The sequence below is a fragment of the Gopherus evgoodei genome, chromosome 4 (genome assembly GCF_007399415.2).
Source record: "Gopherus evgoodei ecotype Sinaloan lineage chromosome 4, rGopEvg1_v1.p, whole genome shotgun sequence".
In the NCBI taxonomy this organism is placed as follows: domain Eukaryota; kingdom Metazoa; phylum Chordata; order Testudines; family Testudinidae; genus Gopherus; species Gopherus evgoodei.
Genome location: NC_044325.1, coordinates 6,321,009 through 6,465,187, shown reverse-complemented (window position 1 = coordinate 6,465,187; position 144,179 = coordinate 6,321,009).

The window sequence follows — 144,179 nt, the reverse complement described above, 5'->3', positions numbered from 1 at the left end:
GCCAAGTGCCCACATACCACGCAGTCTAAACACCTGGCAAGATGGATCGACAGCCAGGCTGAGTAGGTGTCAAGCATAGATGTATGTGCCTTATGGAGTGCACAAGGGGAATACATGTGCCTGCTGGATTTCCAACAAGGGAGTTGAGTGAACCTTTTGTTGTGGACATTATGACGAAGGAGCACGTAATTCTGTGCACTATCTATTTTGTACAGCTTCTTATCCTGTGCTCATCACTGATGTATCTAAGGCCCAAATCCTCAAAGATATGTAGGTGCCTTGCTTCGACTGAAATCAGAGTTAGTCAGCTAAACGCCCTGTGTGCCTTCAAGCAGCGCATTAGCAACAGGACCAAGATCTGCCACATGTGGATTGTTCCTTCTCTCACACGCTCCCCGGGGGAGAGCTGTGTGTGCAGCATAGGGTTTTGTTTTGGCAGGTTTTTTTTAACTGTCTGTGCTGCTCTGTGTTTATGTCAGAGAAGGCAGCCTGAAGAAATGCACCTGGTCCTTGGTGCAGAAGGTGGTGAGGTTTGTGATGGTTCTTAGTTCCTATGCGACTTTGCTTCGTATTCTGGGACCTGGCTCCACAAAAAGCTGAGTCCTGCACAAAAGAACTTTACCCTTATTGTAAAGAGTTCCCTTGGGTGGAGCAGTGCAGTTATTGATCATTGTCTTCATCCAGAGTGTTTTGTGATCTTTGATAGGATGTTATAGGAATATGCAAGCTGAATATTGTGCAGACCCTGTAGTTCTTGTGCCAATGGCTAAAATCAGCTCTCTAATTTCATTGTTTATTTATTTTTGTTAAGATATCCACTTACGTTGTTAATAAATTCTTTGATATTCATTTATAGGCATCTCCAGTTTTAGCCAGAGAGGCAATGGGGCTTAATGGATAGAGTGCTGATCCAACACTCAGGAGATCTGGCTTCAGCTCCTTGCTTTGGGAATTACTTTGTGCAAGACACCTCACCTCCCTGTGCCTTGGTTTACCTGTCTGTAAAATGGGGATAATGGTACTGACCTGCTTAGTAAAGTGCCTTGCAGCCTACTGATAAAAAGTGCAAGGTATTATTACTAATTGGGTTGTGGCTGTATTTTGAATGGGTGAAGTAAAATTGTGTGTATTTTTTTTTTTATGTTCCAAGAGGTTGTTAGTACTTCTGTGACATCTCAGCCGTTAAGTACTGGAGGAGGTAATTGATTGCTTTTGTTTAGACATGCCTGACATACAAATAATTTGTACTTGTTATGTTGTGGCTCAGTGCTGTACGTTTAAGGTCAGTTTTTCAAAAGAGCTCAGCAGTCATTCAGGAACCTCAGTGAAATAGCCAGGGATTCAAAAGGGCTCAGCTCACAGCAGTTCCCATTGGCTCAGTGAGGAGTGCTGGTCACAAGCTGTTTGATGGATCGGTTTCAAATTAAAACACTGCGTGGGAGCACTGGTAGATTAGCCGCTGGGCCTACAAGGCCTGTGCCCAAGGGCCCTGGCCAATTGGGGGCCCCTCGAAATTGGGTGCCCCCATTCCCTGACCTGCTCTGCCTGCCCCTGCACCCTGCCCCATTTCCTCAGCAGGAGCACTGGAGGAGAGACTGCAGGCGGAAGCGGTAGGGGGGACCCCCCACTTTGTCTGGTCCAGACAAATCCCCACAAATCTCAGATCTGCTTCTGTGTGGGACTGTATCGGTATTGTCAAAATTTCCACGGCAGATTATTGAAACATTTAGTTTTCTGTTCTGTTCTATTATTATATGTTATATCATATCAAAGTCAAAATAATAAATTCAACATGAAATGTTTCAGTCTTATCAAAACTAAATATTATTCAAGTGAAACTTTACCATAATGTCATACTGAAATATTGTCAGAAGATTTCATTTCACAAAAGGTTCTGAGATTTGGAATTCAGGCCTCGATTTGGAGCTAATCCACGTTTTGAAATCTCAGAATTTCCTGCGGCACGGAAAGTCTGAATTTCAACCAGCTCTAGTGCTGAGTGCTTTAGGAAATCTTGCTCTCAATCTAACGTCTGGAATCCTGTTTGTGCTGGAAACCGTCCCTTCCCTGTAAGTCCGTGAACCTTCAGATCTCAGATGGACCAATTTAGACTAGTCACAAATGGCAATATCATAGCCTGCTTTCATCTCAGATAGACAGAAACCTGTGGCTCTGAACACATTCAGCTCTAGGTGATCGCAATACGTTTCTGCATGAAATAGTGGTGAGTTTGTCTATTTGAGAATAAAAATCCATTCATGATTGTGAGGTGCTCAGATGCTACAGCGATCAAGGCCTTATAAATACCTAGGTAGATGTACTGAAACTGGTGACAGTGAGAGACAAAGTAGAGAAAAGAGTTGTCGTCATCTGTGCTGGACCAAATGTGATGGGCTGTTGCCCTGCTAACCCAAAGTAGCTGCTTTGCTCTGAGTCATTGAGCTCAGCTATAATTTAATATTGCTATTTGTAACCTTTGTATAGTGCCCACATACCTAGTGATTCTGGGTGGGTAGTGAGTAACCAGATATATTAACCGCAGTAAGACAGTCAATAACACCAAGTGCTGAAACTCAGGTTTAATCAGTTGAAGTGCTCCCCTATCTTTCCACAGAAGAGACAGGCTGTAAACCAAGGTAATTACGAAGAACATTTTCCCCGTGTTCCTCCTGGTCCATGCTGCTAGCAGGGAAAATTAATTGCCTCTCCATTCATGACCTGAATGGATTCATGCTCTTCGCCAGTGCAGCTAACAAGACCTAGCACAAAGAACCGCAGAAATAATTTTCTCGGTCAAGGGTGCTTGACTTTGACATGAGCTACCAGACAAGATGATACTAAGCATAAGCCTGGTCAGATTCACAACATTTTACAAGACGCACCGATCTCCTAAAACAAATACGGGAAATCTGGGGGAAGTTCTTTGGGCTGTGTTATACACGAGGTCAGACTAGATGATCACTGTGACCAGGACCCCGGGGGGGGGCACACTGAGGTTACTCAATTAGGGCAAACTACAAAGAATGAGGCAGACAAACCCCAAAGCTGGTGGGTCTGCCAATACTGAGATCCACCAAGCTAGCCACAAAACTGCTTCCACAATACCTTACTGGTTACACAGAAGTCAAAACACAGTTATCTTAAAGTAACCCAGCCTTTGGGCTCCCTCCCAGCCAGCCAAGTCAAATATGAAAGTTCTACCAATCCAAAAGGATTGGACACATTACATTCCAGGTCAATATTTCAAATCTTACCTAAATACATACTTACAGCCAATTATTATCAACTAAACTAAAATTTATTAAAAAAGAAATGAGAGAGAGTTGGTTAAAAGATGGGTATACATATAGACATAAGTACAGTTCTGAGATCAGTTTCATAGCAGAGATGGTGTGTTTTGAAGTTGAAAAGACTTCTTAGAATTAGTCCATAGATTCAATCCAATGTCCATGCCAGAGTGAGCCAAATAAATTTGGAGACCTCAATCTTGCAGCTTTATGCTTCCCAGATGAAGCACAAGCAGATCCAAGATAAAAAGGATCAGGACCCAAGAATCTTTTAGAGAGTTCCAGGCCTTTTCTTGCCAACACCAGAGTCCTCAGCTGAACAATAGGCAATCATCCCAGCAGATCTATTTCCTAAGCATCACCGGTAATTAGCTACATGGATTAACAGAAGGCAGTTGCCTATCTTCCACCATTTGCAGGTGTTCTGCAATATACTGCAAAGAGAAATCAATACAGTGATACCACTATATTTACAGTTCATTTAAACGTTAAGATCGCCTTTTGATCTCTGAATTAACAGAATACAGCATAGACAGAAACGATTCAGTTACATGGTTAACCTCTTACAAGATATAGGTAAACATAGACTACTACAAACACTATCTTCTTCCAATTCTTTAACAATACTTGTTTACATTTCAAAGATCTAGCCTATTTAACATGGCTGTGTTAACTATTCCTAAGGAATAGCCCTAATTGCCATTTACATACTTTTCTAACATATCTCTAAAGGTTGAATATGGGTCAATTAGCCTGCTATTTGCTCAACACTTTCTGGCCATGTGTCAAAACCACAATGGTCCCTTCTGGCCTTGAAATCTATGAAAGCCTTCCAGCTATTAGCAGAAGACAAGGACACTACTGTAAAAAAGAACGTTACAGTAACAGATAAGAGTCCCTGGAACCTGGGTGAGGCAAAGAGCAGAGTCCATTGGTGTTTAATCCACCATGGATAATACTTTGAAGTTCTAAAATACCTCCTCTCCGTTCAGATCACTTGGCTATAGATGTTAGCCAAAGGTAAATAGATGGATGCAGGAGCTGCCTAATCTCCTTTGCATGGATTATCCACATTTCTGACTGCAGGACAGAAACAGGTGGCAGAACCCAAAGTGGGAGGTTCTGGTACTAAGCAGTCCCCATAGCATTTGCTCTGGAGTCTTGGAAGAACATCAGAGAAAGAGAACCTTGTAACTCAGCCTGGGAGTGTTTGCCATTCATGGCTTTGCAGATGTGTCCATTCTTCCACACCGGATTCACTCCTCCTCCTGTGCTTTTCAAGACCATTGCTTTAGCACCCAGGCATAGTCCTGACCCCCCTGACAGATAATTCTCCCAATGTCCTCCTTCACTTATTCCTAGCCTGTATCCTTTTCAATTGAATTCATCCCTTAGTTTTGTCTGCATGGAAACAGTCAACTATCATATGCAACACATCACCATAGTAGGTGCCCAGTTCATAACCCCAATGGAGAAAAATTCATGTTTTCTTTTTAGCAAAACCATACAGGGCATTAGATCTAATTTGCACTGTGTTTTTTTCACAGCATCTTGATATGTTCTAGGGACCAGACTTTGCCTGAATTCCATAGATTTCATATTTACTTTTATACTAAGTATTCCTAGTAATTTTAAAATAAGTTATTTAAAATAATCCCTTAAATTTCCATGGTTGTTAAACATGTATGTGTGTGTGTGTATTGCAAACATCTCCTTACACACACACACACACACACACACACACACACACACACACACACACACACACACACACACACACACACACACACACACACACACACACGTATGTGTGTAAGTCAATTCCTAACAGTGAGGTTCAAGAGTAAATGAAAGCAAATGATGCACAATAGCAAAAGAAAAGAAAACTAGAAAGTATAAAAGAGAATGAATATCTGAAATCCTACCTCCCTTTCTGCAGTGAGGGTCACTAACTTAATTTTCTCCTCCAGCTGAATAGATTTTAATTTCTAGGAAGTCTTCCCAACTATCTCGAGTCTTTGTCAAATTATCATCGCGTTGATTTATTAGCTCTACAGGAGAGGTTAGCTCCACCAAACACCGAAAACAATCATTTGTAATGGAAACCTTGAAATGAGTCTTTTTTCTCAAGGAAGAAACTAGAATGTACAGCTCTAAGTCTAATTTTCGCTACTTTGTGCCTGAGCACAGAGATCTTTTTTTATGAACTAGACAGTGCACATCATAATCTGTACAACAAGGCTGAGATGGTTTGACTAGAGGAGGGGCAAGCGCCAAACCATTGTAACAAAAGAAGTGCGAGCGGGAATGACCTTGAATTCCTTTGCCATCTTGTGCTGAAGTCCCAACCCTTCTGGGGGCCGTTGGCCTTGATCAGGCAGATAGTCCATGTGCACATGCTCACCAGATTTGCAAAGTGAAAAACTGGATGTCTGCCCTGGTGAAGGGGGCAGTGGATGGCTGGGGGAAGAGTGTGACCCTAAGCACCCTTCCGTGCCAACTGGCAAAGGGGTCACTGCTCTACAACAGTAACGCCAGACAGGCCTGACAATTCACTACACCCAACACATCGCTTTTGTAATATTTATCCAAAGAAGATCACATGAGGTCTCCAATAAAAGCTTATGTCAGCTGATTTTCATAATCGTTTTGAGATATGTGGAAATACGTTCTAACGTCTGTGTCCAAGTCAGGGCTGACAATCAGGTTTCTGCCAGACAAAAGATGCATCTTCACCTGTCTGCCTCGGTTCACATGTCAAACAAGCATTGTAAGCCAGCCCAATGGAAGCCTGTTCACATATGATGTCAATGTTTGTTTGATATGTAACCAATTCTGGTTTCATCATTATCATTGTTCACTATCTCTTAGGCCTGGGCTATACTGGGGAGTGGGGTTCAAACTAAGATACGCAACTTCAGCTACACTATTCGCATAGCTGAAATTGAAGTATCTTAGTTCGACTTACGTGGCCGTCCTCACAGTGGTGAGTCAGCTGCCACGGCTCCCCCGTTGACTCCACTTACTCCTCCTGCCAAGGTGGAGTACGGGCGTCAATTAGCGGATTGATTTATCATGTCCAGACAAGACATGATAAATCGATCCCCCATACATTGAACACTACCTGCCAATCTGGCGGGTAGTATAGATGTACCCATAGCCTCTGAAAATCAATGTATGATTGTTTTCACTATAAGGGTATCTCAGTATTGTGATGTTATATTGGAGGCGAACCTGGGTTGAATCAAACAAGCTGGTGTATGCACTGTTCCTTTGGGGACAGTGTACCTGGCAATTTCTGTGTGCCCCATAATTAAGGGCTGGACACTGCATGGGGATGCTTCCAGGGGGCTAGGGGATTGGGGTGCACCTGTTGTTAAGCTGCCAGACAAAGTGAGGGCTGGCAGAGCCCAGAGGAGACTGTTTGGGTGGCTACAGCACAAGCAAATCTCCACTCTCAGCTGTTCCCAGCCTTTTGTCTTTCATCTCTGCCATTCTCCTTCTATTTTTTCCTTCTAATTCTCAGCACTGGTGCACAATGACCCAAGTTGTCCTGGGCTGTGATGTGGATGAGTGTGAGGGAGAAGTCCCCCCATGTGACAATGCCCTCCCCCCCGCCCGGGATAGGAGAATGGAAATGCACTGGATGCTCTCGGAGAAGCTCAGGGACTACCCTTCCCATGTACAACCCTCCCCAAAGGGTTTGATGAGCAGGGAGGAGATGGAGCTATTGCTTGATCCTCCCTCCATCCCAGTCTGCAGAGCCGGCTGGAAGGATGGTGCAGCCTGCACGCTGGAGAGCTCCAGGAAGGATTGCGTGTCTCTTTCAGGGCCATGAGCACTTTGCTCAGTGAGCCCCAGGATGGGCTGTACATGCTCTGCACTCAGTTACTGCAGCAGTGGACACCAATCTCAGACAGCTAGCTGCTGCTGGTTAACTCTAGAACTTAGCGTGTAGGCGTCATTTTCAACATCTATGGAGTCCATTCATTTAATAACATAGCACTCCCCCATGAGAACATGTATAGATTGTCTTACTACTCTTTAACAAATAAAGAAAAACAATGTTCTCTCCCATTCCACATATTTCAGATGCACAAAGGAATGGCTCAGTCACACACTGGTAAGATGGATCCAGCTCTATTGTCATTGTCACTAGTGTAAAACCCAAGTAATTTCATTGGCCCAGTTTCTTTTCTCTACCAAGATCCTCTTCCTGATTCTCGTGGTGCATTTGGCCAGCCCTGGCTCATTGCCATAAAGTAGAAAATCTCTGGGGCTGCTCTTACTTATGCCCACTGGCTAACATCCCTAAGGGATCTTATGCTAGCTGTGAACTGGAGTAGCACAGACTCATTATCTCATACCCTGTCCTGCCCCTTGTGGTGGGGTGTGGGAAGGCACAGGAGACAACTATGCCAGCTGAGAGCCCCACCCTGTGCTGGAGGAATTTTCATCTGGCTATTTAGGGCCAGATTCCACCACTTTTTGCTGCTTGAGTGGTGCAAAGCAACTGGAACAGGAGAGAAGCAGAGCCATTGCCTACAGTGACTTAACTGCAGTGTACATCAGCGTAACTACATGCTGTATTGGGAAGGATTTGTTTTCTTGATCATGGCTATTGCCATAGAGTGCATCAGAGCATGCAGGTATCAAGGTCCCTTGTATATCACCTGTCAAAACACAAATATTTCTATTATAGGCAAGCACTGGTTCTGTCATCATAAATTACAGGCATTTGCAGCCTTGTAGTTTATAGTGTGACTTATTGTAATGATACAAAACATTAATCGTTATAGAGAATGATGGTGACATGTTCTATTTCAACAATATCATAGACAATCTTAAGCCATAGAAGGGTTTTGCTGAGAACTTCAGGGCTTTGCAACTAATATCTAGCAAATATTTTTGCAAAGTACCCAGAAAATAGGGTCTATTAGATGATTTAAGAAACAAGAGGGAGGTAGGAAAATATCAGGAACGGGAATGATTGAATACATTGTTAAAGTTTATAGTAACTTTTTTTTTGCTTCCTAAGAATTATTTAAAACCCAAACATATGCAGCCTATAATTTAATGCTGTTTCCAGGTTAATGTATCATGTACGTGCTTTAAATTTCATCCTTGCAATGCACATTTATTTCAAGGAGTCCTCAGTGAAAATTTAAAGCACAGAACAAATCTATTTTTACCTAGTTTATCGTATCTCTTATAGGCAGGAAGGAACTCCTTCATTTAAGAGACCAGGATGATACCTATACCGGGGAAGATTAGCCCACATCTGCTTATACCTTCCTTTGAAGCATCCAGCGCCGGCCACTGTCACAGACAGGATACAGGAGTAAACAGACCTGGGGTCTGATGAAGTCTGCCAATTCCTATGCTCAATGATAAAATTCCAGTTGATATCAGAGGGCCCAGGCATGGCTCTTTCTTTAGTCTGATGCTATATTTTCATGCCTTTAGGCTGCCTGCATCCTTTTTTGGAATTGTCTTCCTGCTTTTAACCATTTGGTGGCTGAAGTCAGGTATCAACTTTGTGTTAACACCTGCAGAAGAAATATAATCAAAGTACCTTTGCAGTTCTTTTCTTCACAAATAAACCCTGGCACAAATGATATTTAGTGCCAGAAAACACACAGCTCCTTGCATCTTAAAGACCTTGACACTAAGTAAAGATGAAGGAAAAAACAAGTCAGCACTTTGAGGCTGAAATAATCCTATTTCAGAAGAATCCTTTTGTTTAAGTGCTTGCATGCTTTCATTTTGCATAATACCTTTTCCATTAATCAGTTTTCCATGTCAATGAGATTATCTTGTCTTGATGCAGGAGTTAAATTACTCTAAAGTACGTAGCAAAGCACATATTTGTTTGGCTATTGCATTCTTATTATAGTAAAGCAGTGAACACATCAGATCTCCCATTGGCCTCTGTGGGACATATTAATCTAAGTAAAAATCCATTTCCAAAATAAAGACACTAGTCACCTGAACATGTAACCGAAGGGCTGAGAGTCATTATAACATGACCTTCCTCTGGTCTAGGATCAGTTTTCCTAATTGCCCTGTGAATCGGAAGTGGAAAAAAGAGAAACAGAAACAAAAGAACAAAGAATTGTATTAGACATTTCATTTGAATTTGCAGATGTAATTCTCTGCGCCCCATCGCTTAGGGACTAACTCAAAGTCATAAACAGAGATGAAACAGTCAATTGATTATCATCACTGGAAGACAAAAATGTCAGCCCTTGATCAAGTGCACAAGTTACTCACATGTGTATGTGTCTGCAGGATCGGGGCCTTCATCCACAGGGTAACACAGTGCATAGGGCAGCAAAGAATGTGCCTCTCATATATTGCAGTGGCACTGACAAAGTTCCACAGCCTAACATTGTTAGCTATACACTACTCTTCGCATACTTCTTACTGGAGGTAGAGAGCACAGCTTCTGGCTGGTGTGACGTGTAGGTAGTGTTGCCAAGTGTCTGGTTTTTGACTGGAATGCCCGGTTGAAAAGGGATCCTGGTGGGTCCGGTCAGCACTGCTGACTGGGCCGTTAAAAGTCCGGTCAGTGGCACAGCGGGCTCCCTGTGGCTCCTGGAAGCAGCAGCATGTCCCCCTTCCAGCTCCTGTGCAGAGGGGTAGCCAGGGAGCTCCACATGCTGCCTCTGTCCCAAGCTCTCTAGCTCCCATTGGCTGGGAACCATAGCCAATGGGAGCTGTGGAGGTGGCACCTGTGGATGGGGTAGCACGCAGAGTTGCCTGACCTCTCTGCCTACGAACCGAAGGGGGGACATGCTGCTGCTTCCGGGAGCTGATTGAGGTAAGCACTACCCAGAGCCTGCACCCCTGACCCCCTCCTGCACCCCAACATCCTGCCCCAGCCCTGATCCCCCACTCACCCTCTGAACCCCTCGGTCCCAGCCTGGAGCACCCTCCTGCACCCCAAACTCCTTAACCCCAGCCCCACTCCAGAGCCTGCACCCCCAGTTGAAGCTCTTCCCCCATCCCCCCCAGTGCCCATACCCCTTGCCTCAGCCTGGTGAAAATGAGCGAGTGAGTGAAGATGTGGAGTGAGCATGGGGTGGGGGTCTGGGAGAAGGGGCGTGGCAGGGGTGTGGTAAGGGTGTTCGGATTTGTGTGAGTAGAAAGTTGGCAACCCTACATGTAGGCCAGAAAATCCATAGTAAACAACAGGGGGGCAGCGCCTAGCCAAGACACCACAGAGAGCTTGTTCCGCAGGGGGATCGTGGCAGAGGTCCAAGGGGGAGCAGGGAGCTGGCCAGGTGGCTGCTGTGGGTGCCCAGCACAGGGGAGCACGGACACTGCAGCTGCCCCAACCACGCTGCTCCCTCTGCCTGCAGCATGTCTCCAAGGTCAAGGCAAGTGTCCGCCCCATGGCCCTGTACGGGGAGACTTTGGCAATCCAGTAAAGTGCCTAAAACCACTATGGCTTATTGCTAAAAAGCAACCTAGTCCGCAGGCTGTAAAGTGGCCATGCAGCTTGACGAAGGCTGGAGGGGAGGGGGTTTGGAGATGCCACAGAAAGGGCAGCTTGATCCCATGTCCTTCCTGATAAGAATTGTGTTGAAGTTGCTGATACATGCATTTTAAAAGAGCAGGAATGTCTATTGGGGTCTCAAGGCTGCAAACTCTGGAAAAACCCACACCCAGTTAATCAATAATCAGAAGGAACCTCTTGTTTGATCATTGGAACTGCTTACTTAACAAGTTTTCTTTAAGGGACATGTCATTCTATTACTAATGTATAAATAAGGGGAAAAAGCTTGAGACAGTTGGACTCGTTTGGGGACTCTTTTGGACTCTCCCTCTGGATACATCTTGTGGTCCCTACTGGCAGAAGGAAAATTTGGCCATCAGAAGCCTGCTGCTGTGTCACTCGAAAGCCACACTCAGCTTTGGTAATTATCAAGGGTTGGGGGTGTGTTACTAATCTTGTTGTGGACGTGTGCAACTGCTTGAGACTAAGTAAAGTTTAGCTTTAAGTGAAAGCACTCTTGTGTTGTCCTGTCTGTGCCAGCCATCTATGGGTTGGACGGCCATGTCTCCCCTGATTTATTTCCTGACACCACCTCGCACAGAGTAAAAGTTACCAAGAGCTTTGGGTTGAAAGAACCCCGGGTAACAGCCCTCCCTTGCCTCCATCACTGGCTCTGCCTGTCCTCTCCCGTGCCTTGGGCTCCTCAGAGCACCTCCTCTCGCCCAAACCTTACCCCCACTGCTCCAGCTGAACTCACGCCACCTCCACTCATCAGATTAGCACATGCTCTGTGTTTGGAGAGGGCACACCTGGATTTTCACCCTGTGGCTCCATTGTTTATGAACTCCACTGCGATCTCACTCTGCCATAAGAGCAGTCTAGTTTCCCCCGTCTTGTTGCTCCTTTTGTCCATCCTACCTGGACTTTCAGACTCTGCTGAACCAGTCAAAGCTCCTTTTACAAAGCTCTATCCTTCAGGCCCCACTGTAGGACCCCACCTTAAAATTTGCCCCAACAGAACTCTTTCCCTCAGCTCTAGTGCGATTAAAAAACTTGCTCGATGTTCCCAAACAATTTGCCTAACTCTTGAATGCACTGTGAAGAAGCATTGTTGAATTTGTGAAGCACCAAAACTACAGTACTTACTGCTGAAAAATAACATATTTTCAGCTATGGTATAATTTTCTGCTGGCTGAATCTCAGGAAGGAAATCTTTCATGCCAGCAGCTGAAATGAGACGTGTCACAAAGATGGAGCTCCACTCTCTTCATGCTGCTTTGCCTGGGAGTATGCGGGATGACAGTGCTTAGTTGCCGCTGGAAGCGTGCAGGATAATACAAGCACTTAAGCATTAACAATAACGGAGAATGTGTTGCTCTTGCTGTCATTCCCTTCGAACAACCTCTTTGTATCTGGCACTGTGGCCTTCAGCAGGGATGTTGAACTCTTACACAGAACAGATCACAACTAGGTTTAAAATGAAGCCTTAGCATTCCCCTGAATTCTGGGTTACTTAGGTGCGCATAGGTTCAAGTGATGATCTGAAATTATAGCCTAACAGAATCATAGAAAGGTAGGATTGCAAGAGACTTCAAGAAGTCAGCTAGTCTATCCCCCTGCATGGAGGCAGGATTAAATATCCCTAGACCATCCCCAACTGGTGTTCGTTTGATCTCATAGACGTATACTCATACTCATAGACTTTAAGGTCAGAAGGGACCATTATGATCATCTAGTCTGACCTCCTGCGTTCTTAAAAACCTCCAATGACGGGGATTCCACAACCTCCTTAGGTAACCTGTTCCAGTGCAAAACTGTCCTTATAGTTAGAAAGTTTTTTCCTAATATCTAACCTAAATCTCCCTTGCTGCAGTTTAAGCTGATTACTTCTTGTTCTACACCTGTTGGACATGGAGAACAGTTGATCACCATCTTAATAACAGCCCTTAACACACTTTAAGACTGCTTACCTGTCCCTCCTCAGTTTTCTCTTCCCAATACTAAATATGTCCAGTTCTTTTAAGCTTTTCTTATAGGTCATGTTTTCTAAATCTCATATTTATGTTGCTCTCCACTGGGCTCTCTCCAGTTTGTCCACATCTTTTTTAGTGTGGTGCCCAAACCTGGACACAGTACTGCCACTAGCGCCTCACCGGTGCAGGGTGGAACAAGTACCTCCTGTGCCCTACCTCTCCTGTTAACACACCCCAGAATGACATTTGCCTTTTTCACAACAGCACCTGTCCTGCAAAGTGCTTGCAACTCCTCCCAGCTTGTGGTGATCCACAAATGTTATCAACATTCTGCCATCCAATTTGTTAATGAAAATGCTGAATGGTACCAGGTCCAGGACATTTCTCTGAGGGACCCCACTTGACATGTCCTTGCAGCTTGACAGCAAACTATTGGTAAGTGCTCTGTGAGTGCATCCTTCCAACCCTTTGTTACCATCTGATAGGGATTTCATTGAGCCCATATTGCCTTAGTTTATCAATGAGAATGTGATGTAGGCCTATATCAAAAACCTTACTAAAGATCAGATATATCACATCTGCAGCTTCTCCTCTATTCACCAGTTTGGTTACTTTGTCAAAGAAGATTGGCTTGGTTTGGCATGATTTGTTCTGGACGAATCCACGTTGGCTACTATTTGTTTCTCTGTTATCCTTGAGGTGCTTACAAGTTGACTTTTAAATAATTTGTTCCAGTATCTTTCCAGATATTGGAGTTATGCTGACTGATCTATAATTCCCTGGGTATTCTTTGTTCCTGTTTTTAAAGTTAGGTACTATGTTTGCCCTTCTCCAGTCCCCTGAGACCCCACCCATACTCCATGAGCTCTCGAAGATAATCGCCAACGGTTCTGAGATTGCTTCAGTTTGTCCCTTAAGTACTGTAGGGTGAATTTCATCAGGCCCTGCCAACTTGAACACAATTAACTTATCTAAATGTGCTTGACCCTGTTCTTCCCCTGTTCTGGCCTGTGTTCCTTCCCGCTTGTTAATATTCCTTATGTTAAACAGCTGATGATCGTTGACTTTTTTAGTGAACCCTGAGGCAAAAAAAGCATTAAACACGTCAGCCGTCTCTGGGTCATCTGTGATTTACCCTCCTTCCCCATTAAGTAATGGCCTTTCACTTTCCATCTATTTGGTCATGGACTGCAGTGTGGTGTTGATGACACAAAACCGAAATCATATAAGCATCACACTGGGTAGTTGTATGGGTGGGAATGATGCCATGTCCCATGGCAGTGGCCTCCAATTCTAAAAGCTCTGGGTCAGCCTGAGGCCAAGGCGTTGAGACAGGGCTTGCTGGTAGAGTTGTATAGCCTGTGCTATGGAGGGCAGACCGGATCAGCACACTGGGACAGATTTTTAAAGGTATTCAAGTGCCAAAAGATACAGATAGGCACCTAGCAGGGTTTTCAAAAGCACCCAGCCTCCTAACTCCTGTTGATTTCAATGAGACTTTAAAAGTCTGCCTCAGTGGTCCCTTCTGGCCTCGAAATCGATGAATGCCAGAGCCACACTGAGATGTGTAAAGTTTTGGAGAGACTTTTGGAAGTCAGGTCAAGGTGCCTGTTTCAATTCTGGCCATGTTCACAGGCTAAATTGCGTAGGAAAGCAACCCTCGTGATGTCTCACCTTAGTGAGCAGATGACAAATTTAGTGGTTTTACCCAGGCAAACCTCCCCATTTAAACACAATCCATACATTCGTCCATGGCATATAAAGGTGTGGCTAGCCCGGACCACTCAGTTTGACTCCAAATCCTTGCTAGAGCAAGGCTCCACACTCCAGATGTTCCTTGGCTGTATCTGCATGATTCCATCAGGCAGCAGAGAGTATCTATAATCTGGCTCACCTAATTTTCAATCTTGTTCTAAGCACTTAAAGTCACGGTACACATTTACATTTATCATAGAGGGATCATTACGGTAATCAAAACCTGTTCACAGGTGTAATACTGCTTTAACGTGACTCTGTTGGCAATGGGATGCTTCTTTCTGTGCCTAAATCAAGACATAGACAATCCAAGAGAGGGGAAAAAAAACCCTTACGTCAAAAAAGAAAGCAGGTGGTGGAGGTTTCTGTAGTTGAGATTTGTCACACGTACAGGTAGAGCGGCCAGATTAGCTGTTCTAATCAAGATCTTGAGTATCCTCATATCCATCTGAAGGGAACATCCCTTTTGTATTAGGCTCTAAAGGTATTTTAGCCTGCATTGACACAAATTAAATAGGAATCTTGCTGTCTATTGATTTTGTCAGCGGCGGGTTTTCTTTTCCTCCTTAAGTCATTTTTTTAAGACTTTACTTTTATTAAACCAAACACTGCCAGTTAACGAAGTCTTTGTTTTTATAGACTCAAGAGAACAAGATCTAACATAAATTAATCATGACTTAATTGACTGAACTAATTCAAGTTCTTTCCAGTTCACTGCACAGCAATATTCTTGTCTTCCCAATGCTGTTACTGAAGGCTAAATGGTACATTGCATTAACAGCGCAAACTTTTATATCTTTAGCACAATATGTTTACTGTGAACCAAAGTTTTAATTTCCTTGGAATTAAGTTCACAAAACATTTTCATGGTTAGGGATGTTAAAGCCACCGTCCCTTCGTATAACATATATTAGAACTGACTTCAATTTCTTATCATTATCTTTCCCTGCCCCTGTGTGGCCTAAATTATTTATTTGAGATTACTACTTCAAAGGCTAACCTAGCCTTAATTCAATTTACAGCAGAATTCTTTCACCCTAACGAGCACAAAAAGAAATGCAAATGAATGCCTGATAGTGCTGGTGTCAGAAATACAATGCAGCTAGTGATGCTTGTGGATAAGGGAGAAGCAGTGGATGTGGTATACCTAGACTTTAGTAACGCATTTGATATGGTCTCGCATGATATTCTTATCGATAAACTAGTCAAATACAATTTAGATAGGGCTACTATAAGGTGGATGCATAACTGGCTGGATAGTCGTACTCAGAGAGTAGTTATTAATGGTTCCTAATCCTGCTGGAAAGGTATAACAAGTGTGGTTCCGCAGGGGTCTGTTTTGGGACGGTTCTGTTCAATATCTTCATCAATGACAGATATAGGCATAGAAAGTATGCTTATTAAGTTTGCAGACGATACCAAACTGGGAGGGATTGCAACTGCTTTGGAGGACAGGGTCATAATTCAAAATGATCTGGACAAATTGGAGAAATGGTCTGAGGTAAACTGGATGAAGTTTAACAAAGACAAATGCAAAGTGCTCCACTTAGGAAGGAAAAATCAGTTCCACACATACAAAATGGGAAGAGAATGTCTAGGAAGGAGTATGGCAGAAAGGGATCTAGGGGTCATAGTGGACCACAAGCTAAATATGAGTCAACAGTGTGATGCTGTTGCAAAAAAAGCAAACGTGATTCTGAGCTGCATTAACAGGTGTGTTGTGAGCAAGACATGAGAAGTCATTCTTCTGCTCTACTCTGCCCTGGTTAGGTCTCAACTGAAGTATTGTGTCCAATTCTGTGTTCCAGAGGGTCCAGAGAAGAGCAACAAGAATGATTAAAGGTCTTGAGAACATGACCTATGAAGGAAGGCTGAAAGAATTGGGTTTGTTTAGTTTGGAAAAGAGAAGACTGAAAGGAGACATAGAATATCAGGGTTGGAGGAGACCTCAGGAAATCATCTAGTCCAATCCCCTGCTCAAAGCAGGACCAATCCCCAAATTGCCTACTCAAGGATTGAATTCTCAACCCTGGGTATAACAGGCCAATGCTCAAACCACTGAGCTATCTCTCCCCCCCCCCCCCCAACTTCTCTGGGCCATTTTTAGGTATCTAAAAGGGTGTCATAAGGCAGCGGGAGAAAACTTGTTCACTTTAGCCTCTAATGATAGAACAAGAAGCAATGGGCTTAAACTGCAGCCAGGGAGGTTTAGGTTGGACATTAGGAAAAAGTTCCTAACTGTCAGGGTGGTTAAACATTGGAATAAACTGTTTAGGGAGGTTGCGGGATCTGGAGATATTTAACAGTAGGTTAGATAAATGTCTGTCAGGGATGGTCTAGACAGTATTTGGTCCTGCCATGAGGGCAGGGAACTGGACTTGATGACCTCTCGAGGTCCCTTTGAGTCCTAGAATCTATGAATATCATGAGTGAAAACAGCCCTTTCCAAACAAAGTTAGGAACCATTGCCGGTAACTGATAAAGCTAGTGCAGAGAGCCTACTATGGGTGTCTTCCAGAGCAGGGGCCCACTGCATTATGCAGAGTAGCCCACAGGAACACAGCACAGAATTCCAGGCCTTCAGAAGTGATGCATAAAGTGGTGTAAGTTAGATTTCCCACGCTTCAGACCACATATGCCACAGCAGTGGACAGGGACTGTTCGCAATATGCAAATATCTGCCCCTCCAAGTCCCAGTTCATGGGGTGCGACCAGCGAGGGACGGGTTAGCTTGCTGGGGACTGTGCACAGTACACAGAGACTATCCCGCTAAGGGGATTCTTTGCTGGTCCCAATTACAGGTAGCCCACAGGAGGTCACTGCAAATTAGAGCAACCTCTGGCTTCTCACATGTACAGCAGGGGCCATTTTGGGGCCTGGACAACCTGGAATCCCCAAGGGCACAAAGGTGGTATAAAAGCCAGCTTTGAACACTCTCCTCTCGAGCTGTGTCTTCTGTGTTACGCCGCAGGTTCAGGCCGCGTTCCTTAGCCCTGCCCTCCCCACAGATGCGGCCTCAGTCCTTCAGGCTGCTCCTCATGGACAGACCCCGTCTCTGTGCACAGCCCCATCTAAGTCAGCGGGGCTATATAACATGGGGTCTGGCTGTGCAGAGCAGCTTGCAGGATCAGGGAGGAAGAGTGGCAAGAGCCTGTTAACGGAAAGTAGCCCTCACCTTGTTTTAATATATCCCTTAATACACCATCTTCTGGCTCCAAGACTTGGTTACACATCAGTTGAGAGGGTCCTTGCAAGTCTCAGAGTATGTCTACACTGCAGTCGGGAGGCATGACTGCAGCCTGTGTAGACACACCTGAGCTAGCTGTGGTCATGCTAGGCCACTAAAAATAGCAGGGAAGCTGTGGCAGGCCAGGTGTGTTGCTGTACTCAGACTGAGCTCCCCAGGGACCCAGGGTATGTACTCAAACCCCCAACCCATTCTGCTACCCATGCTGCCTTGGCTGTGCTGCTATTTTTATCAGGCTAGCTCAATCAAAGCTAGATCAGGCAGCTAACAAGAGATGTTAAGAGTAACAAGAAGGGTTTCTTCAGGTATGTTAGCAACAAAAAGAAAGTCAAGGAAAGTGTGGGACCCTTACTGAATGAGGGAGGCAACCTAGTGACAGAGGATATGGAAAAAGCTAAAGTACTCAATGATTTTTTTGCCTCTGTCTTCATGAACAAGGTCAGCTCCCAGACTACGGCACTGGGCTGCACAGTATGGGAAAGAGGTGACCAGCCCTCTCTGGAGAAAGAAATAGTTCAGGACTGAAATAGATTATTCTACTTAGCTGCCATAATAGGGGGCAAGTTTGTCACGTACACATAGGAGAAAGAAGAAGGGAAAAATGCAGTATCAGCTATGGATAGTCTTAACTCAGGAAGTTCCTCCAAGAGGAAATGTAGCCAAACTCCAAACCTGCAGGCAATGGAACTTTCTGTGCCTGCATCCTGTAGATAACTAACTGCTTGGTTTGCAAAATAATGCAAGGGGGGCAAGTAAGTGAACAATAAGGGATCACAAGGTGGGCAGATGAATATAGCTTGCTAATTATGCATGGTCATGATAGCATAGCATGATAGCATGATAGCATCATAGGGTGATAGATTATCATACTCAATTGCATATAATACTTTGGTGTAAGTTTTTTCTTGGTTCTTGCTGACCTGTGAGCTCGAACCCAACTGCAGTTGAAATAAATGGATCACCCCTCCCAGGGCTCCTTGCTTGACTAGCTGTGTCCGTCTCTCCTTATTCCTCAGCTGGAACGGGCAGGAATTTCTACAACAGGACTATTTAGAAAAGCTGGACAAGCACAAGTCCATAGGGCTGGATGTGCTGCATCTGAGGTTGCTAAAGGAGTTGGCGGATGTATTGCAGAGCCATTGACCATTATCTTTGAAAACTCATGGCAATTGGGGGAAGTCCCAGATGACTTGGGAAAGGCTAATGCAGTGCCCATCCTTAAAAAAGGGAAGGAAGAGGATCCGGGGAGCTACAGGCCAGTCAGCCTCACTTCAGTCCCTGGAAAAATCATGGAGCAGGTCCTCAAGGAATCAATTTTGAAGCACTTAGAGGAGAGAAAAGTGATTAGGAACAGTCAGTATGGATTTACCAAGGGCAAATCATGCCTGACCAACCTGATTGCCTTCTATGACGAGATAACTGGCTCTGTGGATGAGGGAAAAGCAGTGGATGTGTTATTCCTTGACTTTAGCAAAGCTTTTGATACTGTCTCTGACAGTATTCTTGCTGGCAAGTTAAAGGAGTATGGGCTGGATTCATGGACTATAAGGTGAATAGAAAGCTGGCTAGATTGTCGGGCTCAACGGGTGGCTAGATCGCCAGGCTCAACGGGTAGTGATCAATGGCTCCATGTCTAGTTGGCAGCTGGTATCAAGCAGAGTGCCCCAAGGGTCAGTCTTGGGGCCGGTTTTGTTCAATATCTTCATTAATGATCTAGAGCAGGGGTAGGCAACCTATGGGATGCGTGCCGAAGGCTGCATGCAAGCTGATTTTCAGTGGCACTCACACTGCCCAGGTCCTGGCTACCGGTCCGGGGGGCTCTGCATTTTAATTTAATTTTAAATGAAGCTTCTTAAACATTTTAAAAACCTTATTTACTTTATATACAATAATAGTTTAGTTATATATTATAGACTTATAGAAAGAGACTTTCTAAAAACGTTAATATGTATTACTGGTACACGAAACCTTAAATGAGACTGAATAAATGAAGACTTGGTACACCACTTCTGAAAGGTTGCCGACCCCTGATTTGGAAGATGGCATGGTCTGCACTCTCAGCAAGTTTGCAGGTGACACTAAACTGGGATGAATGGTAGATACACTGGAGGGTAGATATAGGATACAGAGGGACCTAGACAAATTAGAGGATTGGGCCAAAAGAAACCTGATGAGGTTCAACAAGGACAAGTGTAGAGTCTTGCACTTAGGATGGAAGAATCTCATTACTGCTACAGACTAGGGACCGAAAGGCTAGACAGCAGTTCTTCAGAAAAGGACCTAGGGGACAGTGGATGAGAAGCTAGATATGAGTCGAGTGTGTGACCTTGTTGCCATGAAGGCTAATGGCATTTTGGTCTGTATAAGTAGAGGCATTGCCAGCAGATCGAGGGATGTGATCATTCCTCTCTATTCTGCATTGGTGAGGCCTCATCTGGAGTACTGTGTCCAGTTTTGGGCACCACACTACAAGAAGAATGTGGAAAAATTGGAGCGAGTCCAGTGGAGGGCAACAAAAATGATTAGGGGGCTGGAGCACATGAATTATGAGGAGAGGCTGAGGGAACTGGGATTGTTTAGTCTGCAGAAGAGAAGAATGAGGGGGGATTTGATAGCTACTTTCAACTACCTGCTTTCAACCTCTAAAGAGGATGGATCTAGACTGTTCTCAGTGGTACCAGATGAGAGAACAAGGAGCAATGGTCTCAAGTTGCAGTGGGGGAGGTCTAGGTTGGATATTAGGAACAACTTTTTCACTAGAAGGGTGATGGAGCACTGGAATGGGTTACCTAGGGAGGTAGTGGAATCTCCATCCTTAGAGGTTTTTAAGGTCAGGCTTGACAAAGCCCTTGCTGGGATGGTTTAGTTGGGGTTGGTCCTGTTTTGAGCAGGGAGTTGGACTAGATGACCTCCTGAACTCCCTTCCAACCCTGATATTCTATGATTCTATGTCTACATGAGCTGCAGCCACACCCTGTGATCATAGAATCATAGAATATCAGGGTTGGAAGAGACCTCAGAGGCTCATCTAGTCCAACCCCCTGCTCAAAGCCTTGTTGCTCTGTAGACATTCCCTAAGTGAGTGTAACATGGAAGGGTCTAACTTACTTCACATACTTCTCTTCTAAATTTGTCCTTTAACAATCCTGACAAAGACAGATGCCAAAACATACCTCAGAAATGTTCTGGCACGCGAGGAGGATCACACTTGTTTGGTGAGGCCTTCCAGTGTCTGACTGAGAAAGCGGTTAGCAACCCTGATGAAGAAAATCAAATCTTCATTTCCTCCCCTCCATTTTTGTTAAAACGAGGCAGACAATTTCGATTGTTTTCTGGGGCAGCTATTTCTTGTGTGTTTTCAAATCCATTGATTCCACTGACCTACGAAAAGGAAGGGACGGCAAAACCCGTAAATGAACATGGTTCAAATGGTGCCATTCCCAGAACAGGAGTTAAGGATGGGAGAGGCCCAGGCGTGATCTACAACTTCCTTGGGAGGACCGGGGCTGATCCAGACTGCATGTTTGCTCACAAATGGAATAGTACCCAACATTTCCCACAAATATTCATTCAGCTTTTGAAATAAAGTCACTTTAATCCTGTGAGTGCCCCCTTCTGTCCTTGCTTTGCATGGACATTCAAGCAGTCCAGTTTATTGGCTCAAAGGGCCCTGCACAAGAAGCTGGGATGCACGTCGAGGTTTGGTGCAGGGAAGTTCTTGCACACTCACCCAGGGAGTGAACAGAAACTACAGGCTAGAGCAAGCAACATAAATCAGCTGGAAACACAGAGGTTCAATCCTTTGGGGGAGGCCTCTTGCTTGGGGGAAGTCATCGGGGCAGCTTCTGTGGCACACTTTTTCCAGCACCCCAGGGAGCGTGGTTAGGCTGTCTCTCCACTCCAGCTGCTGGGATAGCCCCTAAGGGCAGCACAGAATACAGCAGCCCTGGCAGGGACAGATCTAGAATCCAGGCCACCACAGCTTCCATTTAGAATATTCATGATCAATCCAAACGTCAACGGATCTGAAAGGTTTGTTCGCTGACTGCATTGGAATAAGGAATCATTCCGAGAAAACGGCACACTGCAGAGAGAAAGACTGGATTAATCAAAGAGATTGTTTCCTGCATATATTTTTTTTATCAGCTTTGCATTTTTCTAGGGCATTTATTTCTCCAGCACAGCTTTAAATATCCCAAACAACGGTGCAATGACCACTTCCTTTGGGATCGTATTCCTTAAGCCGATGATAAATCACTATCCAGAAGATTTTTTCTTTTATTCAGTCTAAACTCTCCATTGCTTCATTTCATACCGTGTGGAGTACCTGTTCTTCCTTGTGTCACTCAGAATAACGCCTACCCTTGAAATATGTGTAGACATCTATCAGGTCTTCTCTCAATATTAAGAGCCACCGTTAGCAATTCCTGAGCCAAACTCTATATGTTTAATGTGTTAATTTTTTTCCTCACCGTTTGAGCCCTGCAGCCCCTGCACACCCTCCTATGTGACTTTCATGCATTCTGCACTTTTTAACCATCGCTGTAATCAACCCTTGTATCTTGTGGTTTGTAAGGGCTGGATCTAAAGCCCGCTGACATCAATGGGGGTCTGCCTGCAATGGGCCTTGAATCAGACCATAAATGTCGTATTTTGAACGAACGAGGAAAGAATATGCAACTTTAGAGAAGCAGCCTCATTTCTTGGGAAGCTCCTGGATAGAAAGTTTTCTTTGCAGACTCTGCAGTAATGTCAATAAAGAAAGCAAAGTCCGGACTCTGCCTTAATTTTGTCAGGGAAAAGTGATAACCCCCCCCCCCCGGCACCAATGCTTTAGGCCTTTTTGCAAAGCTATGAAACTTAAGAGATTCAGCTAGGCTTGCTTTTCTGTACAAAGGGCATGCGAGGGCAGAAAGATGTGGTCAGGGCCCCCAAAAGAGGAAGTGAAATTGGGAAAAGGGGGAACCAGGAGGTAGGACAGAAAGTCCTGGGACATGCCAAATTGCGACAGCTGCATAGCCAGACTGCAATAAAGGGTGTTAGAACAGTCAAACCACCAAACTTGACTAGGAATGACAATAACAGGAAAAACTATAAATGGAAAGGTAATTGGTGAGCTTGCTTGTGATTAACGTTGTATCCCAAATAAGGCAATTAAAATGTGTAACGAGTGTGCTACGTTTTGCGGTTTTAACCTTTATAAGCTAGGTAAGATTTGTAGAAAGCAGAGCAGCTTGCCTCTTGCATGGGGCCATGCTGTCTCTCTCTGCATATATGCTTGTATAAAATAAAGGCGCCTCAGGCTGTCTGATCCAAAATCAACTGTGTGGTTAATTTTCCACAACAATTTGGGGGCTCGTCTAGGATCCACAGATGACTTCCCCCGACCGTGGGCAGTCTCCCACCAAAACCCTTGGCCCATCTGAAAGGTAAGAGACCTTTTGAAATCTCTATCATGGGTTGTTGGTGGAGGACTGACCCGTAGGCTCAGGGTTTGAGTGAGTTATGAGCTGGATCTGAACCGTTTTTTTTCCATCAGACACGCCCAACACCCTTCGGTCCTGTTCTGTTCATCGGGATTCTGTTTGGTCCAGTTCTGTTCATCTGCATTCTGTTCTGTTCCCCAGGAACAGCCGCTGGGTTTGGTTAGGTAGACCTTGGTCCAGCTCCTGTCAGTCCATAGGTCTTGGTTCAGCTGTGATTGGCTGGATCCTGTCCTCCGCCCTGACGACTGTGTTGGGATTTTGATTTACGTGCCTGTGTGTGTGTGTGTGAAGGTCGTAAGATCGGTGTGAGTGATGGTTGTGGGAAGATGCCCCAAGCCTCCTGCGAAGCTAACAAGCTCGTGACCAGGAGTCCCTCGAAAGCAACCACACCTTAGAAAGGTCGTAAGGACCTTGACTGGGACTAGGTCTCCTCTGCATGGCATGCCCGGCGAGGAACCTGTCCAGATCTAGGCGTGTGTGACCCTATCCTCTTATCCTTCACCCTAACCTCTTCCCTTTCCCTTCCGCTGCCTAGGGCAGTCTGAGAGCCACTGACGGGTCCTAGCATCTTAACGTGAGTGTAGACAGTCATGGAGCCATTGACAGGTCCAAGCACCCCAATTCAGGTGTAGATAGTCGTGGCAACCTGAAGCAAACATCCCTTGTGTGAAAGGCTTGAGCGACAGTGTGTTGATTGAAAATGGGGACTGGAGGGTCAAAGGGCATCTCAGTCCCGCCAAAAGGCATGCCTGCTGCTTATATGTATTCAAACTATGGCCAGTTGACATGTAAATACTTAAAGAAATGGAATTCATATACCAGGGACGATCCGAAACTGCAGTTTCCTCTGGAAGGAAGCTTTGACCTTGACAAGATTGTACACCTATGTGGCCTCACTGGAGGTTCTGTTTTCGGGATTTGTGAAATTAAACCTACCTACACAGGAACTGCCAAACTGGATCAGACCAGAGTTGCATCTCATCTAGTATAATGTCAATACCTGGCTCCAGAACCAGAGGCGAGGAAAGCCCTGCAGTAGACTGATCTCAGATAATCTGCTCTTGTGGAAGTTTCTGCATAACCCCTAATATTTAGAAATTGCGTTGGCCTTGAAGTTGAAGGGTTTATAAATTTATCAACTCTTTTGGCTGGCTCTTCTCCTGGATTTATCCCTGGTTGTATGTTGCTGTTTAATCTGTCAATTTGTTACAGCACAGCTAGTCTTCATTGCTCAGTTCATGGCAATTCCTCAACGTTACTACCGGAAAAGGCAGGTGTCTCCCAACATCCTTTGGGGTTTAGACCAATGCAAAATAACCTTTTAGCTTCTTTGTCATGTTCTTCCCATTCCTTTGCTATTACGACTCTAATATAAAGCTCAGTGCTTGAATGCTCTCAGAAATTCATCGACTGCAAGGCCAGAAGGGATCATTGTGCTCATCTAGTCTGATCTTGTGTATAACACAGGCCAGAGAACTGTCCCAAAATAATTCCTAGAGCAGATCTTTTAGAAGACCATCCAGTCTCTACCGTGCAATTTTATAGCCCCACAGCCTGAGTCCCATGAGCCACATGAGCTGAAATGGGACAGCCGCAGATGTTTTATTGTAGTGTACACATACCCTATGGGTCTGACTGCAACTGGTGCAAACCACTGTAGTGCCACTGACTTCAAAAGAGCTATGGTGATTTACACCTGCTAAGGATCTGGCCTAATATGTTCCTGGTTTCTGACAGAGACTAGATATACAAATTCTCAATGTCTGGATGGCATTAACTGGATCTATATTGGACACATGGACTCACGAGCTTAAACGAGTTAAGTTTACATCTACCCCCAAGCATCAGCAGAACTCGTTCTATACGGCCCAGTCTCTTTAGTGAAAAATCTCCACCTGGAATGGCATCATTCATGGACATGACTTGTGATCTAGCTTCCACACCATGCTAGACGAAGAGACATCACAACACTTTCTGCACATGTCACGTAGATGCACACACAGACCAGTAATGAGTTTAAAACAAAGATGGTAATGTACTGTACTGCTCCGTGTGCAATTTAGATTTAATTTGATGATATACCATCTATCAACAACATAAAAGTCTGCAGCAAATATATGTGATGTTCACCATAATGAAAGTGTCATTATAAAGTATAATTGACTGTATGTTCAGCAGTCTGTTTTTATGTTTCAGGTCATTAATTGCTGACAGAGGTTACAATGCAGAGGGGATTAGGTGATAAAATTGCATTTTCAAAGTCTACCCTTTCTTTCCTCTGAAGACTGTGGAGTTTACATTTACTAAAGCAAAATACTCATCCAAATATCTCAAAGAGGATGTGACTTATCGGCAGTATACTTTAATGCAGCTGTGTGTAATGAGAACTTGAAATTGAATTTTAATTTAATAAAGTAGATTGTTTTTTAATTGAAATTTTTTCCCCTTGCCTCGGAACATTACAACCCTTTAATTATGTTTCATTCAAGAGAAGAACAAATAATAATCAATTTATTTTCTGGGTGCACAGTGAAAACCTGTAGTATTTCTTGCTGACTGAAAAAATAACACAAATATTGAAAAAATCTCTTAAAACAATATATTTAAGGGAGCCAGCCATATTGAATGGAAAGATCTGCTTTCTGGAAATAATACCTATATCAGGGCATCATATACACACTATTTGATTATTGTACTTTATCAGAATGCAGGATACAATGATTATTGGCCAAGGTGGATGTCCAAATAGTCGCGTTGCATATGCCAGGAATAGGCACATTGTACAAGAAGGCAACCGATATGGTTACAGACCTTGTGGCATGTGGGACCTTGCAGTAGGAATGGAGCCGGCATAGATCACGCCAAGGATGGTGTGGAGATCTGCGATGCAGCATCTGTGCAATGCACCATAAGGCCAGGAGGTGGCATTCTTGCCTGTCGGACAGAGTCACTTGGTACTGATCACTTTTTCTGTGCTGTTGGTGCCAGTGTAGAGGAGATGGTCTTCCCCGGCCCTCCTTCTTAGAGCCTGCCCGCATAGGGTCTGTGGCTTGAATGGGACCGTTGGTATCGTAGATTCCTGCCGACTCAAAGGTACTACACCATGGCACAATCGGTACCAAAGTGGTAGATAGAGTTAGGGAATGTTTCCTCTTTGGACCGGTCTTGGGAGGAGGAATGTTAGCTCTCCTCTTTCTGCGTCCTTTAGAAGACACATCCCTTCCCTGCGGGGTGGAGAAGGGGGGGTCTGTCCGAAGCTGCATGCGGTGATAGGGTGGCTGGAGAAGTTTATGAGCCCGGGTCTGAGACGGGACGGAGGGACTTCTCCATTAAGATGAGTTTCAGCTTAGGGTCCCTGGCTTTTCTTGTCCTGGCTGGAAGACTGTGACAATGTGTGCATTTTGGAGGCTAATGCGTTTCCCCCAGGCACTGGACACATTGTCAGAAATCGGAATTGCCTCACGGCAGGAAATGCACTGTTTAAAGCCAGGAGACCCTGACATTCTGAGGGAAAAACAACCATCCCTTCAGGGGACAAAGTAAAGAAGAATATTTTTTTAATGGGAAGAAAAAGAAAAAGAAGTAAAGGGATCTTAATCAACTAACCGAATGACTCTAAATGACATGACTAATCTAACGATACTAATTCAGAGGTAAGCAAGCGAGCACACTGCTGGAGCTCCGACTCGGACCAAGGGCGGTAGAGAAGGAACTGAGAGGGGAGGTAGCCACACAGTGCTAATCAATGGCCGACACAGGCGCTAGATGGGGAGAGTGCATGCACAGCCTGACCAGGCACTGCTGTCGAAACTTTCTGATTAGAGGCGCAGGGCACATAATCACCTAAAGTGGAGCATCTGCAGGGACACGTCTTGAAGGACCGAACCTTAGTTTCCAAAGTCCTAGGCTAGTTCCCTAACTGCTAGACTGTCCTCCCTGTCTCATTTATTTACTCCCCATCTGCCCCCTTTTCACTGGAAAAGGGTGGGGGGAGGGGAGGGAAAAGGTAAAACAAAGCAAGAGAAAGTGGGAAAAACAGGCTGGGGGCACAAGGATGGGGCTCCTGCTTTCTCTCTCTCTCTCTTTTTTGTTTTTTTTTTAAATTTTTCTGAAAGGTGGGGAAATGAGAAAGAAAGTGTGTGTGAGGGGGGAAGGGGACCCTAAAACAAGTGTTTTTACCAAAGATGGAAAAAGTTTAAAAAGGACTACATTTTGCTGCTTTCTCTTCCATTTTTAGTTTTTCCATTTTTTCCAGTGCAAAAATCAGAAGAAAGTTTAAAAAATAAGTCCCTCACTTCATCTCACTTTACTTCTTTCCACTTCAAAAGTATAAATACAAAGTTTTAAAGGGCAAAAGAAGGAGCTACTCTCTCTTTAATTCTTTAAAACCTCAAGTGGGAAGACATAAAAAGGATGAGAAACTTTGTTTTATCCCCACTATCTCCCCCGCCCCCCCATACAACCTGTTTCTTATGGGGAAAAAGGAAATAAGTGAGGCCATGAAAACTGGGGTGGAAAAGTTAAAAATTGGAGAGATAGGTAACAGTCCCACAATTTCAAATGAAAAATTTCAAAAATGCTAAAGACTCGTTGCCTTTTTCAAAAGTTTTTTAAAGTCAAAAATGAAGTAGAAAGTGAAATTTTTCTGTGAAAACGTATGTTGTCGATTAAACCCCATTTTTTGATGAAAAATCTTTTTCTTGAAAAAATTTCAACTAGCTCTAGATATAAGAAGTTAAGTGAAAAGTCACCCCCATTTTCTGCCACCTTTATAGTGGTCACACTCCAGACAACTTTCACTTCCATTTCCTAAATATTCCAAAACACCAACGCAGAACTTAACTTCATCCAACTGTCAATAACACAAAACCTTAACATTAACGGCAACAACATAAGAATTTGTATCAAGAGATGAGCATATCTGCATGTCACACAGTATGTGCATATGGGAATTTATTCTTCCCTAACCTTGCTGAGTTTACTGTGAAGGTTTTGCATGAGAATGCAAGCTTGATGAAGTTGGGGGAGGAGGGATCCTTGCTGGCCTTTGGTATCTGCTGGTGAGGGAAGTGAAAGCCTTAAGGAGTGTTGGAGCCAATATGAATATGTCAAGAAATGCATGTAACTTATTTCAAGACTTGGGTCCTGATGTAACCTGAAGCAGGTTTTCTTTATAAATCAGTACACCCATAGGAAATTAGCTGATATACAGTGACTTTCTTACAACATTCCATCATAATGATTCCAGATTATACATTACCAGTGCAACAACTCCATGCAATGGATTGACAGGGGGCAAAAGGGCAGACTGTGCTAACTTCACTACGGTATATGTCCGAAATCTTTCACTGAGCTATAGCCCGAAGCTCTATAATGTGAGGAGAATGGGAAAATCTTCTCTGGTATTCCAGAAATGGAAGCAATATTAGACAATGATTTGGGTTTTTGTATGTCATAATATTGCAGCCAAGACTCTGCCAAAAGCTATTTTGTCATTTTAAAAACTGTTATTATTATTTCGAAGCCCCCAAAAAAACATACTAAATAGAGGCTTGGTAGGAAAAAGATGAAGCAAAAGAATACCTAGCTTTTTTTTTGTCCATAAAGTATTTTACTATTTTCTTTCCAGAGGCTGCCTTTGCAAACCCTTATTGATATGCAATGACCATTCTCAGCCAAAGAACATACACCTCTGCCCCGATATAATGCTGTCCCAGAGAGCCAAAAAATCTTACCGCATTATAGGTGAAACCGCATTATATTGAACTTGCTTTGATCCACCGGAGTGCGCAGCCCCGCCCCCCCCGAAGCACTGCTTTACCGCATTATATCCAAATTTGTGTTATATCGGGTGGCATTATATCAAGCTAGTGGTGTATTTAATCCTTTCTTAACAAGCACGTACATCACCGGTTAAAGTGACAGCTGATGAGATGGGATTTAGGTGCTTCAAATCAAAGGAGATTATGCATTTGCTCTAGTGTCTAAGCAAACAAGGTACAGGATGTATTTTGTAGGGCAATTACTACACTGCTTATGGAGTACTCTGTCCTGCAGAGCACAACAGATAACAATCAGTTCAAACAATGTATTTACACGCATGTCTGGATGGTAAAATATTGAGACAGTTTTGTTACAGGTTAACCATTGTTAGATATGATCAGAATAACTGCATCTCTAGCTGTCAGGGTAGACTATTAGGATATGACCTGTCTATTTCAGTTGTAGTGAGTCTATTAATATATTGTAACTTGTCTATTAAAGTTGACAGCAGATTTTGTCCCTTAGGCAGGGCTTACTTGACATTTCACGTTGCCACCCACCTGAAAATCCCAGCTAAAGCTTCACATCTCTCCAGCCTCCAGGCTTTATCCTCTCCTCTCCACAGGTTTCTGGCTTCTCTTGCCAACAAAAGATCCTCCACAGAGAAACCCTTGCTCTCCGCACTGACCTTCAACACACCCTGCTCTTCTAAAGTTTGTTTGTGGGGAGCATAAGGAGGCCCGTTGGTCACCTGTTCCCACTGAGGTATTCCAGGTGACAGGCAGTCTGCTGGCTTCCTTTCAGCAACAGCTTTTCTGCTATTGCTTCCACTTATGCACTCCTCACTGTGTGGTGTGAACAGCCCCATAATGCACTGCTAGCCAAAGTCTTCCTGGAGGGGAGCTTGAGATTCACCGTGAAACCCCGAGCCAGGCTGGCTGTACCTGGCTTCACTACCAATTGTTCGCACAGAGCCTGAGGAGTTACCAGGGAGTTATTAACTCACAGATCTGCAGCCTGTGATAGTCCCAGTGTCTCTGCTGCTTTTCCATCCCTGTTGGTGGGGATGGCTGAGTGGTTTAGCAGCCCCAGAACATAACAAGTCTGAATCTACATTCCGAGCTTTGATCCTTTTCGCTGGTGGGATCTGAGGGATGGGGAAGACAGCCTGCTCTGTGGCTGAGCAGGAGAGGAACCCTTTTCATCACTCTCCAGCAAGCCCATGCCTGCTGCTGACTAAGGCCCCACTCCAGTTCCCATTAAACCAATGGAAGGATTCCCACTGACTGAAATTGAAGCTGGATCAGGCCCTTAAAGAGCAATAAGGATAGTGCTGGAGGATGCCATTTTTGCAAGAGGAAAGACCTTTGGGCTCTGGAGAACATAAGGGGAGAACCAGGGTGACCAGACAAGAGCTCATTGCCCCTGAAAAATGAAGCTATTCCTAGTGATGTAGACTTGATCGCTCACCACCTTGATAATACAGCAGAGAATGCAGATTCCTAGTCTGAAGCCCATCCAGGTTGACAGGAACCAAAGATCATTATCCTTTGGTGGCTCTTTGACAACCTGTATGGAATGAATCACGGGTTTCAATGCAGTTCCATGTGCACCTAAATCCACATCCCAGACACTCCATTGCAGTTTTATACTTTCTTCTGAAGCATCAGGTGCTGACCGCAGTACTGGTCTAGATGAAGCATTGTGCTCTGTTATTATTTATTACTTGTGTTGAGGCCCAGGAGCCCCAGTCAGAGATCAGGACCCCACTGTGTGTTAGGTGCTGTACAAACATGACAAAGGGGTGGTCTTTCCCCCAGAAAGCTTATAATCCTCTTCTTTATTTAATTATATTATCGGCGCACCCAAAGGCTCTACCTGGGAATCAAGGCCCGGTTATGCTGGCTGCTGTATGGCCATAAAGGAAATGGACAGTGTCTTGCTTTAAAGGGTTCGTTATTTCAGTACATGATGAGGGACAAGGCAGCCGTAACAGAGACCCAGGAGATGGGGAAAGGGCTTTATCTACCGTGAAGAAAATTTGGTGACAACTTTTTCTTTTTTTCATACATTTCTTGGCTTCCTTGTCAAAAAGCCAAATTCCAAACTTCTTGCTTGTCCCGATGGCTAGGAAAACCTGAACACTTTTGGCAAAAATGCAGTTTCCCATAAAAAAGGCATTTTGGGTTGAAAACACACTTCAGAGGAACAGTTTCAACCCCCTGTAATGACCAAGTTAACTCTCAGTTTCAGCACACCAAGTTGCTGAGTGTTTTGTGGGCATCAGGGCAGAAGTAAATCCTAAAGAGGGATTTGAAGGAGGATAATGGAGTGCCTCTACCAGTTTTTATGGAGACATCATGCGTGTTGTTCAATAAATATTCATTCAAACTTCACCAGAGCTACATAATTTGTATTTAACAAGCAATGACACTCAGAAAAACCACTGGTTTTGACAGCAGTTTGCTCTGCGTCCCATACCCCGCTGCTGACTTGCAGCAATAGCTTCCCATAGAGTCATTACAGTGCAGTCAGGGGAAATTATCACCAATGGTTGAAACAGTCTGAGACCAACCAAGGCAAATTATGATCTTTCTCAGTGTACAATGAGACTTAACAATGGCCATTCACAGCTATGAAGGTGCCAGTGTCGAGAAACCTGTTTGAAAGGTTAGGAAAGGGGTAAATTGGCGCTGCTATGATTGATGCCGCAGACATGGATTTAGTGCAGGGATTCTCAGACTTTGGTACCGGTGACCCCTTTTACATAGCAAGCCTCTGAGTGCCACCCCCTTTTTACGTTAAAAACACGTTTTTATATATTTAATACCATTCTAAATGCTGGATACAAAGTGGGGTTTGGGGTGGAGGCTGACGGCAGGGTGCAGGCTTTTGCCTTCTGTGCAAACTAGTTAATGTCAAATGAATTCCTTGCTTGGGGAAGGGGAGGGAGGCAAGGGAGAGTTTGCTGGTTCTTTGTCAGTGAAGCTGGGGGCAGGTGGAAAGATGCATGTTTCTTTGAAAGCAATTGCATCATGGGCCAGAGTAGACGCCCTTTGCAGGAGCTTGGTGTCTGCAAAAGAGGCTCTGTGTCTTGATGCTGGGCAGGAGCTGTTCTTTGTGGTGAGGGTGTTTGAGGGCTCAATAAACAGGAGCATTGCTCATCAGCAGTGCCCCCCAGTAACCCTCTTCTGCAGCAGAACTTGGTGGCACATGCCATCCCACATGCACCCTGCAATAAACCTGTGGAAATGGTAATAATCCTGCTGGTTCTGTCAACGCCCCCCTTTTGGAATACCCCATAGCTCCTTCAGCTCTGTTTGCAAGTAGCAGTGCAAAGAAAGTAATTACGGGTTTGGAATGTCCCAGGGGAAATATCCTAGGCCTGATTTCTTAGACTATCAGAAGGCAGAGGCCTAAATCTGATTAAGCATAGACTGCCTGATGAACAGGTTCTCTCTGCACAGGAGGATGAATATATACAATGCCTCCCCCACTGCTAGCATGGGCCTCAGAATTCACAAGAAACTCGGTTTTCAAATCATGGACATTTTACTCTTTCACCTACTGCGGCACAGTCAGGCCTTACCTGTATGTCAGGAAGACCTATAAACCCAACACATATATTTACTGTGAAGGAAATCATATTGACCACTTTCTTGGTTAACTCAGGGTCATTTCAAAGAGTCTTTTCTAGAAACCTTGGCCCAGAGTCTCCAAGCTAGTGAGACTCTTAACTCTCATTCATTTTAATGGAAGTTGGGCACCCAAATACCTTTGATGGCCTGGGCCGAGAGAGTTCCAGGTGGGTCATCCACCTTCCATCCTTTAGAAAAGCATGGTATTGTCTTTGGGCCAGGTTTTCAAAAATATCCATAAAATCTTAAGGGCATAAGGCCAGAAGGGACCACCAGATGGGGAGAGCTCTGAGTTATTACAGAGAATTCTTTCCCAGGCGTCTGGCTGGAAGGTCTTGCTGATATGTATATGGCTCTGTGGATATGGGGAAAACGGTGGATGTGATATATTTTGACTTTAGCAAAGCTTTTGATATGGTCTTCCACAGTATTCTTGCCAGCAAGTTAAATAAGTATGGATTGGATGAATGGACTATAAGGTGGATAGAAAGCTGGCTAAGTTGTTGGGTTCAATGGGTAGTGATCAATGGCTCGGTGTCTAACGGCAGCCAGTATCAAGCGGAGTGCCCCAGGGGTTGGTCCTGGGGCCGGTTTTGTTCAACATCTTTATCAATGATCTGGATGATGGGATTAATTTCACCCTCTGCAAGTTCGCAGATGACACTAAACTGGGGGAAGAGGTAGATATGCTGGAAGGGAGGCATAGGGTTCAGAGTGACCTAGACAAATTGGAGGATTGGGCCAAAAGAAATCTGATGAGGTTCAACAAGGACAGGAGCAGAGTTCTTCACTTAGGAAGGAAGACTCCCATGCGCTGCTGCAGGCTGGGGACTGACTGGCTAAGCAGTGGATGAGAAGCTGGATATGAGTCAGCAGTGTGCCCTTGTTGCCAAGAAGGCCAACGGTATATTGGGCTGTATGAGTAGGAGTATTGCCAGCAGATCGAGGGAAGTGATTATTCCCCTCTATTCGGCACTGATGAGGCCATACCTGGAGTATTGCATCCAGTTTTGGTCCCCCCACTACAGAAGGGATGTGGACAAATTGGAACGAGTCCAGCAGAGGGCAACGAAAATGATTAGGGGCCTGGAGCATACAACTTATGAGAAAAGGCTGAGGGAACTGGGCTTGTTTAGTCGGCAGAAGGGGGCAGGGATTTGATAGCAGCCTTCAACTACCTGAAGGCGGGTTCCAAAGAGGATGGAGCTCGGCTGTTCTCAGTGGTGGCAGATGACAGAACAAGAAGCAACAGTCTCAAGTTGCAGTGGGGGAGGTCTAGGTTGGATATTAGGAAAAACTATTTCACTAGGAGGGTGGTGAAGCACTGGAATGTGTTACCTAGGGAGGTAGTGGAATCTCCTTGCTTAGCGGTTTTTAAGATCAGGCTTGACAAAGCGCTGGTTGGGATGATTTAGTTGGGGATTGGTCCTGCTTTGAGCAGGGGGTTGGACTAGATGCCCTCCTGAGGTCTCTTCCAACCCCAATTTTCTATGATTCTATGATATGCTCAGGGTCTAACCGATCGTCATATCTAGGGTTGGGAAGGAATTTTCACCTGGGTCAGACTGGCAGAGATCTTGGGTTGTTTTTTTTTTTGGCCTTCCTCTGCAGCGTGGAGCATGGGTCACTTGCTGGTTTAAAGTAGAGTAAATGGAGGATTTTCTGTAACTTGAAGTCTTTAAGCCATGATTTGAGGACTTCAGTAACTCAGACTGAGGTTAGGAGTCTATTCAGTATGGGGTGGGTGAGGTTCTGTGGCCTGCAATGTGCAGCATGTCAGACTAGATGATCACAATGGTTCCTTCTGGCCATAAAGTCAATGAATCTGTATGGCGATCAGTCAGACCCTGAGAGTGTGAGCAAGAACCATCCAGTTAAGCAGCTGAGAGCAAGAATTCTTTGTACCAGCTCAGAGTATCTGCCCATCCCACAAGCAACCCTGGGATACAATCCCACTCATAAATTTGTCAAGCTCTCTCCTAAAACCAATACAGATGTATTGTAATACTCACTTTTAGAAATCTAGTAGGATTTATTGGAGCACTCCAAGTAACAACTCCAGCATACCCATGCAGAACTTAAATCCTCCCTACCTTCCCCAACTAAATAAACAACATAATATCAAAACAAAGTGACTTAATGTTAAGATAAAGACACAGCACCACCTATTGCTAGAAATACTGTCTGCACGGATCATTACAGAGTTCAGGTGCATAAAGATGCAGATAGGCCTTTTAAATACCTCTTAAAATCTGGTCCTTGGTACGTACATGTCAACACCGGCTCATCTGAGTCCTGCTCCAAATGCATTGAAGTCAGTGAGGGTGCGTCCCATGACTTTAGTGGGGTTTGACTCTCAGGCCCTGGTGCTCATTCTGTATGCAGAATCCTCAGAGAACTCTGGCTGGTGGTTGCATTGCTCCCTAGAAATAGAAGGAGAAGATTAAAAAGGGTAGAAACAAGGAAAAAATAGAAGAGTCCGACAAGCTGAAGAGGCTTTCAGAGCCAAGCCAGGCTGACGCTGATAATTTCTTCAATCCTTTCAAAAGGCACAGATGCTATTTCATGAGGATGCAAATGCTAATATGCACTTAGAAGCGATTTAAAGTAATGCTGTAATGGCCTCAAAGCCTTTGTGTTTTAATCGCTAAATATGCTCAGACAAACACAGTCTGCTGGTAACCTTCCTTTCTGGTGCTGCTCTTGCTGCCTTAACCCCCAGTCTGCTTTCAGCCAGCTTCTCAAACCTTTCACCAGGATGTGTGAGGATTGTCCCTCCCCACCTTGTGTGCAACCCTGGATCAAAGTGACATTTTGTGTCTCCTTTCTTCCACTTTTCTTTCAGAGGCCTCTGGATCATCAAATTTTGAAGGCAAGCTTGACAGATATTAAAATGTGCCTGCAGTCAGTATACAGAAACTCTCCTCAGCCACAAGGAATATTAACCCACAACATCAAAGTGCACTTTCAAATCACATTTCTGATACCCAGGTACTATTTTAAAAACCTACCAGCTCCTGGAACTCTTCCAAGTCTCACAGAACTTTCATGGCCAATTTCAACCAAGAGAACAGATGTTTTTGTAAAGAATATTCTCTCCCCCCATTGTGAGGTTTGCTTGAGGTCTGCTGTGCCGGCTGTCTGCACAGATCTGTGGGTCAGAAGCAGATGACCAGAAAGCAGGAGTAGGGCTTGTTCTGAAGCAGAAGCAAGGCTGGAACAGGATTAGGCAGAGTGGTCCAGCATGCAGCCTTGCTGGCTTATTAGGATGTCAGGAAACTGAGCAGTCGCAGCTGCGGGGTCTGACTCCTGACAGTAGGTGAGCTCCCACTCATGTTTGAAAACATTAAGAAAGAGACAGATCATAAAGACAGAAAACATCATAAATCCCAGGCATATCCACATCTTGAATACTGTGGGCAGATGTGGTGGCCCCATCTCAAAAAAGATCTATTGGAATTGGAAAAGATTCAGAAAAGGATAACAAAAACTGTTAGGAGTGTGGAACAGCTTCCATAGGAGGAGAGATTAATAAGACTGGGACTTTTCAGATTGAGAAAGAGATAGCTAAGGGGGGATATGATAGAGGTCTATAAAATCATGACTGGAGAAAGTAAATAGAGAAGTGTTATTTATTCCTTCTCATAATACAAGAACTAGGGGTCACCAAATGAAATTAATAGGCAGCAGGTTTAAAACAAACAAAAGGAAGTATTTCTTCACACAACGCACAATCAACATGTGGAACTCCTTGCCAAAGGATGTTGTGAAGGCCAAGACTACAATAGGGTTCAAAAAAGAAGTCGATACGTTCATGGAGGATAGGTAAATTCATGGCTATTAGCCAGGATGGGCAGGAATGGTGTCCCTAGCCTCTGTTTGCCAGAAGTTGGGAATGGTTGACAGGGGATGGATCACTTGATGATAACCTGTTCTGTTCATTCCCTCTGGGACACCATTGGCCACTGTCGGAAGACAGGACACTGGGCTAGATGGACCTTTGGTCTGACCCAGTATGGCCATTCTTATGTTCTTATGCAAAGGAATGATACTGCCTTCTTTGGACTGTTCGTGGGAATGAGTGCTGGCCAACATACATAATGGGTGCACAACCTAGACCTAAGAGGACCTGATCTCTACTGAACTCCAAAAAGCACTAAACTACCAAATCAGCATGTTATGTGTGTCTTAATGGGACCTTTGAACATCTGTAAAATGGGATGATAATCTTTCCTGTGTCTGTCTAGCCTATTGGAGCTGCCATCGGTTTGAGTCCGGGATAGTCTCACTCTCTGTGTACATCATAGAAATGTGGGGCTGGACGGAACCTTGAAAAGTTGTGAAGTCCAGCCCTCTGCATGGCGGCAGGACCATGTAAACCTAGACCATCCCTGACAGGAGTCTAACACAATAGAGCCCCGATCTTGACTATTACCTATATGTGCTTTTGAAATAAAAATAACAAATGAAAGTACAGTAGAACCCCATTTATCTGAGCCTCCATTATCCGGCTCTCCATATCAACCAAACTGCCAGCGTGCACACACAAATGTGGAAAATTGACATCACCTCCATGGCAACAATACTGTAACCGTAGCATCTTATCAGCCTTGTAAAATGACCACCAATTCTAGCATTAATGCTTTATAATGATGATCATTTTTGCATTTAAAAAAAAATTGTACTGTTTGTGATGTTAGGTGAAAACAAGCTAAACAGAACTGGCGCCTTGTGTAACACTAAAAAGACTTTGTAGATGGTCCCTGTTAGGAGTGCTAGAGACAGTATAGGATTCAGGCCTGTATTTTTGCCTGAGATAGAATTTTGTATCTTGTTTGCCCGTTTGATTCTTGACACACTTATATTCTTATTAATATGTGTAAAAAAAGGACAAAGACACTTTGCATGTTGCTTTTGCCTAGCTAGAGGGATTTGTTAGTATAATGGGAACAGATAAGAGCAGTTACTGTTGCTGGGCGTGGTGGGAGTAGAACATATGAGAGCCCACTTGAAGACTGCCTCAACTCCTGTCTCAAGGCAAGGTCAAGCAACCAGTGGAGCGGGGCAAGTGGGAATTGGAGGGAAGGTATAAAACACTAAAAGGTCCAAGAAATGCCTGTCCCTGGCCGTAGCACAGCCTCACTCCTTACCCCTCCCATGGGATACAAAAGAGGGGGAACGAAGGCCCTAGACTCACAACCCCCCAAGAAGGGAACATGACCATAAGTTGTAAGGGGTGGGACCAAGGGCCTGCATTGCAGGTATAATTGTGCCCGCTAAGTATGGGGGAATGAGACACTGGGAAACAAGCCTCTACATCAGAATTATGGACACGTTTGCTGGAAACTAACCCCAATAGACATCTCATTGCCTGCACTTCAGACTTCTGGTCTTCTGCTTTCAGTCTGCGTGACAAGAACCAGGGGAGGGAGGTAAAGGGAAAGCGCTCTACCGGTCCCTATAGTGTTCACTGTTAAAGCATGTAAAAATGATCAAGCCAGCTTTTTAAAAAGTCCTGTTGGTGTTCCTGTTAATCAATGGACAAACTATTGTTTGCGAGGACTAAAGGTTTGTATATTCTGTTAAATAGATAAGAAGGTGGGGTATGTTTTAATGCTTTTCTGGAAGGGGGTCAGCTAGTTTAAAAGCAACTTCACATCTTAAAATAACGGATAGAAAGATCTTTGGCCATTCTCCTGATTATCTGAATTTTTGATTATCTAATCTGGCCCTGGACCTAATTGGATTGGATAAGAGGGATTCCACTGTAATAATAATCTCTGAGCTAATACCAAAGAAAATAAGAACAGACTAATGTACTGGAAGATCCTGGCTTGACACCTATTTGTTTCTTGGTTACCTGTATCAGTTGTGAGGGTTCAAAAATTAGTGATTAGTTTAATTTTCAGGCATCAGTGCAGTAGTTAACTGTATAATGGATAATTAGCCCTTTTAGATGCTTCCATATTCCAGGATTTTCTGTAGCCATCATCTTCGATCCTGCTAGTAAGCACCTCTGCTTTGCTTTTATTTAAAAAAAAAATCTTCTGGCTAAAAGACATTTTACAGAGTGAAATGACTGAAGGAGAATTTTGCATCAGTGAGTGGAATGAAAGTATTGGGCTGGTTGAAATGATTACAGTAGTAAGACACCAGTGTGATTGAAAAACACCGAAAGGCAAAATCTAGATTGAAATTCAAAGTGCTACTTTAGTTTCAGAATTCTACTTGCTGAAATTCAGGATGGGTTCAGGAGAACAAAATATCACCAATCCCATGAAGCCAAAGGTAAACACAAGAAGAAAATGATTATCTTGAGTTTGCAGACTATAATCAAGTTCAAATTTACCCAGGTGCAGAGTAATATAATTGGGGATTTGGGTGATTCCAATTGCTAATAGCTTCTTTTACAGACAGCCTCTCTCTTTAGAAATGAGATTAAGTGAGAAGAAGGACTAGTTGTGTTTAATTAAAGTAAAAAATGAAGACTAACAAGTAATTGAATTCAAAATATTTCAGTGCAGAAAGAACAGTGAGCATGGATTGCTTTTACAACGTGCATATGATCATCTCTCTTCTTCTGAAGTGCCTAAAGATTGTAGCTAACACCCCGCAATGGGGAGTTTGCATGGCTGGGGTAAGAATACCACAGCTGGGATTCCACGGAGCAGCCTCAACAGGATTTATATAAGAAGTAAATTTATGAGCCACATTGTAAGGAGGTCAATGAAAATGCAGATGCAGAAAACTATATTTGCACATGGGAATAGGGATTTGCATCATCTGGAGTCTTGCACTGGTAAATTCATGCACCCATAAATATTGTTAGAGTATTTTCTGAAACCCTTTGGAAAATGTGGCCCTCAGTGTCAAATAGAAATGCTGGCGAGGATTCATGTTACTATTGATAATGTTTCTATAGTTTGTGCGTTTGCGTAAAACTAAAAACTCCTTGCAAGATTGCCATCCAAAGTCAAACAGCACAGCCACTGAAGGAAATGAATGGCCAGATTTACAATGGCATTGAACATGAAGAGGGACAAGGTCTAGCATGACGAATGCTTCCTTAAGTCAAATACAGCATTTCCCTCGGGTTCCCAGAGTATCATCCTGTCTACTGCTTTAAATAGGAACAATACAAATTTGTAAGGGTGACGCATCTGCAGAGTTAAATCTCCTGCCTCAGCACAAAACACAAATTCTGCTACTTGTAGAAGTTATTCACTTGAAGCAGACTGGCTGAATTGCACATCCACTAAACCTGGATAGAAGGTTGGGAACAGCAGTTAAAAAAGGCTTTTCACTTTTTAAATTTAACTTGTGTCCTTTGAGAGTCAGTCACATTTTACACCTGAATTTGTTGCATGGAATATTTCAACTTAAAACACTAAGTGTGTTCCTGAGAGCCTGGGAGCTGTTCTTTAACTCCTCCTGTGCCGCTGCTGTGAACACATCAATCCGTCTCTGGATTCAAACCCCTCTTTTGTATTGGTTCCCAGATTTCTCTGACTCTGAGAAAATTATTTCCCGTTATCTCTTTCTCTTCTTGGCTCAGCCCTCAGATCCCCCTTGCACCTCTCTAATTCTTTTACTCCAGTGTCATCGATAGCTACTCGATCTTACTCAACAGCTTTGGGTGGTTGCCAAGGCCTGTCTGGAATTCAAGACAGGCTGCCTTGCATGTTCTTAGAAAGTTACTGTTCCAGCTCAGGAGACACAACTTTTGATGTGGTTGGTCTGACTGGAGGATAGGCCACCTCTGGTCGGATCAGGTCATTACTTTCTTATTGGTTCCCTTTTAAGCATTTTGGCTGCATGTAATTGTGAAGCTATTGGAGAGTGGACTGAGATCTCAGGGAATCTTGCCCCATCTCTACACCTAACCATACACAGGAGCTCTAGAAGCCCCCTGAATTTGCTAGCTAACTTCTGAATGTTCCTGAGCCAGTCCAGGCTGGGACCTCCCCTTCCATGGAAAACATTCGCTTTTAGTGCAGACATTAGCAAAACAGCCTTCTTCTACTTAAACCATCTTCTCGGCTTCATTCTTTCTCTAGAGTCCCATTTTTCTCCTTAGCCGGCCAAAGTTTGAGACAGAGAGAGATGTTTTGCAAAGAAGCTGAATTAGTCGTCATACCCTTAGGTCAGTAATCAGGGCCAGATGCTGCATTCATTGGTGCCTCACTTATATACTTCAGCTGAGTATCTGGTCATTGGTCTACAGCTACCCTCTTACAAGGGTTGTGCTTGGAATAACAGCAAGTAGGAGTTCATACAGGAGTTAGAAAAAAAACCTAGCAATTGAATTTATAAGAGCTTAACTGAATGGCATGGACTGGAGAGAAAATTCGTTGTTCCAGCAAGAAACTCTTCACCAGGGCATCAATTGACACCCGGGTAGCACATACAAATGCACTTTAAACACATTGCCACATCAGAACATAGTCTCCCTAGCACATCATACCGCAAGGACAAGCATCACCTTGGACTCTCTCCGCAAACCTTCCCCCTTTCCAGCCTCCACCTCACTGCCTGCCCAGGATCTCGCTGATTTCTCCAAGGAGAAAACCAACAAATTACTCTCCTTGGGTCACCTTCCCTTCCCATTTCCCCCCCTACAACTCTCACCTCTTGTCATCCTTCAAATCCTTCCTTAAAGCTCCTTTGTTATGATTCCTAAGAAAACTTGACAGCAGTTAGGGAGCTGGTGTGCTGCAAACACTACCTTTGTGCTGACCAAAAGTGTCTGAGGACAGGTCTACACTATAAACTTATATTGATAAGTCACCTGCGGTGTGAAAAATCCACACCCCGGAGCTACATAGTTATACTGACCTAACCCCCGGTGTAGACAATGCTATGTTGGTGGTAGAGCTTCTTCCGTTGACAAAGCTATTTTAGGTATACGGAATACCTCCAGCAGGTAGAAACTTTCAAAATGGAAGAAATGCTTGATATGCAGCCACTGTAATGTAATGTTTGTAAACAAAGTCCCATTAAAATTTTTTAGTTCAGTTGACAAAATCATTTCCAGCCTTGTGTTCCTTGTTTGCCAAGTTCTTCAGCCGTAAGCCTAAGATTCCTGTAACAGCAGAACTCAGTTTAAAACCAAAAGCCTAGTTTTAGACCTATTATTTCTTGCCAGTTTTCCAGCAAGTTGCTGTTTAAAGTTAGCTGGATAGAAAGATTTGAGTCAGAGGTGGCGTGCATCTACACAGTGTAAATGTTTGTCTCTGAAATTTCCTTCCATTGTTTCATTTTGTTTTCACTGAATTGGTGGAAAGACTCGGTGTTGTTACAATTTCGGAGATTTTTCATTCCATAGAACGGTGGTTCTCAAACGAGGGCCACTGCTTGTTCAGAGAAAGCCCCTGGCAGGTTGGGCTGATTTGTTTACCTGCCATGTCCGCAGGTTTGGCCAGTCGCAGCTCCCAGAGGCCACGGTTCACCGCTCCAGGCCAACGGGGGCTGTGGGAAGCGGCGGCCAGTACGTCCCTCGGCCCGTGCTGCTTCCAGCAGCTCCCATTGGCCTAGAGAGGCGAATACGGCTACTGGGAGCTGCGATCGGCTGAACCTGCGGACGCGGCAGGTCAACAAACTGGCCTAGCCTGCCAGGGGCTTTCCTTGAACAGGCGGTGACCCTAGTGTGAGAACCACTGCCATAGACTGTGCCCATAGTTATGATTCACGAATTGTTCTAATTCCCGTTTCTCTCACAATGCTGATGATTAAGGAGAAGAGTTTACAGAGCTCTGGATAATAGTACCTAATTCAATTATACATCTGAGTCAGATTAACTCTCTTCTTATTTCCTCCCTGAATAAGTGTGATATATCAAGCAAACGTGCTTGTGATGGGCATGTAGTCCTATGTGAATCTTTCATCCTGTCTCCTTTTGGTTTGGCAAGGCCTGAGGAAAGGTAGGCCTGTATTTGTAGCATTGTAGGACTGGGAATTATGAGACACAGGTCTCTGTTGACTTCCCAGCCATTTAGAGGAACATCTGAGGTTCAGTCTGAGGTACTATGCCCCTGGAGTCCACTTGCTGTGAAAGGGTGTAAAGAGCCAGGGCCATATCCTCAGCTGGAGTAATCTGACATAGCTTCACCTGCTTCTATTTGTCACTCTGCCAATGGCCTGCTGTGAGAACATGACCAAGTTACTTCCCTTACTCTGTGCCTTTATTTCTCCACCCACCTCTTTGTCTGTTTAGATTGTTTTTGGAGGTAGGGATTACGTCTCCAATTATGTATATGTTCAGGCTCAACTTCACAGGACCCTGATCTCAGCTGGGGTCTCTACGTGTTACCATCACTCAAATTCATAGTAATCAAAATAATTAATTGCCACACACCCATTACAATTCTATAGTGAAACAATCCTGGGTCCTCCGAAGCTGTCCATGTAGCCCAGGCCCCTTTCTTGGGGGCCAATTCTGCCACCCTCATAGACTTTAAGGTCAGAAGGGACCATTGTGATCATCTAGTCTGACCTCCTGCACAACGCAGGCCACAGAATCTCACCCACCCACTCCTGTAACAAACCCCTAACCTATGTCTGAGTTACTGAAGTCCTCAAATCGTGGTTTGAAGACCTCAAGCTGCAGAGAATCCTCCAGCAAGTGACCTGTGCCCCGCATTACAGAGGAAGGCGAAAAACCTCCAGGGCCTCTGCCAATCTGCCCTGGAGGAAAATTCCTTCTCGACCCCAAATATGGTGATCAGTTAAACCCTGAGCATGTGGGCAAGACTTACCAGCCAGCACTCAAGAAAGAATTCTCTGTAGTAACTCAGATCCTATCCTATCTAACATCCCATCCCAGATCACCACTGGGCATATTTACCTGCTGATAATCAAAGATTGGTTTCCAAATTAATTGCCAAAATTAGGCTATCCCATCATACCATCCCCTCCATAAACTTATCAAGCTTAGTCTGGAAGCCAGATATGTCTTTTGCCCCCACTACTCCCCTTGGAAGGCTGTTCCAGAACTTCACTGCTCTAATGGTTAGAAACCTTCATCTAATTTCAAGTCTAAACTTCCTAGTGTCCAGTTTATATCCATTTGTCCTTGTGTCCACATTGGTACTAAGCTTTAATAATTCCTCTCCCTCCCTAATATTTATCCCTCTGATATATTTATAAAGAGCAATTATATCCCCCTTCAACCTTCTTTTGGTTAGGATAAACAAGCCAAGCTCTTTCAGTCTCCTTTCATAAGACAGGTTTTCCATTCCTCGGATCATCCTAGTAGTCCTTCTCTGTACCTGTTCCAGTTTGAATTCATCCTTCTTAAACATGGGAGACCGGAACTACGCACAGTATTCCAGATGAGGTCTCACTAGTGCCTTGTATAATGGTACTAACACCTCCTTGTCTTTACTGGAAATACCTCGCCTGATGCATCCTAAAACTGCATTAGCTTTTTTAACGGCCATATCACATTGGCGGCTCATAGTCATCCTGTGATCAACCAATACTCCGAGGTCCTTCTCCTCCTCTGTTACTTCCAACTGATGTGTCCCCAATTTATAACTAAAATTCTTGTTATTACTCCCTAAATGCATGACCTTGCACTTTTCACTATTAAATTTCATCCTATTACTATTACTCCAGTTTACAAGGTCATCCAGATCTTCCTGTATGATATCCCGGTCCTTCTCTGTGTTAGCAATACCTCCCAGCTTTGTGTCATCCGCAAACTTTATTAGCACATTCCCACTTTTTGTGCCAAGATCAGTAATAAAAAGATTAAATAAGACTGGTCCCAAAACTGATCCCTGAGGAACTCCACTAGTAACCTCCTTCCAGCCTGACAGTTCACCTTTCAGTACGACCCGTTGTAGTCTCCCCTTTAACCAGTTCCTTATTCACCTTTCAATTTTCATATTGATCCCCATCTTTTCCAATTTAATTAATAACTCCCCATGTGGAAGCATATCAAGTGCCTTACTGAAATCGAGGTAAATTAGATCCACTGCATTTCCTTTGTCTAAAAAATCTGTTACTTTCTCAAAGAAGGAGATCAGGTTGGTTTGGCACGATCTACCTTTTGTAAAACCATGTTGTAATTTGTCCCAATTACCATTGACCTCAATGTCCTTAACTACTTTCTCCTTCAAAATTTTTTCCAAGACCTTACATACTACAGATGTCAAACTAACAGGACTATAGTTACTCGGATCACGTTTTTTCCCTTTCTTAAAAATAGGAACTATGTTAGCAATTCTCCAGTTGTACAGTACAACCCGAGTTTACTGATTCATTAAAAATTCTTGCTAATGGGCTTGCAATTTCATGTGCCAGTTCTTTAATATACTTGGATTAAGATTATCTGAGCCCTCCGATTTCGTCCCATTAAGCTGTTTGAGTTTGGCCTCTACCTCGGATGTGGTAATATCTACCTTAATAGCCTCATTCCCATTTGCCATCCTACCATTATCCTCAAGATCCTCATGAGCCTCATTAAAGACTGAGGCAAAGTATTTGTTTAGATATTGGGCCATGCCTAGATTATCCTTAACCTCCATTCCATCCTCAGTGTTTAGCGGTCCCACTTCTTCTTTCTTGGTTTTCTTCTTATTTATATGGCTATAGAACCTTTTACTATTGGTTTTAATTCCCTTTGCAAGGTCCAACTCTACATGGCTTTTGGCCTTTCTCACTTTATCCCTACATGTTCTGACCTCAATAAGGTAGCTTTCCTCGCTAATCCTTCCCATCTTCCACTCCTTGTAGGCTTTCTGCTTTTTCTTAATCACCTCTCTAAGATGCTTGCTCATCCAGCTTGGTCTACAACTCCTTCCTATGAATTTTTTTCCCTCTCTTGGGATGCAGGCTTTTGATAGTTTCTGCAACTTTGACTTGAAGTAATTCCAGGCCTCCTCCACCTTTAGATCCACAAGTTCTTCAGTCCAATCCACTTCCCTAACTAATTTCCTTAATTCTTTAAAGTTAGCCATTTTGAAGTAAAAAACCCTAGTCCCAGATCTATTTTTGTTTATCCTTCCATCTAGTTTGAACTGAATTAGCTCATGATCACTTGAATCAAGGTTGTCCCCTACAACCATTTCTTCTATGAGGTCCTCACTACTCACCAAAACCAAATGTAAAATGGAATCCCCTCTTGTTGGTTCTTCAACTACTTGGTCAAGAAATCCATCCAGAAAATCACATCCAGAAAAATCTGAGCCCTATTATTACTAGCACTTGTCCTCCAGTCTATATCTGGGAGTTAAAGTCTCCCATGATCACACAATCCCCATTAGTGTTTACTTCATTAAAAACATTAAAGAGGTCTCTATCCATATCCAAATCAGATCCCGGGGGTCTGTAGCACACCCCAAGCACTATCTCAGGGGAGGCTCTAGTAGCTTTCTTTCCCAGTGTGATTTTTGCTCAGACTGACTCTGTCTTATCCATTCCATCACTTCTTATTTCTTTACAGTTAACCTCATCCTTGATATACAATGCTAGTCCACCACATTTGCCTTTATTTCTGTCTTTCCTAAACAGCACATAGCCTTCAATACCTGTATTCCAGTCAAAACTACTATTCCACTATGTTTCTGTTATCCCTATAATATCCATTCGACCCACTGTGCTCGCATTGGAACGAGGTGCAGCTAGGTGGATTCTGGTGGATTCTCTGCAGTTTGAGGTCTTCAAACCAGTTTTGAGGATTTCAATAACTCAATCCTGGATTAGGGGTTGTATAAAAGTGGATGGGTAGGGTTCTGTGGCCTGCCTTGTGCAGGAGGTCAGACTAGATGATCATATTGTTCCCTTCTGACCTATGAGTCTATGAGTCTAGGTGGGAGTCAGGGTATCAGAATCTGGCTGTGAGATCTGCCTCCAATTCTGAGCAGGTGTAAATCAGCTTAGCCTAACTGGAGTCAGTGGAGCCACAGTGATTTGTAGCTTCTGAGAATCTGGCTCCTCCGGAGTAAGACTGGCAGACTCAAGCTCCATAGTCCAGATTCCGCCACCCTTATTATCATGGAGTCTTGACTCCATGAATACTCCCATTGAAACCAACGGGACCGCTGGCCCAGTAACATGTTACTCAAGCTCAATAATGGTGGCAGAATCTGGCCCTTTGTAAGGTGTAAATAGCAAGGGACCAGATTCTATTAAACTTGCTCAGTAGCTGACTTCCTGAACAGTCCCATCAATCACTGGTGCTACGCGTGGAACAAGGGACTACTCAGAGTGAGGGAGGGAGGGAGAATCTTTCTTTAGGTGTGGAGTAGGGTCTAGATCATAGATGGCTTTGGTTACTCTGCAGGATCCCTCACGTGCTCTTTTAATTCTTCATTCTCTCATTTGGTGCCTGCAGGGGGCTGTGAGGTAGCCGTGAGGCATCTTCATAATGGAAGTCAGCTGAAGTCAATAGTGGTGGGCATCACTGGTGTGAAAGCAAGGAACAGTGTGGATCAGGGCTAGCTTGAGTGGAACTGTACGGTGGCAGGAAAGAGAAATGTTACAGTCAAAGCCACTATTCCCACCGTTGATATGTAGAAGCATTCGTTGGTAGATGGAAAGAAAAGATGAAAGCTCTTTAAAGTTTTCTGTTATATTGCCTATTATGCCCACAAAAGAACATTCTAAAAATCACTGAAGTCTGGGAAGGAAATTTCTCTGTGCTCGTTCAATGTGTTTCCAAGTAAAAGCCTAGCAGCATGACTTTATAGAAGCTTGGAACTTGAGGAATGCGTTTATAGCACTTGTACAACACTGATGAAGGTGCCCTCCCTTCCTTTGTGTTTTGCCTGGTCTTTCTTTTGTCCAGCTAAAATCCTTAGGTGTCTTTCACCCTCATAAACATTGGCATTCACAGTAGTCTGAAATTTGATTTTACACTCAGTAGCCCATAAAATAAGACACAGAAGATGATTGGAAAGCCTCATCTTTCTGAAACCTCTCTAATACCAGTTAAGACCGTGGCATAAAGTAAGGATGAAATTCCACCTACACTCTGAATCTACATGGTTTTATGGTTGAAGTCAGATCCCTGAAGTTATTTAAGAGCGAATGTTCATGCCAGAGAAATATGCAATGCAATAAATGGCTTTTGTGGGGCCTTAAACATGCGAGAAAGCTGAGACATAACCACAAAAGTTGTCTGTTGTGAGCCCACTCCAAAGCCAAGTTCATAATTGCTAATATACAGCAGGATAAAGGAAGATCAAGCAAAGCAAACGTATTTAAATTGTGACAGACCCAGACCAGTGGGGTACCGGAGTCTGGTAGAGGGCAAATATACTGGTCACGGGATGAGTAGTTTTCTGTTCCCTGAGTGACCAGAGCAGGGGCTGCACTAGAGTAATCAGGAACCTGCTAGAACCAGTTAAGACAGACAGGCTGATTAGATCACCTGAAGCCAATCAAGGCAGGCTAATCAGGGCACCTGGGTTTAAAAAGGAGCTCACTCCAGTCAGGGAGGGGGGAGCCAGAGGAGAGGAAGTGTGTGAGAGGAGCTGGGAGCAAGAGGCACAAGGAGCTGAGAGTGAGAGGCTGTGCTGCTGGAGGACTAAGGAGTACAAGCGTTATCAGACACCAGGAGGAAGGTCCTGTGGTGAGGACAAAGAAGGTGTTGGGAGGAGGCCATGGGGAAGTAGCCCAGAGAGCTGTAGCTGTCATGCAGCTGTTACAGGAGGCACTATAGACAGCTGCGACCAACAGGGCCCTGGGCTGGAACCCAGAGTAGAGGGCAGACCCAGGTTCCCTCTTAAACCTCCCAACTCCTGATCAAACACAGGAGGAGTTGACCCAGACTGTGGTTTCTACCAGAGGGGAAGATCACTGAGGCGAGCAAATCTGCGAATAAGCGCAGGACCCACCAAGGTAGAGGAGGAACTTTGTCACAAAATAAAAAATAAATGTATCTTTTTTGCCTCCTGAGGCTTTGAAATTCCTATGCCACTGATTTTTCAGACTTTTCATCGATATCACTTTGAGGGCGAAGAACCCGTGGAAAAGGGATGATGAGATTGAACATGGAGGATCAAAATTCCAACTCTATAAACTGCAAGTGAAAATTCCACATTTGTGCATGTGGGAGCATACATATACCTTTTCAGATGCAAATCTTTCGCACTGAAGTGGCTGCTGACACATACACAAGGAACTGCATGTAAGTGCAAACACAAGGCTGTACATACAGTTTAGGAAACTACTTTTGAAAACTTGACATATGGCATCGATAGGGACTTTAGTGTCGTCTGTGAGATGAAAACACTGGTGTCCCCAGGGCTTTGATTGATGGAATTACTTCTTTGTTCTTTCAACCTAATATTTTTCTAGTTTACTACATAATAGTCACATTTACTCTGATTATAAGGACCAGGATATACTAAATTCTAATGGAACAATATCTGCAAAACTCACATAAGAATGTTTTATCGCTGAAACTATAAAGACTCCTCTATACTGTTCATATTTTTATACTCTGCAGACCGCTTTAGAAGATTAACAGAAGCCTCTATAAAACACTCTTTAAATTAAATATTGCATTTATTTTAACAGCTTCAATCCCCGCTTTCCTGCAACATTTCAAGAATAAAACTAATCTGAGGATGTATACATGGCTTCCAACCCATAAAACTCATTTTTCGTTATTTCCCCAGTCTCGTAAGGTGGATTTTGTTTATCTGCAACACAATCCATTTTAGCAAAAGGCTTGGCATTCAAGTGGCTGGGCTGACAGCAAACAAACATATAAAGAAGTTTGTAAGCAAATTAATGTAGAGTCACTGGAAACCAAAATGGGTTTGCCCAAAGAAACTTTGCTAAAGATACGTATTTTATAACATTTTTTTTTCTCTTCCCTATTAGATATTTTTCAAAGCAATATAGCTTAGATCCCTCCTGTTATATTGTACTAATGTACACTATGATCACAATATGTCTTATCAATATACCCATTACCCTTAAACTCAAATTATGATAACCCTTTTTTTCTAAACCAAATGAAAAAGTCTGTTTCACAACTATATCCCCTGACTGGAACTAACATGGATTATTAATGAAAGGTGGGAGGTCTGAAAAAATGCTTTTTCTGTTGTGATAGCAAAGTGAGCCTTAAAGATTTAAATTGTTCTAAATATAGATGGTTAGAACCCAGAGCAAAAAACTGCATTTTTCTAAATGGATTCCCAGAGTCTCCAAAGCAACCGGGGTGGATATCAATATGTAACAGAGGAGATGTGTAATCTGGGTTTGGTCATCAGCATTACACACAAGAAAACATTGGGCTATAATGGTTTGTAACTGACAGTTTGTTTGTCCATCAGTGTGTTACTACTGGATTGGATTGGAGATCGATGGTGAGATCCCATGTTTTCTGCAAACGTCTTCATCTTGGCTGAACCTGCCTGGGGAATGTTTGTTTTAATCATCTCAGCTCCCATCTTTACATGAACGTCAGCCAGATTTTGATAGACTCATAGCTTTCATGATTTACAACTTTTCCTGGCTATTTCTCACACCCAAAAAGTAGCTGGAGATACACGAGTGCTAAAAAGAAGAAAAGTGAAGAGATCTAACTTTAGTAGAACAATTCAGGCCCCCTCGGACCTTTAGTAATGAGGCAACAACTAGCTATTCTGAGGCCAGCTGTCACTCATTTGGTGGACTGCCAGTAAACTGTTGTAAATAACCATGTTCCCCAATGCACCACTTGCTAGAACTAGCCTTTACTGCTCCATCAGCTTCTTTCAACACTGCAGGCAGAAACCATTGCTGCTACCGGCTGAATTTCCCTGGTATAGTACACATTACAGGGTCTTCTCTACAATGATGTTCTGTAAAGCTAAGAGAAGTGTATGTTTTAATGGAGTGGCATGCAGCATTACACAAGTTGATAAGTTAAGGCCCAGATCTTAAATTACAGCCAAGTAAGCTAGACTCTGCATGCAAAATTGGCCTTTTCCTCACCAAATCCTGAGCTTGCTCTGTGTTGGTCCAGTTCCACAATAAGTGCCGCTGGCTGTAGACAGCCCCATGAGGCCGATCTGGCTGCCAGAGATCAGCAAGACATCGATCCACCTTGGCCATGCTGGCTACCCATGGTCACACCCCTTTTATAGGCTGCAGTGCCAGCTCGGTAACACGGGAAGATCCCACTACCTGGGGTAGTCTTCCCTGGCTGACTTATGCCAGTTTTTGATCCATAATCCACTTCTGGAGTGGTACAAAGGAGTTACACCAAAGGCTCAGGCCCAGTGTCTTTGTCATAGCTGCTCATCTGGCCCATTAGCAAAAGACAAATAGGTACAAAGAAATACACGAGAATAATTGTTGCCTAGCACACTTGAATGGACTAGCTATTTATCACATATTTCTCTTAGCACCGGACAGGAAACATGGTATAACGGATCCTCTGTCATACGCTAGATAGTTAATACACTTTTGGGAACTGTTTTAGAGGTGGTGATTATTGTTCTGTCAACACCATTCACTTTAGGAAGTGCCATATTATTTCTATGGAACAATTTTCTTCCATTCTTCCTTTGCTCAGATTAAAACTACTGATTTCCTTGGGAAGCAAGGGTTCTTCAGATAGCGATTGTTCTCATGCATAACAGTTGCAGATCTGTTGGTATGGTTGCATTGTCACAGGTGTGAGATTCTATGCTATTAAGCTGGGGGAGGACAGTGAAAAGCCTCAAGGACACTATGCCATCAACCCCAAAGTAGTTCAACACAAATAATTGTGTCTGAAATCAACAACACGAGGCATTAAAGTCTTTTCCTTTTGTTGTCTCTTTATATTGAGAAAGTGAAGAGATAGTAAAGACAGAGTTTATCCCACTGGGTATATTTTAAAAAAATATTTGTATTGGCTTATCGTAGAAAGGGTAGGTGAGAAATTTCCAAACAGATGCTGTTCGTTGTCCGACTTGGATACATTTATGTTGAAATAGATGTTACTGCAAAGTGGTGCATTGACAAGAATGAATCTCTTGTTTTATCACAGTTTTCCCTAGATGTAAAGATTTCAGGGAATTCCCAGGGCACAATACATGTGAAGATGTATAGGCTGGTAGTATCACTAAGACTAAAGATAGAGTAGAATGGGATTAGAATAGATCAGGTCATTAATAATATAAGACTGTTGCTCCCTTTTGACCCAAGCAGCGAATCATAGTTTGGGCCCTAGGGATGTTCCAGTTGGAAGTAGAAATTAATGGAGTCTGGTATATTCTTTGATGCAATCTTGTTTCTTAGAAGGAATGTACAGAGTCCTGCTTCTCTGAACACAGGAGAAACCCAAAACAAAAGAGCGGTTTGTTAGTGTACAGTCCCAAACTTTGTTAGGAAACAGACCCAAAAGCTCTCTCTCTAGCTGTTTTCAGCGTCAAAATGTGCTCCTCAGAGACTGCTTCTGGGCTTTCTTGGTTTTTTTCACCTGCCCCTCTCTATGTTCTTGTCTGTTCTGCCTTCCGTAGCATGCTGATACGCACATTCCTCACAAAACCCTTTTGCCCCCTCCATCCGAAGTCCTGGGTGGGTTCACAACCCCTGCTTCCCTCAGGCGGGGGGCTTCTGCTCAACTCGTCCTGAGGATTATGTTAATTGAAAAGTATGTTCATGCCCAATTTGAAACAGCTTTTTAGTCAACCCAGCTCCTGACAACACTACTGGATTCTGCCTCTTTGTGCATGTTACAATGCACCTTACTCAGAGATTTCAAAGGATCTATGAGTCCAGTAAGGCACTAGTCCAGCTGAAGGCAGAAGGTGGCCTCAGACTTGGAAAGACTGTATTTAAGGGAGAGGCCATGGTCTAATGGTGTGAAATTGGGACTCTGGGACCCCTGAGCCGTGATGCTTGCACAGCCCTATGCAGGTTAGATATGTTACACAGCATTGGCAGCAGCGAGGAGAAGTGATGCTGACAACCCCACTGCCCACTCAGGTTCATCCCCAATGGCTCCTCCTGACTGGCGTTGCATCCCCCGTGCAGGACTCATGGGCCACAGGGCCAAACCTGAGTGGGCGATGGGGTAGCCAGTGCTGCTCCTCCTTGCTGCTGCCATGGGGGCTGGCTCCTGCCACAGGGCTCCCCACTAGGGGCGTGCCCGGCCTCGCCAGGCTTCCAGCAGCTTGCACCCCCTCTTAGGGACAGGGCCTGACACTCCATCTGGGAGGGCTGTGCTGGAAGATGGCATAGACTAGGCAGGCAAGGTGCTGGGGCTAGTGACCACAGTGGGATGGCTCCACAGGGACTGACATGGGGAAAAATAATCTGGAGACCCCTTGGCTCCCAAGCACTGACACGGATCTTCTCCGTTGCCTTGGGCAAAGCCCGTAGGTGCTGATTTGCAGATGTGCTTAGTGTTACAGATCTGGCTGAGTGCCCATCACAACAGTTACCTGTCTGTTGGACTTGGACCCAACTCCTGGGTCCATGGGCTGCAGTGTCCCCCTTGGTGTGGACAGTGTTCCTAGCTTTGCATCGCTAAGGCACACTGGCCTCTTGGCTGCATCCTTTTTGGGCAGCGGGGCCATGCCTTCCAGCCACCGTAGACTGAGGAAACACTTCTCAGCCCCCCTTTCCCAGTTCCCCTCAGAATTGGCCCCCTCAGAATAATTTACTGCCCCTGGTTTGTATCTGACAAGCCCAATCAGTGTGTAAATCTGGCATAATATAGTGATCTCTTTTATCTATTTACCTTTTCTGTGTTAGGTGTCTAGTCTCTGAGCACCTTCTGCTCTTTAATGTCGTTATCCTCACAACCCCCAGCAAGGTTCAGTGGGAACATGATTAGGATCTGGTTCTTCTGGGTGCCTAATGCCTCCAGACCACTACCTGGCAGCCATGGTAGTGCCACATGCTGTGCCACAAAGGCTCAGTGTAGATACATACTACACAATGTACCACCTCAAAAGACTGGACTGACAGATTCCCTTGTGGCCCCTGATTGGTCCAGGAGCCCCATTTAAGCACAGGAGGAGTTCCAGGAAGTGTCTGTGAAATGAGGTGGACTCTCTTATCAACTGTAGAGATGGACCTGCTTCCCGGCTCACTCTTGAACTCCTGACTGCAGTTTAGACCCTTGGCTTCTGCTTTTGATCTCTGACTCCTGGCTTCAGTGGGTCTGGCTTTGACACTTGGTTTTGGTTGTTGAACTCTGACCCTGGCTACAGATCCTGGGTTTTCCCCTTGAACTCTGACTCTGTTCCTACTCCCGGCATTGGTATGAAGACCCTGACCCCTAACCTGAGCTTAGACTCTGATCCTGGTTCTGACCCCTGACTTAGGCCTCTGGACTCTGGCATTGGTCCTGATCATTAAGCCTGACTGCCCAGGCCCCACTCCTCACACTTGCTGTAGCAGAACCATTGTCCTAGGATGGATCCTTTGATTAGAAAACAGTCACCTTTGATGACTCTGTGTTAGTGCCTTCAGGGAGGTGTCAGGCATTACAGTAAGCTTCATTTGTGGTCAGTTATAGTCACATACTCCTCATTCAGCTCAGTCTTCAGAATGGTGGTTGCAATGTCAAATGAAGGACACAAATTGACAGACATGCAGACAAAGACCCATTCATCACACTCAGCACCTTGGAAAATGAGGACTCTGGCTTCTCTACTTTTTTCTAAACTGGGGATGATAACACCTACTTCAAAGTGTTGCTGTGAGGGCAAATTTAATCTTTGGCAGTGGAGTTACACTGCTTTGAGTCAATTCCACCCCCCTTGTGTGTATGGCATTTTGAACATAAGAAACGCCTCCACCGCTCTGCAGAGGGCGAGCTCAATATTTAAGCACCCAGCTGCAGAGAGAGGAATTTCACCCAGTATTGTTGCTTTGTTTTTATTATGGAGTCAAGAAAGGGCTGTGATGTTCCCCTTCAGTCAACTTCTGTCAGATACCTCCTCTTCAGCATTCCATAGCTATATTGTAATGATAATTCTAGGGAACAGATCAAATTCCCAGTGCAATAAATTACTGCAGTGAATAATAGAACCTGGAGTCCTCTCGCAACCTTTAAAAGCATCTGTAAGTAAGAAATGGCCTTCATAACACCACGTATTCAAGATGGAGACAAAATTCTGTGTTCACTATGAAGGGAGTACAGCCTAATCACTGTTTTATTTGCTTAATTTAATGGAGTGTTTAGACCATATTACATTAAAAGACAGCACCGAAAATGTAATTAACTGCCACATTTTGAGGGCTAGCACTTTTAATATGCATTGAAATGGTTTAATCCATTAAAAGTAGCCATTTCCATTTAAATGGAAGAATGTCATCTTGAGGATGGAACAGGCATGGGCCTCTTTGTATCTGCTCTAAATCAGCATGGAAATACCAAGGCCTAATCAGTAACATTTAAAAAGGAGGGATTATGAATTGTGCTAGTCCTGCAGAAAGGATTTGGGTTTGAAGCTACAGGATAGAGCCCAACTCTTAGCCTGCTCAAAATGGCAGATGTTAATTTGACAGTGTCCAGAGTTGTTACGAACTTGAACGTGTCACAGATTTTTTCCCTAACTAAAGATGTGGGATTGAAACAGGTGATTTCTGAGGTGCTGTGAAGGATGCGTATGGACAGCATGAAGTGTTCCAGTGAGGATGCGCCAAACAGCTTGGTAGAATTGCAGGTACTGTCCTTTTAATATTGGGCACTTATTGACTCTTGCCTAGAGTCAGCTGTTTGCATGAAACCTGCCAATTGTGAAAATAATTAGGTAGGAAACGCTGACCTAAATGTGTTTGCAAGATGGATGCAAATTGACTGATGCATTAATAACTGCAGCTGCATTACGCATTAATAATAGCCCAGAATACTTTCAAATGGGGAATAAAGAGGCAAAATAAATAATACCAGAAATTAGATTGTTAAGCTGAGACTGGTTTTTTTGTACAGCACCTCACTCGATGGGGCCTGATTCTGACTGGGTCCTCTGGGACTACAAGAATATTTTGTTTTACATTTTTCTCTAATTTTACCTGGATCTTCTTAGTATTTATTCATCCAAAGGCAAAAACTTCCTCAAGGCCCTGATTCAATCCTATTCAATAAATTCATTACATGAGTCCTTCCTTTGACTTCAATGGCCATTGGATCGGGATCCAAATCTGCATGGTGGATAGAGGACAGAATTGTTCACCCAGCACTTTGAATGGCAATAGCTCAAATGTGTGGCTACTACCATGGGGCTGAAGCTGCAGTAACATCCACGTTCCTGCTCCCGTATTTGGCAGAGAGGAATGGCTGGTGGAAGGGATCCACCGCCATCTTCCCAAGCCATCCTGCATGAGAATGTCAATAACTCCCAGTGGGCATGCAGAGGGTATCCAAACCTTCTGAAGATCCGCTGTCCTGTCCCTCACTATGCTAAGGTTCTACTGCATCTGGGGCCTTCTGTGGGGAAGCCAGGGGTGGGAGTTACTTGTCAGAGTGAACAAAACATGGTTTAACAGCCAATCTCTTTGGGAAAGAATAACATTTGGGCCCAAAATAAAGGATTCCCGCTCCCTGCTGATGGACAATGGAAAGGTACATGCCTCAGCTTTAAACTGCAAGAGCTGTGCAGGAATGTCACCATCAGTTAATTATCCCAGATAACCCTTTAGTCTTTCCCATAATCTGCAGCACTGCTCTCTATTCAGCAACTGGCTCAGGATCAAAGGACCATCCTTTGATTCTCTGAATTTCTTGCACCCTCAGGCAAGTATGCTACAACTTCAAAAAATGACCCACTAAACTGTTCTTGCCACTTACTCATCAGACTGGTTGCACTTCCCAATAAGAGAGGTCCCATAACAAATGAAACGAATGTGCAGATATTGGATTCTTTGGAAAATTACTTAAGGTGATGTTCAATTATACATGCCTCTTTCCCCAAGTTTCAAATGATATGTGCATGCATGATGGACGTAAATTAATATTTGAACTGTTAATTAGGGATTACACATGACAGTGAGTTATTTTGGTGGCACATTGTGCATGGACTCAGAGATAATAATGATGGGTGCATTTTTAGCAGCCTATAAATAAATAAACATAAATGAAACCCATGTCTGCTATGCTGTCTCCAGGGAATCACGCTGATTTGTATAAAAGTCTCCATTTGATGTTCCCTTTTGGGCAGGGAACCACTTTGATGCCTTCAAGGGCCCAGCCCATGGTGGGAGCTACAGTACACAAATAAAAACTAACCATGAAACATCTATTTGTGTTACATACACATATCGTAGAGTCGCATGAACTGTCAAAGCTCATTGCATGGGTTTGAAGATGCCTTTTTGAGACTGGGCTGAACCAAAGTGGTGTACTTGCACTGAACAATTTATTCTGTGAATTTAGCTTTTTTTTTCTGTTTTGAATTATCCAGGAACAGGCAGATGTTTTTATGAATTTGCAATTCTTTAATGAGTAAACACTAGCTAACCTACAGCTTGCTTGCAAAATGGATGGTGTTAATATTCACTATTTATGGGTCACCTAGTTCATATGGAACAGTTTCTGATCCCTGGCCTAACCAATTGTGGATTATCAGTGAACATACGTAATTGCCCAACAAAACAACCGTGTGAATAATAAACATAGATTTTCCAAAGTGGCCAGGGTAGAATGTCCAGCACAGATACTCTCCCAAGCATGGATTCAGGCTGGTATTTGCAATGCTTTTGGTTTCTGCAGATGTTCTTACCTGAATGTTTGTGACTAAGCACATTATGGAGCTTGCAAAGGGAAATGAGTTTTACTAGCAAGAAGATTGGTACAGAAATCTGTCTAGTCATTGATAGATTGCCATATCTGCCACACAAGTATTTGTAATTTTTTTTAAAATAATAGATAATGTTGCAGCAATATCCTGCAATATCTCTGGGAGGTCTCACTGTATTAAGTTTATTTATCATTGTGGGCCAGGAATGGTATGTAATTCCATGGGGGAAGGTAACCTCAGTCCCTCCAGGAATAAAAACAGTGGGGGATGATCTGGCAAATGCACTCAGGGTGTAATACTTCCAGAGATGCACTGCCTCATTGAGACGCTACATAGACTAATTTAAACTGGATTCTCCAGGGGCAGCAGCCAAAGAAAGGACTGTTGGATAAACAGCCTTAGCTTCAACTGACTCATCCAGCAAATGGCCAGGACCTTCCATTTGCTGGATGGCGGGGGGCATGGGGCAGGGGGATTGAAAAGGAGAGAGAAGGGGAGAGGGCGGCACTCCCCTAGGGAAGGGTTGGAAGGCCTGAGACTGACCAGAGTCATTGTGGAGATGGGGAGTGCTGATCTGTGCTGAAACAGCAAAGAATCCTGTGGCACCTTAGTCTATAAGGTGCCACAGGATTCTTTGCTGCTTTTACAGATCCAGACTAACACGGCTACCTCTCTGATACTTGATCTATGCTAAGCGTATTAGCGTGCACATAGTATTTTGATTGTTTTAATGTGCTTTCTCTGTAATGCTTCTACCTTAAGAATAAAGGTGCTTGCTTTGAAACAAGTGTGTGATAACTTAAAACCACGGGCAATTACCCTGTCCACAGCCATTAAAGGGAAGGCAAAGCAGAGATGCTGGCCTGTTTTGGCCATCTGACTTGCTGGGGAATTCACCATGCAGGCAGGGAGCTGAGCAGACCTGGAAATATGCTAGTCAGGAGGGAGAGAGATGCAGGTCTCTGCCCAAGAGAGATTATGGCAGAGGAGCCAGACACCGGAGAGTGGGTACCTTTGTTGGACGGTAGAGGGGGAATACGGGTGCAGTTGCCCTGACTATGGCAGCTATTACCACTCCTTGTATAACAACAGCTGAACCATTGATTAAAACATCTATTCTTTGTATATTAATATTTTATAGACTATTCATAAATGTACCCCTATAGTCTTGTAATGTAAAGTGTGCCCCTCATTTTCTAATGTTTACTGTTTATCCATAATATGGGATTTGGAAATGCCTAACTGGATGCAGTGAGAACAGGTTTTTAGTTGTGTGTATCAATGATTGTGGACTATGGGTAGAAATGGTTTTAGTTTTGCCAAACCTCATCAGTCAAGTTTAGGGCTCTAAGGTCTCACATGACCTGAAGCTCTGGATTTGGTCCTTTTCTCGTCATGGAGGTTTATTTATACTGGATCGTTCTCCGTAAAGGTTTATCCCTTATTCTGCACATGTCCTGCACAAGTGTGAAGCACAACTTAGCCCTTAATAGTGTCCATGCGCACATCATTCAAGCAAATCTTGTCTGTGCACATCTCAATTAGTTATTAGTTATGCAACCAAAAATGTACATGATAAAAAAAATTCAATCCACAGGAGTAATTTCATTAGCAAGTTAAATCATTCCATGTGTCAGCTGTGTTTTAGAGAGAGAAACTCTGACTAACCTGCTTTCATAAAAGGAGCTGAAATCAAAGCAGGCTATTTAAATCTTTCACACGGCTGCCTTTCTGGCCCAGTCCCCATGAAGCACTCTCAAATTCATATCAGGTTTATCCATCAGTCCAAATCTCTTTTTGCAGTTGTTGATTTAGAAGCTAACGGAGATGTCTGTGTGACTGTCATAAACATATAAATGGATGCTGCTTTTCCCCCCCTTAATAAAATGTATTAGCAACTGTTGTCTCCAGAACCTCAGCTCATGTGAAATGCTGCAGGTCTCCCTTCCACTCAAGGGAGAGCTAGTTTCTTAAATGAAAATGCATGTAGCTATGTCTAAAATATTGCAAGTGCAATCAACTTACAGTACCTGCTAAAAGCTTTCTGATAGATATGGTAGGTGCTCATGTTTTGAAACTTAGAAATGTCTCCTCATTTGTCTTTAAACAACGTAAGCACAGTAGACCAAGAGAGATCAGGTCTCAGTGCCACTGAGATGCTTAGAAATCATCTTCAACACCATGTTGGCCAACTTCTGCGAAGAAACTTTTTCTTTGTTAATACGTTGTTGGGGTTTTTTTTGTAGGTGAGCTAAAGATTTTTATTACAGTGTAATGTCCAGACATCATGGGGTCAGATCCCATCAAATGCTCCAGTTGCAAGCCAGTTTAACCAGCTATATAGGGAGTTGCGTAGTGTAAGGAGATCCCTGAGTGGTACGTCAGTGACACAGCCATCCCTAAACCACCCCCTATACTAGCAGCAGAATAGAGAGTGCGTCAGGGACATACTGGTAGAAAAGGGGCAGTGACATATATCGTGCAGTTTAGAATAGCCGTAAGACTGCTCTAATTTCCTGTGCAGAATGGATTGTCCCCAGGGTCATGGCAGTGAGGGAGAACATAAAGGTGGCACAAACCCTTCACTTTCCAGATGTGTTGGTGCTGCTCCAACTTAGGGATGGTCCAGTGGTTAGGTGCTAACCTGAAAACTTCAAGATCTATGTTCAAGTCCCTATATTGCTACCAATTTAGTGAGATATCAGGCAGGTCTCTTTAACTCTCTTCACTATCTGTAAATTGGGAATGACAACACTTCCATATCTCACTGGAGGTTTGTGAAGATAACAGCATTAAAGAGTGGGAGGTGCTCAGAGACTAGACACCTAACATAGAAAAGGTAAATAGTATCCTGAGATCACTCTTTATACTATGCTAGATTTACACACTGGTTGGGCTTGTGAGATATAAAGCAGGGGCAGTACATTATTTTGTGTGATTGTGTGGAAAGGTTTTCAGCCGATTTCAGATTTATTCTCACAGATTCAACAATGGTATTATCATAAAACACCCTAGCAAAGCAAACTAGCTTAAAACAGAAAATCCAAGAAGCCAGATTACAACAGAGCCTAAACAAAAGGAATGGGTTATACATTTCTGTCAGCCATTTTCATTCATCCTTGAGTGGTCTGAGATGCAGGGTCCACTCAGTTAGGAGGTGATTAGGTATCACTTGTGGAGAGAAGGAATAAATAAAATTCCTTTGCACTAGGCAGTTGTTGAGATAAAACCCCTGCCATCCCACAAGAGTGAGCTGATATGCATCTGAGAGTTTACGAGTTTACAGTGTAATCTTTTGGGTTAATTAACGCAGGAACCACCTTTCAGAAGCTCGTTAATCAAGTGTTACATGGCCTATAAGATTTTGCATGGGCTTATACTGATGACACTGCAATACTTGCAGTTCTTGGTCAGATCATAAAACACACTTGGGAGTTGTGTTAACAAAACTCAGAGATGCGGGTCTTACTATAAAGGTGTCAAATTGTAAACTAGGAGCTGCAAAAGTTATGGACAATAAGTTTGATCTGGATACTGATGCCTCAGGCATGTGTTTAGATGTAGTTCTGATGCAAACAGGGGAATGTAACAAAAATCATCCCATTGCTTCTTAAGAAACTGACATCCACTGAGCACAATTATTCTGTTCTAGAAAAAGCATGTTCTGCAGTTGTACATGCAGTCAAACAGTTAAGGCCCTATCTATTTAACAGCCAATTTAGGGTCCTGACAGGCTGTTCTCCTTTGATGAGGCTATACGAAACAAAGGTACGAGTTCCAAACTGCTACACTGGTGCATCACTCTGCAAGACCATGCCATAGAAATTGGGCATATCAAGGAAAGCTAAAATATTGTAGGAGACACCCCATCCAGGCCTGGGGGTTATGACCCAATGCCTATGGATCATGCAGTAGCTGACCCTACTGCATCATTGCAAGAGAGCAGGTGTGACACAACTGGCAAAGGATTCACTATTTTGTAACAGTAACGCCCGAAGGGCCTAACAAACTCACTACACCTAACACACTGCTTTCATAGTATTTATCCATAAAGTGTATCAGGTATGCTGTTAAATGAAACCCAGGCTCACATTAGCCATTAATATGGTTGTGAAATGTATGTCTAAATAGCATGTAAAAAAGCTGTCCTTCTCCACTAAGTAGAGAACCTACATTTCCCTTCAGCTTTCTCCAGCTCCTACTGTATTTATAGAACTTCTTCTTGGTGCCTTTTATGACACTTGTTTGTCAGGGCCGGCTCTACAGTTTTCGCTGCCCCAAGCAGCACACCGAATTGCTGCTGCGGACGGCAGGGGCGGTCCATGTGCCCTTAGGGCGGCAGTCACGTTTCCTCGGCGGTGGCAATTCAGCGGCGGCTTCTATGTTTAGCTGAAGCCGGCCCAGACAGCTAAACATAGAAGCTGCCGCCGAATTGCCCTCACTGCGGAAACGCACCTGCCGCCCTAAGGGCACAGGGCCTGCCTGCGGTGGCAATTTGGCACGCTGCTTGGGGGCAAAATAGCAGGGACTGCCGCCCTTGCAGATTGCCGCCCCAAGCACCAGCTTGGAATGCTGGTGCCTGGAGCCGGCCCTGTTGTTTGTGTAACTGATTTTGTGCCTTAGACATTCTGACTTTGTCCCCTTACACTTGGGGACAAGCTATTGGTTTGTACTCCTTAGTAATGCATCTATGGTCCCACTTTTTGCAGGATTCCTTTTTGATTTCCAGGTAATTAAAGAGCTCCTGCTGGAGCCATACTGGTCTCTTACCATTCTTCCTATTTTTTTCTTCACATTGGGATACTTTGTAGTTGTGCTTTTATCTCCTTGAGAAACTGCCAGATATCCTGAACTACTTTATCCTTGAGATTTTCTTTGCATGCGACCTTGCCTACCGGTTCTCTGAGTTGGTTAAAGGTTGCTTTTTTGAAGTTCATTGTTCTTATTCTGCTGCTCTTTTTCCTTAGAATCATGAATTCTGTCATTTTCTGATCACTTTCACGTAAAATGCTTTCCTCCTTCAGATTTTCAACCAATTCTTCCCTGTTGGTAAGAATCTAGTTTAAAATGGCTTCTCCCCGATTACTTCCTCCATGTGGTGAAACAAACAACTGTCCCCCATAAATTTGAAGAATTTATTGAACATCCCATGTGCTGCCGTATAACTTTTCCAACAGATGTCAGTCTGTCTTTCACCTCCTTCTGAACCACAGAATAAGTATATACATAATCCTTGATGTATAATGCAACATCTCCTTCCTTTTTCCCCTGCCTGTGCTAGCTAGTATTCCAGTCATGAGACTTATCTCACCAAGTCTCAGTAATGCTAATCATAGATTATTTGGGTTGGAAGGGACCTCAGGAGATCATCTAGTCCAATCCCCTGCTCAAAGCAGGACTAATCCCCAAATGGCCCCCTCAAGATTGAACTCACAACCTTGTATTTAGCAGGTCAATGCTCAAACCACTGAGCTATCCCTCCCCCTGTAATTACTGGTAAGTCATAATTTAGCTCATATTCTTATACTCTTCTTTTTGTTTGTTCCCCCGACTCTTTGCTTTGTGTGTAGACATCTAAGATGTTGAGCAGATTTTGCCACTGATTTCTCCCATGTTATTGTTATGATCCTATTGTCCCTCTCAACATCTAGCTCTCTGTTAAGTTCAACTTTTTTAATGCGTACCTGTGGCTTTTGTCACCTGCCCCTTTTGAACCTAGTTTTAAGCCCTCCTCAGTCAGCTGATAAGTTGGTGCACGAATTTGCTCTTCCCCTCCTGGTCAGGCAGATCGCATTTCTTCTCATCAGACCGTCTTCCCGGAACAGCATCCCATGGTCAAAGAAGCCAAAGCATCTCATGGACACCATCTATGCAGTCAGACATTCAGTGCCAAGATGTGTTTGTCCCTGCCTGGGCCCTCACCCTCAACTGGGAGGATGGACAAGAACACAACCCGCACCCCTCGCCCCTTCACCCTCACTCCCAGAGCCCCAGTAGTCACTGCTGAGCTGCTCAGGGCTATACAATAGAGGGTATTTTAACAAACAACCAGGTGTCTAAGCCACTGACAACTATTGGGATGGACTCTCAATTATTTTGTTTTTGATAGGAATAGTTATTTAATAGATCTTTGTAGTAACTTAATTTAGTGAAGGTGAAGCCAGAAGCGAGGAGAGGTGAACCTGACCTTTTGTGCCTTTTTTCTTGGCGTGCGGGGGTGAAAGTCTGTGAAAAACAGGCAGTCTGGAAATATGTACACCTGACACACTAGCGATCTGAAAACCACAAAACTGCATCCTGGTTTGGGCACACCTTGTAACCTTTGCTTTTGCGCCATTTGATCAGCTATGTAATACTATTGATTGACTTGTCTTTGTAAAGGGGAGTTGTGGGACTGGGTCAATGGATCGCTTTATGGACACATCAAGAAGATCTCCAGCTTCAGACGGACAGCTGGCCACTGGAACTCTATGGCTGAGATCACCCGAAGACCACTCCAAACTCCTGAGGGGTATTTTGTATTTGGGATGCTCTATAACCTATTGCGTTTGTGTGTGCTTGAGACTAAACAAAGCAGTGACTTCAGGTAAGGGTGTTCTAATGGGAATACTGGAGACTACTAAAGTATTGGCTTTAAGGGAAAGTCGGTGGTTTTGATTTGTTTGTGCCAGCCACATAGCAGACAGAGGTGCTGCATCTCCCTTGGTCTGTCCTGATACTGACTTGCAAAGAGTAAAGTTACAGCGAACTTGGGGTTTGGTGGAACCTCAGGTAACAAGGGTTATCAAGAGCTTTGGGTTTAAGGGGAACCCCCGGTAACAATACCTGGTACCATCATTAGCACCCAGCATGGGATAGTGGTCAAAGGGAAGGATCAGCCTTGGCAACCTTTCTGTGATGTCTCAGATGTGGTGAATAAACTGATAATTTGATTTTAAATGTTCAAAATGTAACAGTATCTCTGAAGCTCAGGCCCTGAACACTGTGGTTGTCTGGAGTGACTGTTTACAGCTGATTTATAAACTGCTTAAAATGGGTTTCTCTTGGAAATAATGACACAAACACAGAGCTAGTGGCACAAACTGGCTTTGTTGTACTAAGAACATTTTTCCTGTTCTTAAGACTTGGGTAATGGTAAATGCATTATCCAAGCTTAGCCAGGTAAAAATTCCTGCCAGTTTATCTAGCAGTTCAGGACATTAATCCATGAAGTGAAATTGTCTTCATGTATTTACAGTCAAAATATTCAAATATTCAAAGGCAAAGTCCAGTTTGCCTCCAGTTCTCTCTGATGAGCCTTGTCATGATTAACGACGTCCTGAACTCCATTTGGGAAAGTCTAAATCCCTTTAAAACACTGGGGATCTGCATGCCGACAGGTAAGGCAGCAATTCTGCAACATCTGTAGGGTAGACTCATCCCATAGGCTGGGTGTTTTCTGCACTCCAGATACAAGAAAACTATTTAAATGCATTCTGACCATTCATTAAGGCAACACAGGCCGAGCTCGGAAAATCTATCAATCACCTGACTTGCTGTTTCCTGTCCAAATGTCCATGCCATCCAGCTCTATCAGACATTGCACCTGCTGAGATACAAGCCATTCATATCTTCTACACAATTGTTCAGTGGTGTCTCTAGAGCAGTTAGTGCCTATTGCTAGCAAAGAAATCAATTTCTCAGGACTCAGAAGACCCTGCCCCCTTCCCCAGGCCATAAGTCCTTGCTAGAACCCAAGTCAGATTTAATTATTGCTTAAATTCCATCTGGCAAACATGATGTTAATGCAGATATGTGGAGAAAATAAAAATAGTGACTGCAGTGACAATACAGAGCCATGAAGGAGAATGTGTTTAAACAAAATAAAGTCTTCTAAGATATCATCCTATAAAATCAGGAGATAACTTTCAGCTCAATCGGCAGGAAATTAAACACAGGATTCCTGCATTGTGAAGGGCAGCTGCACACCTGATTCCAAGTAAATCATAATGAAATTGACCCCTAAGCCTCTCCTGGAACTGCGATAGCCTGGGTTATTAGTCTATAGCAGCCATGGAAGATATATCACAAAGTGGGAGCCTCTTCTGCATTAAATGAGTTGGCTTGCCAAAAAACCCACTTCCTTTGTTGCTCAAGTTCTTTTTGATATCCTAGCAACTGTTATAGTCTCAGATTCTAATTTCAGAGGCACCACATGCGTCACCCTGTGTCTCAAAATTAAACTGCAGCCGCACACAGCTGAGACCGGAATCGACCCCTTCCAAGCTGGTGATGTCTAGCTGCCATATGCGGGCTTTTGCAGCAGCAGAGCAGCCCGGCAGAAGGCCGACTGGTTCAACTTGTGAGAGCTAATGTTCCATCAAACGACTGGGTTTCTAAAATACAAAATGAGTCACATGTGGCCCATTCACTCTCGCCCCAACTCCTGTTGGTGACTTACAGGGCCGGCTTTAGGCCAATTCGCCTAATTCCCCGGAATCGGGCCCCGCGCTGGTGCCTAAAAGGGCCCCACGCTGGTGCCTTTTTAATTTTTACTCACCTGGTGGTGCTCCGGGTCTTCGGCAGCATTTCGGCAATGGGCCCTTCACTCGCTCTGAGTCTTCGGCGGTGGTCCTTGAGTGCCACCGAAGACCTGGAGCAAGTGAAAGACCTGCTGCCAAAGTGTCGCCGAAGACCCAGAGCGCTGCTGGGTGAGTACAAATTGGGCCCCACACTTGCTAAAGCCGGCCCTGGTGACATACAAAGGAAAATACATTATGTGTCATAGTTATTAGCAAACAAAAACTATGTTTAGTGGCAGAGAAGGTTTCCACAGGACACACCCCATCCTCCTCCCCAAACCTGAAAAACATGGAAATAAAAAAGAAAACATCAGCATTTATATTCAGTGGTGTTTTTTTTTTTAAACACACACAAAACAAAGGCTTAAAGCCTCTGATGAAACTGAACTATCTAACACAACCTTAGTTATGGTGCACCGTCATGCTGGGTGACTTCACCTATGCTCTCAGGACATCTTGGCAAAATATACCACACATGGTAAAATGGGTTCAGCTAACCCACTTTTAGCAATCGCAGGGCCAGGCGCCCTAGCGTGGACAGTCCACCAGCTGAGAAGCCCGCTGTAGTGGCCCATCCTGAAGGATTACATGGTATGGAGCTGAAAGTGTTGTCATCTGCAAAGGAAACAAGAAGCTACTTGTAAGGATAGACAGACTAGATTAGTGGTCTGGGGCCCCTTGGGGGGGAGCTGAGCAGGTTTTAGGGTGGGGACACCAAGCAGGGCCAGTGTTAGACTCATTGGGATCCAGGGTAGAAAGCTGAAGCCCTACCGCATCGGGGCTGAAACTCCTGGGGCTGCAGCTGAAGCCTGAGCAATGTAACTTTGTGCGGGCTCCCTGTGGCATGAGGCCCCTGGAAATTACTCTGCTTGCTACCCCCTACCGCTGGCCCTGGATTTTATATGCAGTTCTGTGGCACAGGTGGGCCATGGAGTTTTTATAGCATATTGGGGGGGAGGGAGACTCAAAGAAAAAGGTTGAGCACCCCTGGACTAGAGGAGGACTCAAAAGTATTGAGCTGATGGTCCATTGTGGGTTCATGGCTGAGGACAGGGGAAGTTTCTTGGCCTCAAGTATACAACTTCTGCACACCACAGTGGCATTCAGGCACCGGGGATAAGGTTAATGCAAGGGCATTGAGGTGACCCAACTGATGAAACCTGCCCATTCCATGCCAGAAGGAGAGAGCAGTATCCTGCAGCAGCAGGGAGCAGTCCCTGAAAGTCACGACAGGTGGCTAGCTATGGGCAATAGAAAAGGAGGAGAGTTTTATTTAGTCTTATTTTTGGCATTAATAGACATGTGGGAAGGAAGAATGTGATGCTTTTGGCTCATGTCATCGGTAGTGTTTCTTGCCGCGCCATCGCATACAACAGCAGTTGTGCAGTATCAGCCAAAAAGATCTGAGTGACAAGGAACGTGCTCCTCCTTGTCCTGCAGCAGCCATGCAGGGTCTTCCCTATTCCAGGGTGGAGATACAAACTTTGGTCTCCCACGTCCCAGCTGTGTGCCCTAATCACTGGGTTAGAAGCTGTTGAGGGAACAGGAGCGGGAATTAGCACCACCTCCTCCACTGGCTGTTTTGTGACTAGCCCTTTGAAAACTCCTGGAAACAAAAACATTTCAGGACTAACTATATGCTCCATTCATCCCAAAATAGATTTTTTCTCTTTCTCAGCATTTTTTGAAATGTTTGGATTCAGTTTGACCCAAACGATTTTGTTTTTCCGAAATACCAATGAACCAAAAAACCTGCACAATTCTTCGCCCAGCTCTCCGCACGACACTGATGTTCAGCTTTCCAGTTCCCTGCTGTACCCTTCTACTCCAGAACAAAACTCAGTCTCAAACATTAAGTATTAGGGAATTTATAAAAGAGCGAGGCTGTAAGTGTATTATGGATCTGGTTCCTATTAGAAATGGGTCCATGTTGCAAAAACTGGCAACAAAGTTCAGGAGTGTGCTGATCTGGTTTTGATTTAGGGCCATCTTTCATTCTGATAGGCCATACGTTTCTATCCTCTCAAACCACGTTCAGTTAGGACCTTGCGATGCTGGTTTTAGAATCCCTGGTCAGTGGCCAATAGAATCGCTATCCTTACAACCCAGTGTACAGCCTAGGGTCAATGCTGCTTGCTAGCCAGTGCGTGTTGCCGACCACCAAGCATCTGCTTCCCTAGTCGCCTCCTCCACTCACTGAACTATTCTAGGCCTAGAAGCAATTTTAAGGCTAACACATTTAAAGAACTTGATCCAGATGTAACAGTCTGAGGTGTGGATGATTATTGCTTCCCTAGTGCCCATTCGAACTCCACCAGAGAGGTCCTTTGGGGCCATCTGCCTGTCCCAAGTCAGGATAGAGGAGGAGGGTTGGGCGTGGGGCTAGCAACTCCACCTCGTAAAAAATCAACCTGCTACAGAAACGCCAACAATAGAGACAACAGAGACTTTTACCCTGGGAAAAGAACGGTCTTCAACTCGAAGATGCATGACGCTGGGTGGTAAAAGCTGTGAGGAAGCTGATAGCAAAAAAATGGGCTATACCTGGAACCAGCTAGAGCGAATGGCCCAGGATGGAGGACTCTGGAGATCTGTGGTTGGCGGCCCATACCCCGATTGGGGTGACGGGCATGAGTGAGTGAGTCAGTGAGTGCCCATTTGGTTCCAGCAAAAACAATTTCCAGTTCCTAGCCAGTTTCCCGGAGAGAAAAAGACTCAGAGCCATCTGCACTAGTCAGCGTATGATACTCATGACACTCTGTAGGGGGGAGAAATTTCTCTTCAGGATATTATTTTTTTTTCTTCTATTGGATTACCTGCCATTGATCTTCCATATGAAATGACATTGGTGGGGCAGATGGTGGAGAGAAAAGTTGGTCCAACACTTCATCCTGGCAAGGCTGTCTTTCAGCAGAGCCGGGTGTTCTCTAATTGGTAACTCTCTTTGGTTTTGGTTTTTATGCTGGGCTCCCATCCCATCCATTTCTGCTGTGTGCAAACACCCAGTGAGAAGTTATGGAGCTGTGAATAATATTTGCTTTTGATGCTGTTCATTTGTGCAGACACTTGTTCAAGCAGCTCTGTGGAGGCAGACATGGACGGCCTCCCAAAACAGAGTCTACATTTCTGAAAGTTGGATGCACAAGCGGCAGACAGATTAACCTACTCCAGCGCATCATGTCATCTATATGGTGACACGTATGTTGCCTCTAGTTCTGACATTCTCCATTCTTGTAATTATGCAAGCACACTTGTCTTTCCTATTGCCTTGTAATGTCCTCCCAGGTCTGCCTCTTTGTCTGTTTATTTAGCTAAATCATAGATTGTGAGGGCTCTGGGGCAGGATGGTCTTTGAGTTACTCCTTTGCTGCCTATTATTATCAGGCTCTGGTCCCTCACTGGAGTCCTTGGATGTGAATGCAATAAAAGACAGTAATAATACATTTGCTGAATAGCTTTGCGCCCACTCCCACTGTGGTGCACTTCTCTGGCAGTGATCCAGCCATGTGATGACCCCTCCTGCATAGGGAATCCTTTGGAAGTGACCAGCTCCGGTTCACAGGCATATGTAACATGGCAAGGAAGTATGGCATCTCCCTTACATGCAGTTAGCAATGAGCACAAAGTATAGCAGCCCTGGGGCTGCTCTAATTTATATTGAGGGATGGCCCTCTGAATGGTTAGCTTCAGGATTGGAGGGGGAGGTACATAAAGGCATGTCAGCACCTGATTTGCGCCCCCCCCACCAGTTGTACAGTCTAGCATCTGAGCCTTACCACTAAGCAAATGGCCGCTTAGCATTCCAAAGTAGGGAATGAGATCAATTAGAGTCGTAACTTAATTTAATTGTTGATTCTTATATCTTAAAATTTTGCAATCTTGTCACAAACTATGTAATGATCTTTGACATGGAGCCAACCAATACCTTAAGGTGCACGGTAGTTAAAACCCTGCTCAGCCACCGCCCTGGGACCTCCAGAATGTGTAAAGACCCTGGGAAGGATCTTCATCTCCGTCAAAGGCCTTGCCTACACTACAAAATTTTGTTGGCAAAAGTTATGCTGCTGTAATTAAAGTGCTTTAATTAAACCAAAGTTGCATATCCACACGATGCTTCTTGTGTTGGCAGAGCCCATCCACACTAGCAGCTCTTGCATTGACACAGAGAGCAGTGCACTGTGGGTAGCTATCCCACTGTGCAGCTGGTCGCATGGTGCTTTGGGAGGGGTTTGCAGTGCCTCACGGGGTAGGCACAGCATCACATGATGTAGGTTTCTCAATTCCATCGTTCCAGGGGCATCCTAGTAGACTGTCAGCTGCTTTTCAACTGAAGTGTGGGGGGGAAGGAGAGGAGAGTGATGTGTGTGGGGCGAGGGAGACAGCAGGCTGACCAACCGATCTTGAGATGGAGAGGGGGACACCGCCCCACGTCAGCCCCAGCTCTGCTCAGCCCAGCAGTCTCTCCCGAAGCAGCCTGCTTTGCTGCCTGCCTATGGTTCTGTGATTCCCTCCGAGTTCTCCCACAGCTGCCGGGAGCAGCATCCCGAGCGGCTCTGTGAGATCTCCAGGCTGAGGAATGTCAAAGCAGCACCACAGTCCTCCCCACCTTTCCATTCCCCGCAGCAGCAGGCTGCCTGCCGCTGTGTTCCTAGTGCAGGGCAGAACAGGAGCATTCCACACAAATGATTTGCTCTTGTTCCCCAAGGGAGCAGCACGCTCAGCTGTCAGATACTTCCCCGGAGCTTTGAAAGGGGAGGGGCGCATGCCTGCAGGGCAGCAGAGCTCAAAACCGTGAGCCGAGAGGTCACGGCAGGCATTGTGGGATATTGGTGGAAGCCAGTTCTGCTGACAGAACAAACAGCAGCGTTTACACTGACGCTTTATCACTTTAACTTTGCTGCAATAATCTCCATGCCTCTCATCAAGGTGGTTTTATTTTGTCGGCAAAACAGCAGTGTTTTGCCCCCCAAAGTAGCTCTGTTGTGTGGACCCCTCCCCTGTATTGTCAGCAAAAGGCAGCTTTTGCCAACAAAACTTTGTAGTGTGGACAAGGCCTTAGTGTTGCAAAGAGTGGTGGAGATTGGACACAAGGATTCCCTGTCCTTGAAGTCTAATATGCCAGTAGAGTCCTGTGGAGATGTTGGAAATTACAGTTTTGAAGTGGCCGAATTCCAGTGAGGACAGAGAAGAGCCAGGCCCTTCCTTAGAAAGCATTTTATTCTTGGCAAAATACTGTTTAACCAGATGGAAAGCCTGGCTCATGGCAAGTCAGCAGATACTAGACCAGCAGAGGACAATTAGAGGACTTTGCCCTTCTCTTTTTCCACTCTGTACGATGGGTTTGGCTGCTGCTAAGAAATGGCAGGGTCATGATAGGCAATTGTCTCTCCCCCACGAGATGGAGGCTGTGATTTCCAAAAGAATTTGAAAGAAGTTAGTTGCCTGCCTCTCATGGATTTCAATCTGGATCTGAATACATTATTCCTTTGGAAATACCAGCCTGAGAACATAGCGCCCCATCCAAAGCCTACTGAAGTCAATGGATCAGGTCCTTTTTGGAAAGCAACCCCACAGACTCTGTGCAGGTGTGGTCTGGTGGGCCTTGTCCCCAGCTTGGGGACAAGCAGTCAGCCACACCCAACTCTGTGTCAGCCTGCAGTACAGGCTCTTCTATTCCTCTGTCACACAAAAGCAAAAAATACTAAAAAGGAACAAAAGTGATTGTCCCGACCAGGACTGGTACTGCAGGGCCCTCGACCCTCCAGTGGCTCAGGGGGCTCCCTTCGCCTCAGGGCGACATCAGCACCTTCCTGCCCTGTTGGAGCTGCCCACTGCTGCTTAGGAACATGATTGTCTCCCCCATCCTTACAGAGCTGGGTCTTTACTTCTATCTTCCAGCTGGGAGTAAGAGACGATCAACAGCAGCTGCTTAGCTGGTGCCTCACACTTGTCTACTGGACATCTCCTTAGGCTGGAGCTTGCTTGCTCCCTGGCTCTGCTGGCCCTTAAAGGGGCAGACCACCCTGCTCCACTGAATGTAATAACAATCACTCTCTCACTGCTCCTACCAATTTTCCACAAGATCCATTCTTTCCTGGACCCCGCTACTCAATAATTCTCTTCTGCCCCGTTACCCACTCGCTCTCCCCAGCACCCCTTCCATCCCCATTCTCCTCCCTCAGCACCACGTTCATTCCCTCCTGGACGCCTCCTGTCCCCACCACTCATTTTTGCCCCCTCCCCTCATCTTAACTTCTTTTTGCCCCAACACCTCATCCTCCTCCCCCAACATATCCCATTCATAGTTGGACTCCTGTCCTTCTGCTACAATCACTCTCTTCTGATCCCATCCATTTTCCTTCCGTTCACAGAGGCGATGAAAGAAGGTGGCAGGAGGCAATGCGGGTACTCGTTTCTTTACAGCCCAGCCCGTACAGAGTTGACAGCTTTAATCTCCACTCTGGATCTCTGTTGCGTGTCCGAGAGTTCTCTCTATCCCCATTGAACAGATGAGACACTTCTCTGCCTCAGGAACTATGCTTTGATCCATCCATTGATGACGGTATAGATCATTTAAGTCAAGATCTACAGAATCCAGTGCTAATGGCTTTTTGGGGTGGGGTGGAGTGGTTAATTAGTTACATTTCACGCTGAATAACTGTTTGTAAACTGGGAAGACTCAGGATTAATCACCAGCATTATTCAAAGTTTGTTTATGAATCTCATCACATTGTATTCTGCCCTGTAGTCGTTAGCAACTCAGCTTGCTTTGTAGTGGAAAACTATGTACAACATGTACACTATGGAATTAACACAGGCCTAGAATAAGGCTCGGATTTTAATAACATTTCACTTTCTTTGCTGTGCTTGCTGCCTTCCCACCTCACAATCCATCCATGGTTGCATGAAATTGATTAAAATTCTGATTACTGATATGAACAATGCAGAAAGGAACAGCTTCAGAATTAAAATTCAGAGAGAAATTGAATCCCATAACAGAGCCTGCATTTATATTCAAAATATGCTAATACTCTGATGCATGAGATCTTAGAATTCAATCAGGGATTCATCGAACAATAAAAAAAAGCTAAAACTATATGTAGAGGAGACAGCTGGTGAGACAGCTATTTGATGATATTGATAAAGCCCTGATATAGTTTTAAATATTGATTGATAGAGTTTTTTAAAAAAATGTAGATATTAATCTATCGCAGGCAAATGTATCAGCAATTCTTCGCTAGAAGGCGGCACAAGGAATGAACAAAAGCCGTTTCTTGGTGTGATCATGAGGTTGAGAAAGAAGGAATTGTTGTAGACAAGCCAAAAAGTTCCTATTTTATTTATTTACTATGCAATGGCAACTTAATTGTTAATAAAGCTCCAACAGTCATGATGGGCTGATTGGCCTAATTAACAGAAGCGAAAATTCAGATCCAAATACGATTCTGGTTTTTGCTTAGTGCTGTTAGCTGGGTTTCTGGCAGGCGGAACACATGCAGAAATATTTGTAAATATTTTGCTTTTTCAAAATGCATAGCCACACAATATGCTGTCCTTGCTCAGAAATATTCAAAGGGCAATTAGCTGTCCAACTCCCATTGGAAGTCACTGGGAGTGAGGCACCAATCGCATTAACCATTTAGTTACTACTGACTTAAGTGGGACCCTTCTGCATGCATCTTTGCCTCAATTTGACCCCAAAAGGATTAAGTCTTAGCAAGGAGTATTTTGGCACCAACGCATTAACTATGTGTAGAAAAATGTATTCTACCAATGGCTAGCCCCTTAAATGGCCCCTCTGTAAACCCACGGCATTGGAAGGCATTTGTGGAAATGTGGCTATGGTGGGGAGAGACACCTGACATTACTCCAGAAGCTGTTTTGGGTGCCACTAATGCTGAGGCTAGTAAAATAATTGCCTTATACATATATGCAAGGCACCAGCTGCTCACGAGCAGTCAAACCTTCATTTGGAGATCTCTGTAACTCTCATCAGCTCTGAAGCCGGCACAAAATCTGCAAGGCAAATCATTGGCTGGGAAGCTGGGAGCTGAGTTCTGAGGCTGTTTGCTAGCATGCACCAGATCTGAGCTCGCTTCTGAGGAAAGGGTGCTTGCTTCCTGCTCTAGTTGGTGGGGTGCTGGTGCATTGCAGAGGAGATGCAGTCAATCGGCGGGCAAGAGGTGGGAGGAGAGAGATTGATGGATGACTTAAGCAATCACTGGTGACCAAGGAAAAAGAAATTGGCTGCAGCATATCCATTTTAGAAGTAATTCTTAATATGGGATGGGGGCTGAATTCCAGTGGCATAATGAGTGAGATTACAGCTCAGGCTGAAGTATCTCTGAGACGTGCTATGTAAATATGGTTGCATGCTGGCCTATCAGAGAGGGTGGCAAGTCTCTGTAAGTCTAAAATGATGCATTTTAGTCAGAAAAGGAATCATAAAACCAAGGGTCTTTTTGTATGTCGAGCAGTTGTTCAGATGCTGTCCGTAGGTATGCAACTCACGATATAAAGCTTCCTGGGTTTGACTGCTTCTGTGCTGTACTGTATGAAAGACGTTCACGGCCAGCTTCTATGAGTTGCTAATATTTGCATAATAATTGCATGAATTCTAACTACTCATATAAAGCACAGTGCTGCTCCTGAGTTCTCACTTGCCTTTGGTAACTAAATAATGTGGCCTCACTCCTGTGGTGTTCCACAGGCATCCGTTGTACAAAATATCAGGTAGTGGAAGAACTGCTGCATGGGCTAAGGTAAGGCTGTCTGGCCATCCAGAGTGAAACTGGAATTCTGTAGGACAACTATCGCCTGTATTAAAACAATGATGATGTCTTGGGGATGGGAAATGTGGTTAAGATTAGAATCATTTGGAACCATCACCCCTACCTGAAACTAAACTGCAATTAGACCTTTTTTTAGGGTCTGAGGGACAATAGGAATGGGCCCGTTTTAAGTAACTATATAACAGGTTTTTGTTTTCTTACTTTCACTTGCGTAACCTGCACTTCTTCTTCGAGTGATTGCTCACATCCATTCCAGTTAGGTGTGCGCGCCGCGCGTGCACGTTCGTCGGAAACTTTTTACCCTAGCAACTCCAGTGGGCCGGCAGGTCGCCCCCTGGAGTGGCGCCGCCATGGCGCCCAATATATATCCCTGCCGGCCCGCCCGCTCCTCAGTTCCTTCTTACCGCCGTGTCGGTCGTTGGAACTGTGGAGCGCGGCATAGCTGTCCTCCACGTCCCTAGCTCTCCTAGTTTCTATCGCTTGTTTATCGCTTATCTCTAGTTCTATAGATAGTTGTTAATTAGTATTGTTAAGTAGATAGTTTAGTAAATAGCTGTTAAGTAGTTCCTGGCCGGGGGGCTTAGCCCTTCCCGGCACCGGGCGCCAGGCTCATGCCTGTTTCGCCAGGCTTCAAGCAGTGTGCGGCCTGCAAGAAGCCCATGCCTACCAGCGATCCCCACGAAGCGTGCCTGAAGTGCCTCGGGGAATCGCACAGATCTGACAAGTGCCGCATCTGTAAGGCTTTTAAGCCGAGGACAAAAAAGGAGAGGGATCAGAGGCTCCGAACTCTCCTAATGGAGGCGGCACTTGACCCGTCGACTTCGCAGACCGTGGTTTCGGCACCGGCACCGGATCGCTCCGGCACCGAGAAGACTCCTCGGCACCGACCTTCTCCGGCACCGGAATCAGAGCCTAGGCCGTCGAAGTCTAATACTCCGGCCAGGCAGACCCGGCTTGAACGCCCGGCCTCGACATCGGCCGCGGCGCCGCCGGCACCGTCAGCACCGTTGACTCCGGGCCCGGCGGGTCTGTTGAGTCCGGTGCCGCCGAGCTCCCCCATGAGATCTGGGGTTGAGATAATGGTCCCATCCACACCGGAGACCTTCGCCTCGGCTCGGGACCTTATTGCCCTGACGGAGCCTACTCGGCTGCCACCCCCGGTTCCTCCGGTGCGGGTCACGTCCAGAGGCAAGCCCATGATGTCGGCACCGCCCACGGACAGTCGTTCGCCATCCAGGCCCCGACGTCTTGGGCGCTCCAGATCCCGACGCCGCTCGCAGTCCCGGCACCGCTCCCCTCAGCGGTACCGGTCGCACTCGCGGCACCGGTCGGCATCGAGACGGTCGCGGTCAGGCTCCAGTCGACAACCGGCACCGCGACTCCAGGAGCAGGTCCCGACGCTACTCGCCGCACCGGTCGACCTCCCGGCACCGAGCTGGTGGCAGGTCCCGGTCCCGATCTCGCTCGACCTCCCGGCACCGAGCTGGTGGCAGGTCCCGGTCCCGGTCGATCTCCCGGCACCGAGCTGGTAGTAGGTCCCGGCACCGAGCTGGTAGTAGGTCCCGGCACCGAAGCGGCGCCCGGCACCGTGACAGATCCCGGTCCCGAAGCGGCGCCCGGCACCGTGACAGATCCCGGTCCCGAAGCAGCGCCCGGCACCGTGACAGATCCCGGTCCCGATCCCGGCACCGTTATGACTCCCGGCACCGGTCCCCGGCACCGAGACGATCCTCCGTGCCGGCCCGCGCAGACCCGTACCATCCAGGGTCGGCCCCGCCGTGGCCCTCCAGGCAGCCGTCCGTGTTCTCCCAGACGGACAGCGGCTATGCGCTGGGCACCGACCGGCAGGCGGCGCTGTTTGCTGATCCGCCGCTGCAGGACCAAGGCCCCCCACAGTGGGGATTCTGGACACCCTGGGCGTACCATCAGGCCCAGGGCCCCCAGCAGCTCCCTGCTAGGCCGGCGACTGCGGAGCGTAGGGCCCCTGAAGCCTCTTTGTCTCGCCCCCCTCCCTCCCCGGAAGGGGACGAAGGGTCCAAACAGCAGGACTCCGCTGCGGCTCCGGAGACAGAGGCGAGGGCTGAGGAAGACCCTCAGTTGGACACTATTGTGCCTGGGGTCTCATCATCCTCCTCCCCGGATGAGGCGGTGGCGGGTACCTCCTCCAACAGTCCCCCCCCGCTGGATCTCAGGGCGCACCAGGACCTCCTCAGGCGATTGGCTCAAAACCTGAGTCTGCAGGCAGAGGAGGTCTCGGAGATAGAGGACCCAATTGTCACCATCCTCTCTTCCGATGCTCCCACCAGGGTCGCCCTGCCGTTTATACGGACCATTCAGGCCAATGCCAATACTATCTGGCAGTCCCCGGCCTCCATCCCTCCGACAGCGAAAGGAGTCGAGAGGAAGTACATGGCCCCTTCTAAGGGGTACGAATATTTACATGTTCACCCGACTCCCAGTTCACTGGTAGTGCAATCGGTGAACGATAGGGAGCGTCACGGTCAGGAGGCTCCGGCCCCCAAATCCAGAGAAGCCAGGCGGATGGACCTCCTTGGCCGTAAGGTGTATTCGGCTGGGGCGCTGCAGCTCAGGGTCTCTAACCAACAGGCCCTGCTGAGCAGATACGCCTTTAACTCCTGGGTGGCAGTGGACAAATTTAAGGAGCTGCTGCCACAGGATGCTCGCCAAGAGTTCACGGCCATCTTGGACGAAGGCAAGAAGGTCGCGCGCACGGCCTTGCAAGCCTCCTTGGACGCTGCGGACTCGGCTGCCCGTACCCTCGCGTCAGGAGTTACGATGCGTCGCATCTCCTGGCTGCAGGTTTCCGGCCTTCCGCCAGAGCTCCAGCACACGATACAGGACCTTCCTTTCGAAGGCCAGGGCCTGTTTTCCGATAAGACAGACCCCAGACTTAAGAGTTTAAAGGACAACCGGGTCATTGCGCGGTCCCTCGGGATGCACACCCCCGTGACACAGCGTAGACCCTTTAGGCCGCAACAACAGCAGCACCGTCGGCCGTTTTCCCAGTTCCGCCAGCGGCAGGACCCTTACAGGCGCCGCGGCAGGAACGGGAGGCGCAGGCAGTCGGGGAACCAAGGGGGGCAGAACCAAGGCTCCTCAAAACCCCCGCCTGGTCCTAAGCCTTCATTTTGAAGGTGCGCTCGAGGGCGCAGTAACAGTTTCCCCTACGGATCCTTCCCCTCCGTTTTCCAACCGCCTTTCGTTTTTCCTCCCGGCGTGGTCCCAAATAACATCGGACCGCTGGGTCTTGAGCGTGGTGCAGACGGGGTACCGCCTGCAGTTTGTTTCGTTCCCTCCTTCCCGCCCTCCTTCCTCGTCCCTCTTCAGGGACCCCTCTCACGAGCAATTCCTTCGGCAGGAGGTGCAGACGCTCCTCAGCAAAGGAGCTATAGAGGCGGTTCCCGAAAACGAGAAAGGCAAGGGGTTTTATTCCCGCTATTTTCTGATCCCCAAGGCCAAGGGGGGCCTCAGGCCTATCCTCGACCTGCGAGAACTCAACAAATACCTCGTGAAGTTGAAGTTCCGCATGGTATCCCTGGGGACCATCATTCCATCCCTGGATCCGGGAGACTGGTACGCCGCCCTCGACATGCAGGACGCGTATTTCCACGTTGCCATTTGGCCACGCCACAGACGCTTCCTCCGCTTCGTTGTGGGGGCTCGTCATTATCAATTTGCGGTCCTCCCGTTTGGCCTGTCCACGGCCCCGAGGGTGTTTACAAAATGCATGGCAGTTGTCGTGGCGCATCTTCGGCGCAACCGTGTCCACGTGTTCCCTTATCTGGACGACTGGTTGATTCGGGGCACGTCGGAACAGCAGGTGTACAGCCATGTCCGCGTGATCACCGGCATGTTTGCGAGTCTGGGCCTCTTGATAAACACAGACAAGTCCACCCTGAGGCCCACTCAGAAGGTGGAATTTATCGGGGCCGTCCTGGACGCCACTGTGGGCAGGGCCTCGCTGCCTCGGCAGCGGTTCCAGACCATGGCGGCGATCGTTCAACGCTTGCGGTCAGCCCCGTTGACGTCAGTGAGGACATGTCTAACCCTGTTAGGCCACATGGCGGCGTGCACCTTTGTGACCGACTACGCTCGGCTCCGCATGAGGCCTCTCCAGCTGTGGCTTATCAGTCATTACAGACCAAGGCAACCGCTAGACATGTTAATCACAGTCCCCCAGAAGGTCTTAGATTCCCTCGGCTGGTGGGGGGACCAGTCCGTATTGTGTGCGGGTCTTCCCTTTCACCCGTCTCAGCCCTCGGTATCCCTGACAACGGATGCCTCAGATCTAGGCTGGGGGGCCCACCTAGGGACCCTGCGGACGCAGGGCCTATGGTCCCAGGAGGAGGTGGGGCTACATATCAACATGAGGGAGTTGAGAGCGGTCCGCCTTGCTTGCCAAACGTTTTGTCATCAGCTTCAGGGTCGTTGTGTAGCCGTGTTCACGGACAACACGACGACCATGTATTATATCAACAAGCAGGGCGGCACCAGGTCCTCCTCCCTGTGCCTCGAGGCGATACGACTCTGGGACTTTTGCGTAGCCCACTCCATTCACCTCAAGGCTTCCTTCCTTCCCGGAGTACGGAACACGCTGGCGGATCGATTGAGCAGATCCTTCCTGTCACACGAGTGGTCCCTTCGACCGGACGTCGCTCTCTCCATTTTCCGGAGGTGGGGTTATCCCCGGGTGGACCTCTTTGCGTCCAAGGGGAACAGGAAGTGCCAAGCGTTCTGCTCCTTTCAGGGCAGGGAGCCGGGGTCGATAGCGGATGCCTTCCTCATCCAGTGGTCGACCCACCTGTACTATGCGTTTCCTCCGTTCCCTCTGGTTCACAAGGTCCTCCTGAAGGTGCGCAGAGACAGGGCTCGTGTTATCATGGTGGCCCCGGCATGGCCCAGACAGCACTGGTACACCATGCTGCTAGACTTGGCCGTAGCCGACCCAGTTCCCCTGCCCCTTCATCCGGACCTGATTACCCAGGACCACGGGTCCCTCTGTCACCCAGACCTGCAGTCGCTGCACCTAGCGGCGTGGCTCCTGCGTGGCTAACTGGTTCCGAGCTGCGCTGCTCCACGCCTGTGAGAGAGGTGCTCTTGAGCAGCAGGAAACCATCCACAAGAGCCACATATTCGGCAAAATGGAAACGCTTCTCCTGTTGGTGCGTAGAGAGAAATCTCCGCCCTATGGAAGTTTCGGTATCCGAAATCTTAGATTATGTTTGGTCCCTCAAAGAACATGGTCTGGCCTTATCGTCGTTGCGAGTCCATCTGGCAGCTATCTCCACCTTTCACCCGGGTGCGGACGGTCGCTCCGTTTTTTCTCACCCGACGGTGTCGAGATTCCTTAAGGGGCTGGAACGGTTATTCCCTAACGTCCGTCCCCCTGCTCCAACCTGGGATCTTAACCTGGTGTTGTCCCGGCTCATGGGGCCCCCCTTTGAGCCGTTAGCTACTTGCTCCCTGCTTTACCTCTCTTGGAAGGCTGCCTTTCTAGTAGCTATCACCTCAGCTAGACGGGTGTCGGAACTCCGAGCCCTTGTGGTGGACCCCCCATACACGGTCTTCCACAAAGACAAGGTGCAGCTTAGACCACACCCTGCCTTTCTACCCAAGGTGGTCTCAGCCTTCCACGTCAACCAAGAGATTTTCCTCCCGGTTTTTTTCCCAAAACCTCACTCCTCAGGCAGGGAGCAGCAGCTCCACTCGCTGGATGTCCGTAGAGCTCTCGCGTTCTACATACAGAGGACCAAACCCTTCCGCAAATCCCCCCAGCTTTTCGTGGCGGTAGCGGACCGTATGAAAGGGCTTCCTATCTCCTCCCAGAGGTTATCCTCGTGGGTTACGTCCTGTATCAGGACCTGTTATGACTTGGCCCATGTCCCTACGGGCCGTGTGACTGCGCATTCTACCAGGGCGCAGGCGTCGTCGCTGGCTTTCCTGGCCCGTGTGCCCATCCAGGAAATCTGTCGGGCAGCGACCTGGTCATCGGTCCACACCTTTGCTTCCCACTACGCCCTGGTCCAGCAGTCGAGAGAGGATGCGGCCTTCGGAACTGCAGTGCTCCATGCCGCGACTTCTCACTCCGACCCCACCGCCTAGGTATGGCTTGGGAGTCACCTAACTGGAATGGATGTGAGCAATCACTCGAAGAAGAAAAGACGGTTACTCACCTTTGTAACTGTTGTTCTTCGAGATGTGTTGCTCACATCCATTCCACACCCGCCCTCCTTCCCCACTGTCGGAGTCGCCGGCAAGAAGGAACTGAGGAGCGGGCGGGCCGGCAGGGATATATATTGGGCGCCATGGCGGCGCCACTCCAGGGGGCGACCTGCCGGCCCACTGGAGTTGCTAGGGTAAAAAGTTTCCGACGAACGTGCACGCGCGGCGCGCACACCTAACTGGAATGGATGTGAGCAACACATCTCGAAGAACAACAGTTACAAAGGTGAGTAACCGTCTTTTCCTGGTGTCTTTCAGAGATGGCTTATTATATGAAACTCCCTCGAGCTTGCTACTTGGAGCAGCTTCTCCCCATTCCTCACACAGGCTGGGTTCTGGGTTTTTTTTTGAGACACCTGGATCCTCCACATGAGGTGACTCCTCACTGTCCCTGGGCCACATGGAATTCTATCCTTTGGGAAAGCGGCTAATGCTACCAGGAGTATCAACCCTGGTACACAAGAAACAATACAGTGTGTCAACACAAACCCCAGCAAGGAAATGACCCACCTAAAACAACAGTATAACAAAAGAGACTTTTATTGGGAGCAGGAACATGTGATCTGGGGAAGGAAGAAGTTAGGGTAACCAATAAATACTTAACACCTCAACAAATTCCTCACCTCCAAACACTCACAACTCTTCCCAGCCCCCAGCTCCCTCTGTATTGGCCTCAGCAGGAGTTTCTGGTCCATTCTGTTCCCTCTCCTGACTCCAAGTATGCTGGGAAATGGTGTCAGAAGGCTCTAGAATCATAGAACATCAGGGTTGGAAGGGACCTCAGGAGGTCATCTAGTCCAACCCCCTGCTCAAAGCAGGACCAACACCAACTAAATCATCCTAGCCAGGGCTTTGTCAAGCCTGACCTTAAAAACCTCTAAGGAAGGAGATTCCATCACCTCCCTAGGGAACCCATTCCAGTGCTTCACCACCCTCCTAGAGAAAAAGTGTTTACACTCTAGTAGCCATTATTGTGCTAGTCCATAGGGTAGCACTCCCCTCCGTCCACCCAGAGGCTCAGTGTAGATACTGCCCTGTTTGGTATTAACTGCAGATCATGTCAAGATGGCTAGCAAATTAAATCTGTGTTAGGTCCTGTAAATGACTACAGAGACATTGGGTAAAGCACCAAAGGAACGTAGGGCCTAATGTCCCACTGAAAGGCTAACAGATTGTCCTAGCCATTTATATCAGTCAAAAGCTACAAGTGTGGTCATCTTCATCTGACATTTTAAAGAATTGTATTTTGTGCCCTTCACAATCTAATATGAATTCATTGGGCAGCACAGAGATCACAGCAGAAGGAAGGGGGCCATCAACGTCTCTTGGGTAAGATATTTAATTCCCACATTTTCCATCTTCTATTTAAAAACAATTTCCTACACAGTGTGCGAGGGCCTCCCAACATCCAAACACTGGACTTGCCCTGTTCTTACCCATTTCTGCCTGAGCATGGGGGCCAAAGGAGTTCTTAGATCTAGAAGGCAGTGATACAACTAATAAACGGGATTCTACATTTTTTGATATTTTAGCTTCCCATTTCTCCTCCCATAGTAAAATCTTAACCCCCTTCCTGTTCGTTCACACCACAGCTTGCAGGTGTGAACGAGATACCTGTGCTGTATTAATTCACCCGCAACTTATTCATATTGGAAACTGGATATCTCACCTCAACTATAATACCACCTGCTGTTACCCTCTTGTGGAATGGAATCTGTGACTCCTATTATGTCTTAGTAGTGTCCACATCCAAGACTCATGCCTGTCACTACCGAGAGCCAGCAGGAGAGTGATAGCATTTTTAGCATCACAGCATTTGAATTTCATCTGTGATGTGTGGGGCCATCCATTTCCTAGTCAGAGGACACTTAGTAGAAATTCCTTCATGAGCCTCAAAATGTGATGGAAAATACTGGGATTCCTTGGAAGGCGACTTCTCAGAGAACACTGGTTCAGGCTGGTAAAGTTCACAATTTTTTATTCTCTTTGGCCTAATCCAAATATTTTTTTAAAAAATGTTTTTTTAATTTTCCAGAGATTAAAGCACTTTGTAACTTTACTAGAGCATATATGTGCAGGCTGCATACCCCAAACAGTTCTCCTTTCCGTGTCATTGGAGAAGGAGGGATGTGATTGGTGTTGATGATTTGCTGTGAACATTAAGGCCCTGATCTGGCAAAGAGATGAATGCTCTGCCAGAGCCTCGCTGAAGTTAACTGGATTCCATGGGGCAGAGACGTCCCCCTCTTGTCATTTCTTTGTATGTTTGGGTTTAGCTTTATATAGCCAGCCAGTGAGGTATGGAATCTTCTGAGTTTCGTTTTGAAGCACTAATATTTCAACTTAAATTACATGCAAATAACCTGCAGCATTCTGTGTTAATGCTTGATTTGTGATAGCACACGGAGCAAGTAATCCTACTATAGTATTTCATTTGTCTTTTTTATTTCTGATGTTTAGTTCTTAGATACGTATTAAAACAACTTTCTGAATCTTCTAGAATAAATAAATTCAGCCTAACACTCTTATTTTTTCATATAACAGCAAAGAGATTTGAAATCCTTTATGGAACAAGCCTTTATGTATTTGTACTATCTGAATTTTTCTGAGTCTACAGCTAATTTCTTCAGTAAGCTCCTCAAGTGTGGTACATAAATGGATTAAATCACTCTTAGAACAGCCTAAATAGTATTCATCTGATAATTTATTCAACAAATTTCTTGATGTTTTGCAAATAAATTATTTGCCAGATGTTTTTCTCATTATTTCCCAGCTTACAGAGAAGGAAGAATGAGTTGCAAAGAGTTATGCACATGAATAACTTTATGCATGTGAGTAGCCTTACTGAGTTCAATGCAACTACTAACATGCTTAAATCTTTATAAGATACAGGCCAAATGTATTAATTACTTGTACATTTTAAGAATTAAAAAAAAAATTAAATACTATTTTCTTCCATTATTTCCTGAGCTGTTGTCTAATCAGAAACTGAGAAGCAGAACAGTCTCAAAATTTGTCCGAGTTGTCCAAAAAGTTATAGCGATGATCTCAGGTAATAGCATGCCTATCAGGTAACTGCTTTGAAAAAATACATCTTAAAAACATGCAATAAAGTTGCATTATAGGTTGCATCAAGACAGCATTAGTAGCAGTTCCCCAAAATCTTGGATGCATTCTGTCATGCAAGGCTTGACATATGATTGAACTTCAATGAATTGTTTGCTTGATACAAACTCTAGCAACTAAATTCCTGGGACAGAGAAATAGACACTAAACACCACATTTAGCTTCCCTTCAAGTCAATTTCCTAATCTATTACATGTCTGTGGACTGCCTGCACCCTGACTGAGTGGTGTGGGGCCTATCACAAGACCTGTAGGTAATTGCCTCTGATAGTCATCACACTCTCTGGCTCAGAGATGACTCATCAGGCTTAAGCAGGGTCAGGCTCAGAGGCATCACAGTACCAAGTAAAATGCCTTACAGAAGTCCAAGTCCATCACATTAACACTATTAACTTCATCAACCAAACTCCTAACCTTATCCAAAAAAAATAAAAAATAGATACCAAGTTAGTTTGACAGGATCAATTTTCTATAAATCTATGTTCATTGGCCTTAAATTACATTACTCTCTTTTAATTCTTTTTTAATTTAGACCCATACCAGCCGTTTCATTATTTTGCTTGGGCTCAACGTCAGGCTGACAGGTCTACAATTGCTTGAGTCATCTCATTTACTCTTTTAAAATACAGGCACAACATTCGCTTTCTTTCAGCCTCCTGATATTCCCCCAGTGGTCCTTAACATATTGAAAAAAATCAACATTCGTGGTCCAACAAGCTCCAGGATAAGCTGGGTTTTTGTCAAAGAACCAGTTACTCTGGCTCCTAGGTCTGCAGGGCAGCTTGATCCTTCTAACCTTCAGCATCTGTGTTCAGGACACAGTAAGAGACAATATTATAACTCCCATGTTTCAAACTCTCCCTACAAAAGGTGCTTGGGGAAGTTAGGAAAGTCTTGCCAGCCACACAGGGAATGCATTAACAGAGAGTGCCATCCACCACCTGCCGTAAACAAACCCACAGGGACCCATGAAAAACCATGAAGCAATGATTTTGGAAATACTGTAATGATGGGTTTAGAAGATATAGCCTGCAATGGTGTGTGATGGACGGGTATAATTGAAGATTCATCACATTCCCATTTTAGGGGGAAATGTTTAATGAGTGTTTCTGATCCATAAATGTGGTAATACTGAGGATGGCATTCCCAGTCCTACCTCTACGTCTCCTCTCTTATCTGTCTGTTTTTCTGTTCTTTGTTTTCTCTTGTCTGCTAGAATGTTAAGTCTAGGCTTTATTTGGTGTCTTGTATCTGGGATTAGAGAAGATTGGGTTTTATGTGTCTTTATTATGTTATTTTGTTTCTCTGGAGAGGTATGGAGCAGATTGGTGTATTTATCAAGCACAGCAAATTGGATTTTACAGACATCTTAGTTATTGGATCTCTTGTGCTTCTCGATTAACCTAGTCAACAACAACAAAAACCATGTGGTGATGGGCCTGCTTGGGTGTAAACTGAGGGCAGAAATCCCAGACTACTCAGAAGGTTTACTAAAATTGAAGTCAATGCAATATGGGTAGGCATGGAATAATTAGATTTTTAATCAGCAAATGTCGGTATACGTCAATTTCACCGTACACACACACACACACACACACACACACACACACACACACACACACACACACACACACTCAAAGTAACAAAAAAAATGTCATTGATGATAATCAAAATTTACGGGTAGGCAAAGAAATAAAAATGCTTCTTGCCAACTTATTAGAGTCTAACCTTAATGTATATCATAGACTCATAGATTATTAGGGTTGGAAGGGACCTCAGGAGGTCATCTAATCCAACCCCCTGCTCAAAGCAGGATCAATCCCTTTGCAGTTTTTTTACCCCAGTTCCTGAATGGCCCCCTCAAAAATGTGTTGTAATGAATGGTCCATAAATTCTGTATTTACAGCTTTGCAAGTGCAGCCAGCTATGGTGTTTGTGCAACTGGAGCTGCAGGTAATTATGCAGCACTTATTAAAGCTTTAACTTTATCAATCTCAACATCTATTGTCATTAAGGAATTATTACCAGACCCTGCATCATTTCCAACAACAGTGAAAATTAAAATAGATAACAATTGAGACAAGAGCTTCAAAACAAGCATCAGTGTTTGTCCATTGAAATTATTAAAAAAACCCAACAAATTCTGCCAAGCCGAAATGTGGCAGAAGGAGAAGTCAATGGAGCTTTGTCAGTTTGTCCCAGCAGAGGATCTGGCCTTCAGTATTGTCTGCTATCTTTGGTTTCCATTTCTAATTCAGGTTGGTTAATAGAGTGTTCTTCACATTGATTCCAGACAAGACATGCATCTTTCTCTTTTGAAAGAAAGCTTGGAACCAAAGGACTGGATTGGATGCGCTAGACAGAACTATTTATCTAACACCTTCAGGTGATCTGTCATTGAAATGAAAATGCGGCCAACTCATTTCTCCAACTTTTTCCCAGGCCGACATCATTTTCAATTCTCGTAAAGCTGGAGACGGACCATTTGGTTTCTTGGGGATGCAAATAGTAGCAGACTAGGTCTGTGTTTGCCAGTCCACAGACTTGAGACATGAGGTTGCTCGCTGCAGTGCCAGTCTGCTGCATTATTTCAGCTGGAAATCTGCTCTCTGAAAAAGCAGCAGCTGGTTGCTGAAAATAAACCAGTTTTGCTTGATGCTGTCAGCAGAAAGCCGGCTTTTAATCAGTAAAGGCAGTGTGCTGTTAACAAATCAGCATGCTTGACAGACAAAAACACTACAGGTTTCAGAGTGGTAGCCCTGTTAGTCTGTATCAGCAAAAACAATGAGAAGTCCTTGTGGCACTTTAGAGACTAACAACTTTATTTGAGCATAAGCTTTCATGGGCTAGAGCCCACTTCATTAGATGCATGAAGTGAAAAATACAGGAACAGGTATAAATACATGAAAGGATGGGCGTGGCTTTACCAAGTGTGAGGTCAGTCTAACGAGATAAATCAATTAACAGCAGGATATCAAGGGAGGAAAAATAGCTTCTGAAGTGGTAAGAGAGTGGCTCATTACAGACAGTTGATAAGGTGTGCGTAACAGCAGGGAGAAATTAGTATTGGGGAAATTAAGTTTAGGTTTTGTAATGCCACTCCCAGTCTTTATTCAGGCCTAATCTGATGGTATCAGTTTGCAAATTAATTCCAGTTCTGCAGCTTCATGTTGGAGTCTGTTTTTGAAGTTTTTTTTGTTGCAGAATTGCCACTTTTAGGTCTGTTATTGAGTGACCAGAGAGGTTGCAATGTTCTCCTATTGGTTTTTGAATGTTATGATTCCTGATGTCAGATTTGTGTTCATTTATTCTTTTGCGTAGAGACTGTCCGGTCTGGCCAACGTACATGGCAGAGGAGCATTGCTGGCACATATCACATTGTTAGGTCCTATGATGGTGTCCCTTGAACAGATATGTGGACAGAGTTGGTGCTGGGGTTTGTAGCAGGGTTTGGTTCCTGGTTTGGTGTTTTTGTTGCGTGGTGTGTAGTTGCTGGGGAGTATTTGTTTCAGGTTGGGGGGCTGTCTGTAGGCAAGGACTGGCCTGTCTCCCAAGGTCTGTGAGAGTGAGGGATCGTCCTTCAGGATAGGCACTGTCACTTCTCCACATCTGCGTCTTCTTGGAGCAGATTGTCCTCTCCCCATACCAGCTTTGCAGCACTGTGACTCCACTGACTTCACTGGTGGTATGTCTGATTTACAGTAGCACAAGTGGGATTCAAATCCACTACTCTGCATTGTACCCTAACACACTATCACATCTATACAACATGGCAAGGAGTTGGAGCTGAATTCTGCCAGCATTTACACCAGTGTCAATCCAGAATAACCCCACTAACTTGAAAGGAGCAATGCTCATAGACTCATAGACTCTAGGACTGGAAGGGACCTCGAGAGGTCATCGAGTCCAGTCCCCTGCCCTCGTGGCAGGACTAAATACTGTCTAGACCATCCCTAATAGACATTTATCTAACCTACTCTTAAATATCTCCAGCGATGGAGATTCCACAACTTCCCTAGGCAATCTATTCCAGTGTTTAACTACCCTGACAGTTAGGAACTTTTTCCTAATGTCCAACCTAAATCTCCCTTGCTGCAGTTTGGATTGGGAATGAGATGTGGATTTTGCACAATGGTTATACAAAACCAGATCTATGAATTTACTATTTAAAAAGAGATGTACAAACTCAAGACAAGCTCACCAAAGCAAGTAATTACTCCAGATGGCAATGACTTCTCTTTTAAACGGAGGGGGGGTATGTTGCACCATATATCTATTCTTTGTCTCACACCCATTGCCAGTATATGGGGGTATAAGCCGTAAACCAGCCTCAAGGTAAGGCTCTCACACACAGCAAGGCACGTCCTCAAATGTTGTGAAAACAAAGGACGGCATAGCACATTTAGTATAGAAATCTTAACGTTGTTACTATTGCAACTGGAACACTGTGCTTTCGGCAGATGCATTGCTTTGTGACGTATCATGTCAGGTCAGGTCACATCTTGCTACATAATCATAGAATCACAGAATCATAGATGTGTAGGATTGGAAGGGACCTCAACAGGTCCTCTAGTCTAGTTCCCTGCATTCAAGGCAGGGCTAAGTATTATCTAGACCATCCCTGATAGGCGTGTTACCGAAATATTGGGTTTGCTTAGCTGAGAGCTAATAACAGTCTGACAGGGTTAAGGAAAAATGCTTTATTTTGCAGAAGAAAGGAGAGCCTGTACCTTGGTATAATAGACTTTGTTTTACACAAATTTTATAATTTTTTTATACACATTTAGTAAAGACCCTTGCGTGTTAACACTTGATTGGTAGTTGTTAAATTTTACACTTTGTTGTTTGTTATTTGAGGAATTACGAACGAGAGGTTTAGTTTTGCCCACACACCTAATGCCCAAATGAACAGAGCAGAAAAACAACAGTAACCGGTTAAACAGAACAGAACCAGAACTAGAACCAGATAACAAACTAGAACCAGATAGTGTTTTTTAATTTTATTAGGGCTTACCTTATTGGAGCATGAACCCCAGGGGCTGCGTTGAAGTGAGGAAGAGGGGTTAAGCACCCCAGTGGCGCCGCTCCTAGTTTTCAGCAGCCGTCCGGAGTTCAATGTTTGAGCTAGGAGAGTCCCATCTGGGGTGCCAGAAACTGTTACCGAAATATTGGGTCTGCCTAGCTGAGCCAATAACAGCCTGACAGGGATAAGGAAAAATGCTTTATTCTGCAGAAGAAAGGAGAGCCTGTACCTTGGTACAAAAGACTTTGTCTTACACAAATTTTGCAAACTTTTTATACACATTTAGACAAAAACCCTTGCGTGTTAACACTTGATTGGTAGTTGTTAAATCTTACACTTTGTTATTTGTTCAGTAAAAACTGGTTTAAAGCAAGTTTTCTCTGCTTTGAGGCAGAAGAAAAGAGATAGTTCAAAAGTTTAGGCTACTGTGTTCGTGAGGCTTTCCCTTCCCCCCCCCGCCGCTTGTAAGCTATTAAGGGGGGCCAGCAGTAGCTTTCACAGGTGTTTGTCTAATCTGTTCTTAAAAACTTCCAAGGAAAGAGACTCCACAACCTCCCTAGGCAATTAGTTCCAGTGCTTAACTACCCTGATAGTTAAGATTTTCCTAATGTCCAACCTAAACCTCCCTTGCTGCAATTTAAGTCCATTGCTTCTTGTCCTGTCCTCAGAGGTTAAGGAGAACAATTTTCCACCCTCCTCCTTGTAACAACCTTTTATGTACTTGAAAACTGTTATCATGTCCCCTCTCAGCCTTCTCTTCTCCAGACTAAAAAGACCCAGTTTTTTTCAATCTTTCCTTGAAGATCATATTTTCTAGACGTTTAATAATTTTTGTTGCTCTCATCTGGACTTTCTCCAGTTTGTCCCCTTCTTTTCTGAAATGTGGAGCCCAGAACTGGACATAATACTCTAGTTGAGGCCTTAATGTTTAGTGAGAGGCAATCACTGGCGCAACCCATGGCCCTCAGCACAACACGAGTTAGATTTTAACAGCACTGGTGGAATGAAAAAATCCAGACTTTTATAGAGGAAATACATCTCTTAAAAAAGTAGGCCCTGCATGGGATCAAACCCATATAGCATACTTCCTGGCCCAATGCTTTCCATAAGGAGTTAGCAGAGAACATAACATCCAGAATGCATAACAGGAAGCTATTCAGTGTATGTTCGAGTGAAGGGGAACACAGTTAGGGTGGATTTAAGAGTGCTGCTTTCTGCTCCCTTGTGGCATATGTGACTGTCAAACCCCAGACTCAAACACTGTAAAACCAAGACAGGCTCATTCACAGTAAGGATGCCAAAAAGCACCCTGATAACTTTCCAATCTTGTTTTAGAAAAACTAAACAGACTGGAAATATAACAAACAACCCCACCCAGAAATATGGGAAAGCCATTGTTCAGTCATAGTGTGGCTGAGACACTTTTGTATTCTTATGGTTGATTTTGTAAGCAAGTAGTTTTCAAGTGAGGTGAAGCTTGGGGGTACACAAGACAGATCAGACTCCTGAAAGGGGGACAGTAGGCTGGGAAGGTTGAGAGCCAATGTTTTTATTCCATTCCCAAGCTGACTGTTTTTCACCTCCAAAAAATATACCCTTGACTTCAGTCTGGACTCCCTCTGTGTTTTATGTTTTATAAAGTGGGTTTTTAGTGCTTGTGAAAGAGTCAGACTTACATCAATGGCTGCCAGTGTCTCGCATTTCATCAGGTAATGTGTGGGCATTGACAGTACATGCTGTCCTGCACCACAGCTGGTTTTCAATTCGCACCCCTACCCGCTCTTGCTTTGGCCAGACCTCGAATACTAATAAGTTTCATTTGCTGCCGACTGGAGCCACCTCTCGTATTTCATTCGCAATCCTCTGAGCTGTCCAATCCCTTTTAATAACTGTCCATGATGCAATAGAAGAAGCCTCATTAAATACTTTTTTTTTCACTTGTAAGCATTTTTCAGAGGAGCAAAGAAGAAGAAAGAACTATAGGCAAGACTTTAAAACAAGCGAGCAGTGATTACTAATTCATTTGCTATTCATCGCAATGAGAACAATAATGAATCTGGAGGGCATGGATGGGGGCTTTAAATGGAATCTCTTTCCATTGGCACAGGAAATGTTTCCCACGTCCTGCTGATGGTGGCTGAATAGAAAAGCCAATTTCAGAGGCCAAATGACTGACCCTGCTGGGAGCTCTGATGTGTCTCTAATGAAGAAATGCGGGAGACTTGCTGCCTCAGTGAACATTCAAAGGACAAGATTATCGATTGAAAGGGATTGATGGGAAAAAATGCAAAACAAAACAAATATTTGTTTCCAAAATAAACAAAACTGGCCCCAAACGTGTTACAGGGTCTATTTTTATCTGTCTGCATTCACAATATATTGTATTGTTGACAAATAATCAAATAGAATCTCAATAAACAGATTTCTAACACAAAGAGAATGCAAAGTTCTAGGGGCTGTTATCATTTGAAAGCCACAAGGGGACATTTCCAGTAGACCAAATAGCCACATTCTTGGGAGTGCTTTCAAACGTAAAGGAAGAGTCAAAATCGGGTCTCTTCTGTGGAGCAACCTCACCATCGTTACTTCTGATGATTGGCAGGTCTGCCCCTAATTGAAACAGGGGCCCCTTTGTCCTGGAGGCTGCTCAGACAATCCCTGTCCCCAAAAGATTCTCACCTAAAAAGACAAGACAGACAAGGATGGGATGGGGAAACTGAGGCACAAAGCAGGAATGTGATTTGCCCCAGGTCACACAGCAGGTCCCTGGCAGAGGTCTGAGGCCCAGGACAGTGCCCTGCTCAGGGTGCCAGGTGTTTTTTTTTTGCATCTTCTCTTTGAGAAAGGGCTTACTGCAGATCCAAACTTCAGAATACTTGCTCCTCTCCCTCCTCTAACCCAGGAGCCAGTTGAAGGCCTGAAACAAAGCCAAGTGAATGGGCCCAGATGGCCAAGGAAACGCAGTGAGGTTCAGCTTGCAGCAGTCGCTACTCATGCTTCGGCAGAGAGGAAGGGCTTGAGGGCAGTGCAGTGGCGGAGAAGGCAGGAGCAGAGTCCAGGCCCCACAGCTCTGTGAGGAAAGACAGCCTCCATCTCCATGGAGGAGCTGCTTCCTGATCGCGACACCTGACCTCTGCCTCCTCCTAGCAGCACAGTTGATTTAGGAGTCATGCTTCCATTGATGCCTCTGCCCATCCACTGGGAGGAGCAGGAGCAAACCCTGGACAGGAGCGGTATTAACTCAGGCATGGACAGCCACTGAGGTACCGCATGCTGCTCCCAAGTCCACCCAGTCCAAACCACAAGGCACCCTTCTGGGAGGTGAGGTGAAGGTGTTTCCCTGATCTCTCTGGGAGTGGGGAGCAGGTAGCCATGGATCCACCTACGTGCAGGGCAGTATTCCCTCTAATTTTTTCCATCCACGTGCGGAATGAATTTTGTTATGTGCACCATATCGAGGTAATGTGTGGAGCTGAGCCACCAGTAGAAACCAAGAACCGAGATCTAATATATATATTTAAAAAAAGTTACCATAGGGATAATTACTCCATCCAGGACAGGGCAGGTATTTTAGAACTCATTACTCAAAGGATTAAATTTAAGCGTAAGAGAGAAATAAAAATTATGAAATGCATAGACCAGTCAAAACACTAAACAAGACACTTTGAAAGAAGTATCAAGTAACAACAATAATAATACAAGTATGTGTTGGGAGGTGAGTGTGAAAGACAGTGTGTGAGAGAGAGACAGAGCTACAGTGTATGTTTGTGTGTGAGGGAGAGAGACACACACACGCAGCCTCTTTAAGGATGTTGCCCTTTTAAGTAGATCGCACTCAGCAGTCTGAAACCTGCTTGTTCAGACACAGCAACAGCTGCCAGCAAGCTCCATTTGTCCTGAGCCCCGTAGCCCTGTCGTGTCCCCCCACCCCTGCTCTGTGGAGATGGGGTACAGGGGCGGAGGGAGGAGGACAGCTTGACATCAGCATCCCCTCCCCCTCCAGCAAGCAGGAGGCTCCCAGGCAAGGGCGGCTCTAGGCATTTTGCGGCCCCAAGCATGGCCTGCAGGCTGCCTTCAGCTGCTTGCCTGCGGAGGGTCCGCTGGTCCCGTGGCTTTGGTGGACCTCCCGTAGGCATGCCTGCGGGAAGTCCTCTGAAGCCACAGGACCAGCGAACCTCCGAGGGCAGGCAAGTCGCCAGGAGGTCCGCTGAAGCCGCAGAACCAGCGGACCCTCAGCAGGCAAGACGCCGAAGGCAGGCTGCCTGCTGCCCCCGCAGTAACCAGCAGAGAGCCCCCAGTGGCTTGCCACCCCAAGCACGTGCTTGGTGTGCTGGGGCCTGGAGCTGCCCCTGCTCCCAGGAGCTGCTGGCCAGGGTCTCCAAGGCAGAGAGCAAGAGCAGCGTGGAGTGCAGGGAGGGACACCTTAAGCGAGGGGCATTTGATAGCTCCATGATTAATACCAACACCTTAGCTCGTAAGGTTTTCTTTGTTTTCATGATGACCTCACCTGACCTCACCTGTCCCCTTTGTGGAGCAAAGGTGGGCTGATTTTGACCTCTGTAAGCTTAGGTGAAAGAACAGGATTTGCTCTGCAAGGTGATAGCTGTCTCCGTTGCATTCATACTGATCTCCTGTGGAGGAGAGTTCTGCAGATGAAGGTCCTCCACTGAGAATGCTCAGGTCCCAGGCTCCGAAGCCTTTTGCCATGGAGTCGTCAAGCAGAGCATCCCTGCTCTGCTGAGCTGTCTTGTAGGGTCATGGAAGGAGAGGCAGTCCCTAAGATGGACACACCCTAACCCAATAAGCATCTTAGTCACTAGGAGCAGGACCTGTACCTGAGATTAAGCAAGTGGCTGGGCAAGACACGGGTGTAATAGGCCTCTTCGCTTACCAGGTGAACTGCTGCATATGCTGGAGTTTCTGCATGGCCTTCATTTTCAGGCCCAGGTGCAATAGGTTGCAATCGCCGGTTCTGGAAGTGATGAATCCCAGTACTAAGGAATGAGGACAATCTCCTGGACAGTGGCCAGAGGGAGAAGACCTTTCTTGCTGCCTGTTTGACCAGGACCAGCAGTGTGTGAGAGAAAAGATCCTGCTATGTGACAATCAGAGGGATGATTCTCTCACTGGAGGGATGTTTTCTACACAACTCCTTGAGGAATTCTCTCATCCAACCACCATCTCTTCTGTCTTAGAGAGATTAAGCTCAAACCCTCAGTTCTCCATCCTTGTGCTTCTCTCTCTCAGGCAGTGGGGAACCCTGGTGATTGTCTTGACAGAGTCTGCCAAGGCAGGGCTGTAGAGCTGGGTGTCTGCACCTGTGCCAGTAGAATCATAGAATATCAAGGTTGGAAGGGACCTCAGGAGATATCTAGTCCAATCCCCTGCTCAAAGCAAGACCAATCCCCAGACAGATTTTAGCCCCAGATCCCTCAGTGGCCCCCTCAAGGATTGAACTCAATCCTGGGTTTAGCAGGCCAATGCTCAAACCACTGAGCTATCCCTCCCCCCAAACGTTAGCACCTCACAGCTCCCCCAAGCAGTCCTGGATATCCATTGAGGCGTGGCAGTGATAGGAATGGATTTTGTGGGAATCCACGTATGGAGGCTCATGGGGAGCAGGTGCTGATGCCCATTTTGAATCCACAGGGTCAATCCGAGAGCGAAAAGCCAAGATAGCAGAGTGCTGCAGCAGCGTCCCTGACTCTGGCTCAGTCTTGAGAGAAAGTCAGTTACCGGCTGCTGCGGTACATTGCAGCATGGCTCCATTTCACTTAGGGCCCTTTATTCTGCTGCTGAAGCTGCTGCCAGGTGGCCCGGCAAGCACGACAAACGCCAGAAGTCTCACTGCGATATATGTGCACGACACAGTCAAATCTGCACGTTGACATCAATATTCTGGTTTCATGCAGCACAGCTAACATGTGCTTCCGAGGCTGGTAAAAGATAGTCACCCTCCAGTCACGGCAGCATAAACTGTTCAGGGGAATATTGGTCGGGCCTGCTGGATGGATTGGATCTGAATCTTCCAGCTTCTAGCAGAAAATATGACGTCTCTGATCTTTTGGGAACGGGTCGGAATGCCCCGTTTGCCTAGCCCTAGTGGTATAACATTGCATGGCTAGACCGTAAGGGCGTTCGGACGTGTGGTCCTGTGGGCACATGCAGGGCATTATTCAGCTCGTCATCCTATCCGTCAGCAATCACACGTGTTTGCTTCCACAGCGTGATCTGCTCGTGCTGCAGTCTCTCTATGAAGTAACCGTAGTGCCTCTAATATAATGCTACTACTTCTCCAAGTGAAGAAAAGCAATACTTCAAGAAGTGATATAAAATGAGGATGGTTCCCCAGTGTTCAGCGTACAAGCAGGCGAGTCTGGTATTTAATTTATTGGGTACTCCTGGGCACTGAGCAGGATAGATGTTTCAATCCCAGCCCATGTGAAATAACAAGCCTGGAGAAGTCTATGCTCAGTGGTATGATATGTCAGGAAAGAAGAAAAGCCTCCGGGTTTGAGCACATTACTGAATTTAGGCAGCGTGCCAGGACTTAACTCTACAGAGAGTCTTCATTGGATTTTAATCAACCATTCTTGTATCAAGTCAGAAAATAAGATTTCACACATTTCCTCAGTCTGAGCGGAGCAGCCGGTAATGCTACAATCACAACACAACCTGCATGTGCTCGTGGGGGGCGATTATTACCTTTGGCTTTGACTAGAAGGGGCTGCAAGCTTGAAAGGGGGAAAGCAGGGAGCTGGATTGGAGTAAATCATTTTGTGCCAGATGACGTTGCGCAGACATAGGAGTTCTGCTGTAATCAGGCATGCATGCAGCATAAAATAATATCTGTGCAAAACAGGAATTCTGGTCAACAGTTTCCTGGAGCTGAGAGAATATTATGAAGGTGCGAGCTAAACGAAGACGAACACATTTGCAATCAGCCTTGCAAATTAAATAATTCAGCCAGTGGTGTCATACAAACTGCAAACAGAATCAGGGTTGACATGTTGCACCTCCAGCAGAGCACACACGATGCTCAGCCAAGCGGCAGGTGAAAGTTGAAGTAACGTGCTGGATGGACCTGTAAGTCACAGATGGTGGAGTGAGTGGCACACTGTTACCATTCAGACCTCACTTGCCACTGTAGAATTGCCAGCAAGAGAAGATGGAGAGGTAATAAACACAAAATCAGGACTGTCACTTACTGCCAGCAGCGCCTCCTGCTGGCCATCCTGGGAATGAGCTCTGCCAGGCCTTGTGCTCTCCCTCCAGTACCGTACTCCCCCCTGCTGTTTTGCCCTGTGGCCCCTCTCACTCCAGGGACTGCAGTCTCCTCTGACCTCCGGCCAGGTCACTAAAGTCCTCCCCTTCCAGCGAATTCAAAGTCCTTCCTAACCATCTATAATAATAATAATAGGAGATATACCTATCTCCTAGAACTGGAAGGGACCTTGAAAGGTCATTGAGTCCAGCCCTCTGCCTTCACTAGCAGGACCAAGAACTGATTTTGCCCCAGATCCCTAAGTGACCCCCTCAAGGATTGAACTCACAACCCTGGATTTAGCAAGTCAATGCTCAAACCACTGAGCTATTCCTCCTCCAACTATCTAGCTGCTGTCTCCAAAACCCTGTGCTACTACCCAGTGGCTGGTAGGGGAACCCAGGCCCACTCTCTACATTGGGTTCAAGCCCAGGGACCGTATAACAAGCAGCCACGGTCTCTGCACAGTCCACCCCTGGTTGCTGTTTCCCTGGGCTTCTTCCTACTTACGTGGCATCCCTTCTTTCTGAGTTTGCCACCTCCCAACTCCCTTCACTCAGGGAGTGGCTGCACCCCTTGTCTGGAGCCAGCTTCCTAGTTGTATAGGCCCCTGCTGTTCCTGCACAGGTGAGCCTGGGTGCAATCAGTTAGTTCCCTGCTCCCTGGCTCCTCCTCCAGGTGCAGCCTGGGGAGTTAATTGGCCAGCCTGGGCACCTTAACCCCTTCCAATCCTATGTGGGGTGGACACCCCATTACCGGGATATAGAAGAAGCCAGGGCATTTTGCAAGTAGTTGGCTACCTCTAAACATTGCACCAGCCACATCCTGACAATAATCCCGAGCAGGAGGGCATGGTGAGCTGAAGAAGCTGCTTTTTTAATGATTGATCAATCGTGCTGAGTGTTCAGATGCAGTCAGGAGGGTGGAGCTCAGTTATAACCATCCCAGGCATGGGCCTGATTGCCACTGGTGAAAATCAGGAGGAACGCCACCCACATCACTGCAGGGAGAGTTCTGCCTGCAGCAAGTCCTTGGAGAAGTTGGTAGGTGGATGGCTCCGAAGCAGCTCCATGGCAGTACACAGTAAAGGCCTGATTTCCCACAGTGGCCTCTGAATCAGTGGAGGCCATTTTTCACCCTAAATAACTGCAGCTGCTGTTCATTGTGGGCACAACCGGTGACACCTCCAACCTTATTCCCCTCACATCAGTTCCAAAGACTGCCCCTTGGCTCATCTGAGCAGCCCGCCATTCTAGTCCCCACCATTGGCTTCCTCTTCTGCACAATGCCAAGCACAAGTTTCTTTACGAAAACATCATCATTTAGCCCCGCCCTCCCTTTGAAGTGTGATCACGTATTAATTAGTATGAAAATGAAGGAGGCCGTCCTTGATTGCCTGCGTTACCCACAGGCAATGCTGCACTTTCTCTCGTGTCCCCCAAGGCACAGAGCTGGCCTTATGGGGGGGCAATGTGGGTGACCGTCCAGGGCTCTGTGGTCAGGAGAGCACCAGCCAAGTGCTGCAAGCTGGCGGGCCTGGGCTGCCAAGTGGGGGTGATGGCAGGTGAGCCCATGGCTGGCAGGCTCAGAAACTCCTCCCTCTGCAGCCCAACGAGATTCTGGGGCCAAAAGCCTGGGGTGTTAACATACAGGTTTGCCCAGGGTACCATTTTCCCTAAGGTCGGCCCTGCCCAGGCATGGGAAAAACTCCCTGTCAAAAACTTTAGCTTCTTTGCTATCCTCTCTTGAAGTCTTCCTCTGCCATGATGCCTACAGACTGTTACTGCCCGCCATGGGCTGCGTCCAGAACAGATCCTGCTTACTAATGCAAGCACACCTATTTCCACCATGACCTTGTCCTTCCATCCTCACTCTCTGTCGATTCGCCTGTTGTGCAATGCAGAAACCACAGATCACATTGGGGCCTCCCTGCAATTTTTGACTGTGCCTCTCAAAGATGAGCCCTGACTCCTGCTTAGGGTCCGTAGGTACGATCACAGTGGCAGCAGTAATCAGTAATGGCGTCAAGTGGTGAGGTTCCATTGATTCCAATGCAACCCTGCCGATTTACAATAGCTAAGGATCTCAGCCAACGATCAGACATCTAAGTGCTGCCAATAGCCCCTGTAATGCATTACAATGCAATATTTCCTGTGCCCAATTAAGCACTGGCTCGGAGCCAGGCTGAAAATCAGGTAAGGACAGTAAAGCCAGGGAAAATTTTCAAAATGAAATTTAAACCCAGGCAAAATGCACTTGTTGAAGGGTGTCCTTAAAAACTCAGAATCAGGCCCAGGTTTAGGGGACAGTCGGACAAGTTGTGAGCTTGTCCCAGCTGAGTTGGGGGCGAGCATTTTAGTTGAGTCCAAACCCCAAACGAAAATCTGAATGGCTGAGTTGCGCAAATTGAAATCCAAACTGATGTTTGCCAATGGCTCTGCAACAGTACTCTGAGTCTGGCATTTCACCCAGCTGTCACGAAGCCTCTAAAGCCATGCAGGGATTAAGAACCGGAGTTGTTCCAGAGCACAAGAATATAAACTGGTAGATCAATATCAACAGCTTCCCAAGGGATGTGGTAAATTTGCCATCACCTGGAGTTTTGAAATGAAAGCAGCTGTCTTTCTACAAGACAAGCCCAGGGTGAGCCACAAGTTATTGCTATGCTCATGGCATATGCAGAGTTAGAAACAAACCATACAGAAATACTCTTCCTGGAAGGTTGCCACATACAACCTTATATCTCAGAATCCAGAAATCTAACACACATCAGCCGAATTCAGGAAGAGACAAAAGAAAGGCTGCTCCCTAAGGCAAAGGATCAATGCTCAACCCAACTGGCTCCAGACTGGCTGTTTGGCAGGGTGCCCAACAAGACCTAGAAGACACGGCTTCCCTCGTCACCCCTAGGCTACCAGCAGGTCCAGGAAAACTCCTTATAATTTAAAGTGATAGCTTGTAATTTGACCATGGGTTTCATAACCACAGTTACTGGGCTTGATGCAGGAATCTCTGGGAAACTCTTTGGCCAGCGTGTTATGCAAGAAGTCAGACTCGTTATTTTGGCTCCTTCTGGCCTTAGACTCTCAGATTGTTTTTCTGCTGCTGGTAGCTACATCCCTTGCTCAGCAATGGCTTCTTCCTCCAGGGCTGGCTAGATAACTAGATAAATTGCTGTAGTATCCAAGCACATGGGTTGCAGAAGCAAGCCCACACTTTGTTTATGCGATTGCCTAATGGTGCAGCCCCTTTCAAAGCAGAAATCTCTGTATGAGGTTATTTGTGATGAGTAAAGCTCCTTTCTGGTTAACCTTTGTGATTAAAATGAAAATCATTAACTGCAGCTTTGCGAGGCTCCTCTGAGCTTTCACATGAGGATGAATGTCTCAGGAACAAAAAGAAAATGCCCTAACCCGTCTCCACTGCTGTCCTGACCCAAAACAAACTCAAACACAGCTGTTGCTACACTAAATCCAACCAGCCTCGTCTCTGGGCAGCAGAGGGTGGAGGAGAACTTGGGCTGGACCTCAGGCTCACACAGAGGGCTTGTCTACATCACAAAGTTGCAGCGCTGGTGAGGGGGTTACAGCGCTGCAACTTAGGAGGTGTACACATCTGCAGGGCATCACCAGCGCTGCAACTCCCTGTTTGCAGCGCTGGCCGTACTCCCGTTTTGTCTCGGGTGTAGAGGATCCAGCGCTGGTGATCCAGCGCTGGTAATCAAGTGTAGACACTTACCAGCGCTTTTCTTGACCTCCGTGGAATAAGCAGGTATCCCAGCATACCTGAGGAAGCCTCTGGTAATCAAGCTGGTCTCCTTCCCTGGTTTGCTCTCGCGTTCCCCGAACCCCGAGCAAGCAGGTCTCCTTCCCTGTGGTTTGCAGGGTGGTTCGGGGAACGCGAGAGCAAACCGCGGCGAAGCTGGTCTCCTTCCCCGGTTTGCTCTCGCGTTCCCCGAACCCCGAGCAAGCAGGTCTCCTTCCCTGCGGTTTGCAGGGTGGTTCGGGGAACGTGAGAGCAAACCGCGGCAAAGCTGGTCTCCTTCCCCGGTTTGCTCTCGCGTTCCCCGAACAAGCAGGTCTCCTTCCCTGCGGTTTGCAGGGTGGTTCGGGGAACGCGAGAGCAAACCGCGGCGAAGCTGGTCTCCTTCCCCGGTTTGCTCTCGCGTTCTCCGAACCCCCCTTGAAGCCGCCCAACAACGCTGCAGTGTGGCCACATCTACCACCACTTGCAGTGCTGGTTGCTGTAAGTGTGGCCACTCTGCAGCGCTGGCCCTATACAGCTGTACTAATACAGCTGTAACAACCAGCGCTGCAAAATTTTAGATGTAGACATACCCAGAGATACTAAAATCACCCACTTCATACAGAGCAGCCAGTTTCCCATGTAGGGTGACCAGATGTCCTGATTTTATAGGGACAGTCCTGAGTTTTTGCATCTTTTTCTTATACAGGCTCCGATTACCCCCCACCCCCTGTCCTGATGTTTCACATTTGCTGTCCGGTCACCCTATTCCCAAAGCATATCCCGACATGTGCCCACATGAAAGAGATTCTGATCACACATTGAGAGGCAGCTCTGCAACAGGTCCCAGAAATATTGTTTCATACAATGCCTGAGAAAGGAGAGAGACTCTAGGCTATACACAATCACTTTGCCTGTCCATACCCAGGCAAAGCAAGAACGCACACTCTAATATACTGGCATCTGAGGCTGCAAGGCACTTTATAGTGGCACATCTGTGTTGTCTACAACAGTGGTTCTCAAAGCTGGTTCGCTGTTTGTTCAGGGAAAGCCCCTGGCGGGCTGGGTCGGTTTGTTTACCTGCTGTGTCTGAAGGTTCGGCCGGTCACAGCTCCCACTGGCCGTGGTTTGCTACTCCAGGCCAATGGGGGCCGCGGGAAGTGGTGGCCAGCATATCCCTCGGCCCATGCTGCTTCCCATAGCCCCCGTTGGCCTGGAGCGGTGAACCGCAGCCTGTGGAAGCCACGATTGGCCGAACCTGCAGACGTGGCAAGTAAACAAACTGGCCCGGCCTGCCAGGGGCTTTCCCTGAACAAGCGGTGGACTGGCTTTGAGAACCACAAGTCTACAATTCACCATGTGTTCAAGGACCCGGATTCTGCAGTTTGATTTGCATAGGCGAACCTGTGTGGATCTGATGGCAAGATCTGGGCCTCAGATAAAAAGCAGAGGCTCTATGTGTGTGTGTATGTGTGTGTGTGTGTGCGCATGTGTGTGTGTGCACATACTCTTCCATCTGGGCATCAGGGAAGAAAATGTTTGTTTACATTGATATCCTGCCCCGCACACCAGTCCAAGGAATCTCCCATTGACTGATCAGGCCCCTCATCAGCACGGTCATTCAAAGCAGTGTTAGGTAATAAAGCAAGTCCTTACTCACCTCTCCAGCACCCGAGTTCATGCGGGAGGCTATGGGCACACAATTCTGTCAGAGACCAGACACAAATGCGTTGATCAACGGGCTCACACTAACCCAAAAGCTTTAGAATAAGTGTGGCCCCTTTATTAGGGGTGAGCATCAATATTTATACACAGAAGTAAACAAAGTGATTAATAAAAGATAATGGTCATGCATAATCAATCAAGATTTTACAGGAAAAGCAAGTTTAACAAGTAAATGCATAGAGATAAAGGCTAATGGCTACTTGATAAAGGGGGTGTCATGAGTAGTTTGCAGGTCAGTGCTTTGTTCGATAAAGGGTTCAGAAAGGATTATGCAGAGACGGCCAGTCTGGGTGTGTTTTGGCTCCAAAGTTCACCAAAAGTTTAGACCCAACATTCCTCCATTTTTAGCTCTGAGATAACTATTAATCAAAAAGCTACACCCTATTTCAAGATCTCAAGGGCCGCTTGGCAATTTCAGCCTGGGCCAATTCGAAGAGAGTAAGGCTTTTAGCTGAAGTGGGAAAAGAATAAACTGACTTACATGAGTTTATGAGGGAGGGGACACACTGAATACAGCAACACAGTATTATAAGGACTACTATGGCCCCAACAACACCCACCAAGAGGTTTTTAACCCACCCAAGTCCGGGCAGCCAATTCCATAAGGCTCCCCACCAATCATAAGGTGGCTGGCCAGAGGAGTAGTTTTTAGCCATTTCCCTTAGGTGTTTGGTACGTTGAAAAGTGTCAGAGTAGGTGTCATTTACAAAAACACAGCATTCTTCATTTATGAGGGCGCAAGTTCCTCCCTGGGCTGCTAACATCATATCTAAAGCCATTCTGTTTTGCAAAGCTAACTGGCGCAGCTGGGACATTTTCCCGGCCTGATTTTCAAATAGGGTTGCAGTTTCATTGGTCAAAGATTCTAATAGTCCCTGTAGACGGATGATAGCACCCTTCAAGCTAGTGTGACCAGCCCACCGCTGCCAGGACAAACCATCACAGAGATTAATATTTCTGTCAGTTTCACGAATGTTACGAACGTGGGGAAAATGAGGGGGAGTGAGGGAGATGCGAGAAGGCGGTGCTAGCCATGCCAAATAACATGACCCTGCCCAATCAGGGGAGAGAAAATAATAAGCCTTGGGCCCGCACACCCAGTATGTTCCATATAATGCGTTTTGGGTATTCCATTTCTCAAAGTAGGAGGTAACCCACCACCCGGTGTACCACTGTTCCCCTGGTAACGCAGAGGGGTCGTTGTGTGAACTGCAGAGGCACAATTTGGTAGTGTAGTCCTCAAAGGGCAGTGTAGTACTGCTTGAGCAGTTGTAGAAGGCAATTGTGTATCCTTTAACAATTAGTTGGACACCCTCTGAGCAGGGCTTTTTAAAAACTGACTTTGAAAACCTGCCCCTCCATGAAAAAGTTGAAAAGGTTGGATCGGGGTGAGGGATCCACATATGGGATAAGTGGGATGCGCAAGGCTTGAAGCCAAGATTTTTACTAAAGGCGGTGCCATTAAAATATATGTTGCATTTACTTGTTCCCACAAAAGTTGACCCTTTTTCTTTAACAAAACACAGTGATCCTGTTTGATTGGTTACCCTGAGATATTTGTTAATTAGCACTTCTGTTTTGTCCCATGTAAGATTGGGTTGGACTGGATCTTTTATTCTAGTCGGTGGCATCCAAGTCATATTAGCAGTGGTTAGGGGAATGGGTGTGAAGGGGAGTCCCTGTGCTGCATTTACTGGAAATTGAGTACATACCCAGCAATTACTTCTATTTTCTAAAATACGAGTTTTAACCTCGTGGGAATATCTAATAAAAGCATTATCTTCATAAGCAGAAAATAAACTAAAAAAGCATAAAAAACATACAGTTGTCAGAATAAAGGGTCCTCTCATTTTTTCCGAGTTAATTTAAGTCTAATGTTTGAGAGAGGTAAGCTGGTCCACTGGTCGAAGGCAGTGTCCTCAGTGGTGACAAGAGCTGCTGGTCCGTCACTGTGGTCCACTACGGCTGGCTTGACGTGGGAGTGGTGGATCCAAGATTTGCGTCCTTTCAGGAACACTGCAGTCTGGGTTGTCAAAAGAACCTGGTGGGGTCCAGTAAACCTTGGCTGGAGGGTGTCGTCACGAAGGACCTTTTTGGCCCAGACGAAGTCCCCTGGTTGGAACGGGTGGATTTGTTCCTCCAGCGGCACGGTCTGGGAAAACTGCGAGGTTTTCCAAAGGGTACGAAGGCGAGCCTGTAGGGAGAGAAACTGACACGCGGTCATATGATCCCCTCCCAATAGTGAAACATCAGCACGTGGTAGCGCCCCGCCTTTGAAAGGGTGGTGTCCATAGAGCAGTTCAAAGGGGGATAATCCCAATGCGCGGGTTGGGCGAGTACGAAGGTGAAACAGGACCAGGTCCCTTTGACCAGAGTGGCCCCGAGGCTCTCCCACGATTGTAGTTCAGCAGCGGGTACTGGTACGGGGTGCGGTGGAGTAAAGGAGGAGGTTGCAATAGCCAATGTGGGCATGGCTAAAGGTAAGGTGGCAGCCTTCTTGGCGGAGGCGTCAGCCAGGGCATTCCCACGGGTAACGGGGCTACTATCTTTAGTATGGGCCCGGCAGTGAACTACAGCCAGGACAGAGGGTTTTTGGAGGGCGTCCAAAAGCTTGTGGATGAGGGGGAGGTGCTGAATGGGTTTACCGGCAGCTGTCTGGAAACCTCGAAACTTCCAGAGGTGGATATGACAATGCACAACTCCAAAAGCATATTTGCTATCAGTAAAAATGGTAATGGTCTTACCAGCGGCCAACTGGCAAGCTCGGGCCAGGGCATAGAGTTCAGCGGCTTGGGCTCCCCAGTTGCCTGGCAGTGAGGCGGCCTCTTGAATGTCCCATTCAGAGGTGACAGCATAACCAGTGAAACGCTTGCCATTAACATAGAAGGAGCTTTCGTCCGAGAAGAGGATGCAATCGGGATTGTCCAGTGGCACGTCAAACAGGTTGTCCCTTATCTGTAAGATGCTGGAAACTACTTCCACACAGTCGTGCTGATCCTGGAGGACTGGCAGGTCAGGAAGCAAGGTAGCTGGATTAAGGGGTCCACACCTTTCAAAAATTAGGTTAGTGTCTTCTAAGAGTTTGGCCTCTAGCTGTTGCTGACGATGGGCCGAAAAGACTTGGGTTGTGCCCCTACGCAGAAGGGCTGACAAGGCATGAGAGGTCCAAACCGTGGTAAAATGACCCAGGGTTAGGCTCTTTGCCTTTGTGATCAGCAGGGCAGCTGCTGCCAGAGTCCGGGTGCAGGATGGGGTTTCCTGAGCGACAGGGTCGATTTGCTGAGAGTAAAAAGCAAGCGGGAAATGGTGGGGCCCGCTCAGCTGGGTAAGGACACCACTAGCAATTCCGCCCCTCTCGTGGACAAAAAGGTGAAAGGGTTTGCTGTAATTGGGGGGGCGGAGAGACATGGAGGAGGCCACACTGTCCTTGAGTAACTGAAAGGCTTTAATAGTGTCCGGGGACCACTGCAAAGGGTCAGGAGCAAGGTTAGCAGTGAGTCGGTGGAGCGGTTTGCTTAACTCCCCGCAGGATGGCAACCAGGGGCGACAGAAGCCAATTAATCCTAAGAAACCTCGAAGTTGTTTCTTGGTGTTCGGTAGAGGGCAGTTTTGAATAGTCTTTATGCGGGCTGGGTCCATCTGTTTTCCCTTTGGGGTTAACAGGAAGCCCAGATATCGGACCTTCTGTGAGACCCACTGAATCTTTTTAGGGTCTACCTTGTGGCCTCTGGTGTGTAGGTATAATAAAAGTGCCTTACCATCGATGCGGAGGGCAGCTTCTTCGCGATTACCTAATAGGATGTCATCTACGTATAGGACCAATGTGGATCCCTGCGGACTGGTGAAACCTTCCAAGTCGTGGCGGAGGCACTGGCTGAAAATCGTGGGGCTGTCTCTGTAGCCTTGAGGAAGTCGTTGCCAGACATAACTTTGTCCCTCCCAGGTGAAACCAAAGAGATACTGAGATTCTGGGTGCACAGGAATGCTGAAAAAAGCTGATTTTAAGTCAATAACAGTGAACCACTCAGCATCCCAGGGGATTTGGCTGATGATAGCAGCTGGGTCAGGGACTACTGCATGAAGAGGGACCACATACTGATTAACAACTCGTAGATCCTGTACAAAGCGCCAACGAACAGGGTCTCCGTTCTTTTTAGGAGGCTTTTTGACAGGCAGTATAGGGGTGTTACAGGGAGTGCGCTGAGGGCGGACTAGCTTTTGTGCAATGAATCCCTCGATAATGGGGCGGATGCCCTCCCGGGCTTCCAGCGACAGGGGGTATTGAGGGACTGACGGGGGGGTTAAGGAAGGCTTCACCTGAATCCTTACGGGTTCTGCCGAAAGGAGCAGGCCAACATCAGTGTCAGAAATTCCCCAGAGGGTTGAAGGCAAGTCAGTGAGGTCAGGGGAGAGAGAGAGGGGTGTTTCCCAATTACCCTGAGTAGGGGCCGAATCTCCTAACACTGTCATCAATAATCCTACCCCTTCAGGAGTGCAGGTTAAAGTAGCCTCAAGCTTACAGAGTAAATCCCGGCCCATCAAAGGGATCGGACAAGCTGGGGAAAAAAGAAAACGGTGAGGAAAACATTTATCAGCATAAACAACATTCAAAGGCAAAGTGAGTTCCAGAGACTGTGGGTTGCCCTCCACCCCAGTCGCAGTTTTAACCTCAGAGGATAGCCAGGGAGAGGGGGCATGATTTAAAAGAGAGAAAGTAGCCCCAGTATCAATGAGGAAAGAGACAGGCAGTCCCTGGACTGAAAGGGTTAAACGAGGCTCTTTGCTGGGAGGGGAGAAAGTGAGAAAGGAGCCGGCTAAAGACATTAAGGAAATAAGACCATCACATTGTTTGCCTTCGCCCCCGGGGTACCGTCATTGAGGAGGCTGAGTTTGCTGCAGCTGCTGCTGTTTCCCGTAGTTGATCCAGGCCTGGGGAATTGGCTGAGCTGGTGGTGCAGGGGTGTATTCCTCACTTGTGTAAGCATCTGCGGATGCAACCAGACCCTCTGGGCGTCCCCAGGGGCATTCACGTTTAAAGTGACCAGGCTGTCCGCACTGAAAACAATTTCCTGATGGCTGGGGTCGCCAGGACCCTCTTCCTCGGGCACCCTGGAATCCCCTGCCACGGCCACGGCCTTTGCCTCGAACACCGCCGTGAAAAGCTAAAGCCATCAGCTTATATTCTTCCTTTTTCTCTCTACTTAACAACTGATCCACATCCGTATAAGTAGGATTATAACTTAAAAACAATCTTTCTAGAAGTTCTATGATCTTTCGGGGATTTTCCCCAAAAGACCCTGACAACTGTCCCCACTCTTTCAAGTCCCATTCTAGCCATCCTTTATATTTCACAATACTAGCATGTTGCAACCGTCCATCATTGCCCATATAAGGTTGATCATGCACCTGTAAAGGCATCTCTCTAACTATACTTTCCTCAGGGGGGGGGGCATGCACCCTGCCGTACCTGCTTGGACATAAGCCTAGTAACTACTCCTCCCGAGGTTTGCCCCTCCATTTCCTCCTCATCCTTCTGCACAAATTCCAATCTGGTATCCTGCAGATTCCCCTCTGCTACAAGGAGAGAGTCCCCCTGTGGAGGAATAGGGGCAGGTGCAGAGGGGACCAGCTGACGAGTCAAAACACGCCGTGGTCTACACCCTTCATCGAAATAACCTGGAGGGGGTTCACTCTCGGGAGAGTACCTGACTGCCATAATTTTTAAAGATTTCCACAGCTCTGCTGCTGTGTCCCAACAAAACCAGTAACATAACTGTCCCGGGTGGTCTTTTTCGATCTGGCTCTTTACTCCTCTTAAGGCAGCCTGTTCGAAAGAGCCATACGAAGGCCACCTTATCTCCGGGTCGGCCAATACCGCGGTATACCCAGTCCAATTCCTTACACATAGTGTGTACAATTTCTTCCTAGACATTCCTGTCTGTACTGGGAGTTTCCCTTCGTTCCATAACTTATTTACAATCCCCAACGGACTCTCAAGAGGCACGCTCGTCCCTTGACCCATGGTGTCTGACAGGAGCCCTCCAACTGGCATTTACCCTGCTGTCCAATACACGACCCCTCAATATTGAATTGGCTGGGAGAAATCTCCTGTGGCGCCTTGCCAATTCATATATGAGTGGTCTGACCACTGGACAGAGGTACCGCACCAGAAGGTATCCTGGACGAGCCCCCAAATTGTTAGGTAATAAAGCAAGTCCTTACTCACCTCTCCAGCACCCGAGTTCGTGCGGGAGGCTATGGGCACACAATTCTGTCAGAGACCAGACACAAATGCGTTGATCAACGGGCTCACACTAACCCAAAAGCTTTAGAATAAGTGTGGCCCCTTTATTAGGGGTGAGCATCAATATTTATACACAGAAGTAAACAAAGTGATTAATAAAAGATAATGGTCATGCATAATCAATCAAGATTTTACAGGAAAAGCAAGTTTAACAAGTAAATGCATAGAGATAAAGGCTAATGGCTACTTGATAAAGGGGGTGTCATGAGTAGTTTGCAGGTCAGTGCTTTGTTCGATAAAGGGTTCAGAAAGGATTATGCAGAGACGGCCAGTCTGGGTGTGTTTTGGCTCCAAAGTTCACCAAAAGTTTAGACCCAACAGCAGTACATTGATTAAATTGGCCAGATCCTGCCATCCTTATACTGGGCTCTGTTGTGCCTTTCAGGGTTTACTCCCTTCTGCGGCTTGCCCTGGTTTCACTTCCTCCCCACTCCTGACTGGGTGCCGAGTGACTCGTATGTCGCTGGTCTTTGCATGCTGGTAAATCAAATTACTGCAATTATTCCAGCCCTCCGTGTGGGTGCATAAGAAGTCTCAGTAAGGATCTGGCCCGTTTGTGTTTTTCTTTGTGACTGAAGAACTGGTACGTGGACAGGCCTGGTGTTTGAATGGCTGAACCGCGGTTGTTGTTGCTGTGAGATTATGGTGTTAATCGGAAGAGGAGTGTGCAGCTGCGTGTTGTGACTGGTTCTTGCAATGGCGTGTTGCAACATGCAGTGGATTGCTGTGAGTAGGCCCAGGAACAGTCTGTTACTATTTCTTGTATCGTTAACACACGTGCTTAGCAGAAGAGCCTGCAAAGGGACTGCTAAGTGCTCTGGGTGAAGTATAATCAGCAATGGTCGTCATGACAAACGTTGTCACGTAGGAACCAACATGCAGTTACAGAACAGGTTATCTTGTAATGGAAAAGACAGTACGAGCAGCTAGGGTGTCATTCTCAGAGACACTGATACTAGCCAGGGCTGCCCAGAGTCGGGGGGGGACAAGTGGGGCAATTTGCTCCGGGCCCCACAGGGGCCCTGCTAGCCCTGGCCTGGCAGCAGTCTGGGTCTTTGGCCACATTTCAGCGGCAGGGGGGGGCCTTCAGTGCTGCCGAAGACGCGGAGCGACTGAAGGGCCCCCCACCACCAAAATGCCGCCAAAGACCCGGACCGCCGCTGGATAAGTACAAGCGCCACAGCTCCCTCGCTTTGCCCCAGGCCCCCTGAATCCTCTGGGTGGCCCCGATACTAGCCCAGGTAAGGGTCTGTCAAGCCATTCTACAAGATTGTGCTAAGGGGGCTGCATCACTATTATTATTTGTAATACAGCAGCACTCACAAGTCCTAGCCAAGATCAGGGCCCCAGGATGGTAGGTGCTGTACATATGTGATAGCCACCATCAAGGACTGAACTGGGGACAGGCTCTCAGCTGGAGTATATAAACAGTCTCTGTGGATCAGGCACAGAGAGGGACTCAAACACACATCACTGACTCTCTCTCTCTCTCTCTCTCTCTCTCTCTCTCTCACACACACACACACACACACACACACACACTGCCCCAAGAGCTCACAATCTAGATCAAGGATACGAACGAAGGCTGGCAAAATGAGGTATTACTGTCCTCCTTTTATTGATGAGGAACTGAGGCAGAGAGATTAAATGACTTGCCCAAAGTCACAGAGTAAGTTAGTAGCAGGGCCAGGAGCTGGACCCAGATCTCTTCAATCCCAGGCCCAGTGGTTCAGCTAGGAGCCCAGCTTTCCTCTCCTTAGACACAAGTAAAAGATCTGGGCACTTCAGTTACAAGATTATTGACTGTGAAAAAAATGGTAAATCTTATGGAGGGGAGTTCTTTTCAGAGCCACTGTCAGGGGATTCTCACAGACGGTGGTTGTATTTAAAAACTGTCAATTTATAATTAAGGATTTGGATCACTGGAGATTGGTTGTTTTTCTCCTGGCTGGCCTGTATCAATCACTTTAAAATGCATGTACCAGCTAGACTTAATTACTGGGGAGGTCTCTATTCAATTTTTCAAAAAAAGCTGGGAAGATATTTTTCTAATTTTGTCTTGGCAATAAACAGCAGAACAGGAGCAATCTCTGGTTACAGCCAAAAAGGATGGGGGAGGACTGGCTTTTCTTTGCTTTTATTATGATTCCTTAGCAGCTCAATTTAAAATGTGCCATGCAAAAGCCCTGCAATGCTGAAATGGAGACGCAGACAAATGGCTTGTGAAAACTTTTCTCCTTTTATCCTGTTCTAGATAGGCTCTAATATTGCACTGCAGGATCTGAGCACCTTCCAGTCGTGCATTAAGCAATGTGATTAACATTTGTCATGTGTTCTCTCATCCTCTCCCCATGGGGCGCAGCCTGTGGAGTGGAGTATCTTGTTTTGCCTGGTGGTGGTGTTTTTTTTAAACATACACGTGTTCCTTTGTTAGAGAAGACAGGGTCAAAGAAATGCACATTGAACTTGGAGTGGGAAGTGATGAGGTCTGTGGTGGTCCTTAGTTCCTGGAGAAGTTGATTCCATGGGCTCATATCAGCCCTCAAAACAGCTCTGTCTTCCACACAGACGAGTTTTCCCCATCTTGCTGAGAGTTCCATTGGGCCTAAGGGGTTATATTCTGGAGGGTTAGACAGTCTTTTACATATCCTGGGCGTAGGTCATTGAGCGCCTGGAAGATCAGGTCAACTTGACTTGACATTCTATGGGACACCAGTGTAGAGAACGGAGGATGGGCCTGATGTGATCCTGGCAGCCTGTGGTGCTGAGGAGATGCGCTGCAGCAGTCTGTATGAATTGGAGTCTCCGAAGTGCTGCAGGCTTCCTGGCCAAGAATACTGCATTGCTACAGTCCAGTGCAGAGGTGATGAAAGTATGAACAACAGAGGCCAGGTCATCATCTGCCAGGGTGGAACACGATCTCTTAGCTGACTGGAGATGATACAAAGCGTTACTCACGGATGCTGCTACGGGAGAATTCAGTGTCAGCGCGGAATCCAAGAGGACTTCTCCCCTGCCTGCTGGATTGACTGGTTGAGTGTCAACCTTCAATCAAAGGAGATTGCATCATGGCTGCAAACTCTTCAGACTGCTTTCCTCTGTCCACCAGCATCACCTCTACCTGGCTTTGGTTCAGCCTCAGCAGGCTGTTCTTCAGCCATTAGCTGATCTCATCCAAGCACAGGGACATTTGGCAGTAGTGATGTGGTGCAGCCTAGGCAGAGCTGTGTGTTTTCAGCATATTGCTGGCACTCGAGTCCACGTCATCTGACCCATTCACCTTGTCACTGCTTGTAGATGTTGAAAAGGACCAGAGAGGACCACTGATCTTTATGGGACTCTACAAATGAGGGGTCTAGTGGAAGAAGTACAGTCTCCTATCACTGCTCCTCATTGAGACTCCTTTGTCTTCCTTCTGTTCTGTTTGATAATTGAAGTATTTTTTATCTTCAGGCCTTGATAACACTGGATCACGACATACCTGACAAGTAGTCTCAATTGAAGTCAGCTGTTGTGTGTGTGTTATACAAAGCTACTCAGTTTTTCTTTGTACCTCTGTGGTTATGGCTTTACTGATTGCTTGTAACCACAATAAATGTATTTTTAAAAGCAAAGCAAAAACTGCTGGCAAATTGTCCTAGATTGCATATAATGTTACTTTAGGATTGTCTGGTATTCCCCACACAAAGTAACTACTCTATGTAGAGGGAACATCGCTTGAACTCTCACTGTATTAGTAATTTAAGGCAAAACTGGAAGGTTTAAAACAGGTCAACTTTATCCTCCATTCATGTACAGAGTTAGCCTCCTGCCTGGTTTCCTACTAAACCCGCTGTGATTGGCTAAGACCTTGTTTGATAATCATATAATTTATAATATTAGAGTAAAAAAATAAATGCCATATGTCAAAGTATCTGAATCCAAACTGCTGTGCCTGAATGAGCCTGTTGGTTGGAAGATAGAAAAACTAGCCCACCTTTATTTTAGTTTCATTATTAAGGGTTGGTTGAAAATTTTGCATTAAAGCTGTTTTTTTTAAATGGACTATTTGGTTTTCAACTAAATAAAGCTGTTCATGAAAAGTGTCTACTTCCATGGAAAATTTCAACTTTTTTTTCAAAACCTTCATACCTGGAAAAAAATTGGTAAAGCCTACAAAAAGGTTGATCACAGTTAGGTTCCTGGTGTGTTCAGGCCACATCCTATCATGCTGACCAGTACTGTCTCATTGTTTCCCTGCGGTCCCCCATCTGTCTGTACCCATGTTATCTCCCATCTTATACTAAGATTGGCAGCTCTTTGGGGAAGGCACCGTCTTTTTGTACCGCGCCTAGCACAATGGGGTCCTGATCTAGGAATAGGGCAGCAGCAGCAAGACAAATCAACAACAGACAGTATCAGGGTGATGCACTCAAAGTGGACTAGTAAAGACTAGTGGAAGAAAGACGCTTTCTTATTCCAACTTGCAGGTAGCAGCAAATTATCTGCTTTCCCCAAAGTTATTGGGTCTTCCTCCTTTCCTTTTCAGATAGAAATCTATTTCTTGGCACCGCTGCGTGGTGTGTATTCCATGCATCAAACTGCATCAGAAATCCAGCACTGCATGTAGCAAATGACCCACTGTGCCTGTAGACCAGCTGACAGCATATATTCAAGGCAGTAGCAGTGCTGACAGGAATTATTTTCTGAATTTTCAGAAATGAAATCATAGTCCAGTGAGCCTGTTTGAGTCAGAGCTTTCAGTTACCATTGTTTTCTTTAAGGCCTGGTCTACACTGGAGGGTAGGATCGATCTAAGTTACGCAACTTCAGCTACCTGAATAAAGTAGCTGAAGTTGACGTATTTAGATCTACCTACCATGGTATCTGGCCGGTAGTGAAGACATACCCTAAGAGGCTTCAGAATTCATTCATCTCACTGCTTGCTGTCTCTTCTGCCTTTCACAAGACTAATACTACACTTCCTAGCTCCAGGGCAGAACCTTTCTTTTTTCCATCCCTAATCCTGAGCCATTATTAATTACCACTATTATTGGTGATGGTGCTGAGTAATTAGGCTGCTTTGCAAAGACATGACAGGTTTCGCAGTTAGAGGTTTCTTCGCCATGGATCATTCATTCTGGTTCTGAACCAGACCACTTACAAAGAGTGGCCCAGACTGCCACTGGCCTTGCAAAGGAATAAGGGGGACTCTGGTGCGGGGGGGGGAGGGAGTTCCCATACCATAGGTCGCAGGGTGGGAAGAGAAACAGGCTCTGCATAGCTGCTGCTGCTTTCCTCCTCCCTACCCCCCCAGAAATCAGGTGGGTGGTAAAGGCGGGGACTGGGCTGTGCCAAGGCATAGCTGCCATAGCCAGTTAGCATTGGCAGAGCAGAGGAGACAGTGCAATAAAAGCCATAAGCCGGTGATAGGGTGGATCAGAATTAGAAGGGCATTGACGATACCTCACATAGCCCCTCCTGAATCACAATCCCTTTCATATATTTGTACGTACTTGCTTGATCCGTGAAGGAGTCACTCTGCAAAGACTACCCCATGCTTGGCGACTCATGCGAACAGCTTCAAAGGGCCTGTGTTTGAGTTATGTGCGCAAATGTATGCTCCAGCAGCCGTTACTCTGCTGCTCTATTTGTCCCTACACCAAATGCAGCCTGACTCATATTTAAAAGCTCCCGAGAAACCATCTGGTCACATTAGTCTTCTTTTTTTCTAAATGGGCTGCTCTTGTACAGCTTTATTATGGCTTTTAAAGTGAATGAGAGTGTTAATAACCAGGGCAAAGAGATTAGACCCCGTTAGTGTATTTTTCTTGTTCTTTCCTATTTGTACGTGTCATTGATCAAGAGGCCAGAGCATGTAAAAAAAAGTCTCCCCCACCCCCCCAGAAAATGATATTTTCTGTTTCAAATGGATTGAATCTTGAACCAAGCAGATAAAAAAACCCCAGTCTAAATCCTCGGCGAGAAGTGCAGCTTGAAAGGAACGTGCAGTTGTGGAGGACAAATACACTCGTCTATTGTGGAATTTTTAATACTTTTTGCTGTATCGGTTCCCAGGTCTGAGTTCCAGTGCGATGGGAAATGTGACATCTTGTCGTGCACCAGGCTCTTGGGCCACTTGACTGAAGCCAATGGCAGTTTTGGCACTGACTTCAATAGGAGCAGGACTGGGTTCATGGTAAGGAATGAGGTGGCTGGACGTGGTTATTGCCCCCTTTCCATATATAAGGGGACTGTTATCCCCTTACTAACATTCAGTGGGGGTGTTTGGTTGCTAGCTCCCAGCACTAAAAGGGGAGGGGTCGATGGGAAATCAGGACTCTGAGACTGACAGTCCCCAGGAATAATGGCGAGAGGCCAATGCTCCAGGTCAGCCTGATTGACAGGGTAGGCAGGATAATCAGGGAGTCAGGAGGCCAGGGGGGTCCCATCCTCTGTGTGAGATGGAATTGCCTGGGTCAGACAGAGTGGGGCTGAGCTAAGGAGAAAGGAGGGACCCAAACTGAGCTGGGGAGCAGAGCCCTGCCCGCCAGAGGGGCCAGACAAGCAGCCCAGGAAGCAGGTGAGAGCTGAGAGAGAGTCACAGGAGCAGCCTGCAGAGCAGACCTGCCCTGGGAGCGGAGCTGTAGCAACTGGAGCCAGGGAGGCCAGAGAAGCAGCCCAGGGAGCTGAAGGCAGAGCAGCAGCAGCAGCTGTGCTGAGGCAGAGTGGAGCTGGGGCTGGAGCAGTCCGGAGCTGGGTGCGGTGAGCAGCTGGGGAGAGCAAGGGGGACCTGGGCAGTGGGCCCAGCACAGGGAGACGCCTCAGCCAAGAGGCCCTGCAGACCAGACTTGAAGGGGGATCGTAACCCTGACAGAGCCGGGGTGACACTGCGGAGAAGGGTCCTGCCACCCAGAGCCTGAGAGAGTGTGGCCACTGCCAGCGCAAGTGTCCGACCCGCAGCATCCCTGCAGCACAGCCAGGGCCTGAGAAGGAGGCCTGGGACCTACAAGGAACAGACTGTGAAGTGCCCTGATGTCCAGAGACACTGTTCGTGATGGTCCCTGCCACAGAGCGGGGTGATGTATTTTCCTTTAACCTTTCCCATTTTTCCTTATTCTTTTTTAAAAATGTTAATTAAATAACTTGTATTTGCTTTAAATTGTATGATGTGATCAGTGGGTCAGGGAGGTGCGCAGTGCAAAGAGAGTACCCTGGAGTGCGGACACCCTAGCCCCTGTTCTGGGTGGCCACTGCAGGGTTGGGGGTTGAGCCCTCTCAGGAATCTTGGGCCCAGCCTGGTTGGGGTTACGAGGACTCTGCCAGACAGGAGAGTGGAAGGGGAGTCCTCAAGGGCAGGGAGGCCTCTGGGTAAAGGAAGTGGGAGCGAGGACTCAGATCCTTTCCTTCGCCCACTTCACTGGGGTAGTGCAGAAGCCAGGAAAGTTCCCCACAATAGCGGGACCATTCCCTCGCTTACACATAGCAGCTGGGTGTTCTCCGGCTGCTTTAAAAAAACAGCAGCATCTACTGACCTCAAATTATGTTCTCCCTGGATCACCTCTTACTAGTCTGGAAGCGCCTCCGTTTGGGGCATGGTCAGTGGCTTAGCACACACTCTCTCTCTCTCTCTATTGGTCTCTTAGTGTCGTTTTCAGTCATTCTCTCTAAGTGCTTTCAACCTCCAAAGATGTGTGTGTGTTTGCGTGTGGGGTGCGCTCCAAAGCTAGAGGAGCCTTAAAGCTGCTGCTACTCCTTGTGCAGTTCTCATCATCAGCCTTACCTCCAGGCGCCATGTGCCACTCGTTCCCCCACCTCGTGGGCTACCAGTGTAACACTTTCTCCATTGGGAATATACCCTGCAAGTGTGTGGGTGTGGGTGTGGGGGGCTCTCTAGCCTGGCATTGCTCCACTCCCAGCCCTGTAGACCCCATCACACATGCCATCTGAACAACTCCATCAGAACACTTGGCAAGTCACAATAACCGTTTAACTTGTAACTCAGCATTCTGACAATGCTTGTAACTCAGCAATTCGCACAACCCTCCTCCCCCCCCCAGCATTTGCAACAGATTGCAGTAAAGGGGAGTATAGGAATGACATGTCCTTATTGCTAATTAGCATAGAATGAACTATCTGCACTGAACAAATATTGCAACAATGCTCCATTTTCTGTTTGCAAATTTTCCAGGAATAGAGTCCAGCTTTTAAGAATATTTTGTTGCTGAAAGTTACTCAGTGAGTGATCTGGGTTAACACATTTCATCCTAAGGATTCTTTTCATCTTAAATTGTTCACTGCTGCTATTGCTTCAAGAACTTGCTATCTGTAATTCTAGTTGTGACGGATCAGCTAAGACACATGGCATTTGCCTTTGCTTCCTGTGTGAATGACTCTACCCAGAAAGAGCTTTCAAGGTGGCCATGTGGATACTTCTGGCATGGATACTAGAGCAAATACTCTTACAAGCTGGACTCTATTCGTTGAAAATTACACATCTGTTGACAACACTTCCTCTTTCAGTGCTTGATTCTGCACCATTCAAGTCAAGTGGGGGCAGGACCAAACCCTCAGTGAACACGATTGCAAAGGAAAATCCACTCTTATGAACATTCACAGAAATGGAATAAACTCAGTCACAAATACCACTGCAGGGCATGTGCCATCTGCTATGTCTTTCCATGCGATGGAAGAGTCATAAGTCACTATTCACTTGCAGTTTGAAATATTGAAGACAGTCACTATAGTGGTACGGCACAATTACAGCAAAGACTTCACCCAAAGGCGATGTTTTCAGAGGTCATAAGGCCATGGCCTGGAATATGTATTTTCCTTCTCTCACCAACGCACTCATTGACTCTGAATCCCTCCCACACCATCAGACTTTGCTGAAGACATGATCAAGGCTTCACCAGCCCTGTCTGTCAGGCTGGTTGCCTGAACGGCTCCCTTGTAGCTCTGTAACTTAATGCTAAACACCCATCCTGGAGGCCCACTGGACTGCTTTGAATAGCCCTAGCAGCAGCTAAAGCTCCTGCCAGCATACCTCTCAGGGTCACTGGAACACATATGTCTTCCCATTATAATCTCACACATACATCTAAAGCAGGGGTAGGCAACCTATCACACGTGTGCCAAAGGCGACACGCGAGCTGATTTTCAGTGGCACTCACGCTGACCGAGTCCTGGCTACCAGTCCGGAGGGCTCTGCAATTTAATGTAATTTTAAATGACACTTCTTAAATATTTTAAAAACCTTATTTACTTGACATACAACAATAGTTTACTTCTATATTATAAACTTATAGAAAGAGACCTTCTAAAAATGTTAAAATGTATTACCAACACACGAAACCTTAAATCAGAGTGAATAAATGAAGACTCGGCACACCACTTCTGAAAGTTTGCTGACTCTGATCTAAAGATTTCAATTTTGTAGCTCTGGAGGGGAGATGATTTCTTTAGCATGATCTACTTAGAGAGAGTTGTCTTTATTAGTAAATAATAATCCATGATGATAGTTTGTAGCTGTTCAGAACTACACCTTCCAAGTCAGAATCTCAGTTGCATTCAGCCTCACAACACTCTGGTGAGGATAGGTTTGATTATATTTCAAGTAAAGATGAGGAAATTGAGGAATCAAGAAACTAAGTGAATCGCATAAAGTCGCAAAACAAGTTCATACCTAAAGTGGGACGAAAACTAGGTCTTCCAAACTTCCAGTCTCCTGCTTAATCACAATCGCACTTCTTTGCTCACTTGGCTGTAAGTTTCCACTTCTTTGTTTCCTTTAACATCCTCTATTGGGACTTTCATGCAGGGATTTTTCAAATGTGTTTTCTTCTAATTATTCATTTTTTCCTCTTTTGTTTTTCCCTCCCAGCCTCTATGGGAACATTCTCAACGACCAAAAGAAGCTTGAAACCCCTCCAGACCATCTGGGAAGCTTGCCCTTTGGCTGAGGAGCAAGGCTAACATGGCAGCTGTTGGGGAACATGTGTGGGATGTCAAGCGCCCCAGGATGCAAAACATGGCAGGAACCAGCATCTCATCACATTTACAATATATAAAACCGTGACAAGACGTTTGCTACTGACAATAAAAATACATCACTATTACAATAGAGTCATGGCTTTTAAGGTTAGAAGGGACCCTTGTGATAATCTAGTCTGGCCTCCTGCATGACACAGGCCGGATAATTTCTCCTGGTGATTTGTGCATCTACCCCAGTAACTTATGGTTGAACTAGAATGTTCTTTTAGAAAGGCAGCTGATATAGATTTATCAAGTCCAAGCAATGATGGATTCATGCCTCCCACTGGGGAGCTGTTCCAGTGATTAAATTACCCTCTCTGGTAAGAAAAGTTATGTTTTATTTCCAATTTAAATATTTCTAACTTCAGTTTCCAGCCTTTGATCTGGTTAGGCTCTTGTCTGCTAGCTTAGGGCATGGCCACTCAAGGTGCGGAACACACTGACCCCATCAAGCAAAGCATTTAAGCATAAGTCTAATGTTAACCATATAAGTGGTGCCTTTGGAATCAAGGGGGCTACTGTGACAATAGGAGCCCCTCAATGCCAATGAGCAAAGGGCCCACTGTTCTTTGAACTCCTACCAGGCCTGACACACTCGCTACATCTGACCCATTATAGTCATCGTACTATTCTGTAAATAGCGTCCTATGTAGTATTGAATGGAATGTGGTGACACACCAGTCAATATCACTGCATGATGGCTGGAAGGTGTGCAAAGAATTATGTACATGCACTGGAAATATGTCCCCAAAATATGATTTGGGGGCAGACTTGATAAACAAGGTTGTCCTAGACAAAAGAGTGATCTGCCTGTGTTCCCACTGGGAATGGGAGCATGGTAATGCCAGGGACAAGGGGCAGTTCATTTGCACCTGAAGTTATCAGGAGGTTGATGAAACACCTTGGCACCAGCACACTGGAAGACACCACAGCCACAGATACCCCCGGGGGGCATCCTGAATCTTCAGCCAGAAGCAATGAACTTTGGGGAATTTAAAAGAGAAGCATAAGAGAATTTTCCATCACTGAAGAAAGAGAGAACCCAGATCTCTCTGCACCCAGGAATGCTGGATCCCCAACTGTGTGGGTAGGTGATGTTGAAAAGTAGCTGTAGGTGTCAAAACTGCCTTAGACAAAGCTCGGAGCCTGCTAAAGTGGCACGTAGACTCTCAGGGTACGTCTATGCTTCCTGCCTGATCCAGGGATAGTGATCAATCTATTGGGGATCAATTTATCGCGTCTAGTGTAGACGCAATAAAATTGATCCCCGATCACTTTGCCATCGACTCCGGAACTCCACCGTGGCGAGAGGCAGAAGTGGAGTCGATGGGGGAGTGGCAGCAGTCGACTCGCCACCGTCCTCACAGCCAGGTAAATCGACCTAAGATATGCAGACTTGAGCTACACTATTCGCGTAGCTGAAGTTGTGTATTTTAGGTCAACTTCCCTCCCAGTGTAGACCTAGCCTCAGAAGTATGTTATTCTTTTGTTTTACTTGTAACCATTTTCTGTTTCTATTCTTTCCTCTGAGTAGCACTTAAATCTCTGTTCTTTCTTAACCAATGTTCTTGTTTTCTTATAAATTCATCTCCATGCTGTTATACTAAAGAGAGGTGAGCATCCTCCGCTAAGCCATCAGGCTGGTGTGAATTCCGTCTATATGGAGCCAGCGGACTTGGTATTGTTGTGGGCATCCAGTGGTGGGCTGGCTGCTGCATGGGGGGGCTTCCAGGGGGGTTGGGAGCTGAAGAGCACCAAGGGTTAACCCTGCAAGGCAAAGTTTGGACTGGCAGAGTCCTGGGCATTTGCTGGGCTGGCTGAAGAATGGGGTGGTAGGAAGCTGTCATGCAATATAGCACCAGCAAATCTCTCTCACTAGGCAGGCTGGTAACATGGAAACTTAGAGTGGTCTCCACTATAAAGCTGACATTTTCAAATAAGACTCTTTTGTGGCAGTATTTCCATAGCAGCTAGGAGCCCCAGGCACAGGCCATGATCCCATTGTGCTAGGCACTGTACAAACAGAACTAAAAGGACGCCCCGGCCCCAAGGATCTTACAGTCTAAGTGAAAGACGAACAACAACAGATGGATACAGACAGATCAATCAGGGAGTGCAAGGAAAGAATCGGACAACATTGGTCAGCTCGATAGGCTGCAGTCTGTGGACATGAGCTACCTGGGATGTTTCCTGCTGTATGTATGGGGGGAAATTGGATATTTTGGATACTATAAAATGTTAAGTGTTGGCACATGCTGACTTTTAATTCCTAGCGCTGAAGATACACGAGGCATTCAGGCAGTTATGGAATTTATATGGTGAAATGGGTAGAAGAGATTGGAAAGATCTCTAACCTTGCCCCATTCATCTCTTCAGCTCCAGAAGAAGCATCCTCCGACCACAAAACTAAGCACAATGCCCAGCCAGTAACGAGGAACTAGAATGTAATGCCACAGTCTACCCAGAGTTGGAGTGGCTGTAGCAGACTGGAGATCAAACAGTGGCTCAGTCGCGATTCCGCTTCTGCTCGACTACTTGTGCTGGGTGGGGAATACCTGCCTTCATCCTCTTTTCTGGCTCCCTGTGGGGTTCCCATCCACCTACTCAGGCTGGTGAGTAAGGGGCAGATCCAGGGATCCTCCTGGTCCCTCAACTCACCTCTCCCACTTGCTTGGAGTGCGGAGTAATGGTCCTATGTCCCCTGCCCTGCCCCCCTGAGCTGGAGTCATAATCTGACCAGGGATGAGCAGAGGAGTAAATGGTGCAGGAAAAGTTACCCCCTCTAACCATCCTGCTCTGCCCAGCAAGGGCTGTGGCAATCCAGCCCCATGTGCCCCACTGCTCCTACCGGCTCAGAAGGAAGAGATGGCGATATTGTCGCTGCTATTTCTTAGGAGATGCTCAGATACTACCGTGGTGGACGCCACACAAGAACCGAGACAAATAGCTACAAGTCTGGTTGTGCAGGTCGTCAGCACTGGGAGATGGGAAGGTAGCAGCTGTGCAGGATTTGAATCCAGCAGGAGCATTACAATTAGTGTCTGCAGGCTGTGTTGATGCACGTTTTCCTCCGGAATTTTGAAATCTATATCTGCAGCTGTTCTGCATTTGTATTGCTCTCTTATCAAGACTTCAACCACTAGGGTCTTTCTTTTGTCAGAACTGTTCACACAACTTTTAAAAATATAGAGGGTTTTTTCCCAGCGATAAAGCTTAAATAATTAACCAACAAAACCAAAGCTCTTTCGAAAACACACTGAAAGTCCACAGGGCCCTTCTGAACCTATTACATGGTTGGTGTTGCTTAGTTTTTCCTAGCACAAGGAGAAATGGATTCTTAAGCACTGGGCACTTCCAAGCTAAACAGATTTAGTGAGTTTCTAGCAACTTCACTGCCAAGTCTGAGGGGATTCTTTCTGCAAGGTAGATGTTGTAAATGAAAGAAGCTTGAAATGTCAGATTCAGAAGCATACTCACCTGAGGAAAAAAGGCATTGGAAGCCAAAGGCTACTGCAAAGCATCATGGGGCATATTATGCAAATCATCACGCTAGGAAAGCTAATCAGTTGGAGCAGGCCCGAGTTTCACCAAAAGGCTTTGTACGTGCAGTCTGCCCTAGTTAGAGCAGCCTCCCCAGACAAGTTATTTCGGGGATTCATGTATCTGTTGCTTCTGTCTCTGGAGGGGAAACAGCAACTCACTGATAAGAAGGGAAAAACAATGAGCTGCGGGAGTGTCACCAGGAAAAGGCTTCGTCTAGTCCTGTACTTACAAGTGGCATATTTAGCTGCAGGCTCCTTGAGCTCAGCAAATGACTGAAGGAGATGGGGGCTACAGTGCTTGGAATAAAACGGCCAGGCTTACCCAGCGGAGGTGTTGAAGATTGTGAAAGGTCTAAATCCAGGGAGACAACAACGTTACTAGAACTGAACTTGCTCTGGCTTTGGCTTTGTCTAAAGGCCCCAAGCTGCATTACGAAAAGAGATCCGATGCTGTTGCCTGACCCTGCATTCTTCTATTTTTGTCCTCTGGTTTATACACAACAGTCAGCAGCTCTCTGTGAGCTGGCTGCTTGGAAGTGACCCAGAGCAGCTCTGCTGTCCTCAGGGAGTGCTAGGAAAAGACACATTTCAGCAGCCAACCTCTGGAATGTTGCCCCTTGGACTCGTTTGGACCTACCCCACAGACCTTGTCTTCCTCTGCTACCCTCCCTGCTCTGTTTGCTCATCTGTCCCGGGCTTGCCCACTGCCCCGTCCCATAATCCTTCCACGGCATCTTCTCCACAGCTCCCACCACCTGGCACACAGTGCCTACGTGGTCTCTGCCATGGCACATTTCACATCTCAGCTGAAAATGCATCATTCCTCCCTTGATGCTACCTCTTCACTCCATTCTCCTTTCACTCCTTTCAGTTGAAGCTCCACTTGTGTCCTATCGTTCTGTACAGGCAGCTGGAATACAGTTTGGTGAAAGTGTCCTGCACAGTATAGTTATATTGGGTTATAGATCCCACGTACACAGGCCACGTACACAGCTGGTGTAAATTACCATAGCTCCATGTACGTTGATGGATCTATGCTGGCTACACTAGCTAGGCGCAGATGACTATTTTTGGCAGCAGTGAGAACGGACGAATGACATGAGCCATTATCTGAAATCTGGTTTAGCACAGTACTTCTCTTTTGGGAACTTTGGGATCCATTTGTAATTTCACTAATTACAGGAGGAGGAGGCAGGAGATTCCTTAGTCCATGTTGGCGTTCCCAGCCAGCCAAACAGTTTCTGGAAGTAATCCTCACCGGCTTCCCAGTCTCCAGTAACATAGTCCATTCCCATACGGGTTCCGGACCTCAAACCAGAACTGCTAATGAGTTCCAGGATAGCGCCACTGTGGGAATTGCAGAAAGCTCATAGACTCTGCTACTTTGGAAGAGGGAGAAAGAGAGACCTGAACTATATGTAACCTTTTTGCCCCTCTGAGTTGGCAGCAACAAGGGCCGGGTTCAGTATCCAGGGGTTCCAATAACACAATGCATAACCAGCTCGAGCCCCCACCCAGTGACCTGGGACACTTACACACCACACCCCTTCTGGGCGCCTCTAGGAGGCAATACTTCCCCTCTCGCAAGCACGGGGGTCTGAGTGTAGCAAAATCCTTTTAATAAAGGAGGGAAACAATGTGGCATTACGTTGGGGAAACACCACAAACAGGGTTATAACACAAACCATGAGCAAAAGATCCACCTCCAAGTAAGTTTTGGCAGTGTCCTTTTCCTCTCAGGGTCTTAAGTCCAAATCACTTCAAAGGCCAACAACCCTGTCATGGTATAAATCCCCACTCTGAACCTTAGCGTCCAAAAGATGGGGTACCAGCATGAATTCCTCTAAGCTTAATTACCAGCTTAGAACCTGTAGCGCTGCCACCAACCAGGAATTCCAGTGCCTCGTACACTGTGGTCCCCCCAAAACCTTGCCTGGGGATCCCCAAGACCCAGACCCTCTGGATCTTAACACAAGGAAAGTAAACCCTTTCCCTCACCGTTACCTCTCCCAGGCTTCCCCTCCCTGGGTTACCCTGGAAGATCACTGTGATTGAAACTTCTTGAATCTTAAAACAGAGAGGAAAATTCACCTTCCTCCCTCCTTCTTTCTCCCCCTCTCAGACTCTCCCTGAGAGAGAAAGTAATCCTAACACAGAGAGAAATTAACCTCTCTCTCCTCCTTCCCTCGTTTCTCCCCACCAATTTCCTGGTGAATCCAGACCCTGTCCCCTGGGGTCTCACACCAGAATAAAAAAACAATCAGGTTCTTAAACAAGAAAAGCTTTTAATTGAAGGAAGAACAAAAGTAAAAATTATCTTTGTAAATTTAAGATGGAATATATTACAGGGTTTTTTAGCTATAGTATACAAGTACAAATTAAAATCTTTTCAGCAAAATACAAATTTGAACTCCTTCCAGCCAAATACACATTTGAACTCCTCCCAGCCAAATACACATTTGCAAATAAAGAGAACAAACATAAGCCTAACTCGCCTTATCTACCTAGTAATTACTATTCTGAATTTATAAGAGCCTGTATCAGAGAGATTGGAGAGAAATCTGGTTACACGTCTGGTCCCTCTGAGCCCCCAGAGTGAACAACCACCAAAACTAACAGCACACACACAAACTTCCCTCCCTCAAGATTTGAAAGTATCCTGTCCCCTGATTGGTCCTCTGGTCAGGTGACAGCCAGGCTCACTGAACTTGTTAACCCTTTACAGGCAAAAGAGACATGAAGTACTCCTGTTTTATTAACCCTTAACTATCTGTTTATGACAAACCCAAAAGTCTCTGTCCCTGGTCAGTGCTTCCCCAGAGTTCAAAAGTTTATCTGCAAAGTTTACCCCCCCCCAGGCTGGGTGGAAATGGGTGGCGGCACATAGGGTGTTAAAGGGCACTTACGTGGGCCGAGGCCGACTGCCTCGCCTCTCCAGGGAGTTCTGCTGCAGCCTTCACCACAAATGGCTCTGCTCCACCAGCCGCCAAACTCCTTCAGCTGTCCCGTGAACCGCTCCAGCCATCCCTGCAAACTGCTCCACTCCGCTCGCTGTTCTGTGGGCCACTCCAACCGTCCCACAACCTGCTCCGCTCCGCCAGCTGCTCCACTCCACCAGCCATCTCATGAACCACTCCAGCTGTCCCCACAAACTGCTCAGCTCCACTCCGCTGCACACCACTTGCTGCTCCAGCCATCCTACAAACTGCTCCACTCTGCCAGCCGCTTAGCAATATATCTTCAGGCTCCCCCACTAGTTAACACAGCACTCAGTGATCTCAGCTCAGTAATTAGCTCTTTTAGTGATTTCAGCTTGTAGTAGGGGAGCCCCAGTGCTAGTGCACCATTGGCCCAAAGTGAATTCAGCTTACTAGCCTTTAGCTAGACTCCTAATGGAATCAAAATTAGCTCTGCTATTCAACAGCAGAGAGAGAAAAAAGAAGTACAAATGGTGTGCCAGGGCCCATACCATCAGGTACACATACCTGTCCTCACCCCCTCTCAATTCACTGGGTTTTGGAACCCATGTCCCTTGTCTAGCGAGTGCTACTTAGTTGATGGTGAGACCCTCTGTCATAAAACAGTTTCATTCACATAATCAGGGTATCAGCACTTTATTCCTCCTACCCCAATAACACAGAAAAATTGGGGATCCCACAGTTGTCAAAATGACCATTTTGGGTTGCTGTGGGCTCATGCTTGGTGGAGTGGGCGTGCCTATGCAAACAAGATCAGCCCCTTAAGTTCTTTTCCACACTCACCACAATTCACCACCAGATGTCAGGGTAGAGCTCATCCTGACTCTGTTTACATATATTTTACAGGTTATTCCTCAAAGCAGATTCTGGGTTCCTGTGTGGCCATGGAAATTCTCACGGTGTTATTCTTATTCATTGTTTGCCATAATCCCTAAACCCTGCAGCAGGGAGATGTAGAAATGCATGACGACTTGATTCCTGACCCTGTGGAACCAACAGCCTGCACGGCCCTCCATTGCACCCTGGTCCTGGCGATAAAAAGGATGACGCTGCTCTGACACAAGGGAGAGATGACATGGTTTGAGTTAAGGGCCAGAATTTAGCTGGGACAGAAGCTACTCACATTGAAGTGTCTGGACTTCCCCAAGCACTGGGCCTGCTCCCTGGTGGCAGGGAAGGGTGGAGAGGTAGATGTGCCGGGGACATGCTGCCCTCCAACGGGGTGGCACAGCAGGTGTGTGCCTTCAGCACATTGCAGAGGTGCAGAGCACATACATGTTCGTATAAGCACTAACTTCCTTAAATGTCATGGTAGAGACCTCCAAGAGGAGGGTAGGCAAAGGGGACGTCAAGCCCTGTTTCCACTCTTGGGATTCTGTGGGTGCTCTGGGGCCCAAATGACCACTGATGTAAATGGCAGAAGCCAAACACTGCTCTAATTTGTGACATCCCTCCTGCACACACAGCGAGGTGCAGCCATATGCTACTGGTCCATCCATAGTCCCAAGGGATGCCTTCCAATGCTCCCCCTGGGGAAGTGCTTATCTGCAGTCTAGTCCAGAAGGAGCATCACCCTATATCTTCACCCAGAACTTCAACCAAACCGAGACTCCATTTCAGGTTTAATTTTCAGCACAACCTGGGTTCGGCTTTGACTGGCACTTGCACGGCTTAGTTCTAGTTGGTCAGAGATCTGGAAGCACTGGAAATCTCTTGGGAAAGTTAGATCTCACACGACTTGGGGCCCAGTCTCCAAGGGAATCCTAAGAAGAGCTGGATCAGAGTGGGAATGTCAGGACGTTTGCTGGAATCAATGCCCCCAATTTGCCTCAGTTTGCTCATCATTCGCCCACGCTGTTTTTAGTATCTTGTTTCACTCTGAAGTATCCCTTACCTTAGTGCTCAATAAAAGAAACCATTTGGTAAAATGTTTTCTGAACGTATACGTCTTTAATTTCTCATTCAGCAGCGCTGTTAAACCTGTTCGGAGTACCAGAAACAGAGTCAGCAGGCATTATTCATGCCCATAGAGAATAGGACACATGTCAAAGAAGGGACTTTACCTTCAAACTCAGGAGAGAATTCCACTGGAAATTGGAATATTATTAGATACTTCAAATTTCTTTCACTCGGAGCCTTCCACCCACGTGAGTCAGGGAACTGAGTGAATTACGGTTGTGCCATTCTATGAAATCCCAGCAGACTTGTCCATTGGTGATTAATGACTTCATCTCGTAAACGCTGCCCGGATTCCACTGCCATTAATTTCAGCCATAACACCTGGTTCCAAAATACAGGTACAGCCTTTTTGCTGTCTCTCAGGATCTGCCTCTGAGATGCATTCACAGAAGAGTGATGGCTTTGCTGTTTCTAACGCTGTCAAAATCTGATGGAAGTATTAATCCATCCTGTGATGGGAAGAAAGAATGAGCTCTATTGCAGATTGCCTTACATCAGCGCTTTTGTATTTTTTAAACCAACAGTTGGGACCACACTGTCTCCTTGGCTAGGGGAAAGGCAGAGACAGAAACAAATACATGTACAAAATTCTGGGGGACTATATCTAATTCCATGACACAGCCACAATATTTGAAACTTTATGGTAGAATAATATTTTATATTGTGATGGTTAGAAAAGACCGAAGGCCCTGATTCCAGTAGGATTACTCCTGTACTCAAGCTAGGCATATGGTTAAGCACCCAACTGAATCAGGATCTACACCAGTGTGGTGAATTATCAGTCGTGTGGGGCTTGGAGCCTTGCATGCATAAGTCCTGATCTAGAAAAGCATTTAGATTTGTAGGTCTGTAGGCATTGCTGTGCTCAGCATTGCAGTGCCTAACTGATTCAGGGGCCAAGATATCATTTTTAACAGTGATTTAGGCATTTAGGATTCTAAATCCCATCAGCTGTCAATGTGACTGTGACTCATGTGCCTAAATCCCTTTGGAAAATGAGATACGGGTGCTTAAATACCTTTAATTTGCCTAACTTTAATCATACGACTTTGATGGGACTACTCATAGGATCACAGACTTTAAGGCCAGAAGAGACCATTGTGATCATCTAGTCCGACCTCCTGCACTTTGCAGGCCACAGACCCTTGCCTATCCACTCCTGTAATAGACCCAGGACCTCTGGCTGAATTACTGAAGTCTTCAAATCATGCTTCAAGCTACAGAGAATCCACCATTTACTCTACTTTAAACCAGCAAGTGACCCCGTTTCCATGCTGCAGAGGAAGGCGAAAACCCCCAAGTGGGATAATTCCTTCCCAACCCTGAGCAAGGCAGCAAGATCCAGCAGCCAGACACCTGGGAAAGATTTCTCTGTAGTCCCTCCCTATCTAGTATACCATCTTTGGCTGCTGGAGATACTTGAAACTAGCAGTTGCAGGTGGGCCACATGCCTTGAAGGCAATCTCATCATACCAGCCCTCCATAAATGTATCAAGCTCAGTCTTGAAACCAGGCATGTTTTTTTGCCCCCACTGCTCCCCTTGGGGAGCTGTTCCAGAACTTCACTCCTCTACTGGTTAGAAACCTTTCTCTAATTTCAAGCCTAAGCTTGTCGATGGCCAGTTCATATCCATCTGTTCTTGAGCCTTAACTTAAACAATTTATCTCCCTCTTTGATGTTTATCCCTCTGATGTATTTATAGAGAGCAATCATATTCCCACTCAGCCTTCGTTTGGGTAGGCTAAGCAACCCAAGCTCCTTAAATCTCCTCCATAAGATAGACCAGAATTTCACACTGTATTCCAGATGAGGTCTCACCAGTGCCTTGTGTAATGGTACAAACACGTTCCTGTCTCTACTGGAAATACCTAGCCTGATGCATCCTAGGATTGCTTTAGCCATTTTCACAGCCACATCACATCACAGCCTCCATTTCTTTAAGCATCTTCCCAAGCCTGGCATAGTCTCCCCTTTGATGCATTCCAATGAAAATCTAGCAGTGTCATTTATTCCCACATGAAGGATATTCAGTGGATTCTTTCTTTCCACTAGATCCAATTCTGCCTCAGGTCCACTTCCTATATCTTAGCTCCCAGCGGACAGCACATCCTCCTTTTCTCCAGATCAGCTCTGGTGACAGGCCTATCCGTTCTTAGCAGGGTGTCCCCAGTCATGTAGACCGGCCTCCTCCTGGCGTTGGTGCAATTCTCCAGCCTTCCTCCTTCTGTTCTTTCTGATTGCAAGTCCTCTTGTCTTTTATTCCAATTTTCACTCTTCTGTGAGTCATCCTCTGTCCTTCTGGGGCTGTGAACTCTTGCTATTTCCATTGACTTTCCCCTCTTCTAGTAGGACTAGTCGCTCTTCTCTTCTTCCTTGTTCTCCCATTTTCTGTTACTGTCTGCTGTGCCCCTTCTTTATTTTCCAACTCAGTAACCCAGTTCTTCAATTCTATTTCTCCTTCACTAGTCAGTGTTTTCCTCTGCCTGGATCTCGTAGTCACATGCTTCCACTGGCCACTTTCCTCATCCTGCAATCTACCCTCAGTTCTCCAGTCCAGTTTGCACTGCAAGTCTCAAGTTTTCCCTTCAGCCTCTTCTCACCTTCCCTCCACCATCTGCTTGAATCCCCTTCAAAACTCAACCACTGTTTCCATCTGCATCTCCAAACCGCGGATATTCTCTTCCACCAGATCTATCCGGTGACACTTCATATAAACAAAGCACCTGTCACGTGCCCACTCCACGATCATGTACATCCTGCAGCTTCCACATCCTGTCATTTTCATTGTCTTTTCTTGGGTCTTCATTGTCTCCTTTGGTCACTACCAGTGCTGCCTCTGTAGTGGTCATAGGCTTCCCGCCTAAGCGCCTGTCAAGAAACACACACAAACACACACACCACCACCACCAGACACTCCTTTCTCCAAACTCCTCTTACAAATTTCCCCTCAAACTCCTCTGTTTGCTGGCTCCTGTGCCACTTGGCTGCCTTTATAAGCCCCATCCCTTAATAAGAGCTCACCTGCTTAAAGTTAGACATGTGCTTTGCTGTATCAGGGCCAGAGTGAATATGGATTTCACTATCTGAATGTATCCAGAATAAGTGTGGTAGTTCAGATAACCATGGGATGCTTAATATCAATACACGTACCATCACCCAGCCCATGCCTCCACAATAGATATGATATTAGCCCCTTCCTATATGGTTCTTTACTAAGAGGCATTACTTGCTTAGATATTTTGATGGCATGCTATTACGTGGAAACTGGGCATTCCTATGCTCATTTCCAGTCAGATTGGGACAAATAAGATGCCTTTCTTTGCCCCTCATCCTATGCCTATCAAGGGCAATGGAAAGTTACCATGAAAGCCATTTTCATGTGTTGTGTTGTTCACTTGAATGAACACTTGATAGAATGAACATGCAGAAAACACACTTGCACATATGGATTGGGTGCAAACAGTTCCATGCCAGTGCAGCTTTACATGCACCAAAATGAAAGCTGTTTGCAGGTTTGCCCATGCTGACCAAAGTAACGGAATAAAACCAAAGCTCTGAAAGCATAATGTCTATAGGAGAAAAAGGAAAGAGATGGGCCATCACTGAAAAGGAAATGGAGATTTGCAGAAATCGTCGCTGTTACGATTTTTATGAAGATGCTTAGCTCGAGAGAAGAAATGTGAGATCTCCTGCTGTGATGGAAACTCTTACTGCTTCTGTAAAGACACGTAAAATGTGTTTCACATTATTGTGTAATTCATGCTCACTGGAGCTATGTGAATAGCTTTTACATTCTAGGCCTGACTCTTCCCCCTTGCTCAGTGGAATTACACCAGGAGTAAGTTCATCAAGTCACACCAGGCTGAGCAGGAGAAGACCTGAGCCTTATAACTGGAGGTCACAAATTCTCGTGCTCTGAAGATATGAAGTTGCAATTTTGGTGGGCTTAAAACAAAAACAATGCAAAGCCACCAACTTCTTGGGGTGAAATCTTGGCTCAGCTGAAGCCAATGGGAAAACTCCCAATTTGTTCAAATTCAGTAGATTCTCTCTCTCCATATATACATATGGGGAGAGAGAGAATCCCCTTAAACACCTTTCCAGATTACTGATTAATGCTGTCTCAGTATTTGGCATATGGGGAATACTGCAAACACTGAGATAATATTAGTGAGGTAAAGCAAGTGTATAGTTTTTAGCAGTGGCCACGGTAGGCAGATAGCTAGACAGACAGAGCTAAAGTTTACTGCTACATTAGATTCTAGGCACAGTAGCGGTTTAGGATAAACACAGGGATATTCAGAGATGTATATGGGTAACTAGGATAGGTTTGCTGCCAGCTATGAGTGTCTTAGGCGGGTTACTCAGCCAAGCTCCTTGGATATTAACAGAACTACACCAGTCACCTCAGCTGGGGATTCGGACCACAGAATTTTTCATCAATAAATACTAGGTCAATTTCTGCCCAGAGAAACTTGGAGACTCGATAACTGAGGGAAAAATTTACTCCATATGTAAACTGCCTGTCAATTTTCTTTAGAAAGCTCTATCTCCATAGGAAGGCACCGTTCAAAGAGAGCTGTAGCAGCATGAGCAATGGCATGTGAACGGCATTGTTACCCTGAGCGCAACTCTTCCAGCACAACAAACTTTCACCAACAACAGCCAGCAGTAATAAAGAGCATTTTCTAGCACGTTACATCTCTGAGTTACTGCCACCGCCACTGTTTAGCTGCCTTATGAGCTAACACACTGCTAAAGTGACTACGCACGGTGATGGCCATTTGCAGCCACCAGAGCTACCCTGTTCAATGGATCTTCAGTATAACAGCTCTCGGAACAAGCTAAATAAAGACCCAACCATGTCATTTGACTCGGATCATTAAATAAAACTTACTTTGCCAATCTCGCATTGGAAAATAGGTGATCTAAATGGAGTTGATTTGGAGATTAACACACTCCCACCACAGAGTAGGAGCCTCCAGTGGGCCCCGCTCCTCAGCCGGCATCACTGAGCTGAGAATCAGGCTCCCTGCGCAGAAGAATGTAGGCACTGTACGAAACTATAGATTAGTTTGGCCTAGGAGTGCTTTAATCTAGTTTATCCTTGTCCTATACTCTACCCAGACTGAATCAATTTTTGTCCCGTTAAAGGCATCCCCTTCTGTGATGGCCAACACATGAGGGATTGAACCAGGGACTGCCCAAACTACTAGCAAGAGGAGCCAAGGCTGGCTAGCTGGGGGCTGCAACAACTCATCCTCTGTGGGCCAGCAGCGAGGGGGATCTGCATTACACACTCACCAATGGGCTACACCAGTGGTTCTCAAACTTTTGTACTGGTGACCCTTCACATACCAAGCCTCTGAGTGCGACTCCCCCACCTTATAAATGAAAAATGCTTTTCTGTATACTTAACACTATTATAAATCCTGGAGGCAAAGCGGGATCTTGGATGGAGGCTGACAGTTCGCAACCCACCATGTAATAACCTTGCAGCCCCCTGTTTGAGAACCCATGGGCTACACCTTCTCCACACCTACTGGTTCAAAATAGCTGCCCCCCGCACTGCTCACACACGACCCAGGGCAGCAGATACGGAGCTCACCAGGGAACAGACTGCCCAGCAGCCAGCCTGAGATGTCCTGGAAGGCAGAAGGAGCTTATACAATTTGGAGGTCAATAATTAGAAGTTGGAGAGAAAACATTTTTGAGAGTGGATTGAAAAAATTGAAATAAATAGTCCAGATTTAAGTGCTAATTTGCTGAGAGATCCAGACCAAGCTACAGAGTCACAAACAATCTGTGCACATTTATCTCTCCTCCTTTACCTTTAAAACCTGTGAAGTGGGATATAAAATAATATCATATGTCCTCTTGCAGAATCAATTACAACCAACATATTTTGTCTGCAGTAGACACTGGCATTAATTGCACCATTTGAAAGCCTTACATCTTCCTGTCGAGAGGATCAAGAGAAGCGTTTTGTGCAATAACAAACCAGTCTCAGAATGCAGAGCAGCGAGGTTTCACATTAGCTCCCCTTTCACTTCCTCCCTTGCTGACTGGATTAAAGGACAGCAGGGAATAATGACACGTTACAGAAGCTGACGCCCTGATGACGCCCAAAGTCAGCCTGCAAAACCCATCCCTGGTGTTTGCTCCAAAGGGAGGTGCTGCCAAACAATTACTGCCCAGAGTGGAGCAAATATGGCTAAGGAGGTGGATACTTTGCAGACATCTCCAGATGTGACCAGCGAAAAGATACCAGGGAATGCAAAGCCCCTGGGCAGGATGTGTGTACAAACAGCTGATTAGCAGAGCAGGGCTATTTCTATTGAAGCCAGGATGGTCTTTGCCACACCCTGGTCAACAGATTAAACTGGAAAGGTCACCACTTATTGGGTGGCAGATTTGCAGGGATCTAGAGATCTGGCACAGGGGCAAGATGAAGGCAATTGAGAGTCCGAGCTCTATCTCCCTCCTGTCCCAAGCTGGTGTCCTTGTCGTGTAAGGGTGTGGCTGCAGAGAGCAAAGGTTTATTTTGGAAACTAGGGAGGGCAGCCCACACCTCACACTGGTTGCCACTGCATTAGTGCTATAGAATGCTTAAATAAAAACCAATAGTTGTTAAACACCAGCTTTCCATGCCGGAATGAGGAGAAACACACCAGCCATCCGCCGCCCCACTCCCCCACCAATGGTGAGCTCTGTGTGGGGAGGCCCCTGCTGTGTCACCCCATCATGGCTCTGTTGCAGGGGTGTTGGCAGTCCCCTCCACCACAGATAGGGGCGGCTCTAGACATTTTGCCGCCCCTGTCATGGTATGATCCCCCACTCTGAACCTTAGAGTCCAAAAGATGGGGTACCAGCATGAATTCCCCTAAGCTTAATTACCAGCTTAGAACTTGTAGCGCTGCCACCAACCAGGACTTGCAGTGCCTGGTACACTCCGGTCCCCCTCCCCATAATCTTCCCAGGGGACCCCAAGACCCAGACCCCCTGGATCTTAAACACAAGGAAAGTAAACCCTTTCCCCCACCATTGCCTCTCCCAGGCTTCCTCTCCCTGGATTACCCTGGAAGATCACTGTGATTGAAACTCCTTGAATCTTAAAACAGAGAGGAATTCACCTTCCCCCTCTTCCTCTCCCCCTCCCAGATTCTCCCTGAGAGAGAGACAATAATCTTAACACAGAGAAAAATCAGGCTTTTCCTCCCCCCTTCTCTCCTTCCTCCCACCAATTCCCTGGTGAGTGCAGACTCCCTCCCCTGGGGTCTTACACCAGATAACCAAAAAATCAATCAGGATCTAAAAAGAAAAAGCTTTTAATAAAAGAAAGAAAAAAAGTAAAAGTTGTCTCTGTAAAATCAAGATGGAAAATGTTGCAGGGTCTTTCAGCTTATAGACACCAGGGAGAGTCCTCCCCCCAGCACAAATACAAGTTGCAACAGAGATACAATTCTTCCAGCAAAATACATATTTGCAAATAAAGAAAACAATCAAAAGACTAAGACCGCCTTTCTAATTGGAATTTACTAAATTTGAACAGAAGATTAGAGAGCCTGTATGTACGCCTGGTCACTCTCAGAACCCAGAGAGAACAACAGACAAACAAACAACACAAAACAAAGACTTCCCTCCACCGAGATTTGAAAGTATCTTGTCTCCTGATTGGTCCTCTGGTCAGGTGTTTCAGGTTCACTGCTTGTAACCCTTTACAGGTAAAAGAAACATTAACCCTTAACTATCTGTTTATGACAGCCCCAAGCACGGAGGGTCCACTGGTCCCGCAGCTTCGGTGGACTGTGGGAGGTCCGCTGAAGCCGTGGGACCAGCGGACCCTCCACAGGCATGCCACCGAAGGCACCCTGCCTGCCACCCTCGCAGTGACCGGCAGAGCGCCCTCAGTGGCTTGCCGCACCAGGCACGTGCTTGGAGTGCTGGTGCCTGGAGCTGCCCCTGACCACAGACTTGTACTTCTGTTTCATTGCATTGCCTTATAACAGTTTTATCTTAAACAGTAATGCTTTTCAAAATAAAACTGGCTTTCTGGTTAGGCTCCAAGGAAATGTATCCTTTGGATTATTAAAACACTAGTTATAGCATCTTTACTTTCATTTATTTTTCTGGTGGGAGCAACAGGAGTTGAAAATACTGGAGAACATTACCAAATACTCCACCATGCAAAGGCAAAGTCAAGTCATTTTTGGCAGCCTTCTGAAATCTACAATGGTGTTCGTATTAGTTTAAAAAGAAACAGCTGCCAAACAAAACAAAAAAAAATATTCATGCTTTATAATAAGCTGATTTAATACCCTTTGGAGCTGAAACTGAAGAGTTATATACAACAATATATTATGATTATTGCAACACCTGCATTTTTTAAGCTCAATAACTGGCAATCAGTTATCCAATAACAGTGCAGGCAGGCTGAATAATTCAATCCCATCTTTTTTTTAATGTTGGAAGCCTTTTCAAGTGGACCAATTTTGATCTTCTCCCATAGTCATTAAAGTGTCATTTAAAACCCACACAGGCTTTACGACAGTTATATGCCTCCCAAAGGACTGAACTACAAAGAGATAAATGTATTTCCTGAAGTTTTTAGTAATGAATTTCAGATCAAAGGAAAGCAGCAGATTTGCATTTTTGTTGGCTAAAACTTTTCATTAGTTTACGTTAGGGGAAGCTCATTTGGGGGTCAGAGAGCATTTATCACAAAGATCTCTCTTCACTGCAGCCAGAAAAGTCAGTCCTATGTGTTGTTTTCATTGTCTTAGCCAGTTCATGCTACCAGTGTCAAGTATGTAGACTAAAAATGATGAGTGAATTTCCAATTTTAGAACATCTATAATTATTCCCTCATGTGCCATCCCATCAGCTGGAGTGGAACAAACTTTGGGTTACTGGTAGAGCTAGTCAGGAATTTTTTGATGAAACTTTTCTTTGGCGGAGAATGCCAGGTAGTCAAAACCAAAATTGTTTGAAAACCAGTGTTGGGTTCAACGAAACACCTGACTCCAAAAAATTTGCATATAAAGGGTTTGGAGGTGGCCCCTGCCCAGGCCTTTTCCTTCAACAGGGAAGATGGACGAAGAATGTCTGTCTGTATGTGAAAGGAGTGTGTAACCCACTGGTCAGTGTGTGTGTCATGCTTTCCCATGCCAGAGCCACAGAGGATAGGATGAGTTTATTATAGCTTCCAGCTTGAGAGCCTGGCTCTTTGGCTCAAGATGGTCATGGTGATCCCTGGTCCATGTCCTGCAGTTGGCCTAGATGGTACAAAACCTTGGACCTGGCCTACCAGTTAAGGGAGATAGGAACTCAAGGGTAATGACAAAACAGCAGCAGCTCAGGAAAATAGTCCATTGTCTATAGGTCCAGAGAGAGACGACTCTGCAGTGTGTGAAAGGATTCTATCTTTTTCTGAAGGTTAAAAGAAAGAGACAGGTGTCTAACACCTGGTCTACACTAGAAAATTTAATCAGCATAATTACTTTGCTCAGGGCTGTGGAAAATCCACACCCCTGCATGGCATAGTTTAGCCCTGTGTAGATAGTGTTAGGTCGACAGAAAAATTCTGAAAATGTAGCTACTGCCTCTTGGGGAGGTGGCTTAGCGTAGCTAGTGTCTACATCAGTGGTGGGCAACCTGTGGCCCGCGGAGCTCACACAGCCATCAGGGTAATCCGCTAGTGGACCGCGAGATAGTTTGCTTACATTTGCTGGCCGCCTGCAGCTCCCATTGGTTGCGGTTCACCGTTCCTGGCCAATGGGAGCTGCGGGAAGCGGCAGCCAGCATGTCCCTGTGGCCTGCGCCGCTTTCTGCAGCTCCCATTGGCCAGGAATGGTGAACCGCGGCCACTGGGAGCTGCAGGCAGCCATGCAAATGTAAACAAACTTTCTTGTGGCTCACTAGCAGTTTACCCTGACGGCTGCGTGTGGCCCGTGGCCACAGGTTGCCACCGCTGGTCTACACTGAAGCACAACAGCGCTGCAGCTGTGCCACTGCAGTGTTTTAAGTGAAGACATGCCCTGAGTGAGCTAAACTACAAGGATTATTATTTACCTTCGTGCACAATAAAAAATATAGATTCGTTTGAAACAAGTTTAACAGCTATTCACTCCTAACTGTGCTCCAATTATAACTGAAAGGGCTATTAAGATATTTTTTCATCAAGGCTAACAAATAGGATAATTCACTGTTCACAACCACAACTCTGGGCCCAAGTCAGCCAGGTACTGAGCAATCTCTCCTCCCAGTGATTTCATGCAGAGGGGAGGAGGCTCAGGACCTTCCAGCTGAAAGTATCGCGCCCGTGAAATTTTAAAGCAAGCAAATTTGAGAAAACAGAAGGGTTGGTTCTTCAATGTCTTAGTACATGTAATATTGTTGGATTGCACCAACTACTCCAAGCTGCAATTGTACTTAGCAGAGCTGTGTGAATAATGGACAAATGGATGGATTAAATATTTTCATGAATAATAGCCCTGCATTCAGGTTTGCTATTCTTATCTGTGGGTGTTCTGACAGTCACCGGCTATTCACACTCATGCTCATGAATCCTGACATTTAACATAAAAGATTATTTCTTTGAAACCGTTCTGTATTGTTCACTAATCACTATTTGCGATTCATTATTCTCCTGTTTAAAAAGTTCAAGTGATACAATCAGGGAGTGGAAACAATATCATGTGAGTTGGTGGCCACTTATACATCACAAACAATGAGTCGAGAACAGATCAAGCAAACAGTTTGGGAATACCTCACGGGATGAAAATTATTTGTCCAAACTATTTGGCAGATGCTTTTGAATGATGAAGGATCAGTCAGTGAATTATTTGCTAGCCTTGGAAGGGGGATGCATGCAGAGGACTCGACTGTGATTCTCATTCATACTGAAAAGCACCTTTCTCCATGAGTGGCCCTACTTTTAAAGCAAGCATGACAGCTGCCTTCTTTGCCAGCACTTGGGGGATTGTCATTCTATAGTTTGTTAAAGAAAAGAAAGGAAAAGGAAAGAAACTGGGAACATTTTGGGTGAGCAGGCACCCTTACCTGTCATGCTGACCAGTGCTGTCTCTTTGGTTCCTGATATGCTCCCCGGTCTCTCTGTATTTAGCTGTTCTCTCTTGTCTGATAGTTCGATTCTCAGTGCTCATTGGAGCAGGGACTGTCTCGTGTGTCCTTTGTTTGGACAGCACAAGATTTCTAAGCAAGCCCCTTCAGGCTTTCTCCACTGCTGCTTCTCATGCTTGGGAGGAGCTTCCTGTTAACGTCTGCAAAACTAATTCAGGTTTCAGAGTAGCAGCCGTGTTAGTCTGTATCTGCAAAAAGAACAGGCGTACTTGTGGCACCTTAGAGACTAACACATTTATCTGAGCATAAGCTTTCGTGGGCTAAAACCCACTTCATCGGATGCATACAATGGAACATATAGTGAGGAGATCTATATACATACAGAGAACGGGAAAAGGTGGAAGTAGCCATACCAACTCTGAGACACTAATTAATTAAGATGAGCTATTATCAGCAGGAGAACAAAAACGTCTGTAGTGATAATCAAGATGGCCCATTCCAGACAGTCGACAAGGTTTGAGGATACTTAACATGGGGAAATAGATTCAATTTATGTAATGACCCAGCCACTCCCAGTCTCTATTCAAGCCCAAGTTAATGGTATCTAGTTTGCAAATTAATTCTAGTTCGGCAGTTTCTCGTTGGAGTCTGTTTTTGAAGCTTTTCTGTTGTAAAATTGCCACTTTTAAGTTTGTTACTGAGTGACCAGAGAGGTTGAAGTGTTCACCTACTGGTTTTTGAACATTACAATTCCTGAAGTCTTAAAACTAATTCAGTGTCTCCTTCAAAATCCTCTCCTTTGCCAGGATGCCCACACAAGGGTAAGGGCTCCTTGTGTGCTGAGTGCACTGACCCCTGTGGTCACATTGTTTCCTTGTACCTCCCCGTTGGCCTGTCTGTATCTGTCTCCACTTTTAGATGATCGGCTCTTTGGGGCAGGGGCTGTCTTTTGTTCTGTGTTTGTACAGCACCTAGCACAGTGGGGTTCTGCTCCATGACAAGGCTCCAATACAAATAATAAATAAAATCATCATCATCATCATCATCTCCCATGAATGATTTTCAGAATTTCCCAACCAATGCTAGTAACAAGTAACATTCATATTAACTCCTTCATCCAGTGCTGGTACTTAACCATTTGCAGGGCTATGCTTGACATCCTAGGTCATGAGACTCCTTGGAGACAAGACTAACTCTGTTTTCAAACCTACCCATTTAAGAAGACTACAATTTTCAGACCAAAGCTACTGTAATCAGAGCCAGATTACGGTTTCCAGGGGCCCTGGGTCAGAACAAATGGGGGGCCCCGGTGCCAGAACCATGGCACTGCCCCTGCTCTGCCGACTGCCTGCGGCCCTGTCCACAGCCCCATCCCATTCCATCCCTGGCCTCTCCCCATTCTGCCCCTTCCCCTGCGGCCCTGCCACCATTGCACCTACAGCCTTCTCTTTCCCCTCATTCCTTTCCAGCCCTCGCCTGCTAAGGCCCTGAGGGGGGAGATTTTCTGGGGCCCCCATATTTGCCCCTGAGGTAATCTATCTCTGACCATCATTTTTTAATATATTTGGCTACATGCCTCAACCATCCTTGCATCTACTCCTGCACGATTTACGTAAATAAACCCTTATGTGACCTGGGAGATGGGAGTGAGAAATAGTTTTCCATGCAATATTAATATATTTTTCAAACAATGATGATAAGTGTAAATTGAAATAACTGCTTTCATAGTTCAGAGGGGCAATAAAGCAGCTCCTCAGCTGTTTGAATAGTGAATATATATTTTATTCATGGCAAGAGGTGTGAAAATATTCACAAGTACAGTACTTTGCTGGTGGGCTGACAACTGGGGGGAGGGATAGCTCAGTGGTTTGAGCATTGGCCTGGTCAATCATTAAGGGGGCTGTCATAAACAGATAAGTAAGAGTTAATAGAACAGAAGTACTTCATGTCTCTTTTGCCTGCAAAGAGTTAACAAGATCAGTGAGCCTGTCTGTCACCTGAGCAGAGGACCAATCAGGGGACAGGATACTTTCAAATCTTGAGGGAGGGAAGTTTTTGTGCTGTGCTGTTAGATTTTGGTTGTTGTTCACTCTGGGGGCTCAGAGGGACCAGACGTGCAACCAGGTTTCTCTCCAGTCTCTTTGATACAGTCTCTTATATGTCCAGAATAGTGAGTACTAGGTAGATCAGGCGAGTTAGGCTTATGTTTGTTTTCTTTATTTGCAAATGTGTATTTGGCTGGAAGGAGTTCAAATTTGTATTTTGCTGAAAGGATTTTAATTTGTACTTGTATACTTAGGCTGGGAGGGTATTCCTAGTGTCTATAGCTGAAAGACTCTGTAACATATTCCGTCTGAAATTTACAAAGATAATTTTTACTGTTTTTCCTTCTTTAATTAAAAGCTTTTCTTGTTTAAGAACCTGATTGTTTTTTTATTCTGGTGGGACCCCAGGGGACTGGGTCTGGATCCACCAGGGAATTGGTGGGGGAGAAAGGAGGGAAGGGGGAGAGAAAGGTTAATTTCTCTCTGTGTTAGGATTACTTTCTCTCTCAGGGAGAGTCTGGGAGGGGGAGAGAGAAGGAGGGGGGAAGGTGAATTTTCCTCTCTGTTTTAAGATTCAAGGAGTTTGACTCACAGTGATCTTCCAGGGTAACCCAGGGAGGGGAAGCCTGGGAGATGCAATGGTGAGGGAAAGGGTTTACTTTCCTTGTGTTAAGATCCAGGGGGTCTGGCTCTTGGGGGTCCCCAGGCAAGGTTTTGGGGGGACCGGAGTGTACCAGGCACTGGAATTCCTGGTTGGTGGCAGCGCTACAGGTTCTAAGCTGGTAATTGAGCTTAGAGGAATTCATGCTGGTACCCCATCTTTTGGACGCTATGGTTCAGAGTGGGGAATTATACCATGACAGGGGCCATTTAGGGATCTGGGGCAAACACCTCTCTGGGGATTGGTCCTGCTTTGAGCAGGCTCTTGGACTAGATGACCTCCTGAGATCCCTTCCAACCCTGATATTCTATGATTTTTACCACCTAGCTGGAGGTGAAAAGCTCTTACTTAATCATTCAAGACCTATCTGCATTAAAGTCCACTGGAGAGCTTCATTAGCGAAAAACAAAACCGGAAAAAATTCTAGACCTCAAGGTTTTATTTCTAATTCTTCAGACCCTGAGCAGCCACTTGTGAAAAGAAACGTGTTTGCTTGTCTTAATAACATAGAAACAGCCACACTGGGTCAGCTCAATGGTCCAAGTAGCTCAGTATCCTGTCTTCTGACAGTGGTGCCAGATGTTTCAGAGGGAATGAGCAGAAATGGACAACTTATCAACTGATCCATCCTCTGTTGTCCAGTCCCAGCTTCTGGCAGTCAGAGGTATAGGGACACCTAGAGCATGGGGTTGCCTCCCTGACCATCTTGGCTAGTAGCCATTGATGGACCTGTCCTCCATGAACTTACCTAGCTCTTTTTTGAACCAAGTTATACTTTTGGCCTTCACAATAGTTCTCGGCAATGAGTTCCGAAGGTTACTGTGTGAGAAGCGCTTCCTTATGTTTGTTTTAAACCTGCTACCTGTTAATTTCATTGGGTGACCCCTGGTTTGTGTGTTATGGGAAGGGGTAAATAACATGTCCTTATTTATTTTCTCTACATCAGGCATGATTTTATAGATGTCTCATCCCTCCTCAGTCAGCTCTTTTCTGAGCCAAACAGTCCCAGTCTTTTTAAGCTCTCCTCGTCTTGAAGCTGTTCCACACCCCTCATCATTTCTGTTGTCTTCAGCTTTCAACGCATCCCACTGTGTTTCTTGTTATGGGGCAAATGAAGTAAAAGTTAAAGCTGAACAATGAGGAGAGGAACTGTTTCCATTGCTGGGTTTGCAAGGACCCTTCATGCCCAAACACATCTTTTATATGCTGTATCCTGTTTGCTTACAACCTAGCTATGCCACGGGACTTGCTTTCACGTATGCATCTGCTACTGCAAGGCTATGAAATGGCAACACATTTCAAGTGAACCCACCCTCTGATCTAACTTCAGCTGCGGAAGTTGTGGCTTAAGTGATGCGCAGCTGTCCAGCTTTTGGCCGAGAAGAATCCAGCTCGTAGGATATAGCTACGAATCCCTGGATCCTTGCAGCTTGGCTGAGAGCAGGAGCCAGGCAGGATCACATGCAGAGGACTAAATGGAGTAATACGTGCTAACTTCCGCACAGTTAAGCATGTAATGAACTAAAATGAAATAGGGTCAGGGAGTGGAATTGGTATCTTTCAATAGTTTTACATGCCGCAACAGTTCCTTTTATTTTAAGCTACACAACTCCTGGAGTAAAATTAGCTGAGCTGCTGTAAAACCTCTTTCCCAACCTCCTTTCTGACAGCTGAGCAGCGTTGCAGCTTCTTCTCAGATTGAACTGTAGTAAACCCACCAGCACTCACAGAAAAAACAAGCCCAGTTCTATTTATTATCAACAGAGTGAAATGTCAGCGGGATTTCCAGTACTATTGTCACGGGCAACTACACCTGTATTCCCCCTCCATAGTCCCTTGAGGGCACTTGATCTAGCCTCCCAGCTCCTCAGTTATCACCTCCCTTGGGCCCAGACCTGCATCTCTCTCCCTCCTGACTGGGGTTTTTCCAGGCTCCACAGTTCCCTGCCTACACTGTGCTATTCCCAGGAATCCAGACTGCCTAACCAGGCCAGCATCTGTGCTTTGCCATCTTACCGAAGGCTCCGAACAGTGCACTTGCTGGCAGGCACAAGTTACAGCAGAGCTCTTTCTAAGTGTAACACCGACAGCCCCCAGGCATCGGGAGCTTAGAGCATGAGCCTCTACTGCAGGAGCTAAAAGCCAACTGGCTGTCAGCTCAGGCTGCAGAGCAGACTCATTTTATCTCTCTCTCTAAGTAGTCTTGGTGCCACTAGATGGGACAGAGCACTACACTCAGATGAGTGGGTTACATAAGCAAGCACATTGATTCTTAAGGTAAAAGCATTACACAGAAAACATATTAAAAACAATTAAAGTTCCCACATGCATGCTAAACATTACCAGAGGTCACTCATCATTCTTTTGGGGGTCTCAGAAGGCTAAACCCAGGAAGGATAGGAGGCCCCTCTGACAGACGGCCTTGTCTGTTTGTTGGATGTCATGGCCCGTGACTTAGGCAATCTGGACTAGTAGTCAGAGCAGGAGTTAGGTCTAGTGGGTGGAACAGGCATCTCATTTGTGGAATAGAGCCGAGGTCCAGCACCAGAGCCAGATCCAGGGGTCAAGCTGGAGTCAGAAGTCAAAGGTCAGGACTGGAGCCAGGGCTGGTAACTGGGGTTTGAAGGCGAAGTGTAAGGGCAGGAAATGGAGGAGAGGCAAGGATCAGACCCGGTGCAGAAGCATGGTGGGAACAAGAGTAAAGGCAGGGTGAGGCAGGAGTGAAGCAGATATCACAAACGGGGTTGCGTGCAGGAGGCAGGTACAAGCAGCGTCCAACACAGACACAACAGGAAATCTCCTAGTTGCTCAGACAACTTCCAGTGCCTCCTCCTGGCTTTAAATAGCCTTATTGGACCAATCAGTGGAGCTGAGTGATCCTCCAGTCAGGGTCCCATGGGCAGTGCCTTGGCTAAGCCTATAGTCCTCCTAGCTTCTCAGCCCACCAGGTTTCAGTGGACATTGCATGGAGGCTAGGATGCGGCGGATGTCTAGGAACTCGCAGGCCTGGGACATCACACTAGATCCAACAAGCCCCGAGTCAGCTTCGACTCAGGCTAGTTATCCAAAAGTCCTTTCTTTGGCCACTGGTCTGTGGATAATCCAGTTTGAACCAGTATATGTGAGCCTCTGCAGGTGGCAGTACTTCTCTGGAAGTGTTACCACAGGAGAGAATTTGCCTAAACACCTCCCACTGTTCCTAAAGAGTGTGATCATCCTTCCCCAGCAGACAATTCCTGGTCCACAATGATACATAAACTCAATACAGGGAATTCTCCCACAGATATTGCAGGATGTTGATGGTACAAATAACTCGGAATATTACTCTCCATAAAATAAATTATATTGCTTTGTCTCTCTTGTTTCATTTTGTTTTCTTTGTGCAGTCTACAGCCATCTGGGCCTCGTCAGCGCCAGTTTCCTCTGCAGAGTCTGCCCTCATTGAGCTCCTGCATTTGCACTGGTTGATGTCAGAGGAGAACCTGGACCAAGTTGCAACCAAACTAATGTGCTGCTGCTTGGCAGGCGAACAACGGCAGAGGCTATGGTGGACTCACCCCGGGTTTCTCCGCACACTGTTTCTATGATAATTAATCATTCCCAGAAAATGTAATTCTCCCTTGGACAATGTATCTGTCATGTATTTGATTCATTTTCTTTTTTCATGAAGGACGTTCCTGGCTCCGTTTGACAAGTACAATAACCTACCGAGACAAAGGGTCATTTTCCTAAGATGATTTAGCAATGTTACAGTTAGTGGTAAATTACCTTTTCTCTTCT